At 42.7% G+C, this 144,179-nt stretch overlaps 3 protein-coding genes and 1 long non-coding RNA gene across 11 annotated transcripts in view; 2 read left to right on the top strand and 2 right to left on the bottom strand.

Annotated features, from left to right (window-relative positions):
- Positions 1–15,135, top strand: part of KMT5C (lysine methyltransferase 5C) — a 20,115-nt gene extending 4,980 nt beyond the window's left edge. For all 5 annotated transcript variants that reach the window (XM_069948043.1, XM_069948039.1, XM_069948041.1 and 2 more), the window contains exons 2-10: positions 3,362–3,505; positions 3,917–4,076; positions 8,719–8,828; positions 9,121–9,284; positions 9,597–9,616; positions 10,282–10,418; positions 10,553–10,716; positions 12,747–14,784; positions 15,071–15,135. In XM_069948043.1, the coding sequence (XP_069804144.1) occupies positions 3,396–3,505; positions 3,917–4,076; positions 8,719–8,828; positions 9,121–9,284; positions 9,597–9,616; positions 10,282–10,418; positions 10,553–10,716; positions 12,747–14,248 (2,367 nt within the window). In that variant the 5' untranslated portion in view covers positions 3,362–3,395 and the 3' untranslated portion in view covers positions 14,249–14,784; positions 15,071–15,135. The remainder of the gene's footprint in view (positions 1–3,361; positions 3,506–3,916; positions 4,077–8,718; positions 8,829–9,120; positions 9,285–9,596; positions 9,617–10,281; positions 10,419–10,552; positions 10,717–12,746; positions 14,785–15,070) is intronic.
- A 30,868-nt stretch (positions 15,136–46,003) lies between these two features.
- On the bottom strand, positions 46,004–135,525 carry LOC138769227 (galactoside alpha-(1,2)-fucosyltransferase 2-like). 4 transcript variants are annotated; one of them, XM_069947549.1, is made up of 3 exons: positions 135,344–135,525; positions 129,892–129,948; positions 46,004–48,462 (listed from the first exon to the last, which is right to left on the bottom strand). In XM_069947549.1, the coding sequence occupies exons 2-3, from the start codon at positions 129,941–129,943 to the stop codon at positions 47,336–47,338; spliced, it is 1,179 nt and encodes a 392-aa protein (XP_069803650.1). In that variant the 5' UTR covers positions 129,944–129,948; positions 135,344–135,525; the 3' UTR covers positions 46,004–47,335. The 4 variants fall into 4 exon arrangements, with proteins under 4 accessions (XP_069803650.1, XP_069803649.1, XP_069803651.1 ...); XM_069947548.1 differs by lacking the exon at positions 135,344–135,525 and adding an exon at positions 98,776–98,971 and having other exon boundaries at positions 129,892–129,946; XM_069947550.1 differs by lacking the exons at positions 129,892–129,948; positions 135,344–135,525 and adding an exon at positions 79,476–79,537.
- Positions 49,853–51,725, top strand: LOC138769601 (uncharacterized). Its single transcript, XM_069948172.1, has 3 exons — positions 49,853–50,159; positions 50,390–50,536; positions 50,678–51,725. The coding sequence occupies exons 2-3, from the start codon at positions 50,427–50,429 to the stop codon at positions 51,564–51,566; spliced, it is 999 nt and encodes a 332-aa protein (XP_069804273.1). The 5' UTR covers positions 49,853–50,159; positions 50,390–50,426; the 3' UTR covers positions 51,567–51,725.
- Positions 59,517–61,130, bottom strand: LOC138769949 (uncharacterized). The gene is made up of 3 exons (XR_011359355.1): positions 61,045–61,130; positions 60,776–60,914; positions 59,517–59,654 (listed from the first exon to the last, which is right to left on the bottom strand). It is a non-coding gene; the product is annotated as an uncharacterized lncRNA (long non-coding RNA).
- Positions 135,526–144,179: the final 8,654 nt, after the last annotated feature.

Below are 144,179 nucleotides of genomic sequence, written 5' to 3'. Positions count from 1 at the left end.
CACCCTAAAGGAGAAGTTTGGCAATTTTTTTTTTTTTTTAAGTATTATATTGCCCCCCCCAAAAGTTATACAAATCACCAATATACACTTATTATGGGAAATGCTTATAAAGTCCTTTTTTCCCTGCACTTACTACTGCATCAAGGCTTCACTTCCTGGATAACATGGTGATGTCACGACCTGACTCCCAGAGCTGTGCGGGCTGTGGCTGCTGTAGAGGATGATGGCAGGGGGACACTGAGGGACACAGGGCACTGGAGGGACACTGAGCATCCCTCTGCCATCATCCTCTCCAGCAGCCACAGCCCGCACAGCTCTGGGAGTTGGGTCGTGACATCACCATGTTATCCAGGAAGTGAAGCCTTGATGCAGTAGTAAGTGCAGGGAAAAAAAACACTGTACATTTCCCGTAATAAGTGTATATTGGTGATTTGTATAACTTTTGGGGGCAATACAATACTTTGCTGGACTTTTCCTGTAATGGCCTTATGTTACAGCTCCATTATAAATCTATGGGGGCCACTGGATAGAAATATTGATAGCAGGAAAATGTGCTTCTCCCCTTTCATTATACCTAATGGCCAGCTGTGGGTACATATGGAAGCTGTTCCCTGTGGTTTCCCATAGCTGGCCTAATATGACAGGGTCTGCCCTGGGGGTTGGGGGCGAGGTGGCATGAGCGATACCCACGCTGTGAAGCTGATGTCTGCTGCTGCGCTAATCGCTGACTGCAGAGGTAATTCTATCTACTGGATACAGGCAGCACCCGGCACTGTACTAAGGGGAGATTAAGAGCCTTCTAGGCATTGCTGAGTGAAGGAGGATTACTGAGGGGAAAGGTCTGAAGTCACTAAGCTCCTTTCTGGCCATTTTGTGGCTGATTTATCAATAATGTTGCTGAGCACAGGTTTGGCTTCAAGGACTGTCTGTAATTCCTTCCCCAACTCTGTCCATGCAGAACATAGTATATGGATTGAAAAGTTACCCATATTTCTATTACATTGCCTGTATATTAAGCTTCTCAATTCTCTGCTTGCTGTCAGAAAATGGAACTGTATTAGTTCACTGTGAAAACCAGTTGGGTCATTTGCTGCTCACACTGGTGGGATGTGTGTGTGAATGTGGACTGTAAAATCACCTTCTAATGTCATGCTGTATTCTGTGTGAAAATCTGGATAATCTGCTGACGTTGCATCTCCCCTAAAGCTAGTTTGAAAAACTGAACGTCTCTTTTCTTCTTAACACTTCTACATGTTTGATTACTTGTGTACACTTGGAGTATGGGTTGTTTCTTCTTTTGCTGGAGGTTACAATGCATCCCAGTGGAGGAAAGAATGAAAAGAATAAATCCCTTAGGGACCGGCTTTTATTCTCCCTACTGGGATTGAGTCCCATATTTAGTATGAAATAGACGCGCTTTGCACCTGGTCTGACCTTATTTACATGTGAAGAATTCTGTCTAGACATCAATAAATATTGTGGCCAAGCAGCTGCCTCTGTATCTTAGTCCGAAAGTGTCCTGTGCCCTGTTCACACTTGATTTCTTTCTGTTGCACTAATTTTTTGGGGCTGTTACCACTGTACGATCGGATCGCTTCAGCGTTACGTGCATTTTCGGTATTAACTGTATGCCATAAAGATTATTATTTCATATAAAAGTCAGTCAAAACTTGCATGGCAGCTTATTGGTGTTTAAAAAAAAAAAAAAAAAGATAGAAATCACTTTTTTTTTTTTTTTTGCACAAAAACATCTTTGTGGAGTAATCATCGATAATTTCCCCCACACACTGTGTACGTGATTCAATGCAGGGATTCCTACAGGAGTTACCACTGACAGCAGGTGTCATTATGTACATTTATCTCATTGTAGAGTTATTATAATGAGCTCGGCCTAATGAAAAGCATTGGATGCAAGATATAATGAAAACCCTGAGGACTGGGGGGAGGGGGGGCTCAATTTAACATATATATAATTTCTTACTGTCCTTTGAACATGATGTTGCTTTTATCACCAACCTGTAACTTGGAGTGTGGTGCATTATACTCACCGCATCTCGTGTCGCCAATCGCGGCTGAGCACAGTTATGAAGTAGCAGAGGGGGGCCGGCATGAGGGACGGATGGAGCGGTTTGGCTGGCCTCCCAAAGACTGTCATTGTACCAAGATGGCGGACGGGGGTAGACACGAGATGCGGTGAGTATAATGCACCACACTTCCGGGTCTAGCAAGGGTGGGGGGAAACACGGGGAAGGGGGCCATTCACTTACATAACATACATTACAAAGTTGTATAACTTTGTAATGTTTGTTATTTTGTGAATAATTGTTTAGCGCCGCAGTACCCCTTTAAGAATTTCAGGGCAGGTTTTGTCTCCTAAGCATGTGAGTGTTATTTTTGCTGACTACAGCAGTACAGCTGCTGAAGTGCAGATTCCACACTGATCCATGGCACTTCACACTACACATCAATAGAATCTGCTGGTGGATCATCAAGTAAATATGTGTCCGATTATAGCCACATGTTGAAACGTACCCTAATACTTACTCTTACCCTAGTGCTAGAATCACAGCTTACACTCCTCACTACTGTTCTATAATGTCCTCCTTACTGCTGCTTCTGAGGGTGTGCTATAGAGATATAGGGGATTTGCATATCTTCTGTGAGAGTTTCATGTATGCAAGACCTCATAGCAGGGATCACATGGTCTCTATATACTCTAGAGCTAAGTTTAGGTAAAAACTTACCGCTGCCTCCAGAGATCAGGACAGGGGAGAGGACAAAAGTCTTGCTTATTCTGCCTACACAGGCTGGTGACTTCCTTCTGTACACAAAGGTACTGGGAAAGCTGTCAGGCACTATAAATTACCTGACTGGTTTGCATTAAAGAGATTGGCTGAAGCCTCCTCCCCAGTGTTTACTTTCCATGAATCTATGCACACTACGGAATATGCGCAGAAATTTCTGTGCATATGCCATAGTGAGCACATACCCTTAGGGTACTATTACACCAACAGATCTGACGACAGATTATCTGCCAAAGATTTGAAGCCAAACCCAGGAGTGGATTTGAAAAGATGAGAAATCCAGTCTTTCCTTTATGACCTGATCTCAGTTTATAGTCTGTTCCTGGGTTTGGCTTCAAATCTTTGGCAGATAATCTTTCGTCAGATCTGTTGGTGTAATAGTACCCTTAGTCTTCAGAGACTGGGAGGGGGGTGGGGTATATGCTGATCGTTACAATGTCCAAAGCTGTGTGATGTTGCTTAGTTTTTTTTATGTATATTTGGCACTGGAGGTTTTTGGATTGTCATTTCTGTTGCTGCCTTACCATTATCTAATGTCTTGTCTTTCTTATTACCAGATATAAACAGTATGATCCAAAGCTCAATAATACCATGGGTTCTAACAGACTGACGGCAAGGGAGCTCTGCGAAAATGACGACTTGGCGACTAGCTTGGTGCTTGATCCATACTTAGGATTCAGAACACACAAAATGAACGTAAGGTGTGTGGCCTGCTCTGCATCTTGTTGTCTCGTCTGTGCTTGCTTTCTCCAAAGTGAATCTTTTTGCTAACAAGTATAAGTATGGTGCAGCTTTATAGCTTCCCTGCACTCTTACCCTCTTACTTGGTCTTTATTTCTCCAATAAGACATGGTTTTCAGAACTGCTGCTCTCCAGCATGAACAGCCAATCCACATAGCCGTGGAATGGCTGTCACTTGTAATTATAGGAGCTTCAATGAGTTATTTAGTGAGTGACTTCAGTTTCTTACAGCCACTGCCATGTGGATTGGCTGGTTCCTCTGGAGAGCAGCGGGGCAAGTTCATTCAATTGAAAGATCTAGGAGGCTAACATAGAGTGGTGGGATGTGGATAAAGTTCTGTTGTATTTGTTAAGAATTGTCTGTTTTGCAGTCCGTTGCCTTCCGTAAGGAGACAGCATCACTTGAGGGAGGCTCTGCATACATTCCGGAAGAAGAGAGACTTGGAAGCCGCGTTCCATTCGCTCGTATCTGGAGCTAATAATCATGTCAAAAACAGGAGTCCGCAGCAGGAAGCCTTGCTGAAGACACATGTAAGTGTTTATAGACTTTCTGAATATGACTTATGTTTGCATTGATTTAAGTATTGAGTAAGACCTACTATCTGTGTGTCTCCTAATTCTAGCATCACATATCTAAGCTATAATTTTTAATACTAGCTTGCACTTTGCTGATACAGAAATTATGTGAAATTTAGCCTATTCATGAATATACCAAAATAAACATATTTGGAATTCATTAACCCCTTGCCGCAAAATGACGTTTGGGGAACCTCATGTAAAACAAGTAGTTCCCGCAACATGACGTTCCCCAAACGTCATGTCTTCCCTGCCTCCCCCCGCTGTCCCTGACGGTGATCGGGCAGCGGGAGGAGGCTATGTCACATAGCATCCTCCCGCTGCCTCTGCCCGGAGGGGAGCTGCGCTCCCCCCGGGCAGTGAACCCCATAGACGACGCGGTCAATGCGACCGCAGCGTCTATGGGGAGATTTGTGTCCTCCCGCCGATCGGGCGGCGGGAGGAGGCTGCAGAACGTTGCCTCCTCCCGCCGCCACATCTGATGTGTCCCCCGATACCGGCGGATCGCCGCTACTACAGTTATTGCGGCGTTCCGCCGGTACCGGACATTACCGACACCGCCGACAGCTTTCATTTTCCCCCACCGTGAATCCACGGTGGGGGGAGATGAAAATGTATCCCCCAGACCCCAGATCAGCCCCCTAGTGGCCGATCACTAACCCTCTCCCCTCCCCGGGCGGCCATCACATCCAAGATGGCCGCCCCCATCCCTGCGAACAAACGATGTTTGTTTGCAGGGATGGAAATGAATAAATGATCAAAACCTCATGCTCTCCGCCACCAGAGGTAGCGGAGAGCATGGGGCAGTGATCGGGGACCGGAGCAGGCGATCGGCAGTATATACTATATACCGCTGATCGCCTGTTCCCAGTGCTGCCGGCACTTTTTATCCCCTGTCACCATAAATCATTGGTGACGGGATAAAAAGTGATAGTGTCACCCCCCCCCCCCCCTTCCCCATATACGTTACCTGATCCTGGAGCTCCTTCCTCTTCGGCGTCCTGGCTAGTTATAAAGTGCGCATGCACTTTGGTCTCTGTCACTGAACTATGATTACTGTGATAGAAAATATCACAGTAATCATAGTAATACAGTGAAAATGAATGTGTGAATGTACAAAAAGTGACAAACATACAAAAAAATAAAACCCACACCTTTCATTATAGTAATAGTTGCAGTTTACTCCCAAATTACCCCAACCCCCCCCCCCCCCCCCCCCCCCCCCCCCCCCCCCCCCCCCCCCCCCCCCCCAGATTACCCGTAACCACCGCAGGTTGCCCATATCCGCCCCAGGTTACCCGTAATCACGCCAGATTGCCCCTGACCACCACACGTTGCCCCTGACCCTCTCCAGATTGCCTGTAACGACCCCAGATTACCTATAAGCACTTCAGTTTATCCGTAACCACCCCACGATGCCCGTTACCACCCCAGATTGTCTGTAACCACTGCAGGTTGCCCGTGACCACACCAGATTACCCGTAACCACTCCAGGTTGCCCGTGACCACCCCACATTACCTGTAATCTCATTTTTTATTGTATTTTAGTAACTGCGCTATTCTAATAACTATTACTAGCTGCGGTTTTGCTCCAGCAAATTGGCGCTCCCTTCCTTCTGAGCCCTGCTGTGTGCCCATACAGTGGTTTATGCCCACATATGGGGTACCGCTTTACTCAGAAGAAGCTGCGTTACAGATTTTGGGGTAAGCTTTTTTTTTTCTCCCATTCCTCGTGAAATTAAGAAATTTTAAACTAAACCTATTATTGGAAAAATTCGAGTTTTTCATTTTTACTGTCTTATTTTGAATACTTTCCTCTAATACCTGTGGGGTCAAACCTCTCACTGCACCCCAAGAGGAGTTCTTTGAGAGGTGCACTTTCATAAATGGGGTGACTTTTTGGTGGGGTTCTATTCTGCTGACACTACAGGGGCTCTGCAAACGCACCTGGCACTCAGCATTTCCAGTTCAGATTTTTCCGAAGAAGTTTCTAATTGGCGCTCCTTCCCTTCTGAGCCCGGCATGGTGCCCATACAGTGGTTTATGCCCACATATGGGGTACCGTTCTACTCAGGAGAACCTGCGTTACAGATTTTGGCATGCAGCTTCTCCCCTGTTCCTCGTGAAATTGAGAAATTTCAAACTAAACAAACATATTATTGGAAAAACTCTAGTTTTTCAATTTTACTGCCTTATTTTGAATACTTTCCTCTAATACCTGTGGGGTCAAAATGGTCACCACACCCCAAGATGAATTCTTTGAGGGGTGTACTTTCCAAAATGGGGTGACTTTTGGGGGGGTTCTCTTCTGCGGACACTTCAGGGGCACTACAAACGCACCTGGCGCTCAGAAACTACTTCAGCAAAATCTGAACTGAAAATGCTAATTGGCGCTCCCTTCCTTCTGAGCCCGGCTGTGTGCCCATACAGTGGTTTATGCCCACATATGGGGTACCGTTGTATTCAGGAGAACCTGCGTTACAAATTTTGCAGTACTTTTTTTCTCTTGTTCCTCGTGAAATTGAGAAATTTCAAACTAAACAAACATATTATTGGAAAAATTCGTGTTTTTCATTTTTACTAATTTTGAATACTTTCCTCTAATGCATGTGGGGTCAAAATGCTCATCCTACCCAAAGATGAATTCTTTGAGGGGTGTACTTTCGAAAATGGGGTGACTTTTGGGGGGGATTCTATTCTGCAGACACTACAGGGGCTCTGCAACGCACCTGGCGGTCAGAAACTTCTTCAGCAAAATCTGCATTAAAAAAGCTAATTGGCGCTCCTTCCCTTCTGAGCCCGGCTGTGTGCCCATACAGTGGTTTACTCCCACATATGGGGTACCGTTGTATTCAGGAGAACCTGCGTTACAAATTTTGGCATTTTTTTTTTTTTTTTTCTCATGTTCCTTTTGAAAATGAGAACCTTTAATCTAAACGTATATATTATTTGAAAATTTAAATTTTCTATTTTTTTTTTTTTTTTTACGGCCTAATTGTGAATACTTTCCTCCAGCCCCTGTAGGGTTAAAATGCTCATTATACCCCTAGATTAATTCTTTAAGGTGTCTAGTTTTCAAAATGGGGTCACTTATGGGGGTTTCCAGTATACAAGCCTTCTAAATCCATTTAAAAAAAGAACTGGTCCCTAAAAAAAAATCAGTTTTGGAAATTTTCACAAAATGTGATAATTTTCTAATAAATTTCTAAGCCCCGTAACACCCTAAAAAAGTTAAATATGTTTCCCAAATTATGCCAGAATAAAGAGGACATATTGGTAATGTGATTTAGTAACTAATTTATGTGCTATGACTTCCTTTTTTAGAAGCAGAGAATTTCAGAAGTTCATAAAATTTTGCTACTAATATAAAGTGTCATATGTGACGAAAAAACAATCTCAGAATCGCTAGCATACGTTAAAGCATCACTGAGCTATAAGCGCATAAAGTGAGACAGGTCAGATTTTGAAAAATGAGCCTGGTCATTAAGGACAAAACAGGCTTTAGAGGCAAGGGGTTAATCCTGAACAGTAAATGGTGTAAACAAAAACAAAAAAAATCCAAATGCCAAAATTGCTGATTTTTGGTCTTGTCGTAAATCATAAAAAAAAGTACTAAAACAAAATCGATATAAATTGGGTATCTCTGTATTTGAACTTACCCACAGTATACAGATAATATACAGATTTTTTTTTTTTTTGTTTCGCTTTACTTTTTTTTTTTCCCACCATTTACCAGAAAGTAACTGGACACCCCTGCATTAGCAATATCTGCGGTCCCGATGAACGTCACATGCACAGCTAATAAATAAATTATGGAAAAATAACATCGGTATCAGTCACATGCAAGGTGCCAAGCACTTCAGAGCTCTCTGATTTTGAGGTGTAATCGGTTATAACAGAAATTGCTGATCCTCCCTTGACATATCCAGTGAGCTTTAAGTACCCAAAATCGACAGTGGGCTATGGGAATTGCAAGTGGAAGCTGAGTGGTGACTGGAATGTGTAGACCCACGTAATTGGGAGTTAGTTAGAGACTGATGGGTGCTGTCCAGAGAAATTTAGAAGAACCACACCCAACCAGTGGTCTACATCTGAGTTTCAACAGTATCCAAGTTTTCAGGTTTCGATGAATACCATCCATAAAAAGCCCATCTGATCGGTTATCACAAGCCTTTGATTACCATGTCAAACAGCGCTGTTCCGATAACATGGCACATAGAACATTGACTGGACTTTAGAACAGTGAAAAGAAGTTCCCTGGATCCACGAATCCAGGTTCACCCTCTACTGTTTACGTCTGCCTGGAGAACGCCTCCAGCCACAGTATATTGTGCCAGCAGTGAAGTTTGGTTTCACTTGGTATGGCCTGGGACCCTTGGTCGCAATTCCTGTTAGGCTCAACACCGATACCTTCTATTTTGGATGACCATGTGGTTCCTATGCAGTTTAATGGGGTGGACTCCTGTTACTTCTAGGATGACAACACCAGCTGTCATGTTGCAAGGTCCACCACAAAGGGGGTTAAAGACTATAAATATTTTCTGCAGTCTTCAGTGGATGTAGGATATTTTCTACTTATTTTTTTGGTTGCTTCTAGATATTCAGATATCTGCGAATGTTGCTACCAGAAAGTGGCTTTACCATCCTACCTTGCAATCGGTACTCATTGGAAACTAATGGAGCCAAAGTTGTTGCTACAAAACCTTGGTATGTAAGATGTGAATTAATAGGTTTTTGGACTTGTATCACATGAAAATCTGTGTATGGCTTCAGCCCTCTTACAGAACAGATGGATTTATGTCTAGGGTAACTGAATGATTGGACACCCTGCAGCTGCAGTCACACATGCAGGATTGTGCTTTTTTTGTTTTGTGTTTTTTGGCTAGCTAAAAATAATCTAAAGCCATTTCAGTGTATAGTCAAACAATTCTAATCTAGTATTTTTTGGGTATTGCTTACTCTAATTTTTTTTCTTTTTGTTTCTTTCCTCTTCCACCAGGGTAAAGAATGAAAAAATTGCATTACTTGTAGGCTGCATAGCTGAGCTTACCAAAGCTGATGAGAGCCTCCTTCACTTTGGTGAAAACGACTTTAGTGTTATGTACTCTACCAGGAAGAAATGTGCGCAGCTTTGGCTTGGTCCTGCAGCTTTTATTAATCATGGTATGTGGACATGGTATACTTCATCTCACTAACACTCTGCTCTAAAGGCAAATGTTTCTTGACAACAGGGCAGGGTAGAAGAGTGGAGTTGCGCATGGCTTCCATATATATGGAAGCAGGGAGTGCACCCCATTTACCTGCTTTTAGTCCCCTGGAATATCCTTTTTGGCATCATCCTTTTTAGGTTGTGTGTATGTCTTCTCTGTAAGCTTTGATGATCTGAGCAATTCAGGTACAGGTTTGTGTATAAATTGTATAAAAACATTTGATGTAATATGGTTTTTTTTATACTTTTTTTTACATGTGCCTCAGACTGCAGGCCCAACTGCAAGGTATGTTTTCTTGTATCTACTTTCTAAGAACCTCTGGAAGGATAGAATTTAATGTTACTGCCTTTTTAGTTGAGATATTAAAGATGTTGTTAGAAACGTCTTGCCGATCAGTTGTAGTCTGGAGAAAAAACTGGCAATAAGAATTCAAAACAAAAGCTCTGTAATGTCATCAGGAAGGTAATTGTGGCTTTTTTTTGTTGGGGGGGGGGGGGGGGGCTTAAGTGATGAATCTAACCTGCTGATGGCCCCTTATAGTGTCTGGTACGTTGAGGAGGAAGGTATGTGTGTTAGCTACCTTCTGTGTCGGTCATGCGCTGTTTTCTGGAGTAATCTTTGCTCTGGTGCACTGTTAGGAGCAATGCCGCGTCATCTGTCCGCTCCTTCTAATGATAATCAATTAAGTGATGTTGATGGCCTAGGTCACTAATAAATTTTGCCAGATGTATATGCTTCCTGTTGGGAACAGAGAGTTAAGGAGCTTTGTTTCTGTTGTTCCTCTAATAACTGATTTACAGCTACAAGGAATTGGTCCTTTTACTTGCGACATTACAGTAGACAGTGATATTTACTAAGGATTAGGAAGACAATGACTGTACAAAAGTTTCCTCTTAAAGCTTTATACTGGTAATAGGTTTAATAATTCCTGCAATATGTCCACTGTTTAGTTTGTTCCTACGGAAGGAAACACTGCTTGTGTAAAAGTTCTCAGGGACATCAAACCAGAAGAAGAAATCACATGCTTTTACGGAGACAGTTTTTTTGGGGAGAAGAATGAGATGTGTGAGTGCTGCACTTGTGAGAGGTGAGTGTGTTTCAACTTAATTTTATAATATATGTATTATTGGTAAATTAATAGTAGTTGTAAACATGTAATGTACAAAGAGCAATTATGGTCCTGGAAATTTTTTTTTTTTTTTTTTTTTTTTGTCCCTCCAGAAAAGGAGAAGGGGCTTTCAGGCTGCAAAAACAAGAATCTTCTGAATCTACCTCATTGGAGAAATACCAGCTCAGAGAGACAGATGGCCGTCTGCAAAGGCTGATACGTCAAATTGACAGACAAAACCAGAATGGTTCTCCCAGGAAGAAAAAGCGAATCTCTGGTAAGAAAGGTTTACTTTGGGTCCTTTTACAGGGCTCGACGTGCGGTCGCAAACGACCACATTGCCTCTACGTTGCAACAATAATCGAGTGGCTAGGCCAAACGAATGTTATAATGTGGCTCGCGTCACAGAGGGGAGGGGAGACCGTCATAATGGGGGCTGACGGGTCTGCCCCTAGTGCTTCATACCTGGCCGGTGCCAAGGAATAGACTGGTTCAAAATTTTAAAAAAACAGAAAACTGCATCCACAACCTCACTCAAACGCCAATCCATTCATGTAAAAAACTTAAAAGCGATGTACCTTATGGTACATTCACTTTATTGACAAGTTGATGTTTAGATGTAACGGGCAGCTAATTATATGGACAGTTTTTTTTTTTGGTTTTTTTTCTCCCCTTAACTAAAGTGGCATAAAAAGGTATTGTGCCTAGTCCTTGGTGCTTACCACTACTTCCTGGTCCTAGTCTCAGCACAAGGAAACGCTCAATCCGGCAGTCACTGAATGCATTGGTGATTGGCTGAATGTACATTTCCTTGTTTCAAGATTGGGATCAGGAAGTGGTGAGCAGTGAGAGTTGGGCACCATTTAAAATGGTAGCAAGGGATCATGCAGCTGAGTACTGGTTTCTTTTAAAGGAGTATTGTATAAATGCTCCCAAACCTAGCTGGTCTCACTTACCAAGTCTCCCTGAGTATTTTGAGCCGTCTCCCGTCTTTCTAGCTGCTGCCGTTCCTGGTTCAAAAGTTTTTCTAAAAGACCTGTTTATGTCCAAGATGGCGCCGGCCAGGAAACTACATTTCCCATCATGCAGTTCTTCTCCCTTAGCTTTCTTTCCTGACAACTGCTCCTCATTACTACATTGCATGAGGGAAGGGGGGCTAGGTGTCATTGCCATAGAGCAGTCAGAGAGGGAGACTGATGTGCCGCAGTGCCTGATTAGGTCTCTCTGACAGATGACAGCAACCACCTCCTCCCCTGACTCGTGCTTCTCACTGTGTTATTCTGGTCTCCTGCAGTCCGGTCCCTGACAGCTAACACTCACAGCTATATGCAAATGACAGAGTCCGGGGGCTTCACGCACACAGAGAATGAGAGACATAAAAGCATGGGGGAAGGGGGGAGAGCTGCCCAGAGCGGGCTACACACACCATGAGGGAGAAAGTTATCAGCATGGGGGGAGGAGAGGCGAGAGCTGCTGGGGACAAGGGAGAAGGAAACTGATCAGCACAGGCTGTGTATGCTGACAGAAAGAGACACACAGGGAGGAGGCTGAGGGAGGTGGAGCTAGACTTCGTCAGCAGAGGCTGTCAGGTGTCCTTACTTCGGCCTATTGACGGGAGGTAGGACACGTGACCCCGACTCCGAGGGTGGGGGCCAGGAGGAGGGAGCGTGTACGGAACACATAACTTGGATTGGCCAATATGTGAAGCTGTGGGTGCGCTTTTACATAGTGTCAAAAAGATTTTGGGGGGAATACCCCTTTAACATGTGCCTGGTCACTTGAAGTTCTAACAAATACATAAAAAAGTGCATAATTGTCAACAAAAATAAATAAAAGGAATGGCTCCCAGAATGCAATAAAGAGTAGAGAGAAAAAAAATTACCTGCCCTATTTAAATCGGTATTCCTATTTATTGTAACACATTATATCCTGCTAGTGGCAGTTTTACCAGTTTGGTGCTCTGACCTGCCCCATTGTCTCTGGTTATGTCCCCTAATGACATTCCATTGGTGGGCATAGTAAAGGCGGTATGGGGTAGTTTTTTATTTCTAGCAGACTGTAGTGTGGAAGGAAACAGGTTACAGCAGTATTTGCATGTTGAAGAATACAGCAGCCCTGTGCAGCTACTTGACCTGCCATTTATATTTGCTTACACTGCTGGATAGTATGATTACTAGCTGATTTTAATGTATGATGAACTCCTCGATGATTGTGGTGTTGATGCTTAGTGTTCACTGTCACTATTCTGTATATATAATGTGAATTTGTTATTCAGACCATATATAATTATGTGCTTTTCTTTCAAAGGTTCTCGGCCGTCCATCAGCCGCAAACATAGCACTTCAAAGCTCAGGTCTCTTCCTTTATCTCCATATTCCTGCTCCAGTCTTTGTAATAAATCTGAACTTTTTAAAATGGTGAAGCCTGTGTTGCCCCAAGGGACCATTTTGAAGGATGTGCGTATTGTCCTACATAACTTAAGAACATGTCGCCGAGGTTATCCTGTTTCACGGATACAAAGTGAAAGCCAGTGCTGTAAACTTGGAAAAGAACTTATTGTAAGACTTGAAAGGCAAAAAATCAGTCCTGACAAACTGAGATTAGGTGTGTCCTCTGGTGCAGCCCAGCAACCAAAACACTGTTCATCTCGGCAACCTAAAACCGTTGCTTTCTTTAAAGCAGCCAAAGAGAGCTCTTTGAATCCTACATATTGCAATGAAGATAATTTGGAGGAGTTTTTAGCGGAATGTCATAAAGCCATCTCAACCTGCAGTGATGCACAATCGAGCGGGCAAGTAACTAATGTTGGCTTCCAAACAGTGGAAAATGTAGCATCAAGTCCCATAGTAGAGTCCAGCTGGCTACACATTGATACTGATCTCTCTATAGGCCATCCACAACCTAATGCTGTGGTGTCCCCTGTAGACTTTACTAGATCCCATTCAGAAATGTTGTTACAAATCCAGGAGGCAGAGGACTTCTCACCTGCTGCTTCTGTACCAGAGAACACAGCAAGTAATGGTACAGACTCCTCCATAGTGCAGTCTGATCTTTATTCACTCAGAAAGCTTGGACTGACTCGATATGTCACTGTAAATCTAAGTAAATCGAGAATTGCGATACCTGACAACTCGAGTACTCCAAGCCCAAACCAGTCCATTGCAAGAAATACCCACCAACCCAAGGGTACATATGGTCCACGTTCTGGGCATGCACACGATCACCTAAAAATGAAGACAACCACATTGGTTACTACAGCACATTGTGCTCCCTCTGAACAAGCCAGTAAAAATGGAAAATCAAAACGGCAAACTAGGTCACATGCAAGGAATGTGTCCTCCTCAAGATCCAGACCAGCCCAGTTAAAGGATGAAAAAGAACTGATGGGAAGGGAAGATCTCCTCAAATCACAAAAGGGACATATGGGTTTTAATGGGCATGTAAAAGCCACAAATGAAGCTGCAAGTGCTAGACCTCAGAAACGTCTCTCTGCTCCACACAGGCTGTTCACTGTTGAAATGCAGTTAGATCCCAAGTTATCCTTGAAGCCATATGTAGAACTAGGTTTTAACAATAATCTCAAGAGGAGGCATTCTGTTACAGGAGCACATGAGTGCCTGGTGCCAGTAAGAGACGGGACTTTGAGTAGCTTGTACACTTCACAGGAATCTGAATTATTGAGTGGTGAGGGAAAGAAGAAAAATGTGGCTTTCAATCCATTCACACCCTCCAAAAGACTCCGCCTTGTAGTCACCAATGGATCCATTGATCTGGATGTTGCGTCCACATCAAGTGATGAATCCAACTGAGTCTGCTCCCATCAGCTCCATCATTCCCTTGTTATGTTAATGATTCCAAAGCATTGTTTAGAAGGTGAAGTAGAAAGTTTGAGGGTAGCACGGGCCCTTTTTTATTTTTTATTTTTATTAGTAGCCACTTTTAAGCTCTCCTAAAGATGATTTACACACCAGTTTGCCTTAGTCTCCATAGCAGGTGGAAATCTGAAATTCCATAAAATCAGGCTTTACCCCAATTCTAAAATGACACTTGCTGTTCAACATAAACCTCATCTGGATCTAATGTATTATGCACTCCTGTCATTTTATGTATTTTGTTTTACCTTTGTTATAAATATTAACGGTGCTAAGTCATTATTGAAAAAGTATTTTCCTTTCAGAATCTGAAGTATTTTTTTTTTTTTTGCCAGTAAAACACTTGTTTGTTATTACCTAAACGTTTCTGTTTTGTTTAAGGCATCATTTATTGTAGAAATAGAGCAAAATACACAGAAAATCTTGCTGCTTCGTATCTTCCAGTGCATCTGCACAGTGGTGTACTCATTTAGGCTATGTGCACACTGAGCAATTCTCGAGGAATTGTAGCTGAAAGTTTTCAGGCAGAATTCAAGCAGAATTTAAGCCCCCCATTGACTACTATAGGATTCCTCTAGCAGATCTACAGCAGAAAATTCTGCTCGGAAATTCTGCAGTGTGAACAACAGAGCAGAAAACCCATTGAACACAATGGGACTTTGCTCTGGACATTTTTTACGGGAGGAATTTCAAGCTGAATTTCGAGCTGAATTTCAAGCTGAATTCCTCGCCTTTTCCTCAGTGTGCACATACCCTTAGAAGGGAAGGAGTGGTAATGGTTTGGTACGATACTATGGTGCAGCTCTGCCTCACAGACCCATCCAAGTATTTTTAAGCTTATTCTACACCTTACTTTATTTTAAGTAATAAAGGTTTCCAAACTTGCTACACTACATTTGCTTTTACTTTGTAAAATACTGCTGGTTAAATTGTCAAGCCAGGCCAGATTTTTTTATATACTTACCCTCCACACCACTCGTTACTGATGTTTCCTGATTCTATTACTTACTGATGATATGGCATCCAGAATGTCACCGGGTAACAAAAGCCACCTTCTAGCTGGAGAGGTGACCGCACAATGCAGATATGTTCCTACGGTAAGAAGTATTGGAAAAACACAAGGGGGGAGATTTATCAAACATGATGTAAAGCGAAACTGGCTCAGTTTCCCCTAGCAACCAGTCAGATTCAACTTTCTTTACTTTTAAATCTTTATTTATTTATCAAATTTCTCACACACAAAAAAAACAAAAAAAAAAACAACAAATAATACAATACAAGTACATAGCAAATACAACATGTTACCATATCACCTAAAAACCTAGGGGTGAGCATAAAAGCACAACACTCATACCCCCCCCCCCCCTCAGTTGCTGTATTGTTGTACTCACAACACATGTACAAACCCTTCTCCCACCTCCCCCCAAATCACACCCAAAAAAAAAAAAAAAAGGGACAACCATCAAAACCAAACCACTTACTCAATCTATGAGTGAACGCATAAATTGGGAATCCAACATCTGACCCCAAGGACCCCAGACACTCTGAAAGCCCCTCTGGGCTCTTTCCCCTTCTGCAACCAATTCCTCCATCCTTTGTGTTATATTAACCTCATGGATCCACTCAACAACTGAAGGAGGGTCCTGACTCTTCCACCTCCTTGGTATTATTGTTCGAGCCGCCAACAATAAATACCAAATTAACTTCCTCCCCACAAGGCCCCTACACTCAGGTATGATAGACAATAGAGCCAGTTTAGGGGATTTTTCTATTGGAGAACCCAAAATCTTCTCACAGACCTCAAATATCCTCCCCCAATAGGGCTGGATAAGTGGACATTCCCACCAAATATGAAGTATTGTCCCTTCACTCATTCCACATCTCCAGCATTCCTTGGGCACGTCTGGATAGATTTTATGTAACTTAGCGGGGCATCTATACCATCTGGAGAGTAATTTATAATTCTTCTCCTGAGCAGTACAGGAAATGGTCATCTTATGTGTGGATCTAAAGGCTTTAAACCACTCATCTTGCGAGATATTGACCCTCATCTCCTTTTCCCATGAGCCAGTATATGGAGGAAGACCTCGTGAAACCGTGTCCAACAAAAGTGACAGTGTCTGTGTAGGACTCTCCCTTTGCAAAAACCTCTTTTCAAGTGCTGTAGGTGCTGCTATAAGTGTAAACTTATTATGTGAAGTGTTAACGAATGATGATAATTGATAATCTTCCATCCATGTCATAGAAACCCCTGGTGACTGTGCCCTCATTCCTTCTAGAGCCAACAATGGTTTCCCACCTCGGATGTTATAGAATCTAGTATCCATTTCCTTATGCCAACCCATAAATCTACCTCCCGTCATTCCTGGCCTGAAGGATGGATTGTGAAAAAGTGGAGTCAAAGGCCCGACTTCCGTTATAAGCCCCTTTCCCTTAACCCTTTAAGGACTGGGCCCATTTTCGTTTTTACGTTTTCGGTTTTTCCTCCTTGTGTTTAAAAGGTCATAGCACTTGCATTTTTCCACCTAGAAACCCACATGACCCCTTATTTTTTGCATCACTAATTGTACTTTGCAATTACAGGCTGAATTTTTGCATAAAGTACACTGCGAAACCAGAAAAAAATTCAAAGTGTGGTGAAATTGAAAAAAAAAAAAGCATTTCTTTTATTTGGGGGAAATGTGTTTTTACGCCATTCGCCCTGGGGTAAAACTGACTTGTTATGCATGTTCCTCAAGTTGTTACGATTAAAACGATATATAACATGTATAACTTATATTGTATCTGATGGCCTGTAAAAAATTCAAACCGTTGTTAACCAATATACGTGCCTTAAAATCGCTCCATTCCCAGGCTTATATCGCTTTTATCCTTTGGTCTATGGGGCTGTGCGAGGTGTCATTTTTTGCGCCATGATGTGATCTTTCTATCGGTACCTTGATTGCCCATATACGTCTTTTTGATCGCTTTTTATTAAATTTTTTCTGGATTTGATGCGACCAAAAATGCGCAATTTTGCACTTTGGGATTTTTTTGCGCTGACGCCGTTTACCGTACGAGATCAGGAATGTGATTAATTAATAGTTTGGGCGATTACGCACGCGGCGATAGCAAACATGTTTATTTATTTATTTATTTGTTTACTTTTATTTAAAACCTGGGAAAAGGGGGGTGATTCAGACTTTTATTAGGGGAGGGGGCTTTTTACTATAAACAACACTTTTTTTTTTTTTTTTTACACATGTACCAGAAGCCCCCCTGGGGGACTTCTAGTATATACACTGTGATCTCTCTTTGAGATCTCTGCAGCATAGATATGCTGCAGAGATCCATGAGATCGGCACGCGTTTGCTTTCGGCTGCTGCAGCCGAAAACGAACGAGTGCCGAGCCGAGGACGGCGCCATCTTGGACGCGTCCCCGGCCAGCATCAGTAACGGAGATCGCTCCTCCGGGACAAGGTCCCGGAGGAGCGATCTCCCCCTCTAGACCCCAGGGAAACGTTGCCTCCGGTAATCGGAGGCAGCTGTCAACTTTGACAGCTGCCTCCGATTAGCTAATTAGCGGGCACGGTGATCAGACCGTGCCCGCTAATAGCGGCGGTCCCGGGCTACACGCGGCACCTGGGATCGCGGCACGGCCCCGCTTTGAAGTGCAAGTGAGGACATATGACGTAGGGGTACGTCATATGTCCTTAAGAGGTTAATAATACTATCCCATAAACTCAAAACCTTATCTGAAAAAAGTGAAAACTTACAATCTTTTGGTCTATCAGACCGTGATAACCAAGGAAATCTATATTATTGAGGGTGTACTAACTGTGATTCAATCCCAACCCACTGTTTAGTTTCCTTATGAAAGTGCCAGTCGAATACCCGCTGTAATACTGCCGCCGAATGATACAGTTTTGGATCGGGGAGCCCCACTCCCCCTTTTTCTTTTGGTCGTGCCAGGGTTCTGAAACTTATTCTACATCCGCCTCCCCCCCAAATAAAAAACGTGAACATAATCTTAAGTTTTTTAACAAAGGCTGCTGGAATATCTATAGGCAGGGCCTGAAACAGATACAATAAACGGGGCAATATATCCATTTTGAGGGCGTTAATTTTGCCAAACCATGAGAGTGGTTTCCCTGCATACCTCCTCAAGTCAGATTCTATTCTTTCCAACAGAGGCTGATAATTCAACCCATATAGGGAAGAAAAATCCTTGGACAAATGAATCCCCAAGTATTCTATCGTACTCTTCTTCCACTTAAACGGGAACACTCGGGCCAGATGTTCCGCCTCACCCTTTGGAAGCGAGACATCCAATGCCTCAGTTTTATCCAAATTAACTTTAAAATTTGATATATTTCCAAACCTGGCAAATTCTTTTAGTACACAGGGTATTGAAATCCGAGGTTGTGAAATATACAGCAGCAGGTCATCTGCATACAATGCAGTTTTGACCTGCTCTGTACTCAGTTAGACCGTGCACACCAGAGCCACCCCTGAGGGCAACCGCTAGATGTTCCATAGAAATGGCATACAATAGTGGGGACAAGGGGCATCCCTGTCTCGTCCCGTTTCGGATTGAAAACGGGCGAGACAAGAAGCCATTGACCCGCACCTGCGCTGTAGGTTCTGTATACAGGGACATCACCTTATCCCTGAAATTAGGCCCCAAGCCAATCTGTTCCAGCGATGCCCCCAGAAAGCCCCAGTGCACACGGTCAAAGGCCTTCTCTGCATCAACCGAGAGTAGGCACATTGGGATTCCCTTAACCTGTGCACCAGCTATCGCCAAGATCATCTTGTTGATATTATCTCTGGCTTCTCTTCCTTTAATGAAACCCACCTGATCCCAATGGATAACAGAGGGGAGAATGGGATTTAAACGATTTGCAAGAATTTTAGCATAGATTTTTATATCCACATTAATCAACGAGATCGGGCGATAGCTGGAGCACAGGGATCTGTCTTTGCCAGGTTTTGGGATAACCGAGATGTTGGCCCCCAGGGATTGCTTTACAAAAGGGGAAGATATCGATATACTATTGAAGACCCTTGTCATAAATGGAGCCAACCTCTCTCCAAATTTTTTATAAAACAGCGGAGTGAAGCCATCCGGCCCGGGTGCTCTTCCCAACGGGGTGGCCCCAATTGCGTCTTTTATCTCATCCACAGAAAAATCCTTATCGAGGGATTCCTTGGACTCTACGGGAATCCTTGGGAGTGCCGTTTCCTGGATATAAGTGGACATCTTTGACTTCAGTTCTTCACCAGACAAGTCATCAAAATGTCCCCTCAAATTGTATAACTGCTCATAATAGGCCCTAAATATTTCAGGTATCTTTAAGGGATCATGCCCCAAGACGCCATCTGCCCCTTGGACACAAGTTACATTGTTCTGTGCAACCCTCGGGTGAAGAAGTTTAGCCAGGGCACGACCACATTTATTAGACCGCTCGTAAAAAAACCTCCTTTGCTGTTCTCTGAGGTATCTATATCTCTCTTCCAATAATTCTGTTACTTACTCTCGTACCGAGAGCAGCTCTCATAGTGTCTCTTGAGCTAAGTCTTGTTTATGTTGTATTTCTAATGAATTAATTTTATCCAATAATACTGTTATTTTGGCCGCGTTCTCCTTCTTCACCCGAGCCCCCCATTTCACCAGAATACCCCTTAAGACACATTTTAGTGCCTCCCATTGATAGGGTAGAGAAGTTGAATCGGCCTCATGTACTAAAACAAATTCATCCACCATCGCCTGGACCTCCTCAAGGCAGTCCCTTCTGTCTAGCAAGTTGTTGTTTAATACCCATGTCCAAGGACGTGATTTAAATCCCGGCATCTCCATAGATATGGATACAATAGAATGGTCTGACCAAATTGATGACTCAATGTCTGCTCTAGGGTGCCAGGCCAAGGCCTGTTGGCTTATTAAAAAGAAATCTAACCGACTGTATGACCGGTGCGTAGCTGAGAAATAAGTGTAATTTCTGCCCTTTGGGTTCAAAACCCTCCAGACATCCACCAATCTAGAATTACTTATTGTTTGACGAAACTGTTTTAGACGTGAGGCCGACAAACAACTATAGCCAGACGAGTTATCCATCCTTGGGTCCAATGTAAGATTAAAGTTTCCTCCAACAATCAATACACCCTCCGCAAACTCATAGAACATATTCAGGACTTTCTTCCCCATCTGTACCTGTGTCTTATTTGGTAAATACAAATTTGCTAATGAAAGAATCTGTCCATTAACCCTAATCTTTATGAACACAAATCTGCCCTCAGGATCTACCACATATTCGACCATTTCATGCTGTAAGGATTTATGTATTGTTATTGATACCCCTTTAGACTTCCCCTCGGCGTTAGAGCTGTGGAACCATGGGGTATAGTACCTGTCCCTAATATCTGGTATTGAACTTGTCTTGAAATGGGTCTCTTGTAAGAGAAGAATGTGGGTCCTCCTTTTATGCATCTGATATAATATCTGGTTCCGCTTCTGCGGTATATTCAATCCGTTTACATTCAATGAACATAGATTGAGTACAACCATTATTCAAACGAAGAGAAGAGAAAAAAAAAAAACACACAAATAAATCCCCAAACCCACAAAACAAACACAAAACCTCACAAACAACCTATTCCTATACCTCCTAAAGGTATCTGTCAGGACAAAAAAAAAAGTAAAATCTGCCTATTATAACCAGGGAGACTGTCCCTATGGGGGAAGGGCTTTCCACGAGGAGGCCACTCTGACCCTCCCAAGCCACCAGAAAAAAACATAAGAAGTAACAAAAAAAAAAAAAAAGGAAGAAAGAAGAGAAAAAGAAAGAGAGGAGAAAAAGAGGAAAGGGGAAGAGAGACTAATAAAGAAGAGCAGGTCATTGATTATATTCCTTCTGCCAGGGTTTTCTTCTTTTTTTTTTCCCCCTTCTTTAACCCCTTAACGACATCGGGCGTAAACTTACGCCCTCGCGCCCTGGTACTTGGCGCATCAGGGCGTAAATTTACACCCGATGTTTCCCCGATCGCTGCGTGTTCACACACAGCGATTGGGGAAGATGGCCTGCTATAAATCATAGCAGGCCATCATAGCTTCTCGGCACGGGGGGTGGTTAACACCCCCCGTGCTTACGATCGCCGCTATAGGCTGATCAATTCAGATCAGCCAATAGCGGCGTTCGGAACCTTTCCAGGTCATCGGTAACCCGATGACCCGGAAAAAAATGGCGGTCAGTGCTGTCCGAGGACGGCACCGACCGCCATTACTGTAAAAAGTAATGGTGGTCACCGTGCCACCGGCCCGATCGCCGCGAATGGAGGCGTTGAAATTCACTAGGCGCTCCTTTGTATCTGAGGCTTGTGGTTGCGTCAAATAGCGCAATAGGGCCACATATGGGGTATTTCTATAAACTGCAGAAACGGGGCAATAATTATTGGGGTGCATTTCTCTGGTAATAGGTTTATAATTATGAAAAATATTGGATTACAATAAAATCTCTGCACAGAAAATTAAAATTTTCAAATTTCTTACACACTTAGCTTTTATTTCTGTGACTCCCCTAAAGGGTTAAAACACTTTCTGGATATGCTTTTGCAGAGTGTGGGGGGTGCAGTTTCTGAAATGGGGTGCTTTGTGGGGCTTTCTAACATACAGGCCCCTCAAATACACTTTAAACCTGAACAGGTCCCTAAAAATATCTGATTTTGAAATTTTACTGAAAATTTGGAAATTTGCTGCTAATGTTTTAAGCTTCCTATTGTCTAAAAAAAAAGAAAGATCGTTTAATAAATGCCGCCAACATAAAGTAGACATGTTGCTAATGCTATTTAATATATAATTTATGTGGTATAACCACTTTCTGTATACGCAAAAAAGTTTCAAAGTTGGAAAAATGCAGTTTTTCACATTTTTTCACATTATTTGGGTTTTTTTCATAAAGATTCGCTATGAGTATCGACTCCAATTTACCAGAAATGTAAAGTACAATATGTCACGAGAAAACAATCTCAGAATCAGCCGGATAGGTAAAAGCATCCCGAAGTTATTAATGAATAAAGTGACACTGGTCGTATTCATAAAATTTGTCTCTGTCATTAAGGCCATTTCAGGCTCTGTCCTTAAGGGGTTAAAAAAGAGAACAAAAAAAAAAAATAATAATAAAAAAAAAAATAATAGATTATTTATACACATATATGCATGTACCACCCATACTCACATACCCAAATACTTACACATTCATACATACCCATACATACCTACGTATGTATACACACACTCACACATGCATACGCTCCCACACATACATCCACCTACACGTGTACTCATACACCAACGTACACATATATACCCTTACACACCATATAAACACACACATTCCAAGACAAAAAAGAGAAAGCGGAAGAAAAAAAAAAAAAGAAAAATTTACACATACATGCGCATGTATAAACTCTTAGGCCCCATTCACACATCCGTGTCAGTTTTTACTGTCAGGAAATCCTGATCAGGAGGCCTTAAATGTCATCAGGATAGTATCAGGATTTCCTGACAGTAATCCGTTTTTACCATCAGGAAACCATCAGGAAAAACCTTCAGGATTTCCTGATGAGAAAAAAAAATAGGACATGTATTTCTGCAAACTGGATGGTCATAGCTTGCAGAATTACAACTCCCATCATGCTTGGCTGACAGGTCATGATGGGAGTTGTACTTCTGCAGTCTGTGGTCACCCAGGTTGCAGTACATGATGGGAGTTGTACCTCTGCAGCCTGTGGCCATCCAGGTTGCAGAAGTACAACTCACATTATGACCTGTCAGCAAGGCATGGTGGGAGTTGTACTTCTGCCACCTGGATGGCCACAGGCTGCAGAAGTACAACTTCCATCATGGCCTGTCAGCAGGGGCATGGTGGGAGTTGTACTTCTGCAACCTGGATGGCCACAGGCTGCAGAACTACAACTCCCATCATGGCCTGTCAGCAAGGCATGGTGGGAGTTGTACTTCTGCAACCTGGATGGCCACAGGCTGCAGAAGTACAACTCCCATCATGGCCTGTCAGCAGGGCATGATGGGAGTTTTAATCTCACCTGTCCTGGTCTCCTGGTCGCTGGGGGGGGGGGGGGGTGCGGGTGGCTGCCGGGGGTACCTGCGGATGAAGAGGCAGCGAAGAGGCAGCAGGAGCAGAGGCGGAAGGTGAGTGGAACTCCGGACGCTTTCCTGATGTGCATAGACTCCTATGGGGGCGTCCGGGCCGGATTTCCGGACGAAAATAGGACCGGTTCTAAAAAATCCGGTCCTATTTTCCGGAACGGACAGCCCTCCGGAAAATTCCGGAAGGGTGTCCGTGTCCAATGAAAGTCTATGCGTCCGGAAATCCGGGTGGTTTTTCCGGACGTGTGAAGGGGGCCTTAAACTCCCCCTACACACACACAATAATTAACCATAATAATAGTAAAGTTAATATTGGTAGTAATAATAATAATAATAAATAATACTCTAATAACCAAAAAAAGAGAAGAGATAGAAATTCTTCTCCATACTTTAGTAACTAAACCCATCAAGAAGAGAGAAAAAAAACAAAAAAACAACCACCCTCACAAAATGTTTAATGCATCTTTCTGCAGCCCCTTTCTACCAAAATTCATATCACTCCCTCTTCCCTCTTAAGTCTTAATACACCTATTAAGCGGATGGAGAGCTAATAAATAGTCCAGTAGGTAGACTCTCCACGTACTGATTTCTCCTGTCTCTGGTTCTCCCCTGAGTACTGGATGGCAATATGGGCCATTCTGAAATCAAAACCATCGGCAAATCCAAGGCCGATATAAACATGGGTAAGTCCTGCGGATGCCTCAAAAACACCGTGTGCCCACCCCGGCGAACCTGGAGGCGAAACGGAAACCCCCATGTGTACACAATGTTCCTGGCCCGGAGTTCATCTAGCAGCGGTTTTAGGGCTCGTCTTTTTTGTAGAGTCAATCTGGACAGATCAGACAATATCTGCACTTCCTCATTCTGGTATTTTGCGATAGCCCCCTCTCTCAGTCGTCGCATGATGGCTTCCTTTTGTCTATGTTTATTAACCTTACATATGACGTCCCGGGGTCTAGCTGAATTTACGGGTACTGGGCCAAGGGAGCGGTGGACTCTATCCAATTCAATCAACGAATCAGGAGGGAGCTCCAATATTTCATTAAAAATTGTCTGTAGGATTTTCTCCAGGTCCTGTGCCCTAATAGATTCTGATAAACCTCTCACCCTTAGGTTACTGCGGCGTCCCCTGTTTTCTGCATCATCAATCAGATCTGCCAGATAGTTCACCTGGAAGGCATGGGCGTCCAGGGATGTTTGTTGGGTAGCTACCCTGTCTGCAACAGACCTTGCAGATGTTTCAATGGCCGTCACCCTCTCTTCCAAAGAGAGCAGATCAGCGCGAATGCTAGTAATCTCTGCCCTATGAGCATTTTCTACGCGGGTTATATACTCCTCCATGTCATCTCTGGTGGGGATCGATCTAACATGTCTCCACAGGTCCCGCAGCACCTCAGAGGTGTCAGATCCCAGAACTGGAGGCCAAGAGTCCTCTCTATTATCACCAGAGGGGGTGGGATGCACAGCCCGGGCACTATTAGCTTGTAGGGAGCCCTCCAACAAGGATTCCCCCCTCCATGGCCTCTGTATGTCCACAGCACTAATGTCACCCCCTAATGTCAGATCCCCTCCATTCTGGGCCATGTCCTTCTGAGGGGACTCCAGCCCATGCTCTCGTCGGGCGACGGCCACCGCCCTTATTGCAGCCCCCAGCTCATTCGCTTGGCAGCCCCTATTCAAGTCACTTACACCCGGCAGCACCGTAGGCTCCCCATTCCCCACTTGCCTCTGGGGTGTAACGGCTGTAAATCCTGAGGCAATATCTTTTCCTCGGGAGCCTCCTAGGGGTACCTGAGATGACTGCTGTGGTCGACCCGTCGCCTCATCCGGTTGTTGCGATACTCTGTCTGGCGTCTTCCCGGTCACCACTGCCGACAGCAGAATCCCGCCGGAGTGTCTCTCCGCTGGCGTCCCACGTGCACGCACTGTCTCCTGGACTCCCTGCCTTGAAACGCCCACTCCGCTGGTCCTCCGTACGCCCATCTCTGCCGGAGGCGTTCTTGGACCCGCTCGTTGGTGTCCGGAAACCGCCGCCTGCGTCTCAACAGTACCGGGCTCCATTCCACCCCGCGGCTGAGCGGACAGCAAGCGCGCGATGGACCTAGTGGATGCAGGTTCGGCAGGAGTCAATCCAGACTTTTTTTTGTTGCCCATTAGCGCTTCACAGTCTCAGGCAGCAATACTTCCTTCTGATGGCTTGGAGAGTCAGAGCGGGAGCTCAGCTTGAAGCTGCCTCACTCCACCATGGCCAGGCCACACCCCCGATTCAACTTTCTATTCCTCAGATTCTTTGGAAAATGAAAGGTGAAATCTGATTGGTTGCTAAGGGCAGTTTACACCATGTTTGATAAATCTCCCCTATTGTCCCAGATTTATTAATCAGTTGTACCTTAGGTTTCATTTTACCAGAGCTTGTTAAGGTATGAAGTCTGGGCTGTAATTGGTGAAATACACCAGTTTCTTCTTCCTTCTTCCTTCCTCCACTAATAGATTGATGAAGTGAGGGGTATCTTTGGCCAAAGACTCATCTGCAGTATAAATTATTCAACTTAGGGCCGGTTCACACTGAGTAAACATGGCGCAATTATAATAATAATTTTTATTTATATAGCGCTATCAGATTCTGCAGCACTTTACAATTCTGGGGGTACATACATAGACAGAAATCAGACATTACAGAGATATACATATAGTTATCCATACAAGAGGAGTTGAGGTCCCTGCTCGCATGCATGAGCTTACACACTATCAGGAGGGGGTGCGAGACAGAATGGCAGAGGGGCAAAGTGCATCATTGTTCTTATGGTCCGGCCATCTTTATAAATAAGGCAGTGCAGGTAAGGGGGGGTGAACCTGTCACCAGCCAATGCCTGCATGCACAGGTCTAAGTGCTTAAATGCTTGGTCCGCGGCGGAGCTCTCCCGCCGTGCTCAGTGTGCTCCCATTCACTCAAAGCAGGACACTGAGCACGGCAGAATTACGCCGTGTTTACTCAGTGTGAACCGGCCCTAATATAGAGAAGTTGGGAACTGCTGACATTTTAGTAAAACTGTGCAAGGTGAACCATAAATTGTCAAACACTACTCACATCCACCATTAACTCTGTGAGAGCCACTCCACAACCAAGAATCCAATAGAATCTATAATACACCAATCTGTGTTCCTCTCTCCCCAGCCGGCCCTGCCACAAATGGGGAATTCATTTTAACAGGCAACTAAGTCAGGCTACAAGGTTTGGGAGCCTACCTAAAGTCAAGCAGTGACAACACTATATCTAAGTTGACTTTTGAGCTGGTCATAAACCTGCTTAGTAGTTGAGATCAGGACTAAAGAAATATAATTCAAACTGACTTCTCTGGATGTAACTGGGTTGGAGGCTGTATGACGGCATTAACTATTGTTAGTAATGACCTATAGAGGTTTGTTGTACCAAACAAGAATTTAGGAAAATAATGCATTTTATAGTGTCCATAGATATTAAATCTTCACCACTGCGTCATAATTTTGTACTGCAAATTTGCTGTAGAGATGCTATAATTTCAATTTTATTGATTCTGTCCTTATGTAAAATGCCATAAATACAAACATCTGCACATAAAAGAGATGGAAGGCACATCTTATTAAGAATCCAACAAAAGAGGTTTTAAGGAGAATAAAATCATAAAGTATGTATTGATATTTTACTCTTAAAGGAAATGTCACTTTTTCTGTTATAGCTAAACAATCCTTCAAAAACATAGTTAAACTTTTATTTGTGTTTTGGTTCCTTTTTATTTAATCAGAATGTGCTGCACTAGGGGCTGCCATTCGTAATAGCATCTGTGTAATGGTGTCTGCACGACACGCAGACTGTTGCTTTATGGCAGCTCTCTGTGCATAGACCTCAATAGATGGCTCTTGTCTGGTTTATTTAGCTGTGTGGTGAAGATGCCTTGCGCAGCTCACAGCAAAGTGGGAGGGAAACCAGGAGCCATAACTGTGAAGCCCATCCAGAAGATCCCCCATCAGAAGCTCACACTGTTAACCCCCATCCTTCCCAATTGTCACTGTAGCTAGCTATTATACTGCATTTGTTGTAACTCTTACCTCCTCTCCTGACATCCTCTGTGCTGCTGTGACCTCTCCTATAAGATCAACACACTCCTCTCCTGACATCCTCTATGCTGTTGGGACCTCCCCTATAAGATCAGCACACTCCTCTCCTGACATCCGCTGTGGTGCTGTGACATCTATAAGATCAGCACACTCCTCTCATAACATCCTCTGTGCTGCTGTGACATCTATAATACCAGCACACTCCTCTCCTGATATCCCCCGTGCTGCTGGAATCCTGCTCCTTTTTTCTATTCAACTCCCCTAAAAACAAAAACTACTGAAAGATCTAGTACACAAAATAGCAATGACATACTGGACACGTGTTTTGGATGATTTGTCCAGCAGGTTATTGCTATTTTGGGTTTGAGTTTCAAGAATCATGTGTATGGACGTATGTACAGTTAGGGCCAGAAATATTTGGACAGTGACACAAGTTTTGTTATTTTAGCTGTTTACAAAAACATGTTGAGAAATACAATTATATATATAATATGGGCTGAAAGTGCACACTCCCCGCTGCAATATGAGTTTCCACATCCAAATCGGAGAAAGGGTTTAGGAATCAGCTCTGTAATGCATAGCCTCCTCTTTTTTAAGGGACCAAAAGTAAATGGACAATGGATTCTAAGGGCTGCAATTAACTCTGAAGGCGTCTCCCTCGTTAACCTTTAATCAATGAAGTAGTTAAAAGGTCTGGGGTTGATTCCAGGTGTGTGGTTTTGCATTTGGAAGCTGTTGCTGTGACCAGACAACATGCGGTCAAAGGAACTCTCAATTGAGGTGAAGCAGAACATCGTGAGGCTGAAAAAAAAGAAAAAATCCTTCAGAGAGATAGCAGACATGCTTGGAGTAGCAAAATCAACAGTCGGGTACATTCTAATAAAAAAAAGAATTGACTGGAGAGCTTGGGAACTCAAAAAGGCCTGGGCGTCCACGGAAGACAACAGTGGTGGATGATCGCCGCATACTTTCTTTGGTGAAGAAGAACCCGTTCACAACATCAACTGAAGTCCAGAACACTCTCAGGGAAGTAGGTGTATCTGTCACTAAGTCAACAGTAAAGAGAAGACTCCATGAAAGTAAATACAAAGGGTTCACATCTAGATGCAAACCATTCATCAATTCCAAAAATAGACAGGCCAGAGTTAAATTTGCCGAAAAACACCTCAAGAAGCCAGCTCAGTTCTGGAAAAGTATTCTATGGACAGATGAGACGGGATATATTTTCAACCCAGATTCAGCCAAATGCTGCAAAGTTGATCGGACGGCGCTTCATAGTACAGATGGACAATGACCCCAAGCATACAGCCAAAGCTACCCAGGAGTTCATGAGTGCAAAAAAGTGGAACATTCTGCAATGGCCAAGTCAATCACCAGATCTTAACCCAATTGAGCATGCATTTCACTTGCTCAAATCCAGACTTAAGACGGAAAGACCCACAAACAAGCAAGACCTGAAGGCTGCGGCTGTAAAAGCCTGGCAAAGCATCAAGAAGGAGAAAACCCAGCGTTTGGTGATGTCCATGGGTTCCAGGCTTAAGGCAGTGATTGCCTCCAAAGGATTCGCAACAAAATATTGAAAAAAAATATATTTTGTTTGGGTTATGTTTATTTGTCCAATTACTTTTGAGCTCCTAAAATGTGGAGAGTTTGTAAAGAAATGTGTAGCATTCCTACATTTTCTATCAGATATTTTTGTTCAATCCTTCAAATTAAACGTTACAATCTGCACTTGAATTCTGTTGGAGAGGTTTCATTTCAAATCCAATGTGGTGGCATGCAGAGCCCAACTCGCGAAAATTGTGTCACTGTCCAAATATTTCTGGCCCTAACTGTATATAGGGTCCATTGTTGATTAGGTATAGTATACAAACCGTGCCGGACTGGCCCACCAGAGGATCGAAGGATCCTCCGGTAGGCCCCCAGCTTTATAACCGGCACAAACTCTGACTGACATGTCATTTTTCACTGGTTCTTCATTGGTGGGCCCCAGATACCCCAGTCCAGACACTGCCTGAGGTTGTCATCTAGGCGTCTTCTCAATTTCAAGTAGTCACAGTCCCTTGGGTGTTCCAGTGCTGTAATCACACCCCTCTAGAAAGACGTTGGAGCGACGCCTTCCTGTCACGTGACCTAATGACATTACAGCACTTTCAATCATGCCTAGAGAGGCGGGATAACAGCGCTGAAACGCCCAAGGGACTGTGACTACTTAAAATTGAGAAGACGTCCAGATGACTACCTCAGGGTTATTAACATTCTGTGTGGGACTCGATGAACGTATGTTTTATTAAAACACCGGACAGGGACGGCTTCAGAAGTATATTTAGGAATGGGGCTGGCTCATGTACCAGCACTTTTCCTTAGCGTTATAGCAAATTTTCATGTGATTAGTTACCAATAAGGCACACGACAAAGACTTCAAATTCCCCCATCCCAATCTGGGAAAAAGGATAATTGCTATGCTGTTAACATGACTTCCATAATGGTTAATGGGAGCTGCGTAAAGTGACTGGCTTGGCAGTTTTCAACTTCCTGACCATTACAGAAAGTCATCTGGAGTTGTGCAAACTGTGAACTAGCCAGTGCAACTGTTTTTGGCTTCCCGACAATCTCCACCAAGCACAAGCAGGCCAATTGGGACTGTAAACCCCTTGATCTTGAGATATGTTTAGTGCCGACGTCTAAAAGACTGAAATCTGGTGGTTATGCCATAGATATCCAAAGGTTAAAGGTTACTAATGCCAGAAAACATCAGAGGTCTTTTTGAGTCTGTGTCTTTACAGGTCTGATTTTCTTCTTTGTACTGCACTGGAGACCTGTATGATGATAAGAACAGCTTTTAACGTGATGGCTGATACGTGTGAATGCTTTCAGCATACAGCCTAAAGGTCTGATTGTATTAATAAATGATTCCACTAGATGGCACACCGCACTGCCAATACAAGGAGACATGACGTCTCAACACAGAACTATGGTTAGTAGTAAGATCAATGTGGTGGTGATGATATGGGTTACAGAGCTTCTGATTAGGAAGCTGTGGGCCCAGAAGTGGTTGAAGGCTGCCATATTGGTAAATTCACTCAGGATTGCAGATTTAAGCAGTGGATTACAGCGCAGCACAAATCTCACACACCTCTTGCATTCTTTTTTAACATGTAAATTTTAATACCCACATAGGAAAATGGTGAATTATTAAAGGGATATTGCAAGGATTATTATATTTTTTTTGGCAGGGAGCTGGGGGACGGTAGTAGGCAGGGTGGGAGGACTATAATAAAGAGTAAAAGAAACCAATGCATTTTGGGATTTGTAGTACTTAGCAACTGCTGAACCAGGAAGTAGAACCACAAAATACATTGATTTTTGGTAGTTTTGAAACTGGGGCAGACACATAAGCAATGCTGTATGCTTCTGCAGTTTATTTTATTTTATTTTTTTTACTTGATATCAAAGTATTGCTTTAAGGCCATGTTCACACAATGTATGAACACCGGCCAGGTCAAACAATGGCCGATGTCTGAGATGTTTACCATCAAACACTTTATTTTAATTTGCCATAGACCACAATGTAAAGTGTGACCGGGAGCTGTACTTTACACTGAGCACAGGCTCTCTTGTACCGCCGCTGTTCATTAAACAGTGGCCACCCAAAATAGACATGTCAGTTATTTTGTACGGCGGCAGAGAACCAAGGCCATAGTGTATACAGGGTGTATACACTATGGCCGTGGATCCATAGACAGCTATTCCTTGAAGCAGTGCACTCTACAACAACGGCCCTTGTGTGAACGTGACCTAAAAAAAAATATGTTTCAATAGGATGCAAAAACATGATTTGAACAGGTCTTTATTCCAGATTTTTCCATCTGTGTGAAATTATCCTATCAAAAGAACATACTTACCTGACACATAGCATTTAAAGGAGTACTCCAGAGAAAAACAACTGTTTTCTAATTAACTAAACTGCCCAGTGCAGCAGCAAATGCCTATAGCTAACTTCTCCTGCTCTAGACAGTTTGTGTCACAGATAGACATTTTAATAAAGAAAGGGCGACACTACAGGTCAAATATAGTGTGGGTCCTGGGTGTCACACAGATGTATCTGAGATAAAAACAGTGGTGCTAACTAAGTAGAAGTCAGAATAATAGTTGCACTCACCGGAATCATCTTCATTACAAGAAATGACATAAAATGGACAAGGTGCGGACATAACAGGCTGTTTCGTGCACCAGGCCCTTTAACTGACCATCTTGTCACAGACAGAGGTGGCTGCAGAGGGCACCATTTCAGACTGAAAAGAATACACCACTTCCCGCAGGACATACAACAGCTGATAAGTACTAAAAGACTTTACACTTTTTTTTTTTTAAATAGAAATAATTTACAAATCTCTATAACTTTTTGCCACCAGTTAAAGGGAAACTCCAGATAAGAAAAACTTGTTCTGTCACACTGGTAGCTGATAGAAATCCAGGAAGTGAAGAATAATGGCCTATGTGCAAATCCACATTGTCTCCTGCTCCTTCTGCAATTCCCCCTTAGGACACAAATATCCCATGCCTCTGTCTCACATTGTGTGTGTTTGCTGAGCACAGGCAGGGGGCAGGGCGTGATGTCCCAGGAGGCTTGGCTGGATCCCCCAATCCCCTGAGTGATTCACCATCTCTGACCTGCCAGAAGCAGGTGCTGCACTGATTTCACTGATTGTGCAGAAGTGTGCAGTGAAATTAGGTCTGTGTTCACACATGTTGGAGTATCATTGCAGTACTGCAGCGTACAGTATTCACAAAAATGATGCAGTAACACAACTAAATGATGCAAACGGCAGAGAGGATCAGAGCCCTATTGTGGGGCTCAACTTCAAAGATAACAGATGCTTGATCATAATATGTGAGTGGAAATGAAAAGAAAATAAAATCTAAAAGTTCTTTATTCCAATATCAGTGTTACAGGTAGAGAATACAGTGTGCTGTGTGGTGTTACAGGTAGAGAATACAGTGCTGTGTGGTGTTACAGGTAGAGAATACAGGGTGCTGTGTGGTGTTACATGCCGAGAATACAGTGTGCTGTGTGGGTGTTACAGGTAGAGAATACAGTGTGCTGTGTGGGTGTTACAGGTAGAGAATACAGTGTGCTGTGTGGTGTTACAGGTAGAGAATACAGCGTGCTGTGTGGTGTTACAGGCAGAGAATACAGGGTGCTGTGTGGTGTTACATGCCGAGAATACAGTGTGCTGTGTGGGTGTTACAGGTAGAGAATACAGTGTGCTGTGTGGTGTTACAGGTAGAGAATACAGTGTGCTGTGTGGTGTTACAGGTAGAGAATACAGTGTGCTGTGTGGTGTTACAGGTAGAGAATACAGTGCTGTGTGGTGTTACAGGTAGAGAATACAGGGTGCTGTGTGGGTGTTACAGGTAGAGAATACAGTGTGCTGTGTGGTGTTACAGGTAGAGAATACAGCGTGCTGTGTGGTGTTACAGGCAGAGAATACAGGGTGCTGTGAGGTGTTACATGCCGAGAATACAGTGTGCTGTGTGGGTGTTACAGGTAGAGAATACAGTGTGCTGTGTGGTGTTACAGGTAGAGAATACAGTGTGCTGTGTGGTATTACAGGTAGAGAATACAGTGTGCTGTGTGGTGTGACAGGTAGAGAATACAGCGTGCTGTGTGGTGTTACAGGTAGAGAATACAGCGTGCTGTGTGGTGTTACAGGTAGAGAATACAGGGTGCTGTGTGGTGTTACATGCCGAGAATACAGTGTGCTGTGTGGGTGTTACAGGGAGAGAATACAGCGTGCTGTGTGGTGTTACAGGCAGAGAATACAGGGTGCTGTGTGGTGTTACATGCCGAGAATACAGTGTGCAGTCTGGGTGTTACAGGGAGAGAATACAGCGTGCTGTGTGGTGTTACAGGTAGAGAATACAGTGTGCTGTGTGGTGTTACAGGTAGAGAATACAGTGTGGTGTTACAGGTAGAGAATACAGTGTGCTGTGTGGTGTTACAGGTAGAGAATACAGCGTGCCGTGTGGTGTTACAGGTAGAGAATACAGCGTGCTGTGTGGTGTTACAGGTAGAGAATACAGTGTGCCGTGTGGTGTTACAGGTAGAGAATACAGCGTGCCGTGTGGTGTTACAGGTAGAGAATACAGCATGCTGTGTGGTGTTACAGGTAGAGAATACAGTGTGCTGTGTGGGTGGGACCACAATGAAATCATAAATTACTTCAAATAATTCAGTAACACAATTAACTGCAATGTGTGAACACAGCCTAGATGTTCTGCAACAGCTTTGGGCGGGGAATAGGCAGGGTGGGGGACTGTGATGAACAGCTGAGGGAAAGCATTGCATTCTGAAACCTGTAGTACTGTGTACAACTGATAAACCAAGAAGTACAGAAACACAAAACAGAACAAAACCCCCTAAAAAAAAGGGATTTTTGGTAGTTTCAGAAATGGAATAGATAGGTAAGTAATGCTTTATGCTTCTGCAGAAGTTTCATTTTTTTTAAACCTCTACCTGGAGTTCCCCTTTAATTTGAAAAAATAAAATAAAAAAAAATTCTGGAGTACCCCTTTAAAGAAGTGCTGGATCATGACTATTTCTCGGCTATCAGACCTGATGGCTAAGCAGAAGCCAGATTATTATTTTTTTTTTGGGGGGGGGGGGCTAACTTATCTCAGTCATACAAAACTTTTATAGTGCATACTGCAGGTACTTCATTATTGTTTCTTGGAGCTCTCTATAAATAATCTTTTGTTAATATTTAACTTTCATTTAAAGTTAATGGAAAATTCATGGTAATGTAAAACTAAATTGACCTTGAAAAAAAAAGTTACAGTAGTAAAACCTTCCATAGCCTCTTTTATGATGAGAGAAAACGGTGCAGGTGTCTGTCTCTGTTACATATCAGATAAATGGCAGTCTTAAAATGATTGTCTATGTCCTGCCACTTGCTCCTGAACTCAAAACATAAAAAAGAAGTTTGAAGCAAGTGCGGGAAAGATGCCTATTATCAGTCTTTTCTGCAGTAGGACAACAACCCCCAACATACTATCAATATCATCAGGGGCGGATTAACTTTACCATAGGTTTATAGTACAGGATGGATAATGTCATGGTGCTCTGATTTGTGCAAAATTGAGGTAAAAATGCAGCTTTTTTTGTGCAATTTTTGGCAGAGTTGTAGGCAGGAAACAATACACCAAAGTACGTCTTTTTGGGTGGCCATGGGCCTTATACGCCGGAACATGTTAACCCCTGCCTGACCACAGCAGGATTTACTCGCTAGCACTCGCTAGCTACTCCTAGCACTGTGGATGTTTACTCAATATACTCAATAAAAGACATGGCAAGGCCAACTTTTTATGTGTTATTGGTTTAGTAGATTGTATTTCTCTATCATTTGCTTAGATACTAATTAGACCACATAGTACACTGACTTTTTCTTCGGACCTTATGAAAGTGCACAAACTGTTCTAAATGTATTTCCTTCTGCAATCAATACTGATTTAAGCCATCTTCTTTATTTGTCCCCTGCCCCGCCATCTAATAGGAATAAAATACAATACAAATCTTATCAGAAGGGATATAGTACAACTTTATAGACTTCTAAATAATACCGATAATATAATACTGTGTTTCCTCGAAAATAAGGCAGTGTCATCCAAATTTTGCTCCCAAGATGTGCTAGGTCTTATTTTCAGGGGATGTTTTATTTTTCCATAAAGAAGAATTCACGTGTCACATGCACAGCAGCAACAGAGCGTACGGTATAGCGGCAGATAACGGGATAATGTCAGGCTGTGTGCAGCTCTACCAGGAATAACCGGGAGTGGCAGAAGTGTCTTGTGGACCAATCTGTGTACATGTTATTTCTGGAATATCATTCCACTTGTGCAAATGTGTTCTTAATATATATCAAAAGTTCAGTCCCTCTAGTTTTTCTCATTAGTAATTTTATTTTGGAAAGATAACAGGTAAAGATGACTATATTTGGTTTAAACCTAAACATTGTATGCTTATAGTCCCCATGATCTGGTATCAGCTGCATAACAAAGTTTTTAGAAATGGATCTACCTATAGCTGCAAAAAAAAAAAAAGAAAAATACAAAATAATAATAATAATTTGTACTAATTTGAAAGTATCAGGTTTATTCCTATATACTGTTTTTAAGAGTTATTGACAACTTGATTATTATACAAAGAAATAATTAAATAATTATTTGAAATAATTATTTGATCTCTTGCTGATTTTGTATGTTTGCCCACAAAAGAAAATTCTGGAACAGACATTTAAAGAGTTTATCCAGGTGGGCTATGCAGTCTGCATTCCTGAGAACGGTAAACCCAAGACATAAGAAATGCTGTGTACCAAGGGGCAAACTTATAAGGGTGGTATTACATTATAAGTGCTGATTAGCTAGAAAAATGCTAAACAGGCCTAATACTCGGTTCAGTTATTAGGTGGGTAGGGTGTAGGGCCACTTGAACAATTGCTGGGTCATTCACATGGCCCTTTATTTTTTTTGTTCATCTGCCGCACATACCATTTTTTAGAGTCAAAACTATGACAAGCCAACCAATAAGTGTTTGCTTGTTCATTGCTGGGCCTATTACATCAGCCTACTACAAGGAGTCAATATAAGCCTGTTTGGCTGATAATTGCTCCGTGTAATAGGGCCCTAAGTAATAAAAAAAAATAGTTTTATCACTTTATACAAGTTATAATGTCGGAATTTTTTTTTTTTTTTTGAGAATACACTGGTCTATTTTACCAGTTTGCCTTAATTAGGAACATATGTCATATGTATATAAAATATAAAACTGGTTTTACAGGTCCACATGACAGCTTTAAGAAGTAAGAGAATTTTTAAATGCAAACACAAGATGTAAGTGCCGACAGAATATGGGAAATAATGCTATTTTTGTGTAGTGTCGCAAGATCATTCCTAAATTACAAGCCGAGAAAAACAAACATGAGTTAAATGGAATGGATAGTTCTACTAACATGATGTTTCTGAGACTGTATTCTCACTCTTACCAACTGAACTTTCTTCCTCTCATTGACAAGATATGCAAGGAGTTGAAGAAGTGGTTCCACCTACCCTTATCCTTTCTGGGTAAATGTCATCTTTTCAAGATGTTAAAGGAGACCTGTCACCCCTCGTGCTGGGGTGACAGGCTCCCGACCCCCAGCTAGATCCCCTTATACAGACCTCATCTGGCCGAGTCCCACTCCCGGAGCCGGTCCTGGGACGGAGATATCACGGTTAGAAGCCGATGCGCGCGCTGTAGGGATAGGTCCGGCGTCCATAGAGAATGAATGGAGCCGGACTCATCTCTGCAGCGCGCGCACGGCTCCATTCATTCTCTTTGGACGCTGGACCCATCTCCACGGAATATCTCCGTCCCGGGACTTGTCTTTTACGTTATGTTGTTGATTGGACGCAAAATACCAGCCATTAATCAAATTTATGGCTATAAAAGGAATTAGCAGCTCCTTGCAAAATCCCATGCAAAAATCCCCTCTCTTCTGCCCCTTCTCAGATGTTCACTGTAATTAGGGACACAGTATTGGCATGGAGACCTTTGATCTCCCTTACCTGATGTCCAACAGATTATTGCTATTGGGACATCCTGAATTTACTCAAAGGAGGGACAATGCTCTGCAGAATCTGGAGGGAAGAAGGTATTCATGCGGCAGAGCATCTCATGCACAAGGGTAAACAGAGATGGCTGACCAGGCCGTAAATTCAGGAAAAGTATGGCTTGGACCACAGTCACTTTCTGGCCATTAATTAGGTAACAGTATTTTGTTAGCGAAAGTTAACAGACCTCTCTAAAGAGCAGTCTTTCAATGATTTTGAGGACTTTATGGGGACTGAGCCCTGCAGAGTGACCTTATATGGTACCTATAGGGTGCTAAATGAAAACTTCCTTACATACATAAAAAAGACATATTTTCCAAATGGGAGGATCCCCAGGAAAAGATCCTAAAGCGGTGGAGTAAGGTCAGAAGGTATGTGGTTAGTAAGGTTTGTTGTCAAAACTTCTTTAGGGTCATGCATCAGGCTAACTTTGGCTTTAACTTACCTCCATCACCCAGATTTTAGATAGAACTTTGCATTGTCCCAAGTGTCGGGTCCGCGACTGACTTTTGGCATGGCATTCGGTTATGCCTCGGTGGTGGATGCCTCCGGTCTCAGGTCAATGCCAGCCTTGGTTCATGCTATTTTGTTTATAGCTTAACGTGCCTTGATGTAGGAATGGTTAAACCCCACGGTGCTTACGGTGCCCATAGTGGTGCCGGATCTGAAAGCATTCTTGGCAGCTGACGGGATTGAGGCCAGACGCAACAGTGAGAAGCATGCAAAAAAGTTCTTTCGGAAGTGGAGATTTTTTTGTTGACACATTTTTCCTCCCAGCAGATCCACATCTTTGTGAGATTGTACCTCTACTCAACATGGTACATGACAGCAGATATCAGTGACACCTGGGGAGGTCTTAAATTGCCTTCTCTTGAGTGTAGGGGCTGCTGTTCCCAATGAGGTCTCCTTCTTTGTTTCTTTTATGTTTTCATGTGTATGTGTGTTGGGTGTATGGACATCTGTTTTTTTTTTACCCGGCATTCTGGGAGGAGTGGCAGGGAGCAGAGCAGCGCTTGATGAGCGGAGTGCTGATCAAATGAAGCATGTTGCATCGTTTAGATGAGTGATTCGCTCATCTCTAGTTTTTAACACCAATGTCATTCCCTTTTATTGCATATACGCTAAATGACCACTTTTTTAGAGACAGCCTGTTGGATCAATTTGGAGTAATTCTACTAGTAATATTTTGCAGCAATATTGGCCTATGTGGACATAATGGCTGTATGCAGTGGCCACTCAGGGAGGGAGTCGCATGCTTTAAAATGCCTGCTTTACTAACCCCCGAGATACCCTGTAGGATTGAAATCTGTATATTATGAAGAATTTTCTTGGAAGCCACCCTGCACCTGCGCAGGCAATGCGGAACAAATCTACATCTGCTCGGCAGCAGGTGTAGATTTGTATTATGATTTACACCATGATTTACAAAACTAAAACCCGACCATCCCTCCACACTAGAAGTGGCTGATATTTACAGTAGAAAAATGATGGTTTACTTAATAAATATGCCAGTTATGGTGGTTTTTAAAGGACACGCACACTTTTTGGTTTTAAAACACAAAATGACAAGGGTGTCGAGTTTCACCATTAGTAAGGCAAAACAGTAAACCAACAGGGAAAATGGGCAAAAAAACGACACTTTTCTGATGGAACCACATAAGTAACTCAGCTCTATTGTGTATAAGCTATTACCGTCAACAAATAAAGGTTATTGCTGTGTTCTCATATAATCCCCAACCTGAACATAGTTAAACTTTGTTGTCCATCTTCTCTTTCAGAGTTCATTTTGTATATTAACCGACAGCAGGCAGAAAAAAAAGAATAAATGTAAAAAAATTATTATATACTACGTGTGACCTTTCTGTCTGCTCCACAGACTCCTGCCAAGTCTTAAAAGTCTCTTGTTGAAATTAGATATTCAGATAACTTCCATTGTTTGGGTTCATTATTTTATGGTTAATTTTTAATTTTCCCTTTCCTTTTACCGTAGCTCATTTCACACTGATTCAGTAGGTCCTGACTGTACAGTAAACATATCTACAGACCCCCACTACCTGGCAAAGGCAAAACCTCCACTATGTGGTAGAAACATAGAAGATTGTCAACAGAAAAAGACTTAGTCCATCTAGTCTGCCCTTTTTAGCATTTCTTTTCTTATTATCAAAGGATATATTCTCTGTGTGTGTGTGTGTGTGTGTGTGTATGTATGTGTATATATATATATATATATATATATATAGTATTTTCCTGTGTATAATACTACTTTTTACCCAGGAAAATCTTCTCAAAAGTCAGGGGTTGTCTTATACGCCGGGTGTCGTCCTATAGGGTGGGTGCTGAAAAACTTTGGAACGGACTTGAGAATCTGTGGTCCCGCATACGGTGGGGGGAGCTTGAAAATGGCTGCATCCCCGTCGTATGCAACGACCATATAAAGGGCAGAGCAAGCTGCAGACATCCGGGGTATGGAAAAAAAGAGATATGGTAGAGTGGCGCTGTACCCAGTAGAACCCACCTCTTTCCCCCATCTGGCCCATCCTTGTATCCTACCTTTATTACTCTACCTCCTTCTCTGCCTCTCAGATCTCGCTGCTGTCTGATGTTTTTTTATTAATTTGGTGTGTGTTTGAATAAGGGTGGTCTTTTACGGCGAGTATATAACTGGAAAAGTTGGGGGTCGTCTTATACTCCCAGTCGTCTTATACGCTGGAAAATAAGGGTATATATATATATTTATACACACTCTCACTGGCCATAATCCACACTGCAACATCATTCTGGTGATCCAATGCCGTTCAGTTCCCATTGGTGCCTACGTCTCTCCATGCATCCGAATAAGAGAGTTGGGGGGAGGGGGGGAGGAAGGGATTAAAAAAAAGTCCTTCTTTAAATTCATTTGTAGATTTATCTACCACATCTGTTGCAAGTTTGTTCCAAGCATCTACTACTCTATCAGTAAAATAATATTTTCTCATGTTGTTTCTTATTTTTCTTCCTAACTGACCTCAGATTATATTCCCTCGTTCTTGTGTTCAGATTTTTGTACTGGTATTTTCATGTATAAATAACATTTTTAAAATGTATTGTTAAGCCCTGTACTATTACAAAATTCATAAATGTCCAGGACAGGTCACTGACCTTTGGTGCCAATGCTTGCTTATTGATGTCATACCTCTGATCTGTCGACAATAGGTATACTTATGGTCAACATTATTGATGTCCTTAAATATATAAGGGGTTGACCACTTTTAGAGTGTGACACTGCTACATTTAATGGACAATTTAAAGTAGGCAGAGAGCTGAGGCATTGCTGCCTAAGGCCTTATTCACGCATCTCGTGAAATTGTCCGTGGTCACGGATCTACAACTACGGACAATTTTAGGGCCCATTGAAATTAATGTGGCCATTCACATGATCCGTGTTGTGATCCGCACCGCGAAAAAATAGGACATGTCCTAGTGCGGATCACGGCACGGATCTCCTCCCCCCGCTGCCCAGCCGCAGAGATGACAGGGGAGCATAATATGCTCTCCTGTCATCTCATCTACTACTCACCTATTGCCTGTGCTGACCGACTTCATGTTCACCAGAAGTGGCCGGGATTGCACTGTCTTCTCCTGGCAGCGTAGTCCAGGCCACCTCCTGGTAGCGCGTGATGCCGGTCATCGCGGGGGAATAGGTAAGGAGTAGATGAGATGACAGGAGAGCACATCATGCTCTCCTGTCATCTCTGCGGCCAGGAGGGCATCCGTGCCGTGTGGCGGTGGGGGCTCCGGATAGTGTGAATGAGCCCTAAGTATTGCCAGAGAGTGACTTCAGGGTGTTCTCTTGGTGGTGTAAATACAGTACAATATACTGTGTGTGCAATCTATGGTATAACACACTCGCTTTTCTTCTACTTTGTTGCTATGATTGTTTGGATGTGTTGGTTTGATACCACACATGGGTTAGACTTGGTAAGGGAGCATTAGGGGATTGCGGACAGTACATGGTGGATTGGGATAGCTGGAGGATTGGACAGTACATGGGGGCTTTGAAGTTCGAGTCTCATCTTTTGAATCCTTTGATTGAATACTCATCAAAATAAAATTTCAGCAATGTGTTAAGTTTGGGGGGGGGGGGGGAAATTGCTAAACCATATTTCTGTTCTTAGACCATCTTTATTATAAAATATAAATAAAAAAAATGTACATGTACAAGTTCCCATTGTTACACATTTCACTATTTCCATTCAACCAGAACACTAAATAAAAAGAGACAGATAGCACATCAATTTCCTTACATTCTGTAACATAAGAGAGACAATGGATAAGTATTCCTTAAGCTGGGTTCCCACATTCATTTTTTTGTGACAGTTTTTGTTGCAGGTTTCTGAGCTAAATAAAGGATTAGAAGCAAATGAGGGAATAAGTATAAGCCATTCCTTTACATGTTATCCTTCTTTTGGATCCACAAGTGGCTTTGACTAAACTGCATAAATAAACATGTGACTATGAACATAAAGACCAGGGGGGACATGTATTACAAGGCATAAATGCCTTTTTAGGCGCAGATGGGGCAGATCGGCGAATATTTTGCGAATATTTTTTTCACATTTGCTCCATCTGCGCCACCTTCGCCAGTGGGGCGGAGAGGGAGGTGCGGCAGCATGCAGAGGAGGCGCGGCCTCTGCGTGCACCACATTAAAAAATGCTGGACTTCATAAATGTCCCCCCAGGTCTACACATAGATGATAGTATGCCAATCACACTGACACATTTGGTACGTACATTTCTTGACCTGATAATATAAGCATTATTAAATAGAAGACACATATTAAAACAAGAAAAACATCTACAATTGCATTTTTTTGTGCTAAAATACTGAGCAAAAACAAAATGCATGACATATGGCAATAATCCAAAAGGCAAAAAAATACAGTAACAACATAGCAGAACACACACTGACCTGACTGAGCCTAGCCACTTTACATGTGAGCACAGCTTCCTTTATTACCTTATTCTACCATGAACCAGTGTTCCCTCTTAGGTTATGTTCTCACTACTGAATATACGCCGGAATATCAAGCAGAGGCTGCCTGTCCTATAGACTCAGTGATATACTCAAACAAGTCTATGGGACAGACGGAACTTCAAGCAAAGTCCACTGTTTCTGGCACATATGCCATAGTGGGAACATACCCTAAGCCTCAGGAGTCAAGCTAGCAATACCCCAGCTGTCATCTTGCCTGAACAGACAAAGCTTTGACGTTGTGCAGGCACGATGAAAAGTGTAGTCTTGCAACAGCTGGAGAGTCACAGGTTTAAGACTCTAAGTTGTCATTCACACTTCCATAGAATTCCGTCCAGAGTTCTACAGATGTGTGAATGACCCCTAAGCTGGAGCAGAAAGCGTTAAAGGGAACCAATGACTCCAAAAATCCATATAGTGCTAAGTAAATGTGCCGGTACATAACCGAGAACACTTCCTAAACATATACCTATGCTTAGCGCCCCTACCCAAAAAGCCCAGTGCCCTATGTAAATATCTGGCAACTAGTCATCTGGATGTTGGTACTGGAACAAGTAGTCACGTCCCCCGGGTGTGCCAGCGATGTAATCACGCCCCCTTTGTATCAGCCATACGTTGCAGGAGGTGGTCTTCCAACTTGTCTGCGCTTCAATGTTGTCATCACGGCTTAACAACGTGGTACAACAGTGCTCTACTGCGGATGTCCGCTATAATGATAAGATCGGAATGCCGACAAGTTAGAAGACCGCCTCCTCCGATGTATAGCTAATACACTGACCCTGACTACATGCCCCAGCCACTACGCCCAGATGACAAGTTGGTTCTGTATTGACATATAGAGTGGGATTTTAAGTTTTATGATCATACTGGGCAGGGCATAGGTATATGGTTAGGAAGTGTGCTCGGTGATGTACTGGTACGTTTACTTAGCGCTATATTTTGAAATGATTGGTTTCCTTTAAACCAAAATCCAGTGGGAGAAACCATCCCAATGACAGCAGTACCTGTCTATAGTGGTTGGAGGCTTTACCTCTCATTCCCAGAATACAGAGTTTAGTGGGAACAGTACCCAGACAAGTTTGCATACAGCAGTCTTTGAAAGACAAGGAAAGGCTATGTTCTCACTACAGGAACATAGCTGGGAAAGGCGTCCATCTCTCAATGTTGACAGCTCCTAATAATGATCATGATCATTATTAGTGGGCCTCAATGTTACAAAACATATGCCTTCCCCTGCTATGTTCCCGTAGTGGGAACATAGCCAAGGTTTGTAAAGTAAGTTTTCTTTACAATATCATTTTACATTTTTTATATGGATATAATCTAAATGAAATGTGGAGTGACATTACAGTACACAAGAGTTATCTCAAGTTACATTACATACATTTTATTTCATGGACATTATTATTATTGCCTGTCATCAATCAACACTTCATTGTTTCCAGGTAATCTGAACGTGTTTTGTAGATTGTACATTATACAGTAACCTGATATAGAACTGGAATTTGGCAGAGGCATCTGGGCACAACATGTAGTGCAAACCCTGTAGTCATGCAAAGTGTGACTATTGTGTAACTTGTTCAGGATAAAACTAACTGGAAGTCCTATTAAGTCAACAGGAACTGACAAAAATCTAATGAATGTGGGGCCAATCATATTCTGTTAGGTGAAACTAGCAATTTTAAGATGCCATTTGTTCCATTGTTCAACCAAGTTTGAGTCATAGTTACTGGCAGAGGTACAGTACTTGGCAGCTGCCTTCCCTCTCTATGAGAATAAGCATGCATGCTTTGTAGAAGAGGCCCCACCACTAAGGTTAGAATGTCACCATCTCTCGATGTGGAGCAGGAGGCCCAGTACTTTAAGAATTAAACAATTTCATACATGGTCATTCAAGAAGGCAATGATTGAGATTCACCTAAAGGCAACAGGGGATACTTCCACTTAAGGGGAAGCAGTCTCCAGGATATAAAACCAACAGCAGTGCACAATGGATAGTGAGAAGAGTAGATGCAGGAATTTTAATATGCAAATGTCTTTTGTGTATGCATCATGGCAGAAATCATGACGTAACAAGTGACATAGATGCCTCTTTACCTGTCAATCACCCCCCAGCACTATCACAGGAAGAGAGCGTGACAATGTCCGCGGAATTCCGTCAGCTGTCCGCCCGCACGGGCACGCGCTTTTCCGCCGGCTCCATAGACACCATTCTATGGGCCAGCGTATTCCGCGATCTGCTAAAAGAAGTGACATGACACGTCTTTCGGCGTATAGCGCAATACACCGGCCCATAGAATGGTGTCTATGGAGCCGGCGGAAAGGCGCCCAGATGTGCGGGCGGACAGCTGACGGAATTCTGCGGACATTGTCCGTGAGAATTTTGTAGTGTGAACCCGCCCTCAGTCACTGTTCAGTCTCCACCCCAATGCCTACATAAAAGTAATTTGTATACATACTGCATACTGGTATTGGTTTTAAAATCTCCATCCTGTTAACTGGTTCCCTTTAAAGGTTTCTTAAAAGGTATTTTTATAGCAGATTTTCTGGTGTTTTTTCAATTTGATCTATATTAATATAATCTTTTTTTTTAATTGCCATTTTTATCCGTTCTGTTTGTCTTGTTACAAGTTGTGTGACTTTTTTCATCATAAGACTTAAGAATTCTAATTTAAGAATCAGGGAAAAAACACCAGAAAAACAGACCAAAATGCTGATTGACATTACATACGGTTTTCCCCCCTGTGTAACACTATACCCTCACCATAACATTACTAAAGTCTGAATGCCCCAAATGCAAAACGTCATGTGATTATGGGGTTTCATATTTCCCTGTTGACTATCAGCTAACAGTGTTTTTGAGCCTTTTTATTTAACACCAGTATGAAGGCAGCTTTCATTTGACTGAAGACAGTAGTCCTGCACTGGTGTGGTTAAACAAGTCCTTAAGAGACAGCCTAATATTACCAAGGCACTTAAGACTGCAGGTTTAAAATCATTTGCAAAAAAAAGGTGTAGTATACAGCTTAACCCGTGTTCTTAACTATAGCATTGGTGCCATTGTTGATTTTTTTACATTTAACAATCGATTGGGCAAATTATCGCTTTGTGTAAACGGACCATTAACATGGCAGGATTAATTGTGCAATCAGCTGTTTAGACACGGAGATGTGTGGCCCATAACAATTATTATAACAAAAGATGAAATCAACTGATGCGTTGGTGTTTGCTCGCTCAGTTGGCTATTTTACACTGGCAAATTATCTTATCAATGACGGTTCCTAGGAATGATCATTAACCATAGTTGGCCCATGTAAAAGGGCTTTTAGCCACAGAAAAATCAGCTGCCCGAGATCAGGTAATGCTTGGACTAAGTGACAAAAACATTGTATTTGGTGAGATTTGTTTGGTATACAGCTGAACTACCTCTAATATATTTCATACAGCAATGTCAGTGTTCAGTTACATTGTGATTAGTTTGCTGAGGTGGGTAAAACCTAGTGAAAGAAATGCTGAACAGAACAATGATTTACTTGCATCAGTTTGTGCAGTCATTCTGTGTAGAAAATTCCCATTCTAGTGAAAAGGTCTTCTTAGGAAAATCCTAGGTTCTTTCAAACTTGAACATTCCTGAACCTTCCCCATTAGATTGCTGATATCTTCACGGTCCGTGGGGAAGTAGAAGACAACCCAGGGACCGCCTGGAATTCCAGGTGGTCCCCGGACACTCTTCTCCTTCCCCACGGACTGTGAAGATATCAGCAATCTAATGCGGAAGGTTCAGGAATGTTTAAGTTTGATCGAACCTAGGATTTTCCAAGGTTCAATCAACTCTAGTCTGCTGTAAAGCATATTTGTAAATGCTGTTAAAAAAACAGTTAGACAAGGTGGCTGCACCCATAATAACCTACTAAAAATAAAATTTAAAAAATAAAAATTCCTGGTTTTACGTACATACTTTGGTCATTGTAATTTAAGAAAATACAATGGCCAAATACAATTTTTGACATGTCCAATGTTTTTTCAAACGAAAGGTACACTTTAAACGGCTATGATCAGATCAAAGCACATTTACATTGGCCGATGACCTGGCATCATACGAACATTGGTTCGTCCAGTAATTGATCACTTTAGGTATGTCCTGATCGAGCACTTATTTGTCACCTGATCGGGTAATTTATGAGGGACCAAAAATGCTCAGTGGCTGGAAATACATCTTCTCCATTTAGTGTGCATTGGCACTTGTTACAATAACCAGGATTTATAAGCCAATTTATCATTTCCCAAACTGAGGTATTATAGGCATCATGAAGGGGGAATGCCACCTTCTAAGATGTCCATATAAGCCAAAAGGAAGAACTATTCATGTATATTTTATGATGATATGACCTTGTAATATACAAATATAGGATATGTATTAGTACACAGCTGCCTTTTCAACGGAGTGTTTGTTATGCCTGGCTACTGGCTAGGTAACTGTCCAAGATTGCCCAGTGTCATATCTTAAATTGACCTAGCCTTGACCGAGCCTTAAATTCCTTCCTCCTATGTGTTAAGAATCATTGTGTAACATATACACATAGCAAACAATGGCATATGTCTGCTCTAATGTTTGTAGCATTCATAATATAAAGTAATGCAAATGAAGTATACAACATGAGCAGTAAAACATGCCTTTATATGATCTAACACCAGTGCCATACATTGTGTGTGACTTTGCAGCTCGGCCCCATTCACTTCAGTGGCACTAAGCTGCAATACTACTGACAACATGTGGACCGGATTGGTGTCATTTCTAAAAGAAAGCATTAAAAAAAACTGTATAGATTCAATACCTGAAGGTTTCTTTCTTCATTGTGGACATTATGGACATTATGCCTTTGTATAGGCTTTGTGCAACTCTATGCATTAGACATTACAAAAATATTAGTTACATTTTTACCATAGGCAATTTTGTATAGAAAGCTAACAAATAAATAATCACAATAAAACACAATCATTCACACAAATGTTTAGCTCTGTCAATAATTGTACTTGTTTAGCAACTTTTCTCCATAAATAATGTAAGAAGTCTGTGTGAGTGTATGTGGTTTAGGCAGCTTTGGCTTTACTTCCAGTGCTTTTAGTGCAGTAGTGGAGATAGGTCAGCTGGAATCCCTATCCATTCTGGTAAGAATGCAGCATCGTAATGAAAAAGTTTCAAGAATTCCGATTCAGGAAGTGTAAAGTTAGTGAGGTAAATAGTTTCTCCGCCAACCAGGTAACTTGCCCAAAAGCCAAATGTCCCAATAGTCATAATGGTATGGTTACAACCAACCAAAAGTGCAAAATCCTTGCCTGGAGTTGACTCATAGCCGTCCCCTGAAAAGTAGACATCTCCCCTGGAATTATCAATGTTCTGCTTACACCATTTCATTCCATTACTAGTCACTACAAAAACCGGCTCTTCATATTTATTTCGGAAATAATTCATGGCTTTCTTTAAATAACCTCTGTCTGCGACCACACCTTTCCAAACATTTGGCATAACGTTAACATAATCGCCTCTTCGGACGTGGACCCCTATGTAGGTGACGTTTTTTCGAGAACCCTTGATGCTTTCCAAAACTTGGTTGGCCTCAGCCTTGAGATAGTCATGGATTGTAAATTCTCTTAGAATGTCCTCCCGAAGATGATGAAAAAATGTCCAGGAGCAAGGAAAGCCTGTCAGTTTGATAAAACTCTCGTCAATGTGATTATATTCTTCTGACATCCAGTCATGTATCCAGTATTCCTTAAATGGGACACGCTTGGCAACACTGTCTTGTAAAACTGGCAGCGAGATCTTAAATATTGGTGATAGGTAGTTATGCATTTCTTGAAGTATGAAAGCCCGACGTCTATTTGCTTTGGCCAGGGCATATAATGCAGCATATTCACCAATCTGATTTCCCAACCGACCATCCGGTTTTATAGTCCATATTCCTGACTGTTTACATCTAGCTACTATCTCGTTTTCATTATTGTCTGATTCGTCGAAAAGATTGTTTTCTTCTTTTGGACATATTAAAGATATAGGCACATTACCGGAAAATGTCAAAAATTCTATACGTTGTTGTAATCGGTATAATACAAAGAATGTAAGGACTGACATAAACAGACAGCCAAAGAGAAAAAGTTTCTTCTTCTTGTTGGGTAACTCCATCTTTGTCTGGTATCTCTCTTTAATTCGGGATGGTACGAGTGATTCATCGATAAAAAATCGAATACCTGTTTAAAAGAAAAAAACAAATGTCATTATGTTATACACAGAATCCGAGCATAAAAGCATCTCTGCTCTTTATAACAAGCATAGGCTAATCTGGGCTGCATGGTGACTCAGTGATTAGCGCTGTTGCCTTGCAGCCCTGGGCTCCTGGGTACAAATGCAACCAAGAATAACATGCATAGGCTTTGAATGTTCTTCTGGGTTTGCAAGATGGAGAAATTACATCATAAGCCGTAATGGAAACAAGACTTTGTTGCAGACTGAGGATCACATGAGAAAACAGAAAAACCTTTAAAAAAAAACTTGAGAAAACCTTCTAAAAAAATCTAATCTTCTATGCCGATTCTGGTGCAATTTTCGTATTGATTTTAATGTGTTTATAAAGCTATAAAGTTTGTAAAGTTGACCTAGGGAACCTTAAAATAACTTTTTACATTTTTCTGCACATAAGGAAAGACATGTTTTTTTGTTTGTTTTTTATAACCACACTTTTTTAAACATACTCTATTGAAAATACGGAAGTTTTTTTTTTTGTGTAAAACTGCAACAATTAGGTAAAACTGCGAATCTGTCAGCTGCAATTCATGTCTCAATCTCCTGAGACTGTTAGGCTGCATTCACACGTTCCGTGTTCCGCACATAACACGAACATGGAATGTCTGTAATGGACTTTCCCTCGCCTGGGGAGCATCTGTAATTAGATGCTGGGAGCAGGGCAACTGTACAGATATGCGCCGCGCTGTAATGAAGCAGCCACGCAGCGCTGTCATTACAGCGTGGCACATATCTGTACAGTTCCCCCGCTCCCAGCATCTAATTACAGATGCTGCCTGGGCAGGGGGAGAGTCCGTTACAGGCATTCCACGTCCGTGTTCCGTGCGAAACATGGAACGTGTGAATGCAGCCTGAGGCCGGTTTCACACGTAGTAACAGTGCGGGCGTTAAAATTTCTGTCCCGTACATCTCCGGGTGGTCTGGCGGCTGTATTTGAAAACCACTTACGGTCTTATCGTAAGAGTCCGGCCGTAGTGTCATGATGTGTCTTGGCTTGTTTGGCCCCGCTCAAAAGCATGTATTTGATTCATGAATCTGCCCCCGGGCCAAATAAGCACACCCACATCCCTATAAAATCTCCGCCCACTCGCGAAGTACGCCCATATGCTTGTAGTGTTTTGAATGGCAAAAAAATAAAAAAAAAGATGTCTGATGGCGCTAATAATGCGCCCTATGGGCCAGCCCGGCGTATGAGGCTGCGCCGCAAGCACCAGCTCGTGGTGCTTTCGATCCTGTGGAAGATGCGTAATTATTACCAGCGTTTGTGTGTAAGTCTCTATATTTTTTTTTTTTTTTTTTTTTTTTTTTTTTTTTTTTTTAAAGCTTTATGTAACTTATTTCAAACTAGCCTTACAAACTGTTTCGGCTTATAATCCGTAAAACATTGATTTAAATGTATTGTTTATGCAAGCTCCCTTAAGTACTGTTGACCAAAGGTCCTTAAATGCAACTGTGTAATAATTTTGTGACTAATTGAGATGTCTTAAAAATAATAAATTTAATTTTTTAAAAATTCTTCTCAGAGGCAAAAAGACGCAGAGCAGCGCCGTCTGCAGGAGGTGGGACGGCGATATTGGGTCCACCCCATCAATGTTCGGAGGGAGACCCGGGGCCACATTGGTTGCCTGTATGATGATTTGCGACGGTATGTCGATTTGAATACATCAAAGTCGTCAAATCTTTGAATGTAATATTGCAAATGTAAAGGTTACTGTCCACAAATGTTTACCCCAAAGTCCATAATTTTATTCGGTTTTTTGTTTATCCTTACAACGTTTGATGTTAATTTCAACATTTGTAAACCGTATGACATCTTCCTATGATGTGTGTTTGTGTGTAATATTAGTGATCAATATTTTTCTTAATTTGTTGCAGACATCCTGACAAGTTCCAGGACTTCGTGCGCCTGCCTATGGAGGCCTTTGATAATTTACTTTCCATTTTGACCCCACATCTCCAGAGACAGGACACCTACATGCGGAAATCCATCCCTCCTGTGGGACGTCTGCTCATAACGTTAAGGTGAAGATGCTTTATTTTAATGCGAACTATTTGTTCATGTAATTGTAGTGAAATCTAATATAGTGTTAAAATATGTAATAATTTAATATGTAGCTGAATGTGAAATAGAATCATAAAATACTATTTTTCATTTTTTCACAGATTCTTGGCGACAGGGGAGAGTTATGTATCGTTGCACCTCCAATTCAGGGTTGGTACGTCCACCATCTCTGGAATTGTGAGTTGCACGTGCGCCGTGATCTGGGAGCATTTGCAGCCCATCGTGATGCCCAGTCCGACCCGGGAGATTTGGTTGCAGTCAGCAGCAGGCTTTCAGTCTGTGGCCAATTTCCCCAACTGTATAGGGGCGGTTGATGGTAAGCACATACGTGTGAAGCAACCACCGCGATCAGGATCACAGTATTTCAATTATAAGAAATTTTTTTCTGTGGTCCTGATCGCGGTTGTTGATTCCACGTATCGTTTCCTTGCCATCGACGTCGGCTCCTATGGCAGTACTGGGGACTCCCGGGCGCTACTGAGATCAGAGTTTGGGCGGCGCATACTCTTAGATCACGTGACTCTACCTCCTCCCACTCCTCTTCCGGGTACCACGCATCCCGCTCCATTCGTCATGGTAGGGGATCAAGCCTTCCCTTTACTGAACAACCTGCTGCGCCCTTACCCACGGAGAGGGCTGGATGAACGGGGGAGACTATTTAACCGGAGGCTGAGCCGGGCACGTAACTTCGTGGAGTGCGCCTTCGGGATCATGACTAGTCAGTGGAGAGTGTTTACCACTGCCCTGCAGTTGAAATTGGCCACAGTTGACATGGTCATTAAAGCTGCCTGTGTTCTCCACAACTACCTTCGGGACTATGCTCCCACCCCGGAGGTGAACGTGGAGACACTGCCAGCTTTTAGTGCCCCTATCAACTATGGCCAAGGGAGACAACTCAACCGCGGGATAGTGGTCAGGAACCTCTTTGCTGACTACTTCATGACTCCTGAAGGCGCCGTGCCCGTGCCCCTTTCACAGCCTCCCTTATGAGCCACGGCCACAGGACTGATGTTTTCCCGCATGTATGTCACCTGTCTCTGGGATGTGTGTTTTTTTATTTTCTTTTGTTGTTTGAACCCGATGTATTGGTTGATATTTAATTTTCATTCTCTTTTTACTAAAACAAAAAATATATTTTCTTATTCGACTAAACAATGTGTCTGCCTTTTCAATGTATGTAAAACATGTTGTGTGTTCCCACATAGTAGTGTTCGAAAATACACATTACCTCACTCGATATACTACTGGCCAGTAATTATCGAGCATGGTCACATCATGCTAATGTTAATTGTATAGTCCTTTGAACCTAGTGTGCTGAAAGATTGATGTGATCAAAACATGTGCATTTCCTATGGAGTGACCAGCAGGGTGCGCACTATATGTCTAACTTTCTAGTGTGGGATATGTAACAGGATCTGATATCTTCTAGTGCCACAGTCCATCTCACTTCTTAACAATCACTATTAACACACCACATATATCCCTCCACACATCACCCAGGTGCGCCAGCTGGATGTGGTCTACTTAGGTTGCGGTTCAAAAATATTATTTTATCATCCATTTTTTTTCTGTAAAACACAGAAGAGTGTATTCAAAGATTAGAAATCTCGCTCTTTACTTGATCACCTGTTCCTTGTCTACAGTCATCTCCTGGATTTCTTATCCAAAATCCATCACATCAATCTGCCAGTGTAAACGCTACATTATGTAGTTTATTGTGTGTACGTTTATATATCCTCCACTTTGTACATAATGACCACATGCTGGATGTCCTGCAGGAGGAGATTTCTACTACCATCGGACATAGAGCTCTATGTGGAAATGATAGTGTCATGATAATAACATTAATGTCACAAAATATGTTAGTGCTCATCACAAGCCTCTCCTGCTCTGGCCACTTCCTGCCTTGGCTACAGATGTCAGCATAGAGCAGGCTCAGACCTCAAAAAGAAGGAATCGCAGCATTCACTACATCTTCGCTAGTGGCTTCACAATACGTGTATTTCACTCAGTATAGCTAACAAAAACAGCAGTGGATTCTAAACACCCAAAGGATCTCGACACAATGTTGTAATGTTGTGGATGTGCGCCATAAAAACACTAAATAAGGACATTTCCAAATAACATCCATTCTTAGAAAAAAACTTAGCAATATTTCACTTTAAATGGCGCACAGCCACTCTATTTCTACATTGTGTGAACACAGCCTTTGTGTTTTTAAGCCACTACTGGTTTTGTTAACAATACTGACCAAAATATACTGACTCAAATACACGTATTGTGAACCTACTACGAACATGTAGTGAATGTTGCGATTCCTTGTTTGTCATGTATGACAGTGCTCTCTGCTGCCATCTGTGGCCAAGGCAGGAAGTGGCCACAGCAGGAGAGTGTTGGCCTGATAAATGAAATACTTAACTACATTATAATATTTCCTATCATGACACATTCATTTTAACACATACAGCAATGTCTCACATATGATTAGAAATATTCTCCTGAAGGACATCCAGCATGTGTTCATTTTCTACTAACGTAAAGCATACAACTAAATTTTATAAGACACAATAGCAACATTCAATACAGCTTTCTATGCAAACAAAGTCCACTAAGTATTTTGAAGCGTATTTCGTAGTTCCTTAGTGGCAGTCAATAATAATTTGTTTTTTTAACCCTTAAACACTAAAACATAAACAAGTAAAAAATAAGATTTCGGGAAACAACAAGATATGTCGCAATGGATTTATTACATGTCAAAAAATAAAACATTCACATGATAGTGTGTGTGGGTGGATGTGGGCGAGGGTGTGTGGAGACTACTTTGGACCATGTTGACAGAAGTTAGAATAGTGTGCAGAGGCAATAGTGTGGGCAATATGTGAAGGACACAGCCAGCCTGACTGTATTCTGGCACCACAAAAATAAAAGGGACATCCCAATCCCCCCAAGCTGTTATTGTCATCCCTAGCTAATGTGATGCCAGACCTTCTAAACAGTGTGTTATTGATGTGGTCCTGGTGCACACAAATGTTAGGAAATTATTAATGCTAGTAAGGCGCGGTTGGCACTAAGGCCCTACAGTGTAGCAGACAAGGGGTGGTGTTGGTGTAGCTGAGGAGAGGGAGTGCGGAACAAACACAAATGTTGTTGGACGGTCAAGGCACATGTCACTCTCTCTCGCCAGGCTCCACAGGACCCTCTTGACATCTTGGTGGTGGAGTCCTGGCCAACCCCTCTGCCAGATTAGGTTCTTCATTCTCTTCATCCGATGAGGCCTCTGCTGGTTGCTGAACTACTTGTGGTCTGAGGAGAAAACAACACTGGTCACTATCTAAGATGGCACTTTTGTTTAAGGACATATTTAGCCAGATAACTAAAATGGAGGCATCCAATGCAGGATTACACTCTGCCTGCTTTCACACTATTTTCTATGTACGAGGTGCCACACTAGAACTTTTTACAATATATTCACACACTGTTGACCCAAAATGTGGGTCTTCACAAGGCCACCCGAGTGGAACATTAGTTTACTCTATGGACACATTGCGTACATTGTTTAAACATTATGAAGACAGTCCACGCTATTGGCATAACTGCCATTTCATGTTCTGGATTAGATCCTGGAGGGATCAAAAGCTGTTCCCAAAGCGGTTAGGCCAGGCTGCATTTGTTAGTTATCTGGTGTCCAGCAGGGGGCGCCTCATCTTCCCGAAATCGAGATTACTCTAAAGTGTTCACTAAATATACTGCTCCCCCTGCTTGAGCCTCGATGTATACAATCTATATAAATCTAACACATGTCTATGTCTGCACACATAAGACACTGAGCTACTTCCATCATCATCTGCTCCTACCATGGACACATGCAATTAACACACACACTTACCTGCGGCGTCTGGGGGAATTCAAAATGAAACCCAGCATTGGGGCAAAACGCAAAGCGGCCAGTTCTTCTTGGGCGGCCCCACGCCTGATCAGCTGCCGTCGCTGCCTGATGAATCGGTCCCTCACACTGGACCACCTGGTCTCCACATAGTTAGCTTCAAGCAAAAGCATCCACACATTAGGAATATATCAGCGTCAGGTGACCATAACACTCGAGTTAATGGTTTGCCACAGTGGCTAAACAACTTACCAATTATCCATTGCTGTAATCTAGTATGCTGGTCCCAATCTGGGTATACAATCCGGGCAACCTCCCTCCATGCGGCACTCCGTGTTAGCCGGCTTCTGTACCCAGGCGCAGGGCCGGCCCATAGCACTGGCCGAGCATGGACCTGAAAATCCAAAATAATTACAGTAACGTCTTAGAAATTATTAGTCAATAAGGTCATAGCTACTACACCCATGTCACATGCTACACGCCATGTTTGATTGTAAATAGTACGTCACTTATGTGGGTGGGGTCTCCAGCTTCACCTGCAGCCAACTCCCTCCCTCCATGATGTTTGCTGGCGCCACATATCATATACACAGTACACTACTACTCACATCATGTCCTCATAGTATTTGCCCTAAATATATGTGCTTACTACTAGGGAATGGAAGGCCACAATCCGCCGCGGGGGTCTGGGATCGGATAGCGACACGGGGGGACACGCCTCCTCTCTGTAGTCTCGCCACCTCAGCACTGGGCGTAGCGGGGGTGGGGGGGGGGTTAACTATTGCGTGTCGTGTGCTCGGCGAATTGCTATGTGACACCATGTAACGATGCTCAGCTTACCCATTTCTGTCCGGCATTGTCACGTCGTAAGCCGCTGCACTACAAGTGCCATAATGGTCGGCCACGCCTCTTTGAACGTGGCTGCTGCGGATTGTGTGTGCTTCCGACGTTACAACGCCTGACAAAGTACAAAGCAGAGCAGCGCTAAAAGCCAAAATACTCATTAGCCGAGCAGTGAACAGAATTAGCACAGCACACCAAACACTCCGGCTAAACAACAACCCCGCTACGCACACTGATGACGTGCATGTACTACAGAGAGGGGGCGTGTCCACGCTGTGTCGCTAGCCTATAGCATCATCAGCCTGCGCCGGATCTTGTGCGTGATTTGCGTACTATTTAAGCGACCTCCTTATGATGACACTATCAGCACATTATATGGTAGGATTTCTACTATGTATGTGCCGCCAACAACCATCATGGAGGGAGGAGGGAGGAGGGAGGAGGGAGGAGGGAGGAGGGAGGAGGGAGGAGGGAGGAGGGAGGAGGGAGAAGGGAGAGAGTTCGCTGCACGGCCATCTCGCTAAGAGCAATCCTAAGTCACGCCCTGTTTGCCCAACAACATGTGCTATTACAAGGACAATTCCTCGACCAGCCATTACTTACAAATCTCGCCTAAAATACGATGTGCGTTACATGGTCCGAAAGAGCTAACACATTCACAGATTTGGAGGAGACACACACATCTGAAAAGACTCATGCAGTCATTGCTGGATTTCAAGCGCCCCCTGATGGCAAACACATAGGAATTACACACAATCGTACTTACATAAACTACTCGGAGCGATGTATCGTGCCACTAAATGACTATAGACAATCGTACACAAAATAAATATTATCTAGCATCTATTGATCATTACATAATCGATTTGTTTTCACTAAATTATTTACCACTTAAACAGGATGCAATTACAGATGTGACTTTTGGACATCACAAAAAGCGATATAAAAGACAAGACTTCTAAATTACATGTATGTAAATGTGACTCACACAACAAATGACAGTCATACATTAAGTCACGGCCACACAACTATCTTCTCCGAGTCCAAAGGACGATCGAAATCTTTCTATCGATGATCTTATCTATGTATAAAGCACTCCCAACAGCTCCAGAAAATACTTACTTCACTGATCAGCTGGCCGACGGCTATAACAGACCGATCAGGATACATCTCGGGCTCCATGAATCACTCCGGCTTTGTTGTCCAAATCACTTCTTCTTCCAGCGACGGTTTTCAAAGTGCAGATTCTTACAATGCAGACACATCCTAAATAACCTTGGCTTCTACCCATAGGAACTCAAAATGATACATTTGTTATCTCCATCCAGTCACGGACACGGCCTAGGTGAAGCCTGGACACAAACAGTTGTTACATTCATCCCTGTATTTTGAGTTATATTTAAAAATATACAAGGACAATTACAAAATAAGACCGTGAGAAATGTGTGGCAAACAATATTTCTCTCATGGCTAAGCTTCAAATAAATAATTCCTTTCTTCTATCATCCTATGTCAAGGCCAAATGGCAATCCTGCTCTCATCACACAGGTGCAACTAGCCACAGTGCAGGGTGGCACTCAGATACATGCACTAACAATGCTATATAACATTTGGCCACTTCTCCAAGAAATGGACCACAAACACAACATTCCTTTCCCTTCCGGCCCAAAAGGCACCTGCAAAGGTCCAGGACACATGTCCACTCTCTGACAAGGCCGAGAGCACACCTGTACCAACGATACCTCATACCCAGCCCTCAGGCCAGGCACTCACTGGTCGTCAGTTAACTGCAAACTAAGGTGTAATCTCCAGAAGGAGAAAACTGGTGCTCAGCCATGAAATGACCACAGAACAACACGTTTGTTATTCCTAGATTCATTCCTTACACCCCTTTGTTTGCACCATGTCGTACCTGCTTGCCGCTTGGGCCCCACGATTTCTGTGATCCATTCTATATTGGAGCTACCGAACCGGTGGATCAGCCCAGCCACTAGCTCCATATGTGAGCCAACACACTCATTTACATATGCAAATAACCAGCCCTTGGCGGCAAAGGCCACTGTTGACTAGAAATCAACGTTAGTTTTCACTTTGGTTACTGACAGGGTTACGAAATTTTGAATTACCATATGAAATAGAGGCTTTGTATTCAGACTGATAAAGTGTTGCCATCTGTATACATGGCTAAAATAGGCATGTCGCATTAATGCAAATCATTACGCGAAACAAAGTGCCCAACCAGCTAAGCTTTTTCTGGGAGAGGTGAAAAAATGAGAGATTATATAAATACACAAGGAATTTTATTCAAAAACATTCTCAGACTTGCCAAGCAATATGATGTCACAATAGTAAAGTCAAAGTTAGATTAGGACAGAGGGGGAAGGGCGCATGAAGCTGCAGCTTACTGCAGACAGATCATTGCATTCTGCTGCAGGCTCCCAAAGGCCGATCTCGTGGGCCAGTCTAGGAGCAGACTATCAGATATTCATCCAGCACACACTGAGTCAATGATTAGCGTAGTGACACAACATGTTAATAAAAGCCTGAGACTTGTGGGAAATGTTACATATATATCGTCAACACATCCATTAACTGCACTATGTGCAAAGGCCAAACCAATACAAACATAATAATGGTTAATTTTTAGCTTTTTAAACTGAAAACATGTGAATAGATCCTTGATGTATCCTTGGCAAGGCTTTAGGCCTCTCCATGTGTGAAAATGTGGATTTTATTCTAGGATACAGTACATTGTGTAAGCGCGCGGTACTTTAGTAACCTTGAGCCAAATCAGTACATTACACCTCCCAATCGAGAGAGAACAACGCAGATGTGTGTGGAAGAATGTCAACTATTCGACTTACACACACACACAATGTAGCATTGTTTTCTCCAGGCCAAATGTAGTTTGGATTTTATTGTTGATCATTAAAATACTTATAATGTTGAATTAAATATTATATCAAAAATAATTTTACACCAAACTCTGCATGTTCTGTATGAAATATCACATTAAACCCATTATTGTGTATAAAGGTTAACAAAAAGGATACATTTCACAAATCAACCTTCTGTGCAAGATGCTGAGTCAAACATAGGCAACAAAAGTCAGTAATGGATGTAAAAACCGGACACATCAGACACTTGCATTTAGGAACTCATCTATTTGTATGACAGTCCTTTTTTTTCCTTATTGACGTTTAAATGTAGTGACATATTGGTTCTGCTAACAAGGGCCCCTACACACAAGAACCATTCGCCCTGGAGATAGCTAAAGGAAAGACATTATGATTTTACTTTTTTCTATAGATTCTTTTAAATGAGGATCTTAGCAAACTGTTTTTTCAAACAGAGTGTACCATGTCACCCCGGTAAGGTGTCCTCAGGGACATGGACCCTACTCTACCCTAACACAAAATGACCTCTCTGGGCCTGAAAAAGGAGACCACTTGCCATAAACCAAAAAAAAAAAAAAAAAAAAAAAAAAAAAAAAAAAAAAAAAATAGAAAAATTAAAACAAAAAAATATAATAATATTATGATGTATTGCCTCATACATCACATAGTAGAAATCATAAACGTCGTGGGTAACGAGATGTCCGAGAGCGCCGTCCACGCCGTGGCTGGCGCCTAGGAACGGCCCTAGTACCCTCAGATGGAGGGGGCATGGCACCAGGTGGCTCTGGGGACAATGCTGGGGGGACAAGGGGGGAGAGAGGTGGGGGCACAGGTGGGGGCGCAGTGGTCTCGGGGAAAAGAAAGCCCTCCGGCGGGATATGTGGCCTCCGTGAGTGTAACCCATACACAGATTGTAGGAGGACGCCCACATAGCAAGGGTCGGGGAAAGTATCGGGGTCAATCTGCTCGTGACACGACAGCAGCACTTCTGTAACCATCCGCGCACTACGTGCCAGATTAGTAGGGAGATTCCGTAAACGGACTCCCAGATAGTAGCAGAAGAAATCATTCTGATCATCTCCTCCATCAAACCGCCTGACAAAGTTGACGACAGATTGATCCAACTCACTCAGTGCTGAATGAGCTTCTTCTTGCTCCCGACGCCTCCTGGTGGTGGTAGTAGTGGGCCTCGTGAGTGGCTGACGTGGCCGAGCTGCCAGGGGCACACCACTAGGACCTGCACCAGATGTTGATGGTGCTGCAGCCTCCTCCTCTTCGTGCATGGAAGTCGAGCCAGAAGGTCCTGGCATCGGCTCCGTGCCCTCAGAAAGAGTAGGACTGCCAGGCTCCTGTGATGGCGGTGGCGTGGCACTATCCCCCTCCTGCTGTGATGCTGCAACATCAGAACCAGCAGCATCCTGTCCTCCCGGTGGGTCTGCGAAATTGCCACTGGTTCTGTGGAGAGACAGAAAGGTTAGCTAATATGGACACATTCATAAAGGTACTTCATATATCGAATGTTTAAGTTTTGATAACATACAGTATGTCGAAATGTGTGTTTTGGTAACACGAAGACATTATGTAGTACTATGCGCATCCTATGTTAGGACATACAACTATTTATATTAACTCATTCACATTAGTGTTTTCTAATAAACTTAAACAAAAAAACATTAGCCAAAAATGTTCCCCGTTCTGAGTGTGGAAACAATGCTCTCATCTTCAGGGCATGTTGTGACCATGGAACCATTCTGGTGACAACACAACAACAAGTGTTTTTTAATGTGGCCCAGCAGGGAGAGGAGCCTGAGTTAGTCATGTGACCAGATACACAAGCGGCCAGTAAGAGGCCTGTGTACCTGTCATAGATCCCCGCAGGCCACACTGAGACAGTGACAGAGCAGCAGGCCGCCCAGCATTGAGTATAAAGGAAGTGAATAGTGTGGGCCGGAGAACAGCTCTCGGACTGCTTAGTACTGTAGGACACTAAATATAAAACATTATCCGCTGCATAGAAACAGCCATTTCATTCACCATGCTTACTGGCTCTGCCACCTACAGCACACGCTAAACAACTGAGGGAGTGACCGTGATCTGCAAAAATCACGAGATGTTGTTCTAGCGCCATGACAGAAACTAACATATTTTAGAGAAATGACAGGATGTTGAAGCACGAGTCAGAGTGGTGTGTAAGCATTTGTTTGAGTGTGAGCAAAGGGGACTATTGTGATTGGTCAGGATACATTAACCCTCTCTGGACAGTCACATACACCAGCATGAAGGCTAACAAACATGACACAACTAGGGCCTTATAAAGAATGGCAATAGTGTATGTAGTCAAATTATCGGGATACATTAAAGATAATTGTCTGCACATTCCTATAAAACATATACATAAAGAGGCAGATTGGTGAAATCGGATGAGATGATCTGCTAGTGAGTATGGACCAGGTTCTGCTGAACAACCAAAGGCAGAATTAAAATTCCTTACTCCCATATAACATTTTATCTCATGTATTACATATTGTACACTATATGATACTATATACATTATGGAATAAGAAAAATATACTTACTGCCGTTGACTGCGGCTCGGGATAAAATCCAACAAAGGCGCATAGCGCATGGAGATCGGCTCCCCACCCCTCTCCTCCGTGCGTATCGCCCGTTGGTACTGGTCCCTGACACTAGACCAGCGTGTCTCCACTGCTCGGACTGACAAAAGCAAAGATTTATTAGAAATAGATAGATTTTAATAATTGATAGATATTTCGAGGTCTTGGTAGAAATATCGGACATTGTTCTCACAATTTTATGTCATACATTATTTGACAACACGACATACCCATCCGCAGCTGCTCGCTGTCCGTCACATCGCCCCACTGTGGGACTACCACAGCCGCTATCGTCTCCCACGTCTCGCGACGCAGGACGCGGTCGTGGTAGCCACGCACAGTCAAGTCCCACAAATGGGGACGGGACCGCACCTGAAAAATTATATAGAAAGACAGAAATCACTAGACATCTCCATCTGACTTCACCTCTCTGTGTGTCTACATCGATTAGAATAAGAACATGTTTTCCATTATGACATTACATAGAGTGGTGTTGGGATTCCAACAGACCACCTGTGTAATCTAAGGAACACAGCCTAATAACCACTGAGCCAAGACTCACTAAACCAAGGAATGCCAGAACTCTTTGAACACACTTCTGAAAACATACCAAGATTGGTGTCTAATGATTGAATTTAGGAAAGGCTTTGTATCTTAACTAGCACTAATTAGTAGGCCACAAGACCAGATCAATGCCAGCTTTGCATTCACACCTGATGAAAGAGAAAATCAACATTGTTTCGAAAATACATGAACACATGTGCAAACGAGTGAAGCTAACTATTTCACTGCTGCGGTGTTTGTTCTGGTGTGTGTGTGGTGTTTTGTTATCTTAGTGTGTGGATAAAACATGTCACAACGACTATGGTTAGAGATCTCGACATTTTGTAATAACTATGGTCAACATTTATGTATTAAACAGTCGCTGATATAGAGTGACAAATATATTTTAATAATTAAATACATGTAAGGTTAGGTATAGCATTAGGTCGAACATTCGAGGAGGAGCACACAATAACATGAAACTACGTGCAAAAACGAGCTACATGAAAAACGCATCAAAAACGCAACCTTGCTCGACTCGATTTCCAAAAGATTCCACAAACATTACTTGACTATACTGTGTACGGTGTAGTGCGCACGCTTACTCAGATTCACATGCACTATATCACACAAAAAACGCATCAAAAACGCAACCTTGCTCGACTCGATTTCCAAAAGATTCCACAAACATTACTTGACTATACTGTGTACGGTGTAGTGCGCACGCTTACTCAGATTCACATGCACTATATCACACAAAAAACGCATCCAAAACGCACTATACTGATTTGTGCAGAAAAATTGTCTACATTTGTACACATGTCACTGTTATTAAATACAATTGATACATGTAAGAAATCAAACAACCCTACACTCAATAGGGATACTAAATTCGACATATGTAAGTAGTGGTTTTATATGGGAACTGCACTCGAAATTAATACTATAGCAGATAAGGAAACACATGACGATACTTTGTGGTTTTTTGCAGGCCACATTCCCACGCCCGTGTCGCATGACTAAAACGATTATATTTAAGACCACTAACAGTGTTGACATTCATATGTGTGTTACATGTGGCTTAGGTGCGTGTTTGTTGGCCGAGACGACCATGTGCATTTCTAAGTCCAAGTAAAACATTTTAACACATCACATAAATATATTAACAGAGATATGTATTTGGGTTCGCATACATTACATATTATTAGACATATATTTACATAGATATATAGATAGAGAGAGGGATAAATAGATACACAGAAAGAGACTACACATCCTATTTTCCAAGTAAAACCATTCTAGAAAGATGAGTGTAATTCTTCGATCAAACTTACCTCTGCGATCAGGCGTGGAACATCAATGTCCCGCTGCCAGGAACCACGTCGCCCACGACCAGCACCACCATGCTCCGCTCGCCGTGCCATCGCTCCAGATCGGGACACCTAAAAGGATGGTCACCTATTGAAGCCCATTCACTTGGGCCTTTTAAACTGAAGGGGCGTTACGCATTGATGAATTATTCTAATGAGAATCCAGATTGATCCGGCAGTAATCAGAGGTTCCGCCAGGCCCGAATGTTACTTCCTACGGTCGACTTGGACCATTTCGGCCCGGAAATAATGGTCTTGCTCATTTTTTACGGACCCGGATACAATCAGGCCAGAAACTCATACGGAGTGTGCACTGTGCAGCCGCATATCCTATACTTCCCAGCATACACACCAAACATCAAATATACGGCCGCACTATTACATCCGTACATACGGACGCACTATTACTACGTGTGAATCGAGCCTGAGGGTGGGTTTACACTACAGAATCCGGATGGATAACGAAATCTGTGGCAGGTGATCCCCCTGGATTCCTCAGTGTGAACCCACCCTTAGATAGCTGTTAGGTAAAAAAACATGTGGTATATGTCACACAGAGAGCTACAGCATTGGCAATGCAATAGGTTACTCTCCTTATAGGTATGCTCCTCCCCAGTTGGATGAACTTCTCTTAGTGGTGCACAGTATAGGAGTTTAAGTAGCAGGTACATACAATTTCCATATAAGACAGGTAACAGAAACTGTGATGCCATTGTGATTCAGAACTGCTTTTAATAAACTCCACTTATTTCAGATGGAGAGTGCCATGGATATACGTTACATATAAAGGAAATATACCTCCTTTTGGGTAGAGTAGGAACCATGTCTCTAAGGACACTTTCACGTGGTCACATAGTTCATGCTGTTTGATCAAATAGTTTGCTAAGATCCTCACTTAGCAGGTTTTTATTGTGTGTACACTGGGAGGATTATATACAGTAAGATCTTGCACCTGTTGGTTGCTGTTGCACTTTTTGTATTTTTATTCTGCTGAAAGCGTAGTCCAAAAGATAGTCAGAGATGGCAGGGTAGCGAGGAGGTGTAGCTCTCAGCAGATCAGGAGCTTGAGAACACCTCTCTGACACTTTGCACAGGAGTAAAAGTAAAGTACCATGGAGGAGACCTATTAAGACTGGCCACACGCCTCTTAGTAAATCCAATATTATATATTACATTATATAAAAATATATATATATATATTAATCAAAATGTATGATCTACACAAATATGATGCTCATAAAAAACTGGAGATCATGGTGCAAAAAGTGACATTCCATACAGCCTCGTAGTTGATAAAGTAAAACCATTATAATCACAATAGGGACATTTTAATCATAATTATTTCAAAAAAGAAAAAAAGTTTTACTGTAAAAAATAGTGAAATATTAGAAAAGCTATGTAAACATTGCTATTGGTGTGTCTGGCTGACATACAGAATAAAAATACTATGTCTGTCAGGTCTGTGCCTGTGTGAAGCTCAGTGTGCCCCTCAGCAGTGCGGCAGGGAAGGTGCTGATTTTCTAGGTTTTATGTTTATTTTGCAGTGTTCATAGCCCTGTCTGAACACTGGCATGTTTCTTTCCGGGTTGTTCAGCCCACCTGCTTAGCTGTATGTTCTGGCTATCTTGGAAATAACACTGCTGCTAATAAGTGTGAACTTGTTTAGGTGTTGGTGTGCAAGATCAGGAGGCTGGGCCAATGAGTTCTGGACCAGACTCTTGGTTCACTATAAGGGTGGGTTCAGACTACGGAATTCTCGCGGAATGGTGTCTATGGAGCCGGTGGAAAGGTGCGCGGCCAAGAGCGCGTACAGGCGACGGAATTCCTCAGAATTTATCAGTGAAAATTCCGTAGTCTGAACCCACCCCAAGGGCCGGTGCACGCAGAGCAAAAGAGGTGGAAATTCTGAGTGGAGTCTGCTTGAAATTCTGCCTTTCCCATTGCTTCGATGGGATTTCTCATGCGGCTTCGCTCTCCGCTCAAAGAATTGGCATGAGGTTCCATCATAAATTTATTGCACATTGAAAGGCACCATTACAAAATAAACTTGTTCCTGGAAAAATAAACAGTCCCTTACATGGCTTGTAGATGGAGAAAAAAAACTATAGCTCTTAGAAGGCGAGAAGGAAAAAACAAAAATTGAAAAATGAAAATTGCCCTGGTCATTTTGGGCTTTAGTTAGTATCGTTTTATAGAAATATTTTTATATTTTTAGTCCATGTAGGCTGTGTTCAGAATTCCAACAAAAGTTATATTAGACTGCTATTCTTCTTGTGAAAACATGGAACACCATGGCAGAACCAATGGGATCCTATTGTAAGTCAGTGGGGGCTGTTAGTTGCCACTAGTGTCCACACAGGCGGGGGTGGCAGAAAGGGGTATGTATCATTGACTTTATGATTATGGGCAATGTTCTAATCTTCAGTCTTCTGCTTGCAAAACACAAAGTGAGGTCTCATTCACTCAAATTACTTTTACGGATTTTACGGATCAATATTTAGGCTACGTTCACACTACGTAAAACTACAGCCGTTGGCAACAACAGCCGTAGTTTTTGTGGGATGGAAAAATGCCCGTGCAGCCCCGCAAATAACTGACATGTAAGTTTTCTGCGGCAGCAATTCAATGAATTGCGGCCGTAGGAAACCCTGTCAGTTCACATTATGAAGCGAGCAGCTCCGGCCGCTCGCTCCATAGTGTGCAGGGGGAAGCTCTGATGCGGGCGCGCGCTTATGCGCCCGCATCAGCTCTGCGGCCGGACAGATCGTCTGATACGTTGTGTGAACATAGCCTTAGGCCTCAATCCAAGCTGCAAAAAAAGGGCATGACCTAGTGCAGCCTGTATTTGCAGCACAAATTGCCTACAGTGGATGAAGGGGGGATGCTCAGACAGGTTGCAGGTGTACCTCTGCAGTCCTGTCTGTTGGTCCACTGGTACAGAGAGGGCTACAGATGTGTGAACCAGGCAAAGTATTGAATGTGTTATGTTGTGTTTCTATGTAAAAAGAGAAATGTAACATAAATGTAATGTGGGAACACAACCCAGTAATTGCTCTCCAAAAATTGGCTGTTCATTTCTTTGCCTGTTCATTCTAGCAATGGTGAGGTATTAGGGAAAGGGAGCAAAGCAAGTTAGGGGGGATACTAAGGACAAAGCTATGGGGAATAGCATGAAATAAAGTGCTTTCCGACCCATCAATCAGAATCTCACAGTGAGTTCCTTTGATGTCACCTACAATCCTACCCTAACATTACAATATTCTCTATAAATCCGGCAGTCTTTTTCACTGCTGAGCTGAGAGGGGTTATCAGGACTTTAAACACTGATGGCCTATCATAAGGATAGGTCATCAATATTAGAGTTAGGTCCCCAATGATTCAAGGCGCAAGACTGCAGCCTCTTCATTGTTTCCATCTGTTAGTACTATGTACATGCCTTACTTTCCATAGTAGTTGAGTTAGGTATTGCAGCTGTAGGGGTGACGTGAGTCAGATCCCAACTAGAGATGAGCGAACCTCGAGCGAGTCTATCCGAACCCGAATTTTCGCCATTTGATTAGCGGGGGCTGCTGAACTTGGATAAAGCCCTAAGGCTATGTGGAAAACATGGATATAGTCATTGGCTGTATCCATGTTTTCCAGACAACCTTAGAGCTTTATCCAAGTTCAGCAGCCCCCGCTAATCAAATGCCGATCGTTCGGGTTCGGATGGACTCGAACCCAAACCCGGTTCGCTCATCTCTAATCCCAACCAGTCTGGTATTGATGGCCTATTCTGATAAAAAGCCATCAATTTTGAATGCCTGGATAGCTCCTTTCCAGAATTTATTTCCTCTTCATTCTGCAAAGATTACTGCAGTGAGACTCAGTTGATGCTGGGCATGACTGTTGCCAAGGCCTCTTTAACCTCTTAAGGAAAATTCACATACATGTACACGAATTAATTAAACTGTTGCAGCACAACCAGCAAATGGTGACAGGTCCTGACAACCAACCAGGGACCTATCACTGTTATGGTGCGTTTTCACAGAGAGATTTATCTGACAGATTTTTGAAACCAAAGCCAGGAATGGGTTTAAAAAGAGGAGAAATCTCAGTCTTTCCTTTATGACCTGTTCCCTGTTATAGTCTGTTGTTGGCTTTGGCTGCAATCATTTGTCAGATAAATCTCTCTGTGTAAATGCACAATTAGTGTCGACTGGGGATCACTGCAGTCAGTACAGTGGCAGACAGTGACAACTAACTCAAGAATATTCTTAGGACTCACATTTCGGCATGCTAGGAAACACACATTTTACCATAATTTGTAACGCAAAACAGGAATAAAATTGTTTGTGAGGTAAAATAAAAATAAAAAATTCAACTTTGAATATTTCACAATAAAAAAACAAACAAAAGAAAAATAACTACAGATCAGAGCACAAGAAAATGAGCACTTGCCCAGCTCCAGAAAATATAAAATTCAGAAAAATTGAAATTCAGGATTCAGGGAGTTTATGCAAGTGTGGTATGTATTAATCCCCCCCTCCTCTTTTTACCATTTCATCAAAGACCCACCAGACGGACCTCATATGCACAAAATCAGTATGGAAATTTACCTATGCTGGGGTGTAAATTTGATGTGAATTTTCCCCAACTAAAAATTCCTCCATATTTGCTCAGATGCCAGCAATGATTTCCTGACATCACAATGGCTATTCATCATATGCCCATTTTATATCTTTAAATATAAATATTGATTTTAGGAGTGCCTAAAGTAAGTACAAACCATTGCCAAGTTCAATGATGCAACAATAGTCTGCACAAAAAACAAGGCAGCATCTCCACCCCAGCAGGATGCCACTACGTCTGTAACAAGCCCGATATCTATACAATACGTGTGGTTAGTTGTGTTTATCTTCATGTATCTGTAATGTAGCTCTTCCTTTGAAGAACGAATACTCACACAAATGAGCTAGTCCATGTATTCCATAGAGTGCAGGCATACAATAGCGCTTCTAGCTCATGTACAAATTCTTATTCTCGGATGCCCAGACACGCCACAGCTCCCGCGGACGCATACATTGGTCACACAAAACAAACCCAGAAAGCCAGGATAAAAAAATATAGGCTAAATGAAAAGTAGTGTTTCATAACAATAAACCAAAGCAAGGAATATTCTAATATCTTCATTACCATATGTCAGGAATCATATGTAATCATAGCACAATGGTATCACTTTTATCATATCCCTTGTTTCTCTCCTAGGTGTGGGATTAACACGGAAGTGTAGTCACAGCGAAGCATCCTTTTACCAATACTGTTTAGTTCTCCAGTCAGTATCTATTCTGGCATTAGGGGCCTTAAAAAACATGCTGTAATAGCAAGCGTCCTCCCCTTTCTGGGTCCTAGTAGGTTTCCATTATCAGGCCCAAGGTGAACCAAGGTGACACTACAGAGAAGAATTTCCATTATTAAAATATAATTTTCATATACAGAAAATCTTTTACTGTGGTTATCTGAGGGTGCCCTTCAAAATGATGCCTTCAAATCACATGTGTCCGCTCCCTGAGTAATGCATTTAATGAATGTCCCTTATTCATTTGGCTGACCTTGATGTCCTATACTTATGTTTTATTTTCGGGTACAGAGAAAGAGCTAACCTTTAGGGTTGGTAAGGAATGTAGAAGCTGGCAGGGATCGCTCTGGTGACTTGTGGTTTGGGTAGCATGAAACTGCTGATAGGTATCCTTTAATAGAACTCTATTATCATCCTTCTTTTACTCTTTTTTGCATGTTGAGCACAATTCCCACGTTGACATGGACGTGAAAGGCCTGTAGCAGAATACCTTCGGGGGATTATGGCAGAATCTCCAATATGATGCTGTGAGCAGAGGAACTGTATGAATATGCTAAGTCACCACAGCGCTGCACATATTCATACAGTTTCCCTGCTCCCGGCATCATATTGGAGATGCGGCCATGCAGGGGGGGGGAGGTATTCTACTACGGGCCTTTCACATCCACGTCACCCGTCACACACGGAACGTGGGAATAAATCCTAAGTAGAACTTGCATCCACTTGGAAAAGGACAAGAGGCATGACTACAATAGTGCTATGCCTATCCTACCACAGAACAATAAAGCTCCTTACAGGACAAAAATGTTTTCTCTGCTCTGTTTTAAATGTCAACCCTAGTGGAGCCAATCACAGTCAAACTGTGTTTCAATATATTTCATAGAGACATATCATAAGTTTTGATTGGTATGATCCAGGTGCTAACACTCTCACTGATCACTAAACTGAGCTGGGAGAAGCTCTCACCGAATACGAGCTCTTTGGAAAGTCTATGGGGGATATTAATTAAGACCGGTGTACTCATACACTGCTCTTAAAGGGGTTATCCGGGTAACAAGAACAATATTGTAAATCTTGCACCCTTTCCCTGTATTTTTCTCATACTTAACCACTCTGGGCATCTAAAATCATCTTTTATGTATATACTCTGACAATATGCTGCTCCCTCTTCACCCCTCCCTTTGTAGACAAAAGACATGTGATCTCCTCTCTGGGGGCGGGGTTAGCTGCTTACTGACTTGGTAACCCGGCCCCAAGAAACATCATCTGTGCCTGTTCACTGCTTGTTAACGTAAAAGTGCTGCTTCCATAGACTTACATGTGTCAGAGCCTAGTTATTTACTGTCTATCCTCCTCCTTCTCCTCCCATTATTTTTGCTGACAGAAACTTCAATTATTCACTGTCAGACCATTTTCTTACCCACTCCTCTCCACTACTCTGAATCAGCTCTGCTACATCCCCCTGCTTGTTTTCCATTGGCCTCTCCATATCATGTGACCAGACCTCTGAGCACACCACTCAGGGCCCGCCTCCTGTTACTAGGATACGGGACACTCACTCTCTCCATTGGCCAGCAGGAGCTGGCAGCTGCTCAGGACTTAATTACACTGTTACTGCTATAAACATTCATTCATTTATTTATTTTATTTATTTATGTTTCAAACCCCCTTTTCCTGCCTGTTTATGAATGAATACATGTTTAACCACTCATGCTGTGTAGTGTAAACCACACTCTTTTGGTCCACCTTTGATGCATTATGTTACTATTGTTCACTGTTTACTATTGCTTAGCCCTGCCCCCTAGGCGGGATTGGCGCCTTTTTTCAGCTCATATAAACAAGCTGTTTGGCACATGGCATACATGCAATCTGATGAAGGGAGATGCAACTCCCGAAACGCGTAATTGCTTATTTTATGTACATTTTTACTGATTTTATCCAATAAATCAGCCATTTTATGTTTTATACTCTACTCGTTGTGAAGGATTTTTTGGCAGCGCCAGGATACCTACCCAGGTACTTTTTTTTCTGTCTACTGCATGAAACCACGGGTCCCGACACTGGGAGAGTCCCGTTTCCTGGATCCTTCGGCCGGCAGCCATCATCCGACGCTACAAGATACCCCATAGTGGGGTGATACGCACAAAGCCCAAGGGGCTAAAAGGTGAGAGTCCACCTATACTTTTGATTCAATCATTTTCATGTAACAGGATTACACTCCTCCCGGCTCCTTTTTTTCCCTCTTGTCTTATTTGAGCCTAGTTTTATCTCTGCTTGCTGTCAGTGAATACAGGCATATGTACCTGTCTTTGTGTCTCAGCTCTGTATATTGTAAGTGTTATGGATGTTATTAGAGTCTGGATGGAACTAGAAGGTTTTCATTCACAGTCAGCAAGCAGAGATCTAAACCTACACTACACCCCCCCAACCCCGGTAAACAGATGCCGGTTATGCAGCACATTACTACATCATGCATGCATCAGCACTGTTACATCATCAGCTAGTATGGAATACAAACTGGGGTGATGTGATACAAAATCAGTGAAAAAAAACGTCCCGTGTTTACTGTTCAATAGTAATGACAGCAGTGGACAGGAAACAAAGCTATGGGGGCGAGTACGTAAATGGACTAATCAGGGAGATGCATCTTGGGAAGTGTAGTTTCCTGGCCGGCACCATCTTGGATATAGATTGGCTTTTAGAAAAACTTGTAACTCAGGAGTGGCAGCAGCTAGAAAGAGAAGAGAGTGGGGGATGAGGCCTAGCCTGCCTTGCCTCATCATACCGTCCCCCCATGAGGCGAGCAAGCCGTACGCCTTGAAAAAGGCTCTGATTTTTCCTCAGATCCCACCTTTTCCATTGTGTTCAGCAAGTGAGACGAAACAATTCTCAACTAAACACTTCTCCCCATTCGGTGGGGGTCTCAAAACCCTGATCTGCACTGTTCAAAACTTCTGGCATGTCAATGAAACAACAGTTAAAGTTGAGGTGTCATTGTCATAAGACAATGGCATCTGTTGGGTGTTTACAGTAAACCTCTGTTAATGCAAAGAAAGGGGTCCGTGGAGCCTCAGTTACAAGTCTCAAAACATGGGAATAGCCAGATACCCCTCCTGGGATGGAAACCCATTGCTAAGGGGTGCCTCCTAGTGAGCAGAACACCAAACCACCCTTATATGTAGCCCTCTAAGTCCAACTTGGTTGCAACTGTTGGGACACAAATATGGAAATACCAGGGTTGGCCCTTTTGCGTCAAAGTCTAACTCAGTTACAAGAATAAAGACCCGACAAGGGAAATGATAAAACCAGGCATCCATCCACAGACAGCTGTTTCGAGGTATTGCCCCTCATCAGTGTGGAGCAGGATTCTGTCTAATGGTGGCAATGAATAGTAGACCAACAAAACACAACAATCACTGAGCTCTCTACATCAATTGTATCCAAGTATCCTGAAATCAGTTATAAAGAGAAGCATGAAACTAATAAGACATAATAATCCTGACTATGCAGAGAAGTAAAATTAAACTTGCTCACCAATTAGAACAGTGAGCAAGGTATTTAAATTGTCTGTACATTAAACCTAGGGACTGGTTATAAGGGCGGGTTCAGACTACGGAATTCGCGCAGATAAAATCCAGTGGATTCGGTTGCCTGTACGCGCTCATGGCTGCGAGCCTCACCGCCTGTGCCATAGACACCATTCTATGAACGGGCGGATTCCGCCGAAAGAATTGACACGTCAATTTATTCGGCGGATAGCGGAATCAGACGGCCCATAGAATGGTGTCTACGAAGCCGACGGCAAGGCACGCGGCTATAAGCGCGTACAGGCAACGGAATCCGCCGGATTTTATCCATGCGAATTCCGTAGTCTGAACTCGCCCTTAGTGTTTTCTGCATTGTACATTGCATATAGTGTCGTTCTGTATCTGGACCTGGAACCTGTGTCTGTATCTACGGATGAAAATTACTATCCACAGAAGACTTCTGCCTAGGCCCTCCATGATTTTGTTACATCAATCCTTGGGTGGCAACAAGGTGGGGTGGGACCATACAATGACTTTCTTTGCCTTTGTTTTTTGGCTAATCACAATACAGTACCTAGTCCTCTCTGCTATACTATGCTTGTAAAAGTGCCCAAAACTGAACAAGCTGGTACTGTGCTGGTGTTGGGGATTCCAGCTGTATCCAAGTGATTGTCTACCTGCTCCTGATTAGAAAATGGAAAAGGTATATATGTACGTGGAAAAATTACTCTGGACAACTTCGGTAGTCAGAATAATACTTAAGCTTTATTGCGTAGCAAGCTGTTTATATATTGTAGTATGCATAAACAAAGCAAGTGGTGGAGTAGGTTGCATCATCTGCTCATACGTTTCTTCCATCCATACATAAGAAAAGAATCCAGGAGTGGTACAGGATGTGGAAACCATTTTGGAGAAGGGGGCCCTCCACCATCATTCACAACAGTACAGCAAGTGATTCCATTTTATACTACTGTCTATCACAATGATGGATATTTTGCTGTACCCCACTCAGTACGCATGTGATGAAATAAGGAGGTTACTAATGTAAGGTGTAAGGTGCTATTTGAGCTTTCCACTACCTATGCTTTCTCTTTTTGTGTCTGTTACTCAAGTCAGACTGAGCCTAAAAACAAGCTGTGGATATCGGACTGCAGACCAGTGAGAAACCAATAGCCAAGATGTTAGCTTACTAGGGTCCATTTAAGACCCTTTTACATGGTAGTTATCACCCAAATGAACCAATAGATGCTCCGTGTGAAAAGACCCAGTGATAATGGAAAATGTTTCTTTGTGAGCTGATCATTGAGCTTGTGCAGGTATAGAAGTCACGGTTTGTTGGCATATGGCCCTGAGTAAACACCAGATATGCTGCCAACAATAATGTAAATGAAAAGTCTCACGCGTGATTGAATTCTGGACTACGCCTGTTCCCCAACATGTGCCTAGACCATTGGACTTACTGATGCTAAGGGAAACAGTCCTTTGACATAGAAAACTGTTTCAGAACTCTAAACCTGTTTCTTGCACCCCAGAATTTGTGCCTGATGTCCCGATATGTCTGCCTAAACCCTCTTGCTGTTGTAATACAGACTTGACTCGACTCCAAAATTTGTTCAGTACACCTTGAAACCAGCAATAGCTGAGATCTCATTGCAATTGTTCCACAGGGTCTGCTATACTGTATTATGACTTTGTTTCTTCATCAGGTCTGAAGAGCCTGTTTACCTTCCTAAAATCCTGGCTTGGTTGGGTCTCGGCTGGCCAAACTTGGAATTGGCTATTCGTTCTGCTGGCTGTTGTTCCTGTTTCGTGTACTTAACAAAGCAATGCTCTCTGCTGTTATCATTGCTAACTCAGCTCTACTGTTTCTAGACTGACCCAACACCTGCTACATACCCGCCTCTCCTACATTTGTGACCTTTTCCTGTAAACTGCCTGTGTCTGCTATTTTGAACCTTACCATATTAATCTGAACTGTTTAGTAAACCAGTGCTGCCAGTTTCTGCAGCTTACATCTTGGAAAGTTATTAAAACTATTCAGCCATAACCTACAGCAGCTGTTCCGTCACCATTCCTAATTCTCTGGTTTCTTTTACTTTCCTGCCAACCTGTAACTTTCAAGAAGGGATTTCTATTTCTGTGCTAATCGGGGTATACATCTACTATACAGCCGCTCCAGAGGTCTCGTTTACTTAAGACATCCATAAACTCAGTGCCTTGCCCCTTTCTCCCTCCATGCCACCCCTATTTTTTAGGATATGTCCACACTGTGTAAACAGGAGGCTAAAATTATTTTTTTCCTGTCATTTTTTTCATGCCTTTTCATTGCGTATTAGAAACGTTTTATGAGCTTTTTTTTTCCCTAAGACGACTGGGCGTATAAGACGACCCCCGATTTTTAAGAAGATTTTCAGGGGTTCAAAAGTCGTCTTATACAATGGAAAATTTTAACCCCTGCCTGACCGCAGCAGGGCTTACCAGCTGCAGCCAGTCACCCACTTCTAAATTATACTCTATACAGACTATAATTTAGAAGTGGGTGACTATGTGGTCAGGCAGAGGTTAACCCAAGCAGGAAATTGTGGTGCTTTGGGGTCCGGGTGAGCCTGTAGTGTAGTCTCCCTCTTAGAGATGACCCCCGCAGTGTGCAGTGTCCCCTCTGAGAAGGGCCCCCATTGAAAAAAGCAAACCATCAACTCACTTGTCACCTGTTCCCGGCAGCTCCTCTCTCCCGGCAGCCATGTGTCTCCTCTGTCAGGTGACAAGTGAGTTGATGTTTTGGGGTTTTTTTGTTTCCTGCGGGAGGAGCGGGTTTCACGGCAGACATTGGTGCTAATAGTGGTCTCCGCATACAGTGGGGCTGCGACAGTGTTTGAGCTCCCCACCGTATGCGGCAACGATACACGGCGTATAAGACGACCCCTGACTTTTGAGCAGATTTTTCAGGGTTAAAAAGTCATCCTATAAACCGGAAAATATTTTACATGGAATACGCATGAAATGTCACACTTTTTTTTATACAATATGTATTTCAAAGCATCAGCGTAAAAATACACAGTGGGGAAATTTCCTGTTGTTTGCTTACATATGCCAACTGTGTTATGTATTTTTTGTCTTATTTATTATTTTGGGATGTGTTGGTTAGTAAATCCCTGACCAGATGCAAAATGTACAGTAATACAATTGTGCTCAAAAGTTTTCATACCCCGGCAGGATTTTTGCTTTCTTGTCAAACTACCGGCTTTTTTCTTTTTAAAACATAATGACAACCAAAAACATCCAAAGTTTCCGTACCCTGGTGATTTTGGCCTCATAACATTCACAGGAGTTGACAAAAATTTACAAAAATTTCAGCCACAACTGCCAGAAGAAAAACCCACAAAAAATTCCGGATTCTCTGAAAACTAATGGTGTGGCTGTTTCAAGATGCACAATAAGGAGGCACTTGCAAAAAAAATGGGCTGCATGGTCAAATCGCAAGAAGAAATGTTGGCAAGGGGGCAATACACAGTATTAAGAATTAAGATATGTGAACTTTTGATCAGGGTCATTTGGATGTTTAAAAAGGGAAAAAAACATAGTATGACAATGAATGGTTTCATCCAACCATTAACCATGAGTGGGAAAAAAGTTTTTGTGCTATCATTCATATTCTCTGAAAAAAGGGCGACAAAAAAATTTTTTCAGCACAACTGTAGATAAATAATAATGTGTACTTGCACTTTGTATTAATGAAGAATAAAATCCCCCCTTGTCCATATTTTCCATTGAGAACAATGGGATGTGGTTTGTTGAGTTATTAGGTGTGTACCTGGGTGCAAGACATGTGTACACACATGAAGAAATGTGTGAACGGAGGCATACTGTAATTATATCCTTGTTCATCAATTATCTTTTATTGTGGTCTGTGTGATGACTAGTCGTACAACTAGTTGTAATGTTTTTCTCTAATTTACACTGCTCACATACATTAGATTCTCTTCCAAGAATCTATTACAATATATCCTGTGTACTTTATGTTGTCTGACAACTCAATGAAAACTATTGTTGAAAGAAAGAAAAATACACCTGGGAAGACGAAGGAAAGAAATAGTTAATCCTGCCTGTGTTCTGCACCAGCTTTTCTTCCGGCTACTGGATTTTGCATTCATGTTACACCTGTTGTTTCAAGCAGCAGACAGATGTATATATAAACCTGGAGCTTTTGTGTATATGTAAATATGAAAGCATACAGAATGCTGAAATCATTTTAGGGAAATGTTTGATGAGAAACTGAGTCAGAGAGGAGACATTTTCATTCATAATCTTTACATCCATATTTCCGTATGTACAGCTTCAGGGAGAAATAGTTATTATTAATAATGAGTGAACCAGATTCGCTTTGCTTCGTATGAAGGAACACTGATCTGTGCTTGTATGCCTCAGGCTGCCGGCTCCATGCAGAGGGAGGATAGCACCTGGAGACCCGGAAAATGCCTGGAAAACATGGATACAGTTATGTCTTCCAGGCAGTCCCGGGCAGTATCCTCCCGCTACACGGAGCAGCCAGCCTGAAGGAGATGAGCGCAGATCAGTGTTCCTTCGTAAAAAGCAAATCTGGTTTGCTCACGTCTATTATTATTATTATTATAAATATTAAAAATAATAGATTCTTCCTTGTAAAGGGACATCGGAGCACAAGAATCCTTCTATTTATTATTTTACCTTCTTTGATCTGACCACATCAGTTTCAGAGTGTGAGTTCCCTTACCATTAAAATGGTATTTCAGCAATTTATTGTTTCTCTTTTTCCTCACTCCCCACTATGGGTATTGGAGAGCTGCGGTCCCTACAACACAGCACTTCTGGGTTTGTGGTCCCTACAGCACGGCAATTCTGGGTTTGTGGTCCCTACAGCACGGCACTTCTGGGTTTGTGGTCCCTACAGCACAGCACTTCTGGGTTTGTGGTCCCTACAGCACGGCACTTCTGGGTTTGTGGTCCCTACAGCACTTCTGGGTTTGCAGTCCCTACAGCACGGCACTTCTGGGTTTGTGGTCCCTACAGCACGGCACTTCTGGGTTTGTGGTCCCTACAGCACTTCTGGGTTTGCGGTCCCTACAGCACAGCACTTCTGGGTTTGTGGTCCCTACAGCACGGCACTTCTGGGTTTGTGGTCCCTACAGCACTTCTGGGTTTGCGGTCCCTACAGCACGGCACTTCTGGGTTTGCGGTCCCTACAGCACAGCACTTCTGGGTCTGTGGTCCCTACAGCACAGCACTTCTGGGTCTGTGGTCCCTACAGCACAGCACTTCTGGGTCTGTGGTCCCTACAGCACAGCACTTCTGGGTTTGTGGTCCCTACAGCACGGCACTTCTGGGTTTGCGGTCCCTACAGCACGGCACTTCTGGGTTTGCGGTCCCTACAGCACAGCACTTCTGGGTCTGTGGTCCCTACAGCACAGCACTTCTGGGTCTGTGGTCCCTACAGCACAGCACTTCTGGGTCTGTGGTCCCTACAGCACAGCACTTCTGGGTCTGTGGTCCCTACAGCACAGCACTTCTGGGTTTGGGGTGTTGTTGGTTCTGCACCCAAAAGATTGTAGTATATCCTAACTTCTTAGAATTCCCAGTGGAGCAGGAATGGCCTTTAAGTCTGCACACATCCCCATAGAAAACCTCTCCTGCTCACCAGACTGGAAAGAACACACCACTCCCTGCATGCTGATAAGTTTCTGGCACCAGTTGATTTGAAATATATATATATATATTTATTTTCTTTTTGCCGGAGTACCCCTTTAAGGAGAATTAGTATCCCTTTGAACTACATACAGTATATAGAGTGATTATCAGAACTGGAGATATATACTGTATGTCATTGCAGTGTAAGATATTTGTAGTCAATTATCTATTCTCTAAGGGTCCTTTTTCATGTACAGATAAATTGCTAAAGTGATTGTTTAGAGAATGACAAGCAATGATTTGTTGTCTTGAACAATAGACATTCATATAAAAAATAAATTGTTATAATAAAGTGTATTTTCACTGATCCCTACAAACGAAGGAACGGCGGCTCTTTACACCAAAAGGTTTGCAAATGATTAACAATGATTTTTATGGCAGCATAAAAAAAGCTGTGATCAACCTTTTCTGTATGTCCTGTTAGGGCGCCAAAGGAGAGCTTTCCCACTCAGGACCCTTGTTTAGTAAAATTGCTTGGCTCTGGCAGATCCTGCCTGTCCTTGACCATTAAGATTGATAAATTCCCCCTGCTTTCTTGGTAAGACTTATTTGGTTTTTAGTCTTCTCTATGAGATATAGCATCTGATATACAGGCACATTGAATGCAATGTGTTTCCATCTCTAGTCTCCACAGATTAAAAATCCTGCATTATTAACCACTTCCCAATATTTTTTTGTCAAAATAAAAGACACGGAATATGGCTCATGCTGTCAGGTGCCAGCATTTTATTATAGCTGTAACCATCAATGATAACTCAGATGTGATGGGTCATATTATTGTTCTAAATATGATTACAGTGATGACAGTTTTTTAGTTTTTCTGTTATTCGTTGCTACTTTAAGGAACTCCATACATTTTTAATTTTACAGGTACTGAGGTAAGTTTCTGCAGAACTTATAGCTTATGCATGTGAATGCATGTAATAAAAGCATTTTTAATTATGTTTTTAGTTGTATTTTGTGTAATTTTGTCCTTTTTTAAGCGTTTTCGAAGTTCTATCGCAACAGCAATGAAAAGAGTGCCATAAAAACCTTAGAGAATGCTGTGTTTTGATAAAAACATCACTGACCAACAAAAAGAGAAAAAATAAAGATGAATTTAAATTTCATTGGTACTTTAATTTGATACCAAAGAAAACTACAATGTGTCCTGGTCAATAACAAGCCCAACACAGCAAAAATAGTTTATGCTTCATATATAAATATATATATATATATATATATATATATATATATATATATATATATATATTTTTTTTTTTTTTTTATTTATTTATTTATTTTTTTTTTTTTATTTTTTTTTTTTGCCATAATTTCTATTGGCAGAATATAGGTAACACATTATTTATGTCATATAGTAAGGTGAATTTTTCATGTAAAAAAAAATTAATAAAATTACCGCCCCACCAGAAAGGATTAATAAATGTTAATCAGTAATTTTCATATACCTCAAGATAATGGCAACTAAATTTACAAATCATTCCAAGAAAACCAAGCCCTCCATTAAGCCATACATCAACAGATCTATAGATACAAATAGCTTTTCAAACAGAACAGTTGAAAATGAACAAAATCACCGCACCCTTAAGGCAAGATAAAGGTTAATTGGCGAGTGATGAAAGTGCGCATACAACTTAACCCTGAAGAGGAAACTAGCAGTCACCTTGTATGTTATTGACTTGCTTTCTCTTATACTTTGATATGCAATATCCCCATATACAGTGTAGTAACACAATAGCTGGCCCTGTTTATGTATAGAGGCCTGCGCAGCACAACCTGTTTGTCAAATGACCATATCTTTTAACACTTTCTTGTATTTTTAACATTGATATCCCAAGCTGACGGCTCCATGCTGTGTTAGAAAGGGCTGTGTAATTTTTCTATGGAGACACAGAACCTGTAAATTCACCTGGGATAAGTATGTAAGGAATGTTACATGATCCTTAATTAAAGCCTAGGGATGCTATAAACCCTGGAGAAGGCACGCCATCTGAAGCGCTAAAACAACGCCGCCTTGCTTATCAATTGAAGCGAGAAAATAAATCATAACACTGTATAAATAACAGAGATATAGTCCAGTCTTCTGTTTGTACTTTTGTTCTATATTTAATAAAACAATTAATAAATGAGCATTAATAAAACAGTCAAGAGATACGCCTTACCTTTCAGGACCTACATGGGAGCATTGTAGCTGCCTTGTTCCTAGACCATCTCTGCACCTGTGGGAAATGGCAGGTAGAAGTCCTGCACCGTGACACAGGTGGAAGAAGATTATGTCATAAAGATGAGTGTGACTGCTCGGCTCCCTACTGGCACTAGGTGTCAGAGTCCGGCAATTATACTCTTCTATCAGTGGCCTGAGCTAGTGTCAGGTTTCAGCATCGGCTGGCTGCCACTGTATTTCGGCTTCTTATTTTCTGCTGCAAGCCATGCATCCTTATTCATTCAGCTGAATGTGAAAGTAAGATGCATTTGCCGCTAATATCCTTTGTATACAAAACTCTCAAAGACTCAAGACTGTATATTACAAATACATGGAGTAAAATGTATATAAAATATATTACTCAGTTTTTTCCCCCAAGCACTGACAGACAATACTTTAGAAAATGCAGTCGCTAACTATTAATAATTTTCCCAAATTGCTTCTGATCCCCGATAACTAACCTCAAATTGTGCCCCCTTGTTCCCGTGTTTATATTTTTATTAAAAACTCTTTCTTTCTCAAACCTATTTAACATATTTAAAGGAAACCAATCGCTATAACTCGCTATAAACCTATAGACCCTATTACACAGGGCGACAGAGAAGAGCAAACGAGCGATGTTAGCGGGTGAGGGCAGAGGGGCCGGGGGAGCTGCGGGGGGGTGGGGAGGCTGCCCAGGTGATCCTAAGGGCAGCCCATTGAAGATAGCAGCCGTCTGCTGCCGCCGCTCCTCTTCCACAGAACAGATCGCTGCTATACTACTCGTTTGTTTATCAACATGTTGAAAGACAAACGACAGTAACAATCAGTCGGCTGATCGTTGCCTTCTATTACACAAGACGATTATCAGCCGTAATGACTGATATCAGCCAAATACGGACAATAATCGTTTTGTGTAATAGGGCCCTAACAAACATTGTTAATAAAGCTCCTAACACAGTGGCCATTCCAGAACAAGTACAATATTATAGCACAAATAGAGTGTGGGTTGAGGTGGAACACAAGGCTATACCATGAGGGACATTTGCTTAACCCCTTAAGGTCAAAGCCAAAGCCGTTTTTGCACTTTTGCTTTTTCCACTTTATGTTTAAAAGGCCATAGTGCTCGCATTTTTTCACCTAGAGACCCGCATGAGCCCTTATTTTTTGCTAAACCAATTGTACTTTGCAATGATAGGCATTATTTTTCCATAACATATGCTGCGAAACTGGAAAAAAATCATTTGCGCTGTCAAATTGAAAAAAAAAAAGGAATTTGTTTTGATTTCGGGGAGTTTTGCATTTACGCCGTTCGCCCTATGGTAAAACTGACTTGTTATGCATGTTCCTCAAGTCGTTACGATTACAACGAAATATAACATGTATAACTTTTCTTGTATCTGATGGCTTGTAAAAAATTCAAACAATTGTTAACAAATATATGTTCCTTAAAATCGCTCTATTCCCAGGCTTATAACGCTTTTATCCTTTGGTCTATGGGGCTGTGTGAGGTATAATTTTTTGTGCCATGATGTGTTCTTTCTATCGGTACCTTGATTGCACATATGCGACTTTTTGATCCTTTTTTATAAAATTTTTTCTGGATTTGATGCATCCAAAAATGCGCAATTTTGCACTTAATTATTACTTAATTACTTAATTACTTAATTAATTATTATTTTGGGCGATTACGCACGCGGCGATACTAAATATGTTTATTTATTTGTTTATTTATATTTATAAAATGGGAAAAGGGGGGTGATTTGGACTTTTAATGGGGAAGGGGATTTTTTATTAATAAAAAACATTTTTACTTTTATTTTTAATTTAACTAGAAGTCCCCCTGGGGGACTTGTATATAAACAGCACTGATCTCTCATAGAGATCAATGCTGTGTATATACACAGCAAAGATCGATCAGATCGGTCATAGTTTGCTATGGCCTGCTGCAGGCCATAGCAATCTACTGCCGAGCCGGGATCAGCGTCATTCCGACACTGAGGCCCGACACGGGCAGAAGAATGGATCTCCCCCCCGCGATCGCATCGCGGGGGGGAGATCCGTCCCACTAGACACAAGGGACAGGGAGAGCACAGCATCTAAGTGCAGCTGTCAGGTTTGACAGCTGCACTTAGAGGCTTAATTAGCCGGCGCGGCAACGGGACCCGCGCCGGCTAATAGAGGCACTGCCCGGCTGCACATGTCAGCCGGGATCAGCGCCGTTCAGAGCGGGGTCCTGGCGGGACCCCTCTCTGAACACCCCCCGCGGCACCATGACGTATCAGATACGTCATGGATCGCTAAGGGGTTAAACATCTTCTGTGCCCCCACAAATTGTAACATATCATTATACAACTACAACTCTCAGCTAACCTTACAACAATACATATATTAAAAAGAGCAGGACCCCTATACCATACCACCTGTAACCAGTCTCTGCTCCAAATACACACTATTAACAAGAAACCTCTGATATTAATCCTTAAGCCAACCACAAATCCACCAAACTATCCAGGGATCAAATCCAATCCTTACTAACTTCTCTACCAGTATTCCTGTGAAAATACGTCAAAGGCTTTGCTGAAGTCCAGATAAGCGGTCTACTCCCAAAATATGACCTTTCTTCTCCTATACGTCCCTAGGCACATATTGATAAAATGAAAACTTGAATTATTGGAATGGATATAATTGAGTGCCTCCACCCCCCCCCCCCCCCCCAATGTCACTTAATCACATAAAGCATTCTGATTCTCTATTGAATGAAGGTTCCAGATCAGAAATGTGCTCAAGGTCATCCAGGCATCCAGGTGTTCAGACAATAGATTGTTATAAGCCAAAGATATAATGCCTTTTGTTGGGCCTGGATTTCACTTTGTTTTCTGCTTCCTGGATAAAAGAAAGATTCAGACATTTGCCGTGACCGACTCTCCTTCTCCTTAGGCAGCTGAAGCTTTTCCAACTTAATAGTCAATGCCCTGAAAACTTTTGACATATCAGAGAGACATCCCACCCCAAAGGATGATTTAATCGCTTCATGTCAGCAATCCGTATACATCAGTATTCCAGGAGCCCAGCATAATGACAGACAGCTGCGATCTCGCAGCTGCCTGTCAATAAACCGTTAAACGCCGCGATGCACAGCGATCGCGGCATTTAAAGTAGTCAGTGACAGGTCAAGCCCCTGTCACTGACTGATTGGGACCCCCGCAGCCATGCTTGTACCGAAGGGTGGGGGTAAGTCACTGTCGGATCGGCCATCTGTGCATAGAATCTGCTCTCAGGCAGGCTCTATACATAGATCGACAATTACACTGATCTATGCTATGGCATAAATCAATATATGCAATCTAATGATTGCATGTTTTACACTAAAATAAAAGTGTTTTTTAAAAACCCTTATATAAACCGCCCCAATAAAACTTTAAAATACTTTATGTCTTACCCATTATAAAAATCAAAATATGTAAAATAAATAAATAAACATATTACATTTTGTATTGTGCGGATTGTCCTGTCTATTAAAATATAACATTATTGTTCCCGCACGGTGAACACCGAAAATGAAAAATTTTATTATATATTAGAAAAAAAAATAAAAAGCAATCAATACTTTTCTCTTATAGCAATATGATACCAATATAAACTAGAGATCATGGTGCAAAAAATGACACCCCAACCAGCCCTGTAGGTGGAAAAATAAAAGCACTATGGCTTTTAAAAGGCAGGGAGGAACATTGCATTAATTTGACCCAGACATCCATGCATTAGCTATATTCTGCATGCCCAGTGTGTGGGCTTAATATTAGCCAAGGAGAGACCAGTGTACAGAGTACAGTGTAGGTTCCATCTCAAAAGTTTTGATCAGAGAAGTCTGCGAGGCGAGCAGTCACTCCTGACTTTTCTGACTGTATAGACTTGGTCGGCCACATAGTTTTACATTATGTAGCTGTAGCTGCTTTGGTCTTATAACACAAAGCCAGAAGAGACCACATGGCATGCATTTGGCTCGTTCCCTGCCACTGTCTGAGCACTCAGACCATGACAGACTACCTGGTGGTCTGGAAAGAGCATGTGGAGATTCACTACTTTAGCTAGAACCTTTATACAGTGATTCTTAAAGCCAGGGGCGTAGCTAATGTCCCTTGGGCCCTGATGCAAGAGTTCAACTTGGCCCCCCCCTTCCCCCTTCCTCGACCAAGCGATGCGATAGATAGATAGATAGATAGATAGATAGATAGATAGATAGGAGATAGATAGATAGAAGATAGATATATCAAGACCGATATTACCAATAATATCAGTATATAGGAAGGAAATATTATCACAATACATATAACCGCCAAACTGTTACAGACCAAATACTGTATACTAACCAATAATACCAGTATACAAGGTGCAAATATTACCACTACACCACAACCACTACCATCACCCACCATATTGTTACTGACCAAATCCTGTATACTAAATCCAATAAAACACAGTACTAGATAACAAGTACCAAATAATTCCACCACATACTGACTAACACCACTGCTGCTACTGACTAAAATCCACTGTACAAAGAACAATATCCCCTCATACAGTCATATAGAGGTACCAAGTTCTACACAGGTTCTGTACACCATATACATGACAGTATATATCAGGTGACTCACAGGGGATGTCTTCTCTGATAATAGTTGTTTCCTTTTCATTTTCTTCTCCATCCGTCATGGGCCATCATGACAACTTCTCCGAGCCACGAATCCACAGAATCTGCCAGACAGACATATTAGGCTCCTCACTCCGGCACCATCCTCATCTCTCTACAAACTGCACATCTGTAATGGCCCTTTTACACCCTTATTTAGTGGGTAGGCTGACTCCATTTAACCCCCCTATATAGTATATGCCCCCAACTATGTAGAGATAGCCCCTTGTTCAGTCTTCCATATAGATGGCCCCATGTGCATCTCCTTGAGAGTCCCTCTCTGTGTAGTCCCCCTTATAGATGGCCCCTTCGATGTCCCCCTTATAGCTGATCCCCTCTGTGTATCTTCTATAATATACGGCCCCCTCAGTGTAGTCCCCCTTTCAGATGGCCCCCTTATAGATGCCCTCCCTCTGTGTAGTGTCCCTTACAGACTGCCCATTTCTGTGTTGCCCCCCTTATAGATGGCCTCCATATGTTGCCTCCCATTATAGATGCCCCCCTGTGTTGTCGCCCTTATAGATGGCCCCCTTATGTTGCCTCCCCTTATAGATGGCCTCCTTATGTTGCAACCCATTATAGATGGCCCCCTTATGTTGCCCCCTTATACATGCCTCCCTTATCTCTTCCCCCCTATTTATAGATGCCCCCCTTATCTGTTACCCCCTATTTATAGTTGCCCCCCTTATACATGCCTCCCTTATCTGTCCCCCCATATAGATACCCCCTTATACATGCATCCCTTAACTGTCCCCCATATAGATGCCCCCCTTATACATGCCTCCCTTATCTGTTCCCCCCTATTTATAGATGCCCCCCTTATACATGCCTCCCTTACCTGTCCCCCCATATAGATGCCCCTTCATACATGCCTCCCTTATCTGTCCCTCCATATAGATGCCCCCTTATACATGCCTTCCTTATCTGTCCCCCATATAGATACCCCCCTTATCTGTCCCCCCATATAGATGCCCCCTTATACATGCCTCCCTTATCTGTCCCCCCATATATATGTCTTCCTTATCTGTCCCCCCATATAGATGCCCCCTTATAAATGCCTCCCTTATCTGTCCCCCCATATAGATGCCCCCTTATAAATGCCTCCCTTATCTGTTCCCCCATATAGATGCCTCACTTATGTTGCCCCCCCCCTTGTAGATGCCCCCACTGTGTTGTCCTCCTTTGTAAATGGCCCCCTTATCCTGTCAAGCAGATAAGAGAAAAAAAGAAAAACAACTCACCTAACACCTCGCTCCGACGTTGCAGCTCCCTTCTCGTTTCCTCTGCGGTGTTGGAAGACCCCCGGCTGATGCTGGTTCCCTCCACGCACCACGGAGCTGTGTGCGCCTGGGCTGTTAGTTCCGGGTGAGAGGGTGCGTTGTTCCCTGACCCGGAAGTAACAACCCCGGCGTACACTGAGCTCCCTGGTGCGTGTGCTACCGGGGAATCCCGGGGACACCCCAGGGAGCCAGCATCAGCCGGGCCCGTCCAACACTCACTCTTGTGACCGCGAGCAAAACACTGCGGTCACAAGAGTGATCGATCAATGCAGCGGGCGGGCACAGGGTATAGGCAGTCTCAGTGCTGAGGCAAGGAGGGGGGCCGCAGGCCCCCCTCGCTGGCGGGGCGGGTCGCAGTAGCGACCGCTGCGACCAAGGTCGCTACGCCAGTGCTTAAAGCTACAATGGCCTTAGGTTACAATATTTTCAATATACAATAGTTTTCCTTAACCTTTGTAACTTGACCTGACTCAACACGCGACTTTGCCTCACTCCCCTGCCTACCCATCAGGCAAGTTGGACGTATGTCAGGAAAAAAGGCACACATATTTGCACAAACCTAGCAGTTTGTGCAAAAATGTATGCCTTTACCAGGTGCACCTTTAATTAATTTCCCCCAAGGTGTATCCTTAAAGCTGTCTGACCTCAGAGTGCTGTACTCGTCTCTCTCTGGCGCCTCCATAGAGAATAAATTGTAGCCACCAGAGTACAGCATTCTGTTCTTTCCGACGGATCCATAGGAATGAATAGTGCTGCGGGTCACGTGCCATACCCGCTCCACTGAAAACAAAGGAGCCGCAGGCCAATAAGGATATCACTGCTGGATATGGAGGTTTGACCTCCTGCGGATAGGGGACAGGTTATTTTATCTTGGAATACCCCTTTAAAATGTTTGGCAAGTCCTACAAAAAGGCAGTTGAGACTGGTAACAACAATCAGGAACCATACTAAAGGTGACATGAAGTAGAGAATTATGCAAAACAAGAAAAATACACATTCGCAATAATTATGCTGACAAAATTATAAGCGACAATCACTCTACCTTACTTTGCTATTGTGTTTGGACAGTGCACATGGAACTTCACAGGGAACAGTCCGGAATGGCAAATATCCCAAAATAGAAAAACTTTCCAGCAGAAAGTCCTTAAAAACACTTAGTTATAAAATGCAAGAGTTTTTAACCTCTTAACAACCTGGGCCTTAATGCAGTAGAGCGTAAATGTACGCCCTGCCGAGGTCCAAGGCTATGGAGCGGGCTCAGGAGCTGAGCTCACTCCACAGCAGGTGGGGACCATCTGCTATCTGCAGCTAGGCCGTCACCCTCAATGGTGGACTGCTGCTAACTCACAGCCGCCCGCCATTAACCCCTTAAACACAGCAATCGTGCTGCGTTTAAGTTTAAGGAGCATCTCTTTTTATTTACCGATCAGGACCTCCGCAGCGTTTCTGCGAGGGTCTTGATCGCATGGCCCGACTGACTGAGGTCCCTTACCTTCCTCTGTGCAGTCAGGTCTTCCCTTTTCTGATACAGTCTGCCACAGGCAGGCTGTATCAGATCACAGATAACACTGATCCCTGCTATGTTATGGCATAGCAGTGATCAGTGTATAAAATTGAATGTATTAATGTAAAAGTCCCCTAAGGGGAATGAAAAAGTTTTTTTAAAAAATCAATAAAAGTTTTAAAAAATGCCACAAAGCCCCTCCCCTAATAAGTGAAAATTATCCCCCCTTTCCCATTTTATACATAAAAACATAAGTATAATAAAGTCAATTAACATATACTATACCGTAGAGTGCGTAATTGTCCAATCTATTAAAATAAAACAAAATTATTCCCACACGGTGAACGGCATGAACAAAAAGCGGTAAAAAAACAGCAGAGATTGCTGTTTTAAAATTACATTTTATGTATAAAAGAGATCATGGCACAAAAAAATTATGCCCCATACGACCCCATAGGTAAAAAAATAAAAGCAATAGTAGTAGTTACAATAGGGACATTTTAAATATACCGATTTACAAAAAAAAAAAAAAAAAAGATTTACTGCTAATGAAAATAGTAAAAAGTTAGAAAACCTATAGAATAAAGAAAAAACGCCAGTTTTACCGTAAAGTGCATTACGTAAACATGGAACCCCTCATAGTTTTCTGACCCAGATTCACCTCATAAATGATTTTTGGGGGTTCCGTCATTCATTTTATAAATAGTCAGATCCTCCACTCCAAAAACTCTGGGTATATTCAGGCGCAGATCCAAGATAGGCAAGATAAAAGTAGATAGAACTATAAAAATTTATTAAAACAATGACACAACGCGTTTCGAAGTCGTGCTGACTTCTTTCTCAAGTGTCTTGAGACACTTGAGAAAGAAGTCAGCACGACTTCGAAACGCGTTGTGTCATTGTTTTAATAAATTTTTATAGTTCTATCTACTTTTATCTTGCCTATCTTGGATCTGCGCCTGATTATACCCAGAGTTTTTGGAGTGGAGGATCTGACTATTTGCTTACCGGTTTGGTCTCTGGGAGTGGCTGCGGTCCACACACATGCGTTACTGAGTGTTGTGCCTTCCATATGCACAACCATTACAGGTGAGAGTCTCCAATTACTCGCCTGTTTTTTTGCACATTTGCCATCAGACTTCACACTATGGAGCGCTGTCCACACTTCTCTTGTCATTCATTTTATGGCAGATTGAAAGATGCCATTACAAAGTACACCTGTTCCTTAAAAAAACAAGCCCTCATATGGCCCTGTAGGTGGAAAAATAAAAGATTAATGGGTCTTAGAAGGCAAGGAGGAAAAAACGAAAACGCAAAAGAGACAACTGCCTAGTCCTTAAGACCATTTCAGGGTCGGTCCTTAAGGGGTTAAGCACTGAAACATTTTTCTATTTCTGGATATAGAGAATTATGCATTTAATTATCTGTTGGTTAGGAAGTTAACAAATCTGACGATTGTGTAATTGCCCTAATGGGGCGTATTCAGTGCCTAGAGCTGTACAGCCCTGAGTGTCTTAGCTGAGTGTGGCACTGAGCTTGTAGGATATCGGACATGGCTAAGAGTGCAGTGTATGCCACCATAAATTTGGCTTTGAACAAATGGATGCAATGTTTACAAGTGGTGTATGATTTTTCTGAATTTTGAAAGCTATTTGGAAAAAGATATCCTATAGTGTTTTCCTAGAGAAAAGAGCTGTATGTGTGACTATTTTTACAATTTGTGCCATAAAAACATGCAGATAATGACATTGGCTCTGATGGTGCAGATGAGAGGATGAACTTCAAGATAAGAGAGAGACAATGGGGGAGATTTATCAAACTGGTGTAAAATAGAATTGTCTTAGTTGCCCCTAGCAACCAATCAGGTTCCACTTTTCATTTATCACAGGTCCTTTGGAAAATGAAAGGTGGAATCTGATTGGTTGCTAGTGGCAACTAAGACAATTCTACTTTTACACCAGTTTGATAAATCTCCCCCAATATGTGCATGAACAAGAACAACCGATAGCTTAACACACCTCTTCACTAGAGATAATTGATCAAGAAAAGCCAGACTGCCCAAACAAGCAAAGGGACAATTTTAACCCTTTGAGGACGAAGCCCAAAATGACCCAGTGGAGCGCACCAATTGTCATATTTGCACTTTTGTTTTTTCCTTCTCGCCTTCGAAGAGCTCTAGCCCTTTCATTTTTCTATCTACAAGGCCATGTAAGAGTTTGTTTTTTTCAGGAACAGGTGTTCTTTCTAATGGCGTCTTTGATTCTTCCATAACATGTATGATGGAACCCCCAAAATATTATTTGTGAAAATAAAAATTGGTGAAATTGGAAAAAAGAATGCAATATTGTAACCTTTTTTTTTTGGGGGGGGGGGGGGGGGGTGAGTTCTGTATCTACGTAATGCACTATACGGTAAAAGCAACATGATACCATTATTCTATAGGTCAGTCCGAACACATAATTAATTATTAATAAAACGGCCCTATTGTGACTCTTATAACGGTTTTAGTTTTTCACCTACGGGGCTGTATAGGGTGTAATTTTTTGCGCCATGATCTCTAGTTTATGTGTGATCACTTTTTATAAAAAATTTTATAAATATAATGTAACAAAAAAAACTGTAATCCTGGCAATTTTTTCCCTCTTTTCATTTACGCTGTTCACAGTACGGGATAGCCATTGTTATATTTTAATAGATTGGACAATTACATACGCTACGGTATACAATATGTTTTTTTATTTAAAGGGGTTATCCAGAGCTACAAAAACATAGCCACTTTCTTTTAGAGACAGTCCCACTCTTGTCTCCAGCTTGAGTGGGGTTTTGCTGCTCAGTTCCATTGAAGTAAATGGAGCTTAACTGCAAACCGCACCTGAACTGGAGACAAGAGTCGTGTTGTCTCTGAAAGAAAGTGGCCATGTTTTTGTAGCATTGGATAACCCCTTTAATTATAGTGCTTAAAAAAGCACTATATTGTAATCCTTATTCTTCTTCTTCGTTTCTTCTTCTTTCAGCCATTTTTCTGCAATTAATACAGCCCGAACCGCTTTGCCCACAGACTCTGTTTAAACTGCGTTTCGAAGCCCTCAGCAGTGACAGATGTGCTATCTAGTTTCAATCGGATTTGTCATTTTAAAGAAATTTACATTTAAAGACCCCTAATTTCTTAGAAAGAAATTAATCAGTATTGAATTTTGAACCTTAAAGGGGTTGTCCGGCGATAAAAAATTATTCACAGAATAACACACATTACAAAGTTATACAACTTTGTAATGTATGTTATGTCTGTGAATGGCCCCCTTCCCCGTGTCCCACCACCCCCACCCGTGTACCCGGAAGTGTGGTGCGCTATACATTACCTGTCACGTGCCGACCACGGTCTCCGATCCTCAGCAGTGACGTCTTCTTCGGGAGGCCAGCGGATCTTCCCGAGTGCTGGCCGCCCTCTGCAGCGTCATCCGAAGCTCAGCCGCGATTGGCTGAGCATAACTGTGCTCAGCCAATCGCGGCTGAGCAGCTGATGACGTGGCCGCGTCATCAGCCGCTCAGCCGCGATTGGCTGAGCACAGTTATGCTCAGCCAATCGCGGCTGAGCTTCGGATGACGCTGCAGAGGGCGGCCGGCACTCGGGAAGATCCGCCGGACTCACGAAGAAGACGTCACTGCTGACGATCGGAGACCGTGGACGACACGACATGCGGTGAGTATAATGCACCACACTTCCGGGTCTAGCGTGGGTGGGGGGAAACACGGGGAAGGGGGCCATTCACAGACATAACATACATTACAAAGTTGTATAACTTTGTAATGTGTGTTATTCTGTGAATAATTTTTTATCGCCGGACAACCCCTTTAAACATTATGGTGTTAAATAGAAGAGATTGACTTAAATGGCTTTCACAGCCCCTACAGATCTGTATCTGAATTCCCTGAATTCCCTGAATCTCCTAAACTGAACGAAGTTATTGACTCCATCAGTAATACCTTTATTTATGAACGTATCATTGCCTTGGGCTCGATACGATACTCCAAATTTGTAGAGGAATGGTTCCCATGGATGAACTCCACTCATTGCATAAACCCTCCTCCATAGGTAGACTCAGAATTTACTATTTATACCCTCTCTAACGCATGACAATATCCTAATATTGTTGCGCCAGATGAGACCTTATTAACCGATGCTCAACAATAAGTTCTTACTGCATACCACTGTTGGCTATACAGCCATTGTTTTTGTTTTTTTTTCTGTTTTATGTTTTCACTGTAACTAATTTGTTCATTCAAAGACATGTAACGAAATCTATTAACCACTGATTCTATGAAAGAACTACTCTAAATCTAAGAGATGTACCACATCTTTGTATGTATAATTGTAAACTGAAATTTATGTTATAGTAAGATTGTACCTCTCTGCTCAATATTCTCAAACTGTTTATACCAAAAATTTCTTCAATAAAAACTATTGAAACTGAAAAAAAGCTAATTCTTGACTCTAAGTCTGTGACTCATATTAAGGGATATGAAGAGAAGAGAAACAGTCATGGGACTCAATTCAGTACAAGATAAGTAAAGCAAACTATTACTAAACCTCATAGTTAGCGTTTAACTATGAAAGTAAAGTTCTACATCAGGACTATCTGCTCACAGAGTATAGATTTCTTTATCTTCTTCCAATTTATTGTTACAGATTTTCATACTGGAAGCAAACTTCTATTTTATTTAAAGTGACTCTGTACCCACAATCTGCCCACCCTAAACCACTTGTATCTTTGGATAGCTGCAGGCCAGCCAAGAGCAGATCGGCATTGTGGGGACGGGCAATGCTCCTAACAGCCTTACTGTACAAAGCACTACAATAAAATTGCACAGGAACAGCGACAAGGATGAAAGTAAGAGAAATACCTCCATCCTTAGCACCCTGTGGACCATAGGGAGCTATCAGTAGGTTAGATTAATCTAACCTACTGATAGTTTCCCTTTTACACTCACTGCAATACAGAATGCAACAGAATAATTTATGTTTGGATGCATTATTCTTTGCTACGCAGCATAAGGCTATGTTCACACTACGTATCTTTCCGGCCGTAGTGCGAATCGTGAATATACGCACATAGTTTTGAGGTTGATCGCTTGAAAGTATATATATAGAAAGTATACGATATACGGCCGCACAATGCACACTACGTATGAGCTTACGGCCGGATCGTATACGGCGCTGTGAAAAATGAACAAGACCATTGTTTGAGGACGGAAATGTTCCAACTCACGGCCGTGGATTCCCATGCGGTCCCGTACGGAGTACTTATTTCAGCCAAATTGAACGTGATTTTTAGATCGAAAAGGTTCTGTGTGTTTTATTGGGCTGCGCGAAGATTTCCAAGTAAATGACCTGTTTCAGATCGCTTCGAAAAAAGCTAGGGAAGCATAACTGTACTACGGGCGTATGTTCGTGGTTCGCCCGAATGTTCGCAATCTGGCCGCATGTCTATTTTTCCCACGGCTGTACTTTCAGCCACACATGTAGGGCTGCGTACGAACTACGGCTGGAAAGATACGTAGTGTGAACATAGCCTAAATGTTGTATAGAGAGAAACAAAGCTGGAGTATAAGGGTTTGTTCATGAGCTGCCTAATGATACACAACAGAGTGACAGTAAAGTATCAGTATATCATTAGGTCAATTACTATAGTGATTAGTACATTTTGCAATAAAGTTTTTGAAAGGTGCCCCCTCCCCCCTTATTTATATTAGAATAAAAACAAAGGGGGGGATTTATCAAACATGGTGTAAAATAGAACTGGCTCAGTTGCCCCTAGCAACCAGTCAGATTCCACCTTTCATTCCTCACAGACTCTTAGGAAAATGAAAGGTGGAATCTGATTGGTTGCTAGGGGCAACTGAGCCAGTTCTACTTTACACCATGTTTGATAAATCTCCCCTAAAATCTCTTTCAGGGTCAGTTTACACGTACAGACTCGCAGCGTAAATCTCGCTGCGAGTCTGTCAGGTCCTGGCAGTTCACCTTCACTACATACTCGCAGCTGTCTGAACGACCGCTGCGTGTATGTAATTCTGCCGACCCCTTAACCCCTTCTGCTGCCGCCCTGCTCCCGCTCTGTATACATTACCTCTCCTCGCTGCACGAGGTCCCGGCGTACTGCTCTCCCGCCCGGCCAATCAGTGTGTTGCCCAGCTGCCGCCACTGATTGACCAGGCAGGAGAGCAGTACGTCGGGACCCCGTGCAGCAAGGACAGGTAATGTATACAGGGGAGCGGGAGCCGGGCGGCAGCAGAAGGGGTTAAGGGGCCGGCAGAATTACATACACGCAGCAGTCTTTCAGACAGCTGCGAGTATGTAGTGACAGTGAACTGCCAGGACCTGACAGACTCGCAGCGAGGTTTACGCTGCAAGTCTGTACGTGTGAACTGACCCTCAAAGGGAGACATTCACTGTAAGGTCGACCAAGACAGTCTTGCAGATTATTACTGGCTTTAGTTTGCTTGTATATTTGCAGTGAATGAGTTTGTAAATGAGTTCACAATTCAGCAGGTATTTTGTATTAAGCATACTATGCTGAGCCATGTTAAATCATGTAATAGATGATAAACATACATGGCTATTAAGAAAAGTAAAGGCCCAGCCCTCAATCATTCATGTTAAACGGTAATGTTGTTAGTGGCAATAAGTTCTGTTTTTTCAAGACAGACGAGTACGTGTGGGTGGTTGTGGAGGGAACATTAAGATGGAAATTACCTTTTGTTTACTTTTATTTTTATAGACTGTGATCTTTTCCTGTTAAGGCTTCAATACAATTCCCACAGAGAATAATTCCATAATAAGTAAAAAGCAGAGAGGGCCTATTTTAACTTTCTGGAATGATGCCACTCACATTCACATGCCAACAAAATGTGTAATCTCTCAAACACTGTGTGTTTTCTTAGAAGGAGAACAAAATACAAGTTTAAATGTGTATACGGAAATGGCACTATAATGCATAAAAGATGTATAAAACATGTTATAAAAACTCCCAATAAAAGAAACATATACAAAAAAGTGGTGTGGGTTAGCTCACCTTGTTGAATAGCAATTGAACTTCCTTCCTACGAGGGAGAACAGATTAAAGCCCCTAATACACGGGGCGACAAAGAGGAGCTAATGAGCACTGTCAGCGCCTGCTTGCTCTTCTTTCCCTCCTCGATGCCAGCGCTATTACACACCTTGACAGCAAGGAGGGCTGTCCCTGCCCACTGTCCCTGCCTACTTGCCACCGGCAGGCCTAGGCGGCTGCGAACAACTACTAAAGCGGTCCCTGCTCTGTAACAGCTGAAAACACAAAACAAGGACAGACATACAAACACAATAATTGGGGGTCAACAGTCCGGGTTGGCAATGGCAGGTAGCAAAGGTACAAAATCGTCAAGCAAAGGAAGGGTCAAGTAAACAAGCAGAAAGGTTAATTCACAGACAGGTAGCAGAGCAGAAGCTGGGCCAAGTAACATTCAATAGCCAGCATCAAACTACTGGAGTGTCAGGCTCTTATAAATGACCAGGAGCCCAGTCCATAACCTCAATGGACCGGCTGCCTGAATACATCTGTGCAAGTAAACTTTGGCTGGCAAAGGCATCTGTCAGTCAAGAGACACAACACTGAACAGCTGAAGGAATCCTGAGTAGCAAATAGTCTAGCAGCAGAGTAACTCCTTCACTGGCAGCCAAAGCGGGTGTGGCTGAACAAGCAAGACAAATCTGCTACACAGCCTGAACCGAGGAGTGCAAAGGCACAATCCTAGAGTGCTGGATTAGGCATTTTTTGCTCTATACTCCCAATAAAATAGCAAACATAGCTAGATGAAAAATACAATTGCATCCAGTAAAAATACAACAATTTACATAAGTCAAGTACATTAGAAATCACCAAGGTCTGCATGGATGCAACCTCTCTATGGCTTATTGATATGTAGCTCTTCATTACATTCATTATGTCACAAAGAGCTTTAATGCATCCTCATGTTCACACATGCATTCTTCCAGGTTAAAATGTACTACAAGAGTATTGGGACTGAGCATTTACTATCTATATATCTTTAAAATGGTTGTCCAGGATAAACTAAACTTTTGCCAAAGTTGAGGGGGACATAACAGTGTGGCATACTTACCTATCCGACTCGGCCGAAGAAACACCTATCCGGAAACACTCAGCAAAGACAGTATTTAGACAATGTCGAGCGGACATTTCCAGTGAAAGCGACATGTTAGCAGATGTTATTAATATACTGACAGCAACAGAGAGCAGGCAGCCTGGAAACCAACAGCTGTGGCGGAGCAGGACAGGTAAGTATGCCATCATGTCCCCCACAGCCCCAGCTGTAGCCTAGATTCATAGTTTATCCCAGATAACCCCTTTCATTTTACATGTGTGCCTTGGGCCAATAGTAATTCTCCTTTAGCGCTCAAGGCTTCATGTAAAAGTACCCTAGTATGTGTAAGTCACCTGTTATTAGCAACAACTTCAGACACACACACACTACCTAGCATCAAGAAACCTGTGGGCCAGTGCCTAGGGTGGCAGGATAAATAAGGTGGCAGAAGAAAAAAAATGATTACTGTTTTGTCACTTAAGATGCTGACGTCAAATAATTGTTAAAATTTCTGGTTCAACATAGGGTGTCACACTCTGTAGTTAGTAGCTACATTTATAGCTTTACAGTTCCAGTCTGTAAATAGTTAATGGTACAGTCAAAATGGTATTCATCAGCAAATACTGTATGTCTTTACCTGTGTGGCGTATATGACATGCATAGCTGCTGCCAGAGGTCGTGTAGGGTACATGACCTCTGATGAATTCTGCTCAGTCAACACCTTTGCTGTCTACAATTCAGGAGACCAGCCAAAGGCTGACTGGTGTGTGTAACTATAGTAACATAATTAATAAGGTTGAAAGAAGACAATTATTCCATCAAGAGTCCATCAAGTTCAACCTACAGAAACCCTACTGTGTTGATCCAGAAGCAGGCAAAAACTCCTAAGAGGCAGATGCCAATTGCCCCATCAGAGGGAGAAAATTCCTTCTTAACTGTAAAATGTTAATTAAAATAATCCCTGGATCAATGTATCACCAGAAATCTAGCGAACCTATAACTTGTAAAATTATATTTTTCAAGAAAAGCATCCAGAATCAGTCATGACAACATCATGTGGCAGAGAGTTCCATAGTCTCACTGCTCTTACAGTAAAGAATCTGCATCTGTGCTGGTGGTTAAACTGTCTTTTTTCTAGATATAGAGGGTGCCCCCTTGTCCTGGTTAGAGGCCTTGGTGTAAAAATTATATTCCAGCTAATGATATAAACCAGGCCAATTTTAATATCATTAGCATTGGTAAATGTGCAAAAAATTAACCATTCAAATGTAAAAAGATTGGGGGAAATTTATCAAGGGATTTGCAACTATTTTAAGGTGAATAATTGAATTTTTCACCCAAGTTGTATTTATGAACCAGTATTTGACAGGCAAATATTTTTTAGATGCAACTTTTTTTAAAATCTTCTTGTTTTGAGTATTCACCCAAAAATTAGCATAATCCAGGATTTGCACCTAATTTATCATCTGTGACGTTTTAAAAAATTTCGCAAAAACGGGTGCAGGCCTACGTCTGGAACAAAATAAAAACCTATCCACATCAGAACAGCCACACACATTAGACTCCTTAGTAAACGTCCCCCTATGAGTCATATCTGACATGGTTGAACAGGTAAATGTTTGTTCAATGGCTGTCCTAATTTTTACATAACAGACTATGCAAACACAATTGCATAGACAATGCAATAGTTGTAACAAAGAAAACATCCCATGGTCATAACAATGTCAACATTTCTCTATCATTAATTGTAATCGCTCATCTCTAATTGTAATATAACTAGTTTGTGTTGTGTACGTAATGGATAGTGCCACACAATGTGCCCCACAACCATCTAAATATTGTACAATAAATGATCATTGCAGTAGAATAATTGGCACCTGGCATCCTGTGACCAATAACACAATGTCATGTAATGGCAATGTATGATAAAAAAAAAGAGGACCCAACTGCATCCAATAATGAGAGTGTACCAATACTAAATGAGGCATGCACAGACATCAGATCCGATAGGCGAGCATTGGGGGACACATATAGTACCTCTGCAATTCTGTACCACAGTGGACCAGCTGACCAGAAGAACAATAGCAGGCAAGGAAGACAAATTCCCACAATATGTAGCTTCTATCAACTGGGGTTTAATAGCTAAGGACCAACAAGGCCTGGGAAAAGGAAAGACATCAATGGACTATGGAGGCATGGCAGAAGGTCATCTGGGTTTTAACAGGGTGGTGGTGTCATGTACTCAGGAGCATGTTTTGCTATGCCCCAGGACCATTGGCAATCACACCATATTTCTTGAATAATTAATATTATAGGGACCAGTTATCTGACCATCCGCACTCATATCATCAGGAGGTCTTACCACAGTGCCATCTTTCAGCAGGACAATGCTCCGTATCTTTGGGCTCTGATCAGTAAAGTAGTGGTTGAAGAGTGTGTCCTGCCTTCAAGTGGAAAAATCTGAAGACAGCTAAAGGCACACAACTGGGTCCCGGGATGGTGGGATTTTACGCTGTGACACCCTTATGCAAAGTCTGATCAACTATACCTATCAGTGTACCCTGATCACATTTACCCAAAAGTAGAACAGCTAAACACATCAACTCCCACAGAAAAAATAAAAACAAAGCACATAGCTGTATCCATGTTTTCCAGGCATCCCTAGGGCTGCATGCAGTTTCTTCAGCAACCAGTAATCAAGATCAGTAATCTCTAGGGCAAAGTTTTGGGGGTTGTAACTCCTTCACGCTTTTGAGTCCTGCACAAAAGCCGTGTACGTCCCGCAAATGAGCAGAACACAAACACATAATGACTCTGTCCTGCTCATTTAAGTCAATGTGGCCGTCGGCCGCACGCCGGGCTGCGCGTTAGCATCCTTTTTGCACTGATTTCTGACGTGTAGCCCGACGTGAGGACAAAAAAACGAGATGTGAACATACACTTACTCTGCTTTCCATCCTTCTCCCGACTTGATAGACAGTGCTAGCAGCTGAGTCTCAAGCAGGGTCAGGGATGGGAGGCATTCCAGCTTGTAGCTTTTCCGGAACGTTGGAAATGCTTGGCTACTTTTGGTCTCCCTCTGGTCTCACTGGGCTGTAAGGTTAATGAGGCAACTATTAAACATCTAAAAAGTCTTCTGCTTGAGTCCTATTAATAAGAATATTAGAACATGACTACAGCATTTCTATAATAGAGGCTTGGTCTGCACAGTGATATTGAGTCACTTAATACACAGTAATAATTGTGGCATTTCTACAGCTTGCAGGTGACTTTGATAATTCCCTAAAGTTGCAGTCATGCAGAGATGACATACGATCTGACATAAGTCCTGGCCCACTAATGTTATTATAAGAATAACCCCTTTTATAGGTCCTAGAAGATACAGGTCCTTTAACTTTCATACTTATTCATTTACAGTGGTGCCTTGGATTACGAGCATAATTCGTTCTGGGACCGTGCTTGTAATCCAAATCAACTCTTAAACCAAAGCAAATTTTCCATAAAAAAATCATAGTTCCCCACGTATTTAGAATAATTGCCTGAACTAGATGTACATGTCTTTGCATATATGTTCTGTAACCTTTCCACATATACTCATCCAGCACCTGCAGTAATGCTGCGTAGTGTTCTGCTATAAACTAAAGGCTGTATTTTTTACACTTACCTTTATGTTGAAGTTTGCATTTGAGAGGCATACGTAACAGTTTGAGTAGCTTTCTTTTCCACATGGTTCAAATTTTGCAATGGTCTTGTCTGGTTGTGCGGTGTCTCACTTCTCCACCACTCGTTTGTGCATATACTTGTTGATGTAGATATGGAACTGTGCTGTTCATTGGTCGGCCACAGTGGTAGATCTATTCCTGGAATGTTATTGATTGGTGTTTACTAGACAGACTCAGTATTTGTCAGGAGGGGTTTGTGGGGAAAAATTAAACAGAAGTATTGTACACCCCAATAAGTACAGTCTTGAGTTATTCTCTTATCTCAAGTTTTTAATAGATTAGGTAGAAACTTCACATACATCTAATAGTTATTCCATTAGAGATCCACATGGTTGCTAGTAGTTAGTAACATCAAGGATCCCAAGATTAAAAGTTATACCCTAGCAACAGGATAAGGGACTGACCTCTAGTCTCCAGTCAGTAGACTCTTAATGATATTTAGAATGGAAATCAATAGTCCTGTGAATAGAGTGGCAGCGCATAGGTAGGCATTCTCTATGGGGCTTCTGAACCTTATTAAGTGCTGAACTTGTGCTGAGCAATGTTTGGAAGAGTGCATGCATTCATGCATTGATCTCCATTATCAGGATAGGTTAGGGTCTCAGCGGTCGGACCTCCACTGATCAGCTTGCCATCCCCGCATACCTGACACCTGTGAAGGTGTTTAAGCAATGTCCATTACAGTTTGTACTGTAGATTGAAACCATATTCAACTCGTTTGTTGATTTACATGAGACAAAGTGGTGGTTGGTTGAGCCCGGGAACTTTCTGCCTCACTTACCATGCTGCCAGCAGGTGTGTAAGGGCTTGTGTGTAGACCCTGTTGGTCTGGGGGCAGACAGTGCTAGTTTCCACCAATGTCCCAACAGGATTATTGGTTAGGAGCAGATAAAATAGGTGTGCTGTGCGACTGAAGAGAGTGCAAGAACCATGTGCATGCATGGACGAGTGTTGTATCTGTCAGCTAGAGAGTGAGCTATGACTGCTGCAGGACAGTGAAAGAGGTTCAGCACAAAATCGTGTGAAATAGAAAGCCAAGAGAGAAAGGGATGGCTCTGTAGAAGCCAAAGCTACTGCAAAGCCCTGGACATTTAGAGAAAGAGTGCTGGTGAGCAGGGTGAGGCTAGCATGGGCTGAGGAGAGCTCTCCATGTTTTTTACTGGAGTGGGGTATGCACCTAACAGTAGCAGAGCTAATGCTCTATAGAGACCTGTGAGAAACCAACCACTACTACCTTATGTGTAAACAGTACAAAAAACCCTGTAGAACCACCAGGCTTCCTACCTTTAGTGGAGTGCAGTCAATGTATAAATGAACTTGCCTCTATCCATTTCTCCTCCTTATTGTGCCATAACGTTCTTTTAGGATGATCACCTCCTGACCCCTCACATTCAACTCATCTAATAGCTTGCCACTTCGTAGAAGCTTACATTACAGATTCCTTCACTAACAAGTCATAGAACAATGCAGGAAATACAGGTACAATAAGAAAGTTAAAACAACCAACCAGCCAATCTATGGTAAGTTGTAAAGTATAAAGACAGTTACAATAAAATGTATATATAGTTACAATAAGTATATATTTGCATACAAAGATTAAAGCATATAATAAGATTCATCATAGTGGCCTTGGCATATTTATGTATTTACTGCCAGTGTAGGGAACTAGACAACAAAGGACAGGTGCTGCCCTGATGCTGACGAAGTTAAGACAGACGATAAAACTAAAAAATCAAGGTCAGGGGTCCGGGTCAGTAACTGAAAGGCAGCGCAGCACAAAAACGTAATCCAAAAGAGAAGTTAAGAGTCAAAAGTCAAAATACCAGTAATACAATGCAGGAACAAACGCTAGGTCAAGAGGGAACTCAGGGTATGAGGCTCTGTCGCAGGCAAGAAACAGGGGCATGTGGAGGATATTTATGAGGCCTGGAGTCCAAGCCCCAGCTGACTGGCGGTGCCACATGCCAACTGACAGCTGACTGGTGGTGCCACCTGCCAATCAGTTAATTAAAATCATCAATACCTTTTGCCGATTGGCCGGAGGCGGTGAAACCTCGGTCGTGGCTACATCAAAGAAAAGTGCCACGATGATGCCAGCAACCATCAGGGACACCGTCGGCACGCTCCCTGCACCCGGCTGGGACGGTTGCCAGGAACTCCGTAGTCAGGAGGTTGGCAGCACGCTCCAGAGACATGAGGAGCTGGCCGGCTCCTGACATGTACTTTCCTGTAAGTAGGCCACCACAATAACTTTGTACTGCTCCATATATATTTTGGCTTCTTATATAATGGCTTTGTTTAGTTGAATACAGCATCAACTTAAGAAGCTACTTACATCAGTATGCTGGAACATCACTGGTCCTTGCCTGTGCCCGATATCCACACACAGCAGGGACTCAGGGCAGAGGCTTCATTTATAATAGCAGCTCAGCATTATCAATGTAGGATCTGTACTTCCTGGAGTCTATGGACCTTTAAAGACATCATAAAGGGTCCTTAAACTCCAGAAAGTAAGGACCATGATCTCTCTGGTAAAGCATGTCACTAAATGCTGTTAAAAAAAAAGCTCAGGCAAGATGGCAGCCCCCAAAGCTAAGTACAAAAAGTTAAATAAAAAAAATAAAAATACAGTCAGAAAATAGAAACAGCTTAGGATAAAAGAACAACTTTTAGTATCTGACTCTAGTTAGTAAAAGAAAATCTAGGTGATATATGCCGTTTAATGTTTCAATAATTTTTATTGACAACATTTTTCACACAAGGTTTTTCACATAAACATTGGCAGGTATAATAATCTCAAATGGAAAAGGTAACTGGTTACATAAAATATCACAAACAAGTTCACTGGTGGGGATGTTGTAGAATCGTAAAAAGATCAAAAGGACAACACAAGTATAGACAGGACATAGGACAAGTAACAACACAGGAGCCACACTGAAAATATCAGAGAAGAACAGTGTCTATAAAGTTGCTATTAAGTCAGATAGGTTAGAAAAGATACGGGAGCGTGTCAAGTGGCAGGGAAAAGCAGATCGGTTATAGTAATTCAACAGTGTGGTCCCTAAACAGACAGACAAGCAGCGATAGAAGTATTTTGCTGCACATTGAAATCCAGGTGTTATAATTAGTCGAAAAGAAAATGGCAGGTAGCAGTCATATTATATATCAGTATCGTCAATAATTAGTTGCAGGTATAGGAAACAGACAGAGAGTGTGAGAAAATGTAGTAGCTGGTACAGTAGGTTACTGGTGACATATATCTATACTAGAGATGAGCAAACCTCGAGCATGCTCGAGTCGATCCGAACCCGAACTTTCGGCATTTGATTAGCGGTGGCTGCTGAACTTGGATAAAGCCCTAAGGCTATGTGGAAAACATGGATATAGTCATTGGCTGTATCCATGTTTTCCAGACAACCTTAAAGCTTTATCCAAGTTCAGCAGCCCCCGCTAATCAAATGCTGATCGTTCGGGTTCGGATCGACTCGAACCCGAACCCGGTTTGCTCATCTCTAATCTATACAGATCCTACAGAGTGTTGCTGGTAACGAATTGAAACAAGCAGGGGGTCTAGTATGTAGGTTTCAATACTGACAATCTAAGGGGAATAGCAAAGCACCTATTGCGGTCCAAAAAAAACCCAAACATATAAAGACACATGTACACAAGATACATCAAGACATAAGATATGCAATTATAATATAGGAAGAATGTAATGCTCAAACAGCGTTGCGCAGCGTCAATGCACCGTCAGCCGCAACATATGTCCGGGGTACAACAGTCTAGCCTATGTCGGAGAAATGTGAGAATAAAACAGAAAAAAAAATTAAATTGAGTCACATGGAGCCCCCCCATCTCAAGACATTCAACGGTGATCAGCCCTGGGAATCCAGGAATCCAGCCTCTGGCTGCTTCAGGTGGCTAATGTTTGGATTTAGGGACTCTCCTCGTCCAATCTATGACCAGCTCTCTGTGGGAGCAGTCCAGTAAGGTATTCTTGATGAAACGTTGGACATAATGAACCAGAGTAGGCGTAGTAACATCCTCGGGAACACCCCTCAGTTTAACATTTTTGCACCTTGTGTAGTCTCCTATGGCTGACATTTTGTTCTTTAATTGGCGCGTTTCCGCCTCCAGCGATCTACAAGTATCCGAAAGAGAAGTGTGGGATGCGATCAGACCTCCCACTGTGTTGTCAGTCAAATGGAGTCTATCTTCCATTGTTGTCACCTTTGAGTTAGTGGACTGCAACGCCCAGTCCAGTCTGGCAAATAAGGAATCCCTAAAGAGGGTCAGCATCGTCTTGATATAGGAGGCAGTGAGTGGAACATCAAACGTATTTAAAGAGTCAAACATGTCTTCCCTGCCTCCGGGTGCCATAGCAGACTGTGAGCAGTCCTCCTGCATAGGAGATATGCTTGGGGGATGGATGGGTGGTGGAGATGGTAAAGTCTTACAGTTAAAAACAGGAGCCAATGGGGAAAGAATGCTATGTACCTCAGAGGGTATACCTGGTTGGTGATCAGGCTGTATGAAGATACAGATGATGGTACAATCGGGTCCGGCGGTGATGAGCCGGCCGGGAGAGAAGATCTCTCTTGTGCTGTAGTAACTCTATGTCCCATTTCTACTTGCCGATTGGCTGTCGGTTGTGGAAGGAGAGGGGGGTAAAGAGGTTCCAGGGCGGGTGTAGAGTTGTCCAGAGGTAGAGGCAGTAGCTTTCCGCTCTGAATGATGTTGTCTCGGTAGCTGCGACAAAGAAGAGCCGGCGCCATCTTGTTTTTCGAGGTAAGGAACAAACTGAGCCAATGTAGGAGATCTACCGCTGGAAATCCGCGATTTCTACATCTCTGCACTTGGTATAAGTGGTTATGAACAGTTCCGACAGAAAATAAGAGGAAGAAGAAGGAGATGATCGCTGTTGTATGTTGCTGGTAATAGCTGGTATAAGAAGGAGCTCGGTGTGGATGCGTCTGTTCTCTCCGTCTGCAGGCCACGCCCCCGATATATGCCGTTTAAGCTAGAGGGCAGAGTGAAAGAAAAAGGAGTGCAGGGGAGCGGCTGAAGAAGGAAGAAATACTAGGGACTGTGTGTCTTTCTAATAAAAGTTCTGTATAGTAAAAGCATACCTCTTCTCTACTGTTCCCAAAATGGCAGACCTTCTAGACCTGCTAGGACCTGTAGTTTTGCTTAGGCCATGTTCATTCAGTGTTTTTTTGTACCCATAAAATGCCCATTTTACAGGTGAAAAATGACCAAATACGTCTCCAAACAGCCCTTAATAAAGTTCTATTGAGGTTTTTATGTACTATTTTGTGCTTATTTTCCTTCATCTTTTATGTTTGTTTGTTTTTTTTACTTTGGGATGACATTTTAGGGACACAAGTTTTCGATAGAGTTATGGACTGAACATACTATGGTTTCAACATACAATTGTCCTCCCAGAACCAATTAATATCCTGTAAGGCTATGCTGTTAGCACAACTCCAATTGAAGACTCCCACGGAGCCCTAAGCAAATGGGGACATGACTTTGCAAGGGGAGGACCTATAGCCCTGCAGCTTCACGCTTCAAAAATACGCAATTGCGTATTTTAACGCAGAACAATTGTATAAAGCCAACCTGCGTTTTGCCTGCTTATTTTTAAGACTGATTCACGCAGCAAATGCGTCAAGTGGGTTTGTACCCTTAATGTTTGTTTGTTTGTTTGTGATTGCTAGATCCGGGCAGCACATAGCATATAGCAGAAGTCTGCTGCCACTGATCCTATTCCTCAGAGCGACAGCAGCATATCACTGTTATATGAGTAGTTTGTCTTTTCAACATGTTGAAAGACAAACGACTGCAACAATCAGCCGACATCGTTCATGTCGGCTGATGGTTGTGTTCTATTACACAGGACGATTATGGGCCATAACAACCGAAATCGTCCGAATACGGCCGATAATCATTCTGTGTAATAGGGCCTTAACATATGCAAAGTAAAAAGTCAATTTAAACAAGAGCACATTGAAAAATGCTTGCCTCTCCATTTGCCATCTATAAACCTGTCATTTGCTTTGAGGCAAAATGATCTGGCAGTGAAAAGGGAGTAGCTTCTCATGGTAAGAAACTACAATTCCCCTAGTCTTATCACATTATAGGCTAACATACAGTGAACTGTAGAGCAGCACAGAGACCCAGCAAGCAAAGGAAATGATGCTACCGGAAAATAAAATATCCATTAGTCATATATAGGAAGGTGCTTTCATTGTTTTCCATACATCCCAGGTGGCTCAGCTACATCTGCTCAATTCAGGGGAAGACACTGCAACTCAGAAGTGTAGCAGTGTTGGTATTGAAGATAGAACCGGCAAAGGATTTTGTACAGAAATTGTCATGTCCATGCCTAGTCAGATCTTGGCACGATCCTCTGCTCGCAAAGTACGACCAAAACTGCGTTTTTGGCCATGAATTAATGCTTGTATTCTATGTTTCATCTGCTCCAGTCTGAACACTGCTCTAATCCCTCTGCTCTGGTATCGAATTATCTGAGTTCCCTCTGGTCACTTCATAGTTAACCTTTTTTTTGCTTAGGTGATTGACATATGGTTTCTCCAATCACACTTGCTGTGTCTGTTTCTGTGTGTATATGTGTGTGTGGTCCAATCACATCCTGGTCCAGGTCCCTGACCTCCTATGTAGTGTATCAATGCCCTGATATCCACGCTGGCTATTAGACTCAGTTTTTTAGCGTGCAAGCATCTCCATATCTTTTCAGTGTACTAGGGTGGATTTACACAAGATGTATTACCACATTGCAGTCTGCATGTCTTTTGATGTTTGATTGAATGCGGATTTGCCTTGGACCTGATGCAGAATTTACTCTTTAGGCTATTTTTCCACACAGTATTTTGGTCAGTATTTTACAACCAAAACCAGGAGTGGATTGAAAACACAGAAAGGCTATGTTCACAGTCTGCTTAAACTGAGTGGATGGTCATCATTAACCCCTTAGTGACCGCCGTATCGGCTTTTTACGGCGGTCACTTCAGGGCTTCATTCTGTCCCCGTCGGCTTTTTACGGCGGTGACAGAATAAAGGGTACCAGCGCTCCCTGCTGATCCCTGCTGATCTCCTGCTGCACCTACCCGGAGCGGTAATTTACTGCTTCGGGTAGTTTTAACCCGTTATATGCCGCTGTCAAGTCATGACAGCGGCATGTAATGGGTTTCAGTGAGGTGCAGTACTATACTTACCTGATGGGAAATCCCGCGGCGAGGTCCGGGTGTCCGATCTTCGCCATGGCCCCGGGATTGCCAGTGTAAAGCCTCTACACAGCTATATGAGAGGTATGACTGTGTAGGTTGCCTGTCAGCTCGTTGCTGACATAATCAATACACCGCATTTGCGTTATGTTCGAGGTTAAATTTTTGTTTTTTGTTGTTTTAGTTTTTCTTGAAAATACTAAAAATATGTATATGTGTGTATGTATGTATATATATGTACACACAGTGTGTGTGTGTGTGTATATATATATATATATATATATGTATATGTATGTGTGTGCATAGATATGATAAAAAAGAAAATAGGCATTCTTATACTATATAGTATAATAAACATACTCCTGTAGTCGTCTGCGTGCGACATCTTTTTGTCAGATAATATTCAATATTATATGTATGTTTCCTGTTTTTGACAATGCCGTCAATAAAATATCTTTACAAAAAATACAAAAAAACATTAAAAACATCTATACGAAAAAAAAAAAAAAATACTCCGCACTACAGAAGTAGTGCAGTGTATTGTAACAGTGATCAAAAGATCACTGCTTAGTATACACTAGTGTACAGTAATGAACACTAGTGTAAAAGTGAAAAAAAAAGTTTGCACCAAAACACACACACACACAAAAGTCCGCCCCAGGCCCCCAATAATAAAAATGCATTAAATTCCCTATATAGAATAAAACATTACATAAAACCATGTAAAAAACATAAAACCTATACATGTTTGGTAGCGCCACATCCGTAAAGACCCAATCTATAAAACTTTATCAATAATTATATCGCATGACACACGCTGTAAAAGAAAAATAGAAAAAACAGAGTCAATTGTTGTATTTTATCAATCTGCTTCAGAAAATACGTCATAAAATAGATCAAAACGTCATATATGTGTAATACTTATACTGGGTATCAATAAAAACTACACATCTTTCCGCAAAAAGTGAGACCAAAGCCAGCTGTGTCGCACAAAACATAAGAACGCTATAGATCTTGCAATGTGGCGACAGTTTTTATCCTTTTTTTCAGGAAGATAGTTTCTATTGTGCCAAGGTGGTAGTAATAAATGCTGAATAGTGTATGTTTGATATTTAAAAAACAGGAAAAATGAATGATCATTTTTTCATTTTGTCATGATACTTTGATGTTTTTAACATAAAATCATACAGTGACCAAATTTTGCCCCTAATATAAAGTACAATATGTCACGAAAAAACAATCTCAGAATCGCTAGCATACATTAATGAATTACTGCGCTATAACCGCATAAAGTGAGACAGGTCAGATTTTTAAATTATAGCTTGGCCCAAACTAGCTGCAGCACAAAAGGGGTTAAATGGCAAATAATTGCTGTTATTTAGTTCATTGTATTAAAATAGAGGCAATTATATTTGCCATTAAATTCACTCAGTTTAATAGTGTGTGAACATAGCCTTTCTGGGTTTTCAATCCATTCCTGGTTTTCCTTGCAAAATACTGACCAAAAAACTGCATGGGAACATAGCCTAAGGCTATGTGCACACTATGTAAAAATAACAGTCATATTTCATAATAATGGCCATTATTTTTGAAACAACAGACGCCATTTGCACAATATGGTTTTGTTTTGAAATATGGCTGTTGTTTTTACATAGTGTGAACATAACCCAATAGTGTAAAATCTGCAACTAGTTACTTTTTCTTGCAGATTTTCACGTGTACATTTTTGTTTTTCTTTCAATAAACTTTTTTTCTGACAAAGCTTCTTGAAGGCTGATTAGCTGCAGTTTTCATTGGTGGTATTTTGCAGTACATATGGAGTAAAGTGTACCTGTAAGGGTTAGCTTCCAATTTCAGATCGGGTGTGGAGAGAAGTCCATGCTGGGCGGTCAGGATGCTGAGGCTGCCGTACAATGCTCAGCAAGTTCTTTGCATGGAACTCGCAGGGTGTCGCATAGTTGCCTTAGTTACCTCACTGCCCAGCATTGACCTGCAGCAGGTACAACTTTACCTTTACCACTACATTTTAAAGGATATTCTCCTGAAGATAGGGGATAACATGAGATGGGAATACACCCAGGAAAAGGGAAATTCTGCCATTTATTTTTAGATAGATTTTTTTTACAGCATTGACTTAATTTTATCATATGGGTTGTTATGAATGCAGTGATTTTTGATCCATGGTTTTTGGTTGCAGGTCAAAAGTTGCATGGGACTTTGTCACCCCAGAACGCAATGCAATCACAAGGAGACTTATGTCCTGTTTTTGGCTTTTATTGGCTATTTTTTTTTTACTTGCTCTTGTGTACTCAAAGCTGCAATAAAGCCCCAGTTTATGTTATTCTAAAACTGTGGCAAAATTAAACACCTGCACCAGACTTTCATATACTTCATATATGCCATCCACTAAGCACTTTGTAAAGTCGTTTTTCTCATGAACTTTCTTTTTTTTCATATTTTCAAAACTGTACAGCTTTTTTAAATGATATCTTTTTCAGATTCAGTAGGGGACTTGATAAGAAGATCCTTTGATTTCTCTCAGTATAAGTGGACTGCAAAGAAAGAGACATGCAGGGAGCAGTCAATTTTTACCTTTGTTTTGCAATGAATTATTCCTGTCAGTGTTACAGTATTAGGCAGGCCTAATAGGTGTATGTACATAACAGACTTCTGGGCAATTGTCAGGGCCCTATTGCATGGAGAGATAATATCGGCCAAATCAGGCAGATTCAGCCCATTATCACTCTATGTAATCGACTGATCGTTTCTTTAGGTTCAGACCTGAAATCATCGGCTCCCGCTATTTCTCGTAGGGATGCGTGGCCGGCAGCTAATAACTGAATAAACTGGTCATTTATTACTAGAGATGAGCGAACCGGGTTGGGGTTTGAGTCCATCCGAACCCGAACGTTCGGCATTTGATTAGCATGGGGCTGCTGAACTTGGATAAAGCTCTGGAAAACGTGGATACAGCCAATGACTATATCCATGTTTTCCACATAGCCTTAGGGCTTTTTTTTCCAACTTCAGCAGCCACCGCTAATCAAATGCTGAACGTTCGGGTTCGGATAGACTCGAGCATGCTCGAGGTTCGCTCATCTCTATTCATTACCTCTCCATGCTCCTGGTCTTGCCCCTTGCTTGCTTCCCAACACAGCTTTTCTGGGCTGAAAGGCCGCTCAGCCAGTGGCCAGCAGTCAGCTCAGAGAAGCTGCAGCGCACCATGCAGGGAAGCAAGCGGAGGGCAGGAGAAGACTTGGAGCGTGGGGAGGTAATGTATGAACAGATGCAAAGAGAGCCCCCATCCTTGGTAAAACCATTTATTGATTATGGTATCTAATGGGATCGGAGTCATCTTTGATCCTGACCCTTAGAGCGGATGTGGGCTGAATAATACATCTAGCACTCGAATATGCTGGTCAGTATGTGGATATGCCTGCTTAGCCAATTAGTGGCAATTAGTGGTTACAAATTGCCAGAGCAGGAATATCGATTTGCTGACTCTGAACCTGGAAGCACTGCATTACATGTGGCTGAGAATGAGCAAAGTATGACCTGGCAGAGCAAGATTCTGAAAAAAGGGTTCCCTGAAGGAGTTTACCAAAAGGAATGGATTCCTTCTACTGCAACTGTAAATTGCTGTAGGGCCTAACAATGAACGCAGGTTCGCAATGTGCATGGGCGTATTAGGTCCAATATATGTCTGTTATAGATTTCATACATATGGCTACTGCCCTTATAGTTACCATACATATGATAATGGCACCAGTACATATGATAAATCAGATCAATGATAATGGTACCAGTATATTTTGTGGTGGATGGAAAGCCATAAATCAGATCTATGGGTTATAAAAACTGGCTTCTGTGGTCACAGTGGAAGGACATTTCTATCACAGTTTACACTGTTTATGAAAGGTGTCGGTTCAAGCAATACCTATGGGAAAGTGCCAGGTGTGATTGTAATTAGTGTAATTACATGTAAGCAAAATCTGGATTTGTGCGATGACTGGAAAGAACTGGAGCTTTTGTTGTTCAGTGGTTCTTAAAACAACAAGCTCATTTTATCGGGCGGTGATAAAGGGCTGCAGAATAAGTCTGCACAGACTGAAATGTGTAATTACAGGTAATAGGTATAACAGATGTGCAAGAAAACTGAGGGCAGGACCAGGGTTATGCCATAGAGGTAACTGTGCTCAATAACGACACCTGACTTTTTTCTTAGTTTTTATACCAGCACAATAGCTGCAACAGGAGGAACTCACCATGTGATTTCTCAAACAAAACTAATTATAGTAATATTAGTAATATTATATGTGGTACCTTTGGTTATCAAACTGCTCGGAACACAAACAGTTCAGTTCTCAAACAGTATTTTCAAGAAAAGTTTGCTTTGGTTCTCAAACACTTTATTTGCACCCAGTCTTGAAGTACAGTAATACCTGTACATAATACATCTGAATTTGAAGTGTTCTGCATTTTAACGAAAATTTACCCTAAAGTAATGTTCAGAATTCAAACTTTGCTCGGTATCTGAACCTTTTTGCGAGCGTGGATGGTGGGTTGTACCTGGTGAGTTTAGCCCCGGAGAGGCTTCACATACATTACAGCACTGTATAAGACTGCTGGAGTGCATATACAGCACAGTAGTAGTACAGTCAGTGCACCACCATCTCCCATCCTGTACTGTATAAGACTGCTGGAGTGCATATACAGTATAGTAGTAGTACAGTCAGTGCACCACCATCTTCCATCCTGTACTGTATAAGACTGCTGGAGTGCATATACAGCACAGTAGTAGTAAAGTCAGTGCACCACCATCTCCCATCCTGTACTGTATAAGACTGCTGGAGTGCATATACAGCACAGTAGTAGTACAGTCAGTGCACCACCATCTCCCATCCTGTACTGTATAATACTGCTGGAGTGCATATACAGCACAGTAGTAGTACAGTCAGTGCACCACCATTTCCCATCCTGTACTGTATAAGACTGCTGGAGTGCATATACAGTACAGTAGTAGTACAGTCAGTGCACCACCATCTCCCATCCTGTACTGTATAAGACTGCTGGAGTGCATATACAGTACAGTAGTAGTACAGTCAGTGCACCACCATCTCCCATCCTGTACTGTATAAGACTGCTGGAGTGCATATACAGTACAGTAGTAGTACAGACAGTGCACCACCATCTCCCATCCTGTACTGTATAAGACTGCTGGAGTGCATATACAGCACAGTAGTAGTACAGTCAGTGCACCACCATCTCCCATCCTGTACTGTATACTACTGCTGGAGTGCATATACAGCACAGTAGTAGTACAGTCAGTGCACCACCATCTCCCATCCTGTACTGTATAAGACTGCTGGAGTGCATATACAGCACAGTAGTAGTACAGTCAGTGCACCACCATCTCCCATCCTGTACTGTATAAGACTGCTGGAGTGCATATACAGCACAGTAGTAGTACAGTCAGTGCACCACCATCTCCCATCCTATACTGTATAAGACTGCTGGAGTGCATATACAGCACAGTAGTAGTACAGTCAGTGCACCACCATCTCCCATCCTGTACTGTATAAGACTGCTGGAGTGCATATACAGTACAGTAGTAGTACAGACAGTGCACCACCATCTCCCATCCTGTACTGTATAAGACTGCTGGAGTGCATATACAGCACAGTAGTAGTACAGTCAGTGCACCACCATCTCCCATCCTGTACTGTATAATACTGCTGGAGTGCATATACAGTACAGTAGTAGTACAGTCAGTGCACCACCATCTCCCACCCTGTACAGTATAAGACTGCTGGAGTGCATATACAGTACAGTAGTAGTACAGGCAGTGCACCACCATCTACCATCCTGTACAGTACTGTATAAGATTGCTGGAGTGCATATACAGTACAGTAGTAGTACAGTCAGTGCACCACCATCTCCCATCCTGTACTGTATAAGACTGCTGGAGTGCATATACAGCACAGTAGTAGTACAGTCAGTGCACCACCATCTCCCATCCTGTACTGTATAAGACTGCTGGAGTGCATATACAGTACAGTAGTAGTACAGACAGTGCACCACCATCTCCCATCCTGTACTGTATAAGACTGCTGGAGTGCATATACAGTACAGTAGTAGTACAGTCAGTGCACCACCATCTCCCATCCTGTACTGTATAAGACTGCTGGAGTGCATATACAGCACAGTAGTAGTACAGTCAGTGCACCACCATCTCCCATCCTGTACTGTATAAGACTGTTGGAGTGCATATACAGTACAGTAGTAGTACAGTCAGTGCACCACCATCTCCCATCCTGTACTGTATAATACTGCTGGAGTGCATATACAGTACAGTAGTAGTACAGTCAGTGCACCACCATCTCCCACCCTGTACAGTATAAGACTGTTGGAGTGCATATACAGTACAGTAGTAGTACAGTCAGTGCACCACCATCTCCCATCCTGTACTGTATAATACTGCTGGAGTGCATATACAGTACAGTAGTAGTACAGTCAGTGCACCACCCTCTCCCATCCTGTACTGTATAATACTGCTGGAGTGCATATACAATACAGTAGTAGTACAGGCAGTGCACCACCATCTCCCATCCTGTACTGTATAATACTGCTGGAGTGCATATACAGTACAGTAGTAGTACAGTCAGTGCACCACCATCTCCCATCCTTTACAGGGCTGGGGTGGTGGGGACTCTATACAGTAAAGCAGTGCTTCCCAACCTTTTCCACCTCGGGGCACCCCTTGGAAAAAAAAAATTCCTCGGGGCACCCCTACTAAATAATGTTCTACAAAATAAGAAAACCGTCATACAGTCACTCATAGGTGACGTCTTCTTTGATTTGAGGAGTCACTTTCCCTTTTTCTCTCTATCCGCCATGATGATTCCTTCCAGCTACTTTTCATCTCTTCAGAACCTGCAAGACAAACAATTTAGGCTCCGCACATTTCTAGCAACTTCCTATCCTTCCTCCCTCCTGTAGGCTCCCAAAGTAACTGCGCTGTTTGGTGTTATGTGCAGTAAAGCGAGTAGGAATGTGGGATGCCCCCTGTATGTAGGATCCCCTGCTGTGATGAACTAATAATGCCCCCAGAGGTGCCCCCATGAACTAATAATGCCCCCAGAGGTGCCCCCATGAACTAATAGTGCCCCCAGAGGTGCCCCCATGAACTAATAATGCCCCCAGAGGTTCCCCCCATGGACTAATAATGCCCCCAGAGGTGCCCCCTATGAACTAATAATGCCCCCAGAGGTGCCCCCATGAACTAATAATGCCCCCAGAGGTGCCCCATGAACTAATAATGCCCCCAGAGGTGCCCCCATATACTAATAATGCCCCCAAAGGTGCCCCCATGAACTAATAATGCCCCCAGAGGTGCCCCCATATACTTATAATGCCCCCAGAGGTGCCCCCATGAGCTAATGGTTCCCCCATGAGCTAATAATGCCCCCAGAGGTGCCCCCATATACTAATAATGCCCCCAGAGGTGCCCCCATATACTAATAATGCCCCCAGAGGTGCCCCCATATACTAATAATGCCCCCAGAGGTGCCCCCCATGAACTAATAATGCTCCCAGAGGTGCCCCCATATACTAATAATGCCCCCAGAGGTGCCCCCATGAACTAATAATGCCCCCAGAGGTGCCCCCATATGCTAATAATGCCCCCAGAGGTGCCCCCATATACTAATAATGCCCCCAGAGGTGCCCCCATGAACTAATAATGCCCCCAGAGGTGCCCCCATGAACTAATAATGCCCCCAGAGGTGCCCCCATGAACTAATAATGCCCCCAGAGGTGCCCCCTATGAACTTATAATGCCCCCAGAGGTGCCCGCATGAACTAATAATGCCCCCAGAGGTGCCCCCATGAACTAATAATGCCCCCAGAGGTGCCCCCATATACTAATAATGCCCCCAGAGGTGCCCCCATGAACTAATAATGCCCCCAGAGGTGCCCCCTATGAACTAATAATGCCCCCAGATGTGCCCCTATATACTAATAATGCCCCCAGAGGTGCCCCCCATGAACTAATAATGCCCCCTGCTCTGCCCCTAAAAAACAAACAAACATCCATACCATCTTGCGAGCCGCGGGGACGGGACCTGTGATGATGTGACGTCATCACGCCTGCCGGAGAGGTCACGTCCCGGCCTCCCATAGGCTGCTGGCATGAAGTGCCGGTTGCCTATGGGAGTGAATATAGGAGCAGGATGCTGACACTTCCTGCTCCTATATTCTGCTCGCTTTAATGTTCCGCCCGCTCATAGTGCGGGCGGAACATGAAAGTGATCCGTGCATCCCGAGAAGCTGCGCGGCCGCAGCTTCTCGAGATTCTTAAAGAGACATTTCCCACCGGGATCCCGCGGCACCCCTGGCGGGTTCTCCCGACACACCAGTGTGCCGCGGCACCCCGGTTGGGAGACGCTGCAGTAAAGGATGGGTGAGGAGACTACTGTACTATAAATGCTGGTTTCGTTGAACATTTCATATTTTCAATGTACTATACAGTATAGTTCTGTTCTGTACTGTAGAGATTAAACTGGGCACTTTTTAATGTAATAAATAAGTATTCTATGCAATTATTGGTGGGTGCTGGAACCAATCAAACATTTACATTATTTCCTATGGGAAGAGACAAGAGAAGGATAGAGATAGGTAGAAAGATCACAGAAACAATAACCCTTTAGGCACCACAGCTGTGCAATACTTAGGTGTACGATACATATACTAGCGACATCTAGTGGCAAACTTAAGTAATACCTCACTAACATTGACACTTTAAATTACAGGCTTTTGCGAGAGGTGTAAGAACAAGCAACACCCGTGGTGGGACATCACATATACTCCACTCTCTAGTTAAGGGACAACTGCACAGAGGAGAAAACTGGTGTCATATGCCATGCACAATTTATATATTGTCCAAAATAGTGCATAATGTACAGACACACAACAGCCTTTTCTGAAAAGAAACCTAAAAAAAAAAATGGTAGACTGTATACTTTAAAGGGAAACTAACAGCAGGTTTAAAGTTTGCTTTATATTCCTATAGCACACAGGGCACCGAGGGCACTAGGATCAGGACTACACCTGCCCTTGTAATGAATATTCATCCTGCGCTCTGCAGTGATAAGCCCCAGAGTGAGGTCACTGCAGAACGCTGCCCCAATATTCATGAGCAGAGCAGGAGCCAGTTGCTGGATCAATGCAGTGAGGGCCATAGTCCCCAGTGCACCAAACCTTCTCATTTGTATACAGAATAAGTTAAGATTTCCTGAAAACAGTGCTGAGGATGAAGGTAAGAAAATTACCTTTATGCTTAGCCTATAAGAACATATGAACAATGTTAGAAAGGTAGGTGCACCAAAGTCAGTATTAGGAGAAAACTGCGGTACGGAATTGTAAGTCTTGTTGCACAGAAATGAGATGAAGCAATGAGGTGCGGTAATACAAGAATTCTCTATGCTGTGATACTCTACTCATCATATACATGTGGCTGGAAAGATACTGGAGGGGGTGTACATCTCACCCAGGCTGAGAGCCTGAAAGCTGTGACCTGATGAGACACTGCTGTGAAGGTAAGGGCCTTTATTTAGTTAGGGCCCTGCCGGGCAGGTGTTTATTTTGTATCCCGTTTTTGCACAGTGTTGCTATGTTTCTGTGCTGAACTTTTATATGCCACAATCAAGCCAAGTTGGAGGTTTTTTTTCCGTTAAACTTGCATATGGACTGCTTTATTTTACAATACCCCTGCTGAACATGCCCATACCACCATATTGTTAATAGCTAGAGATGAGCGAATACGATTCGATCGAGATGGTATTCGATCAAATATCGTGGTATTTGAAAGATTCCAATTCAATCGAGTAGTGTGACGAATATGTGGGAAACATTCGAAAGCCCTCCCATCCCACTTGGCGCTTTTCTCAATCCAATCACCATGCAGGGAGTACGCACGCAGTGCGAAAACGGTGTCTACCCTCATTGGATGGCTGAACCATATTTAATAATTGACTTCCGCCTCTCGACCGCAGATGTGCTTTCAACCTCGTGAGGGAAAGATCTTCGAGCAGGGAGAGATAGGTTTTCGTAGCGTTTTGGTCAGGCAGGATTACTACTGAACCCAAAAGTCCTTTTCAGGGCTAAGATGCAGCAAAAAAGTCATTTTTGAATCCAAAGCACTTCTCAGTGTTAAGAAATAGATGATATAACAGCAGCAGCAGCAGCAGCAGGTGTATTCATTTCAGTACCCTGTGTGTACAAGTGACTTATAGTGTCCCTGATTTAGCCCACTAAGGGCACGTAAACGTTATACCTATTGTGCCAGTTACCCAGTAAAAGGCACATGATACCTTATTGTGCCAGTTGCCCAGTAAAAGATAAGTGATACCTATTGTGCCAGTTGCCCAGTAAAAGACAAGTGATACCTATTGTGCCAGTTGCCTAGTAAAAGGCAAGTAATACCTATTGTGCCAATTGGCCATTAACCCCTCCCCGCACAAGGACGTAACTGTATGTCCTCGCGCGGGTGAGGGAGATCAGAACGCCGCTCTGAACCTCCGCGGTCCCGGGTGCCCGCTAATTAAGTCTTCAGATGCAGCTGTCAAAGTTGACAGCTGCATCTGAAGACTTACTGCAGCTGTTCTCTGGTGGTCTAGTGGAGAGATTGCCCTCCGGTGCCGGCCGGGGTCTGCGCCGTAGTGGCGCCGTAGTGGTGCCGTAGTGGTGCAGCAGACAAAAGCAATAGAACACTGATCTCATTGATCTATGCTGTATATCCTATACAGCATAGATCTCTATGAGAGATTAGTGTGCATATACTAGAAGTCCCCCAGAGGGGCTTCTAGTATATGAGTAAAAAAAAAGGTGTTATTATTGAGAAAAAGCCCCCTCCCCTAATAAAAGTTTGAATCACCCCCCTTTTCCCATGTTATAAATATAAATAAATAAATAAACATGTTTTGTATCGCCGCATGCGTAATTGCGCGAACTATTAATTTATCACATTCCTGATCTCGCATGGGAGGTTTCATGGGGGACTTGGTGACCTCCAAGTGGTCGAATTTGGATTTCCAAGTGCCTTGAATTTTTTTCCCATAGACTATAATGGGATTGAATATTCGTTTGAATAGTCGAATATCGGTGCCTATTCGAATTCGGTGCCTAAGTCGAATATTTCACTACTCGCTCATCTCTATTAATAGCAAATGAGCAAATGTATGGGTTATGTACACACCACATTCAGAGGCCATGTTAATGAAAACTAAGAAAATCCAATAAAACATTCCCTTAGACTTTACAGAGTTAAGGCCGTATTCTACACGGCATAATAATAAGGGGGATGTGAGAACCGGCCTGTCAGTTTACTGCTTGCTTTCCCCTCATTCCCCGCTCTTTGCCAGCGGGGAGAAGCAGGATGGGCTGCCCATAGAAGTCAGCGGCGGTCTGCTTTTGCCGCTCCTATTACAAAGAGCGACGTGAAGCAGACCGTTGTTGCAAAAATTATCAACATCACAATCAGCAGACATCGTGCATGTCCTGAACGGCCAGTAATCAGCCAAGTAAGGCCAATAATCGTTTTGTGTAATAGGACCTTCACCAACCAGCCATAGATCCTTTATGAACAAATCTCAGCTGTACTCAAGAGCATTGTTGACCCTGCTTTTCAATATAAAAGCATGCAAATATTGTATACTGTGTTCTGTATATAACTGTTGTACTGGGCTCGGTATCGGTCAAGTATGGAACAGGCTGTGGAGCTAAGGTGCTGGCCGCTATCTGCAGTAATGGCCAACATTGGAGATCACTTTGATAAATCATTGCATGTTAACAGTTTTGGCATCCATCATTGGTGTTCAATGGGTGTGAACAGCACCCCTATGGTATTTGATGTATACTCATTGCATTGGCCTATATAAGCAATTTAGTGATTATAAACTTCCCCAAGAAGGACTAAAACTGTTTAAAAAAAAAAATTATCCTTTTTTTTCCATTTTCCAAATAAAAAAATGTAAACGATCCTGCGTGGTCAACGCATAAACAAAATATTATAATAAAAGAATCATATTTTATCGTATAAAATCAAGCAAAAAACTGCCATCTACCCCAAAATGGCAGTGATGAAAACTATAAATTAAGTTAAAAAAGAGTCCTCGCATAGTGCAAAAGTCCCTTATAAAACAAACAAACAAAAATATGGTGAAATCAAAGTATGAAGGAAGGAGGGTCAGCTTTTGGTTTTACAAGCCTTGTTATTGCAACATTTTTGGATTTTTTTAAATCAATCAACAGATCCTATTAATTACAATGGGCTTGAAATGAATAAAAATGCTTTTTAGTCAAATATGCACAAAAAGGTGTCCAAAATAGTAGTCATCAACCTCCCAAACATCCCAATATATGAGTGGCTGAGAAACTGGACAGATATGAGATCAGCAGCTCAATGCCAAAGACAGAGTTATTACATACAGATATATATATATATATATATATATATATATATATATATATATATATTGTTCTTTTTTTCATTCATTTATTTATTTATTTTTTACTACACAGGTGTTGATTATATGTAAAAAAAAAAATATAGTGAGTTGTTGCCACCTATTGGTGCCTTCAGGTATAACATATACAATTACTTAAAGGTGAAATTTATCATAAGCAGTGTATACAGGTCTTAACAAATTTCCTGCCTCTGTGTCCCATTGCAGATTAATGGCCCTTGCACACTATGGAAATTGCATGGATAACGTGCCGTGGACCCATAAAAAAACTCTCCTTTTCTGGACAGTTTCTGACATGGACAGAGGTGGAAGCAGAGAGCGCCGTGTTAGACTGGAAAGCAAGCATCTCTTTTTGCAGGACTAAATTTGTTCAAGTACTTAACTTTCTGATTAAAAACATCTTTATTCCAGAAGTATCCCTTAAAGGGCAAAACAGGCCTAGTCTCTAAGGGATTAAACTTGTAATTTGTTGATTAAAATCTCTGATGTTTCCATGCTAAAGAGTCCAGTCTGTTGAGTGACATGGTACTGTACACTGGACTGTTTATCACATAATGATTAGGGATTTCAATCATGTTACATGTTATACTGGATCTTTTCCCACAAAGGTATAGATCAATCTATTCAGCTCTCCCTGCTCTATAACATGATGTCTATAGATTAATTAGCACTCTCTTAGTGACTGGTTCTCTTTAAATATGCTCCATAGAAACATAGAAGATTGTCGGCAGAAAAAGACCACTGGGTCCATCTAGTCTGCCCTCTTAGTATTTCCATTCTTATTATCTTTGGAGAGATACAGTATATGTTTATCCCAGGCATGTTTAAATTCTGTTATTGTAGATTTACCAACCACATCTGCTGGAAGTTCGTTCCAAGTATCTACTACTCTTTCAGTAAAGTAATATTTCCTCATGTTGCTTCTGGTCTTTCCCCCAACTAACCTCTCACTGTGTCCTCAGTTTTTTACTAAAAACACTTCCCTCCTGAACCCTATTTAGCCCTTTAACATACTTAAAGGTTTCATTCATGCCCCCCTTTTCCCTTCTTTCCTCCAGACAATACAGATTCAAATCCTTAAGTCTTTCCTGATATGCCTTATGCCTCACAACCTCCACCATTTTTGTAGCCCGTCTTTGGACCCGTTCTACTTGATATCCTTGTTTAGGTGAGGTCTCCAGAACTGGACACAGTATTCCAGATGTGGCCTCACCAGAGCTCTATACAGCGGGATCACAATCTCCCTCTTCCTACTGGTTATACCTCTAGCTATACACCCCAGCATACGATTTGTTTTCCCCACTGCCTGGTTGCACTGGTGACTCAGAAATCACTACCCCTAAATCCTTCTCTTCTGAAGTCTTTTCCAACACATTACTGCCGATGTGATACTTATATAGAGGATTTTACATTTGGAATCATTGAACTTACCTACCAAACCTTCTCCTATGTCACTTACGAACATATTAAAAAGAATAGGACCCAGAACAGACCCTTGTGGCACACCACTTGTAACCAGTCTCTGCTTGGAATATACACCATTAATAACAACCCTCTGATATCTATCCTCCAGCCAACAACAAATCCACTGAACTATCCAGGGATTGAGTCCAGTTTTTTCTAACTTGTCAGCTCTTTATGGGAAACTGTATCAAAGGCTTTGCTGAAGTCCAGATAGGTGATATCCATGCCACCACCTTCATCCAGCACTTTTGTGACATAAATAAATCAATGGGATTAGTCTGACATGATCGGCCCACAGTAAAGCCGTCAAATTGGATCCATCAAATTGTTGATTGTTAGGTGATCCATTATCTTCTTTTTTAGAAGAGTTTCCATCATTTTTACTACTACAGATGTTAAGCTCACTGGCCTGTAGTTACTGGGCTCTTCTCTACTCCCCTTCTTGTGGATAGGTATAACATTGGCTGTTCTCCAATCATCGGGGACATCTCCTCTTAGCAGGGATTGGTTATACAGATCTGTCAGGGGGGCAACAATCACAGATCCGAGTTCTTTAAGAACCCTGGGATGGACGCCATCTGGACCTATCGCCTTATTCAACTTTAACCCCTTAAGGTCAAAGCCTATTTTCGTTTTTGCGCTTTTGCTTATTCCATTTTAAGTTTAAAAGTCCATAGCGCTTGCATTTTTTCACTTAGAGACGTATATGAGCGCTTATTTTTTGCGAAACCAATTGTACTTTGCAATGACCGGCATTATTTTTCCATAACATATGCTGCGAAACCGGAAAAAAATCATTTGCGCTGTCAAATTGAAAAAAAAAACGAATTTGTTTTGATTTCGGGGAGTTTTGCATTTACGTCGTCCGTCCTATGGTAAAACTGACTTGTTATGCATGTTCCTCAAGTCGTTACGATTACTATGATATTTAACATGTATAACTTATATTGTATCTGATGGCCTGTAAAAAATTCAAACCATTGTTAACAAATATACGTTCCTTAAAATCGCTCCATTCCCAGGCTTATAGCGCTTTTATTCTTTGGTCTATGGGGCTGTGTGAGGTGTCAGTTTTTGCGCCATGATGTGTTCTTTCTATCGGTACCTTGATTGCGCATATACGACTTTTTGATCGTTTTTTATTACATTTTTCTGGATTTGATGCGACCAAAAATGCGCAATTTTGCACTTTGGAATTTTTTTGCGCTGACGCCATTTACCGTGTGAGATCAGGAATGTGATTAATTAATAGTTCGGGCGATTACGCGCGCGGCGATACTAAATATGTTTATTTATTTATTTATTTATTAATTTATATTTATAAAATGGGAAAAGGGGGGTGATTTGGACTTTTATTAGGGGAGGGGATTTTTTATTAATAAAAACACTTTTTTACTTTTTTTTTTACATGGACTAGAAGCCCCCCTGGGGGACTTGTATATAGACAGCACTGATCTCTCATAGAGATCAATGCTGTGTATATACACAGCAAAGATCCATCAGATCGGTCATAGATTACTATGGCCTGCTGCAGGCCATAGCAATCTATTGCCGAGCCGGGATCAGCGTCATTCCGACGCTGAGGCCCGACACGAGCAGAAGAACGGATCTCCCCCCCCGCGATCGCATCGCGGGGGGGAGATCCGACCCACTAGACACCAGGGATAGTGTGCATAAAGCACTTCAATGCAGCTGTCAGGTTTGACAGCTGCATTGAAGTGCTTAATTAGCCGGCGCGGCAACGGGACCCGCGCCGGCTAACAGAGGCACTGCCCGGCTGCACGTGTCAGCCGGGATCAGCGCCGTTCAGAGCGCGGTCCCGGCGGGACCCCTCTCTGAACACCCCCCGCGGCGCCATGACGTATCAGATACGTCATGGGTCGCTAAGGGGTTAAACGGGCAAGGTCCTCTGCAACTTCAGCCTCTGAAAATACTGGAGCTGAACCCATTTAATTGGAGCCAATGCTGTGCCTAACCAGCCTGTGATTGTGGGGGCCTCCTTTTGAAAACACTGAGCAAAAGTAACTATTCAAATAGTCAGCGATCGCCTTCTCTCCATCAATAAACATATTCTCCCCATTACTTATTTTAGTAATGCTGCAGCCATTCTTCTTCTTATTGTTATTATTCCTGTCACTTATATATCTGAAGGTTTTACTCCCCTCCTTAAGAGATTTTGCCATTTTTTCTTCTTTTGAGGCTTTAGCAGCATTTATAATCTGCTTTGCCTCCTTCTGTATAATTTTATACGTCTCTCTGTCAGCGACATTTCCAGTCTCTTTATACTTCCTATGCGCTGCCTTTTTTCCCTTTACAATGGCTTTAACCTCTTTAGTAAACCATAATGAATTTTTCTTCCTTTTACTTTTGCTAACTTCTCGTACATGTAGTCTAGTTGCCTTTAATATGGCATTTTTCGAAACTGCCCGCTGAGTGCTCACTCCTAATGTTTTATCCCACCCTCTTAATTCTTTAACTAAATATTCCCCCATTTTCTTAAAATCTGTCTTCCTAAAATCCAGTACTCTTGTTGTAGTATGGGATTGCACGCAGTCAGTTTGTACGTCAACCATAAACACTGGTGGTCACTGGAACCTAAATTTTCTTCCATTCTAACTTCAGATATCCGATCCCCATTAGTAAATACTAAATCTAAAATGTTCTCTCCTCTGGTTGGTGACTTCACAAGCTGTTTAAGAGATGCCGCTGTAAAGGTCTGTATTACATTCTTGCTTTTGACGATGTTCGCACTATGTAAGAGACCGGCCGTTATGTGACCCGGCTGGGTCACCGAACAGCCAGTCTCTGCAAAGATCATCCCAGCCGGTACTACAGTATCGCCAGGATGATTTTTATGGCCGTAGTGTTCTGATGTGGGCGCATCAGTGCGCGTCCGCATCAGAACTTCCTATAGCGCACAATGAAGCAAGCGTCCGGAGCCGCTTGCTTCATTGTGTGAACTCACAGGGTTTCCTATGGCTGCAATTCACTGAATTGTGCCCGCAGAAAACTGACATGTCAGTTCTTTGCGGCCCGGCATGGGATCCCGGCCGGAGCATATACGATGTGTATATGCTCCAGTCAGGATCCCATAGAACAATAGGTATTGTTCCACAACATGCAAAGTACGGCCATTGTTGCCGATGGCAATATGAACTGCACCAACAGCATCTACCTTACCAACAATACCCGGATAAACTACACCAACCATTGCATCTACAGAACCAACCACTGCGTCAATTGCACCAACCACTGCATCTACTGCACCAACCACTGCGTCTACTGCACCAACCACTGCGCTTTCACAAATCCTAATACACTTATTTGTCTTTACTGGTCGGGGACAGAAATCCTCCTCAACAATCATATTTCTGTCCCCTTCATCTAGTTTAAATATCTGTCCAACAATCTGAATTCCTCACCAAGTTCCTGTGTACCTATGAGTGATGGGTGCAAACCATCCCTCTTGAACATCTCCTTTTTGCACCACTTGCAAAAGCTATGACTAACAAACCCAAAACCTTCAGCCTTACATCACTGCCTTAACCATGCATTAAACTCCGAGATACAACATGCCTTGTTCTGATTACAGACCGGCAAAATCTCTGAAAATGACACTGAATCTGTTATCTTGCCCAGCTCCAGGCTAAAAGTTTAGAATTCCTTTTTAACCAAATCCAAAACTCTTTGGTACAAATGTTATAGAGAGATGTTTAGATTTTGTTTACAGAATTCATTGCACGGTATAAATGACATGCTAATTTTATTAATGCGGGATGTTATGATTACGGTGATACCTAGTTTATAGACGTCTTTACGGTTTCCTAATTTTATACAATAAAAACAAACTTTTGTTAAATAAAAAAAATCATTTATGCATTGCTGTATTATGAGAGCTGTCACTTTTTAATTTTCTTACCTACAGAGCTGTGCAAAGGTTTGTGTGCCATGAGTTGTACTATCTTGGGGTTCATGGGACATTTTGATCCCTTTTTATTTTGTTTTTAGACAGGCAGGATCAATAAAAAGCATTTGTTTTCACCTAGTCGGTCTCCAGTTCCCAGGTAAAACCTGCTACAAGCAAGTGACTAAACACTTGTATTCTGAAAACTACAGCACAACCTACTGAATCTGGTACCCACACCTACGAGAGAAATAGGTTGTGTAGAATGTGATCATCATGGCATCATGCGGCATCAAGAGTGAATCAGGACTCTCTTGAGACACTAAACTCTTTGTTGGTTTAGAGTCAGAATTAGTGCTTATTGGCTTACTCACCGATTTTGGCTATGCCCTTTATGTGAGACTGTGCCACAACTTAACCATGAGTCCTCTTCCGTAGACTACAGCACATTTACAAACCTAATGCTGCGTTTACATGGAACGATTATCGTGCGAATTTGCACGATAACGATCGAATTTGAATGATAATTGTACATGTAAACGCAGCGAACGATCAAGTGACGAGCGAGAAATCGTTCATTTTGATTTCACAACATGTTCTAAAATCGTCGTTTGTCGTTCGCAAAAAATTTGCAGATCGTTCTGTGTAAACAGTCGTTCACCGATTTTTCCTATGTGCGAGATTAAGCGATCGCAAAACGATCGCAAAACGAATTTTCCGTACGATATATCGTTCCATCTAAACGCTGATCCTTATAAAAAAAAATTGTTACTTTGAAATTGTTAATTGTATGATCGGGCGAATTATCGCTCCGTGTAAACGCAGCATTAGGGTCTTATTGGACAAAGCAATTTTTAACAATTAACGATAAAAGATTGCAAATTAGATTGTTTATCGTTAGGGTCCATTTACACAGAAAGATTATCTGACAGATTATCTGCCAAAGATTTGAACCGAAAGCCAGAAACTATAAACAGACTATAAACAGAGATCAGGTCATAAAGGAAAGACTGAGATTTCTCCTCTTTTCTAATCCATTCCTGGCTTTGGCTACAAATCTTTTGCAGAATCTATCAGATAATTTTTCTGTGTAAATGGACCCTTAACCTGAAATCCTTGACCATATTATGGTGCATTTACACAGAGAGATTTATCTGACCAATTTTGGAAGCCAAAGTTAGGAATGGATTTGAAAAGAGGAGAAGTTTCAGTCATTCCTTTATGACCTGTTCTCTGTTTACAGTCTGTTCCTGGTTTTGGCTTCAAAAATCTGTCAGATAAATCTGTCTGTGTAAACGCACCATTCCACAGAATGATACTCGTTAGTTACAATTGTTACAACGATCGTTAACTCCATCTGATCCCAGTAAAAGAAGCAATGATTTGAAATTACATTGAACGATTAGTGAACGATTGTGGAATTACACTGAACAATTAGTGAACGAATGTGGAATTATGGTGTGTTTACACAAAGCGATAATTGGCCCGATCGTACGATTAACGATGTCGGACTAACGATTTTTTTTTTCATAACGATCAGCGTTTAGACGGTATGATATATCGTATGCAAAAATCGTTTTGCGATCGCGCGCCCGCAGCCCGGCCCCCCGCTCGCAGCCCGGCCTCCCGCTCATTCGCAGCCCCCTGCGCCGGCTCGATCGCCACCCCCGCCGCTCTCATCGCCGCCCCCGCTGCTCTCATCGCCGCCGCCGCTCTCATCGCCACCCGCCGCCGCTCCGGTGGCCCCCCCACTGCTGCCGCACCGATCGCCACCCCAGCCGCCGCTCCGGTCGCCCGCCGCTCCGATCGCCACCCCCCCCGCCGCCGTCGCCGCTCCGATCGCCCCCGCCAGCCCACGGTCATACGTTACCTGCTCCGCGCAGCAGGTCTTCAGCCATCCCCGACTCCCCTCTTCAGTGCACTGATTGGCTGAAGAGGAGCCGTTTGAAATTCCCGGCTCCCCTCTTCAGCCAATCAGTGCTGCCTTGCATTGATTGGCTGAAGAGGAGCCGTTTGAAATTCACGTCTCCCCTCTTCAGCCAATCAGTGCTGCCGTGCATTGATTGGCTGAAGAGGGGAGCCGGGAATTTCAAACGGCTCCTCTTCAGCCAATCAGTGCACTGAAGAGGGGAGTCGGGGATGGCTGAAGACCTGCTGCGCGGAGCAGGTAACGTATGACCGTGGGCCGGTGGGGGCGATCAGGGCGGCGACGGCGGTGGGGTGGCGACCGGAGCGGCGGCGGCGGGTGGCGATCAGAGCGGCGGGGGTAGCGATTGGAGCGGCGGGTGGCGATCAGAGCGGCGGGGGTAGCGATCGGAGCGGCGGGGGGAACGATCGGCAAATTTTTTGCGAACGACAAACGACTATTTGATGACATGTTGAAAGATCAAAACGGACGATTGCTCGTTCGTCGTTTGATCGTTCGCTGCGTTTACACGTACGATTATCGTTAGATTTCGATCGTTATCGCGCAAATTCGCCCGATAATCGTTACGTGTAAACGCAGCATTACAGCGAACAATTAGCAAACAATTGACAATGATTTTAGGGTCAGATCTAAATCAACAATCAACAACACATCGTTGCCTGCAATAACAGGACGATTATCGTTTAAATTCAAACAATATAACGATTTTCCGCATGATAATCATCCCGTGTAATAGGGCCCTAAGGATCCTCTATATAAGAGTCTACTCTAATTCAACTCCTGCACTCTGCATCAATGAAACATATCCATTAAAAAAAAAATGTTACTGGGCTCATGGGAAACTATTGATTTAGTTGTACCACCCTGCTATGAGACAACACTAGCCCTATTACACACAGATTTTTCTGACAGATTTTTTAAGCCAAAGCCAGGAACAGACTGTAAACAGAGAACAGGTCATAAAGGAAAGACTAAGATTACTCCTCTTTTCAAAAACATTCCTGGCTTTGGCTTAAAAAATCTGTCAGATAAAATCTGTCTGTGTAATAGGGCCCTTACTCCTAGCTAGCCTGCGGCACAATGCTCACATCCCCATTTGTTATACAGTGGGAAAAAAAATATTTGATACTGCTGATTTTTCCCACCTACAAAGAATGGAGATGTCTGTAAGCTTTATCATAGGAACACTTTACCTGTACAAGACAGGATCTATAAAATAAATTACAGAAAATCACATTGTATCATTTTTAAATAAAGAATTTGCATTTTATTGCATGAAATAAGGGTGCCTTTCCACAGGGAGATTTATCTGACAGATTTTTTAAGCCAAACCCAGGAGTGGACCTGCTCTCTGTTTATAATCTGCTCCTGGCTTTGGCTTAAAAAATCCTTCAGATTAATCTCTCTGTTCACTGGCACCCTCAGTGTTTGATCACCTACCAACCAGCAAGAATTCTGTCTCTCACAGTCCTGTTAGTTTTTTCTCCAACTCTGCACTCATTTCCTGTATTAATTGCACCTGTTTGAACCTGTTACCCGTATAAAACACCTGTCTACACACTCAATTGACAACACTCTGACCTGTCTACCATGGCCCAGGCCATAGAGCTGTCTAATGCTGCGTTTACACGTAACGATTATTGTGCGAATTTGCGCGATAACGATCGAATTCGAACGATAATCGTACGTGTAAACGCAGCGAACGATCAAACGATGAACGAGAAATTGTTCATTTTGATCTTTCAACATGTTATCAAATCGTTGCTCGCAAAAAATTTGCCGATCGTTCCGTGTAAACAATCGTCGCACGATAGTCCGGCCGGCCGCAGCCCCGCCCGCGGCCCGGCCCCCCGCTCATCCGCAGCCCCTCGATCGCCACCCCCGCCACCGCCACTCTGATCGCCACCCCCGCCGCCGCCGCTCTGATCGCCACCCCCACCGCCGTTCCGATCACCACCCCCGCCGCCGCTCTGATCGCCTCCCCCCCCGCCGCTCCGATCGCCCCTGCCGCTCCGGTTGCCCCCCCCCCCCGCCGCCGTCACTCCGATCGCCCCCGCCGTGAGCATACGTTACCTGCTCCGCGTAGCAGGTCTTCGACACCCCCGGCTCCCCTCTTCAGTGCACTGAAGAGGTGAGCCGGGAATTTCAAACGGCTCCTCGTCAGCCAATCAGTGCTCCTCTTTAGCACTGATTGGCTGAAGAGGAGCCGTTTGAAATTCCCGGCTCCCCTCTTCAGCCAATCAGTGCTGCCTTGCATTGATTGGCTGAAGAGGGGAGCCGGGAATTTCAAACGGCTCCTCTTCAGCCAATCAGTGCTGCCTTGCATTGATTGGCTGAAGAGGGGAGCCAGGAATTTCAAACGGCTTCTCTTCAGCCAATCAGTGCTGAAGAAAAGCACTGATTGGCTGAAGAGGAGCCGTTTGAAATTCCCGGCTCCCCTCTTCAGCCAATCAGTGCACTGAAGAGCGGAGACGGGGATGTCGAAGACCTGCTACGCGGAGCAGGTAACGTATGCTTGCGGCCGGGCTGGCGGGGGCGATGGGAGCGGCGGTGGGGTGGCAATGGGAGCGGCGGTGGGGTGGTGATGGGAGCGGCGGTGGGGTGGCGATGGGAGCGGCGGGGGTGGCGATCGGGGAGGCGCAGGGGGCTGCGGTTGACCGTGGGGCCGGGCTGCGGATGAGCGGGGGACCGGGCTGCGAGCGGAGGGCCGGCCTGCGAGCGGAGGGCCGGGCTGCGAGCAGGGGGCCGGGCTGCGAGCAGGGGGCCGGGCTGCGGGCGGGTCGAGCTGCGGGCATGCAATCGCAAAACGATTTTTCTGTACGATATATCGTACCATCTAAACGCTGATCGTTATGAAAAAAAATCGTTACTCCAACATCGTTAATCGTACGATCAGGCCAATTATCGATTCATGTAAACGCAGCATAAGGTCACCAAGGACAAAATAGTAAATTTGCATAAGACGGGGATTGGCTACAGAATAATAGGCAAGTAGCTTATTGAAAATGCCACAACCTTTTCTCTACGCGCGGGATAAAGATGATTTTGAAAAGGTCAGGGATCAGCCCAGAACTACAGAGGAGGAACTGGTCAATGATCTCAAGAACGCTGCAACCACAGATTACCGTCAGTAACACACTATGCTGTCACAGATTAAAATCCAGTACAGTACAGTACAGTGTCACTGCTCATGCCACTACATATCCATGCCCATTTAAAATTTACCAATGACCATCTGGATGATCCATCTGGATGATCCAAAGGAGGCATAGGAGAAGGACATGTGGTCAGATGAGACCAAAATAGAATTTTTGGTATCAACTCCACTTCACATTTGCAGGAAGAAGAAACATTAGTACAACCCCAAGAACACAGTCCCAACCATGAAGCATAGCAGTGCAAATATCATAATTTTGGGGTGCCTTTCTGCAAAAGGGACAAGGAAACTGCACAGTATTGAAGGGAGTATGGATGGGGCCATCTATTACAAGATTTTGGCCAACAACCTCTTTCCCTCAGTAAAAGAATTAATGATGGGTCATGACTGGGTCTTCCAGTATGACAATGACCTGAAACACACAGCTAGGGCAACTTAGGAGTGTCTCGGTAAGAAGCATTTCAAGGTCTTAGAGTGGCCTAGACAATTTCCAGACCTGAACCCAATAGAAAATCTTTGGAGGGAGCTGAAACACAAAGTTGCCCAGCTACAACCCCAAAACCTCAAAGATCTGGAGAAGATCTGTATAGAGGAGTGGGACAAAATGCAGTGTGTGCAAACTTGATCAAGAACTACAGGAAACATCTGACCTCTGTAACTGCAAACAAAGGTTTCTGTCCTAAATATTAAGTTCTGTTTTTCTATTGTGAAGTGTAAATAAAAAATTACAGACCTCTCCGTACTTTGTAGATTGTAAAACGTGCAAAATCAGGATCTCATAGTACACAAAACATTAGTACAAAACGACAGTTTTAAATGATAATTTGATTCTCACCTCTGTATTGGAATTCAATGACTGCAGCATTTTTCCTGTCTTCACAATACATAGCTCCTGGAAAAGGAAACAGTGTTAAAATTTGTGCAAAAGAGGCAAAAAGAAAGACTGGGCGCCGGACAGAGGGCGGTCAGCGGGTGCAGCGGGAGGCGGGGGAGACAGAGACCACCACACAGGCGGTGCTGGCCTAAGGCACGATTGCTCTATGCCACTCCTCTTAGACACGGTTCCAGCTACAGTAAAGTATGATTTTTGGGCACTGAAAGCGACACCAGCGATGATAATTGATAAACATACCACCAGCAAGAACTTATCATCAGCTACAGGAAGATATGAGTAGTTGTGGGGGGCACAAAGTGGGTACAGAGTCGCTTTAAAGAATAAAGTCAAGTTTACTACAGTAGGTATTAGTGTATATTGGGTATCCAACTGCTGGACCCCACCGATACAAGTATGGGGGGTCCTGAGTGCACTTGTATAGGTAAAGTGGTCTTCGTGTATGTGCACTGCGACTTCAATCCACTCTAGGGGTTTGCTAAGGATAGCAGATAAGATAGTGGAATACAGCGCCAAGCTATATAGAGCAATATCATAATCTGTGAATGAAGCCTTGGTCCAGTATGACTACTGCTGCTTCATTCACAAAATGGCACCCAGGTCCCTAATTTACATAATCTATTGGGGCCACAGTAGTTGAACCCCTACCAATCACTTGTCATCTATCCTTTAAAACTGTCATACATTGTAGTCTTGGGAAAACCTTGTAAAAAAACAACTTTGGGGGACATTTACGCCAGTCTTAAATAAAGCCCCACACCCTTTTTTCCAGGTAAATTTACTAAGAGGCGCACATCACCGCTGTGCCTGGAGCAGGCTTCCAGCAGATATAGATTTGTATCATGATTTACATGGCATTTACAGGCATTAATCATAATAAATCAGGTGTGGGAGGAGGCCACACCTCCCCCCCCCCTTGTTTTTGTGTCACCATGTTCTGACAGAGTTGTGTGGGGCTTATTTTAAGTGAAACAAGCTAAAGTTTTTATTGGTACTATTATGGATTACATATGATTTTTTGATTGTTTTTTTATAAATATTTTTGGGGAGGCAAGATGAAAAAAAATTGTAATGTTGTCATAGTTTTTTTCTCTTTCTGTGTTAAGCAAATGAAAATGAGTTTCACTTTTAAAGCTGCAATCATCTATTCAGTTATATATTGACAGCCTGTGAGACTTTTAGCACCATGACTTACATTTGCATCATGGTGACAGTAAGGAGGGTATAGATGGGGTGTCACAACATGACCCCTCTCTTTAGTGGCTGGCCCATGGCTGCTCACAGTAGCTGGGGGACGCCACTAGTAGCGATTCTCTGTGAAAGCTACTTAATTATTTAAATGCTGATTTCAAAACTGACAGCGACATTTAAATAGTCTGGATTACCTTTCCCTGGTGGTCTGCTGGCCGGATCAGCTCCCCACAGACAGCTTGTGAGCTATGCCTCCTAGGCTGTCTGTATCCTCGATTTTTAGACCTGGGCACAATGACAGGCAGCTGTGGGACCGTCATTAACCCCCTGTGCATTGCGGCGTTTAAAGTAGTCAGTGACAGGACAAGGACCTGTCACTGACTGATCGGAACCCCCGCAGCATGATTACCAGGGTCCCTTTCACTTGTGCCGGCAGTTGGGGGTAAGCCACTTACCTCCATCCTGTGGGATCTTCAATCTGTAGATAGAGTCTGCTCTCTAGTCCCAGGGTTTCAAACTCAGTTCCATTAAAGTAAATGGAGCTTAATTGCAAACCACACCTGACCTGGAGACCAGAGGGGGAAAAGTGGCCATGTTTTTGTAGCACTGAGTAGCACTGTAGCACTGTAGACACATGACCATCAAGTTCAACCAAGCAGGGGATGGATGAAGGGAATGGGGATAGATGATGGGTAGATTCTATTCATATGCATTTATGTTATTTTGGTCTTAGAACTTGTCTAGCCCTGTTTTGAAGCCCTCTACTGTTTTTGCTGTGACCAGATCCTGGTGTAGACTGTTCCACAGATTCACAGTTCTCATGGTAAAGAAGGCTTGTCGCCTCCGGAAATTGAACCTTTTTTTCTCCAGGCGGAGGCAGTGCCCCCTTGTCTTTTGAGGGGGTTTTACCTGGAACAGCTTTTCCACATATTTATATATTTAAATAAATTAATCATATCTCCCCTTTACATCTCTTCTCGAGACTAAACAAATGTAATTCTTTTAATCTATCCACATAACTGAGATGCTCCATTGCCTTTATTATTTTAGTTGCCCGTCTTTGTACCTTTTCCAACTCTAGGATACAGCACATGTGCACCACTTGGACAAATAATGAATAAGAGAAATCCTTCGAGGGGCATTCCTAATGATGAGGGGGGACGGAGGGGTGGGCATCCCAGGGAGAAAGGGTAGATTTTCCTCTTCTCCCTGGAATATGCCTGTTCGTCCGATTAGCGGATGGGGGGGAGTTGGGGGGTGTTGTGGCAAGGCGCACAAAGGGGAACCTAACCACTAACCATGAGGGGACGAAAAGATTTTTGTGTTATCATTCATATTAAAAAGGACAAGAAAGCAAAAATTCTGCCGGGTTATGTAAACTTTTGAGCACAACTGTATATACAGACTCAAGACCTCACCATATACACTCCTCAACACTTAAAGGGGTTATCCTAAGGAAAAAGGTTCTACAGCACCTCTTCTGCTCTCTGGTGCTCCATTTCCCCCCTCTGCGCATCTGTGCTAATAACTTTTTCCCAGATTAGAGTGGGGCAGGAGCATGTTGTAGACACTGCGGGTATTGTGTACAGGCGAAACATTTTGCCCGCCTGCTGTCGCCATGACATTGGTAATATCGGGCAGCTTTTGATCATTACCCGCAACTTGATCCCATCCTCCTTTCGTCTGAGAAAGTTATCAGCAGAAACAGTCAGAGGGAGGAAGTAGAGCGCCAGACAGCAGAAAGGGTGGGACTTTTTTGCTCTCCGGATAACCCCTTTAAATTGCAACAGAGGTATAAAGTGGGTATCTAAATAATCACATTAGAGTTTAATTCCTACCAGGTCTCATCCTGACATGTTAGTTTGCCTTCCATGATATTAACCCTAATGTGTTTCTATAGAGTAAATAAATTGTGTGCCTCAAGATGTACATGATTAGTTACAAGTTCTGTACTGCGCTATGAAATATGTTTGTGCTATGAAAGCCACAGGTGGACTATACAACCACTTCTGGATGTATACTGGAAGTATAATTCAGTCTATAATATTGTACACTGCTGAATGCTGAACCATATCGACAGTTTCCATACTTTCCATTCAATTGTTTTAATCTTGGCTCGGACTGTATCTTAGAAAACAGATTTCCAAATGGAAGTTGTCGGATGATTATTATCTCATGACTTTATCATTATTTCTGTCTTCACACTTTCTCCAGCCAACTTGCCACAGGAGTATAGTATATAGTGATTAGCAGACATCCAGGCCTTTTTAAAGAAAATCTCGGTGCAGTATGCTCTGAAGACTCTGAAAACTGGATGTAGCAGCATTGAGACTGTCAGATGCAGTAAAGCTGAGTTTGTTATTTTTCGCAATTCTTCTCTAGGGTACGGTCATTAGCTCTGCTACATAAAACCAAAGCTCCGGAATAACTATTTAAGTTCTTACGTGTGAATATTAATTTAAGGTTTCAGATGTCCCACAACACTGGAACCAGGATAACATGCCCCTGCTTGACATAAGGCATGACACCAGGCATGTACATAAGTTACAAAACCACTAAGGACCTAGCAAGATTGCTTCAAGAATTTCCAGGAAACAGGAAAGAAAGCGCAGTCCCAGAGGAAAAACTATTTAAATACAGGAATACTTAGTAAATGCCATAATGTTGTTGGATTTAACTTACTTGGATGAAACTTACAATACCAGCAGTTTGGGGGGGGGGGTTGGAGGATACAGTATCGCTTTAAAGCATTGCTATACAGAGTGACAGTGCACACATGGGATGCAATGCATTTACCAGTCAAACAGTTTCTTTCACTGTGAAACATTCTTGCACAAAAAAGACTGTCATAGCCTGGAGATGTCACAGCCTGGCTTTAAGGGATACAGAATAATGCTGTACCCAGTCTGTGACGTTCCCAGTCTGTGACAGGCCTAATGTATTCTTTAACAGAAAGCTCTATTCTTGTTGTCAAATTCCAATGGAGCCTTATTGTCCTTTTACACAGAGCAATAATTTGCCCAATCGATCGTTTAACGATTTTGAGGCAATGATTTTGTTTTTATAATGATCAACATTTAGACGAAGAGCTACATCGTATGAAAAAATCGGTATTGCAATTGTTTTAAGATTGCTTAAGCCTATTTCACACGTAGGGTGAAACTGTGAAAGACAGTTCACACGAAGCGATCTGTGAATTTTTAGTGAACGGCCAGCGATGATTTGAGAACATGTTGAAAGACCAAGATGAATGATTTCTCGCTCGTCGCTTGATCATTTGTTTGTTGTGTTTACATGGGCCGATTATCGCTCAAATGCGATCGTTACCACGAAAATTTGAACGATAATCGTTCCCGGTAAAAGGACCACTAGAGTAAAGTCATACACTCATGTAAAACCTTTGTTTAGAAAATATTTTAGCACTGGGTAGATTTTTACACAACATCCTATACAATTTATATAGTTTACAGTATAATTTAGTTTATCATGTACAGTATAATTTAACAACAAAATCTTGTTAGATTATTCAGATTTCTGTGACACAATGGGCTTAAGTTTTGTGTCACTGTATTTTGTGATACTAGAATGTTATTTTCATATGTGTATACATGTATAGTCTCATATATGACTCCTATAGAGGTTATCAGGGTAGGTTGGCGGTAACAAAAAAAAACCTCACTTTATTTTTTTCTTTTCATTCAGATGCCTTGCTTTAAATACATTGCATACTACTTTTCTTACCTTGATAGTAAGTATTGTACCTTGTATAGTCTATAGGAACTGGCCAGGACAGACTGGCCAACAGGGACTTTGACAACTTATCCCAGGAAATAAGGACCCCTGTCTAGCTGCTATGGTTTTAACTCTGTTCATCTCTGCGACAGTATAAGATTTGGTTACTCACAGCAGCAGGTTAGTCCTTCTGACTCTTTTGTAGGATATGGATATAATTTATATACAATTATTCATATATAATAAACCTAAACAGACTTAACCAGTAGAATAAGGTACATAGTAATACACCTAGACAGACATATCCAGTAGAATACTATTTAGTCGTTATTTTATGCATTTGTCTTTTTTATAGAAATGAGTACGCTGTGTTACCATTTGTGTTATCCTGCTGTGTGTGGTTAATGTGTTGTATAGTGTGCTCATTAAGTGTTCTGCTGTAGAAGGTACTAGGAGTTAAAAATATACTTACAGTAACATTTCTCCAGGACATGGGGTAGGGACTGGTGTGCGGTGTTTTCTTTCAGAATAAAGGTAGAGATAGCATATCCATTCATGATATATGGGATGATCTTTTAGATGTTTGGTAATGTAATCCTGCTGTACACCATCTCTTCTATAGGAGCACACATTTCCTCTGTTCTTCTGCACTGTGGATCCACACCCAGAACTAGCAGACTCTTTCAGAGGACAGTACTGTTTCACAGCTAGGTTAATTTTGGCTTCGCATGTCTAAACAGCTCCCCCTGTCAGATAGACTCAGGTTTCAGACCACATGAGATACAGATTTAGAATTACTCTCTATTGCATTGATGGTGTGCCATATAGCGGAGCATTAAACAATGGGAAATTTGTATTACCATAAAACTTTATTCTCACAATATTAGTACAACTCTGTGCTTCAGATTATAGTATTTTTTTCTTGACTTTCTCTATACTTCCCATGTCCTGAGCTTCAACTTTAAATGTTGTAGTTCTTTGTACAACACCTGATGAGAAATGGCATTGTGTACTGTAGAGGAACTAAATATGCTGAGTTCCCTCTGTTTTATGAATATATAGGGGACCAATGAATTAGCTCAACTTTGTTTTAGGCTATGGCAGGCTATGAATACACAAAACAACTATGGGCATAGATTCTGAATCACTGCAAAGTTTATTTATCACAATTATAATGATAACATGATAAAAACAATATATAAAAAAATATCACTAAAAAGTATTTAAAAACAACCAGGTACAATACATATATAATAGACAACAACATAGGCTGAATGGGTGATCAAAAATAAAAAATGCGTCACAATGGTATGTCACTCCCTAAAAGTAAACCTGCTATTCCAGCAATCTTATGGCTCAAGACACACCAGGGGTAATCCTAGACCTTATCAACACTCACCCATTTCTCCTATGAGGGTCACAGCTGTCCCTACGTATGTTTCACCGCAACCGGGCTTCTTCAGGGATCTTTTGAGTTCCCTGAAGAAGCCCGGTTGCGGTGAAACGTACGTAGGGACAGCTGTGACCCTCATAGGAGAAATGGGTGAGTGTTGATAAGGTCTATGATTACCCCTGGTGTGTCTTGAGCCATAAGATTGCTGGAATAGCAGGTTTACTTTTAGGGAGTGACATACCATTGTGACGCATTTTTTATTTTTGATCACCCATTCAGCCTATGTTGTTGTCTATTATATATGTATTGTACCTGGTTGTTTTTAAATCATTTTTAGTGATATTTTTTTATATATTGTTTTTATCATGTTATCATTATAATTGGGATAAATGAACTTTGCAGTGATTCAGAATCTACGCCCATAGTTGTTTTGTGTATTCATCTTTATGGTGGGTTTTTCTGGTAATTGAGTAGGGTGACACCCATAGCTGTAACCAATTAGTAGGCTACACTGTGAGTAAGGGTGATTAAGTTCCTCTACCGTGAACCTTTTTGTATATATTTATGGCAGGCTATGGTAGACAAACCATATACAATCTGTCAGTAGAGATTAAACCGAATGTACCACTAGTACATTGTTTGGGTCTTTTAAATGAATAGACGGGTGTCGGCGTGGTAATGCCAGTGCTGCGGTCCTCTTTTTGAACTGCTTGATTCCCGCACACAGCGCTAGCCTACTACCAAGCACTGACCAGGCATGAAGCACTGGAGACGGGCCGACCCTCATTGTGACAAGCTCCTCTCCACTCTGTGACAAGGCTCCATTCATTTTATGGAGCTGCGTCACAGAGAGGAGGGGGTTCCATCACACTAGGGGACAGCGGTTCCACCTCCAGTGCTTTATGCCCGGCTAGTGCTCAGTAATAGACTGGCGTTGTGTGCGGAAACCAGTTGGCAGTTCAAAAATAGGACCACAGCACTGACATTACCACGCGACACCCGTCTATTCATGTAAAAAAACCAAAGTGATGTACCAGTGGTGCATTCGCTTTAAGGAATCGCCTATTAACCTAAATAAGAGCTTGATAACATTTAATGAATTGAGGCCCCCCTAAAAGCAACAGACAGAATTGTAATGGTTATATCTGGGTAAACTGTATTTAGATGTGTGAATTATACCAACACAGTAAAAGCAGACAGACCCTTAGTAACCTGCTGGATCACATGCTGGAATATCAGAATTCCTTTGGTCTTGTCGCCCTAGTTTGTTATGTTACAACATGTTCAGGTCTTTTTGGTGATAAAAGTTAATGGATGCATTAAACACTAGCGGAGGACTGCAGCACTTAAAAACATGCAAGTACTGATTTGCTAGGAGCTTTCTAGGCAATAAATATTTATACCAGGATAAGGTGCTAGGCATACAGATTCCTTAACAAGATTTTCAGATTTAAAACTACCTGTTGATAGGGGACAATTATGAAATTGGATCAGAGGTCGAACCCCCGTGATCTCATACTTGACCCCTATTCTGTGGATAGGGGAAAAGTTTTTTAAATCGTAAAACCCCTTTAAATGCTAATCAAGCACTTTTGTTTTTCACAAAAAAGAAATGTCTTTTGATCCAAAAATTTCTGGCTCTATTGTACAGGAGCTATATAACAATATAACAGTAGGCTCTGTGTTATGTTTAGAAGTGAGAACATGGCTAAATTCAAAGTGTCTACATCTATTCTGATGTAACATGGAAAAGCAAGTTTTTAAAAGCCTTATTGTATAAATGGTGGTATTGTTTTACTCTATAACTTATTACCTCTTACCCCTGCAAATCCACATTCTTTGTTATAATAATTTAGCTTGGGGAAATGTTAGTTCTAAAGAAGCAGTTATTGACAGATGGGATTTTTTTTTAAACTGAACACTCCTCGCTTACCCTCACTGTATTCTACAGTCCTTATTTGTTATAATGTATATGTCATTGTCTTGTAAAGCCAGCTGTTTGAGTTCCAGGCCCCCAGAATAGGATGTATCTTTCCTTTTCAACAGCAGCAGATTAAGTAGACAATAGGATCTGGGCTCTTACCCAAACTTGCTCCTATTATTTGGACCATCAACATGTTATACCAAGCCTATAGTCAACGCAAGCTTTTTGTGCTAGCAGGTTTTATTCTGTTTTAAAAGAACTTACTTGTTATTATCTATTCAGTCTCCTGCCCCAGTTCTTAGCTGCTGCTTTATGCTGAAGACATGAAAATCTCTGTGTGAGCTTAATCACAGTGAGTGACTTCAAAATGACCCTCTCAGCATTACAAAGAAGCTACAATGTTGCAGATAAAGCCTGCCTGCACTCCACAACTGGGTCCAAAAGGTGCAGGTCCAGATAAAAAAGCAAGGCAAAAAAGTACTAAAAATGTATAAAAGAAATGACACAACGCGTTTCAGGATCACGCCAATGTCTTTCTCAAGTGTCTGGTAAGGGATCGGTGCAATTCTAAAAATTGCATTTTGTTGTTTTTTAATAATTTTTTTGTACTCTATTTTGCCTTGCTTTTTTATCTAGACCTGCGCCCGTTGGACCCACTTGTGGAGTGCAGGCAGGCTTTATCTGCAACATTGTAGCTTTTTTGTAATGCTGAGAGGGTCATTCTGAAGTCAAGTTGCTAATGAACTCACACTCACTGTGATTAACCCTCCCAGCATTACAAAGAAGCTATAATGTTGCAGATACAGCCTGCCAGGGAATTGTTTACATCAGCCATCTCAGAAGGGGGGGGGGGGTGGAGAGAAAGGCTTACACACAGATTTTTGTGTCTTCAGCAGAAAGCAGCAGCAGCTGAGAACTGGAGGAAGTAGACTGAATAGATAATAACAAGTATTAAATGCATTGTTAGTCTCACCATGGGCAACATATGAAAAGCTATGTTTGAGTGAAATACTTGCTTGTGTAAATAAAATAAAGACCCTCAAACACATTATTAGAGATGAGCGAACCTCGAGCATGCTCGAGTCCATCCGAACCCGAACTTTCGGCATTTGATTAGCGGTGGCTGCTGAAGTTGGATAAAGCTCTAAGGTTGTCTGGAAAACATGGATACAGCCAATGACTATATCCATGTTTTCCACATAGCCTTAGGGCTTTATCCAACTTCAGCAGCCAACACTAATCAAATGCCGAAAGTTTGGGTTCGGATGGACTCGAGCATGCTTGAGGTTCGCTCATCCCTACACATTATAGAAAACTTGACTGAACCCGTTGGATAGGCCGACCATATAATGTGCACGAGGGTCTCCGGACAAATGATGTAGAAGGAGAAAAGTATCTGCTTACCTCATTCAGAACACGTAAACAGCTGTCCAAGTGTAATTTTCCCTTATGATAATTTCTATTGTCATGCTTATCTACCATACAGAAATCAGGGAGAGTCTGCACCCCACCTTACTCCACCCATGTTCTTAAGCCCCTATTACACGGGTTGATTCAGAGGAGCAAATGAGCGCCTACCTGTCAGGTCAGCGCTCGCTTGCTACTCGTCCCCTACTTGCAAACAGCGAGCAGTTAAGAGCAAGGGGGGCGCAGGGAGCTGCGGAGGGGGATGCCCGGGTGATCGCTGGATCGTCCTTGCAGTCGATAAAAGATAGCGGCGCTCTGCAGCCACCACGCCTATTGCATGGAGCAACAGCAGCATACCGCTGCTATCCTCATCGTTGACATTTCACGACATTTCATGTCTTCTATTACACTAAGCAATTTTCGGCCAGTGTCGGCCAAATGTGTAATGATAATCGCTTTGTGTAATAGGTCCTTTAGGGTTTCTCCCCAAAAAGATTTTATAAGGCTTAAGAGGAAACTTCGGGTGGAACCTTTAGGCAGAACATCAACATTTCCCTAAGTAATACAGCTTCTCTCCTAGGTCAATATTTCTAAAATTCAGAATTTTATCAATTTAAAAATCAAGGAAAATTTGAGGTCAGATGCAGATGTAGAATGGAGAAACCACCAACTATTTTGTGGTATACTATTAGGGATTCTCAGTCTCTTGTAGTTCCAAATTATCCTGAAGATCAGAGGTGAGCACCCATATTGAGAGACATTGGAAAAAAATAAAGAAGTCTGGCAATAATTTTTATTAAAGTAATGTATTGCCCCAAAAAAGTTATATAAATCCCCAATATACACCTATTACAGGAAATGCTTATAAAGTACTTTTTTCCCCTGCACTTATTACTGCATCAAGGCTTCACTTCCTGGATAAAATGGTGATGTCACGATTTTCGCTAGACTTCTCCTGGTAGCTGCTTACCTCCTCTTACCTGCGCCAATAAATTAAGTTATATAAAAATATGCTAATTAGCATTCCTTGGCCACCCAGAGCACCATTTGGCCCGTCTATTGCCTCCAATGTTTACTCACGCCCAGGGGCGTAGCTAATGTCCCTTGGGCCCTGGTGCAAGAGTTCAACTTGGCCCCCCCCCCCTTCCTTGACCAAGCTATGCGATAGATAGATAGATAGATAGATAGATAGATAGATAGATAGATAGATAGATAAAGACTGATATTACCAATAATACCAGTATATAGGATGGAAATATAATCACCATACATATTACCGCCATGCTGTTACTGACCAAATCCTGTATACTGAGACCAATATTACCAAGGCGCAAATATTACCGCCACACCACAACCACTACCATCTCCACCATATTGTTACTGACCAAATCCAGTATACTGAGACCAATACTGACTAATACCACCACATACTACCACCACTGCTGCTACTGACTAACACCACCACATACTGACTAATACCACCGCTGGTACTGAATAACATCCACTGTACACAGATCACTATCACCTCATCCAGAAGAGGCAGACCCAGCTCTACACAGGTTCTGTACACCATATACATTACAGTGCACTTACATCAGGTGACTCACAGGGGATGTCTTCTTTGATCGGAGTTCTTCCCTTTTCATCATCTTCTCCATCTGGGCCATTATGAGAACTTCTTCGAGCCACGAATCCACAGAATCTGCCAGACAGAGATATTAGGCTCCTCACTCTGTCACCATCCTCATCTCTATACAAACTGCACATCTGTATTGGCCCCTTTACACCCTCAGTTAGTGGGTAGGCTGACTCTGTTACCCCCCCCCCCCCTTATAGTATATGCCCCCCTCTGTGTAGAGATCGCCCCTTGTTCAGTCTTCCATATATATGGCCCCCATGTGCATCTCCTTGACAGCCCCTCTCAGTGTAGTCCCCCCTTTTAGATGGTCCCCTCTGTGTTGTCCCCCTTATCTTTTCCCCCATATAGATGCCTTCCTTATGTTTCCCCCCCTTGTAGATGCCCCCACTGTGTTGTCTTCCTATACTTTCCCCCTCATGTATATGCCCCCACTGTGTTGTCTTCTTATACATTCCCCCCTATGTTAGCCCCCATGTATATGCCCCCACTGTGTTGTCTTCTTATACATACCCCCTATGTTGTCTTCTTATACATCCCCCCATGTATATGCCCCCACTGTGTTGTCTTCTTATACATACCCCCCATGTATATGCCCCCACTGTGTTGTCTTCTTATACATCCCCCCATGTATATGCCCCCACTGTGTTGTCTTCTTATACATACCCCCCATGTATATGCCCCCACTGTGTTGTCTTCTTTTACATCCCCCCATGTATATGCCCCCACTGTGTTGTCTTCTTATAAATACCCCCCCTATGTTACCCCCCATGTATATGCCCCCACTGTGTTGTCTTCTTATAAATACCCCCCCTATGTTACCCCCCATGTATATGCCCCCACTGTGTTGTCTTCTTATACATACCCGCCCTATGTTACCCCCATTTATATGCCCCCACTGTGTTGTCTTCTTATACATTCCCCCCCATGTATATGCCCCCACTGTGTTGTCTTTTTATACATTCCACCCATGTATATGCCCCCACTGTGTTGTCTTCTTATACATTCCCCCCATGTATATGCCCCCACTGCGTTGTCTTCTTATACATTCCCCCCATGTATAAGCCCCCACTGTGTTGTCTTCTTATAAATACCCCCCCTATGTTACCCCCATGTATATGCCCCCACTGTGTTGTCTTCTTATACATCCCCCCATATTACCCCCCATGTATATGCCCCCACTATGTTGCCCCCCATGCATATGCCCCCACTGTGTTGTCTTCGTATACATCTCCCCCATGTAGATGCTCCCACCATGTTGCCCCCATGTATATGCCCCCACTGTGTTGCCCCCACTGTATATGCCCCCTTGTCAAGTAGATAAAAACAAAAGGGGGGGGGGAAACAACAACAACAACTCACCTTTAACCTCGTTCCCCCGTTGCAGCTCCCTTCTCATCTGCGGTGTTGGACGGCCCCCGGCTGACGCTGGCTCCCTCCTTTCATCCCCTGTGCCCGCCGCTCCGCACTCCCGAACTCCCGGCCGATGCTCCACTACCTGGCGGTGTCCCCGGGATTCCCCTGCAGCACATGCACCAGGAAGGTCAGTGTGCGCGGGGGCTTTTACTTCCGGGTCAGGGAGCGCTCCCTGACCTGGAAGTAACAGCCCCGGCGTACACAGCTCCCTGCTCCCTCCCATGCGTGTGCTGCAGGGGAATCCCGGGGACACCGCCAGGTAGTGGAGCATCGGCCGGGAGTTCGGGAGTGCGGAGCGGCGGGCACAGGGGATGAAAGGAGGGAGCCAGCGTCAGCCGGGGGCCGTCCTGGAGAGCGGAGCGGCGGGCGCAGAGGATACAGGGAGAGGGGCCGCGGAGAGGATCCGTGGCGGGCCGGGTCGCAGTAGCGACCGCTGCGACCACGGTCGCTACGCCACTGCTCACGCCTACTAATGCATATTCCACCCTGCCTGCTTATGCCGATACTACAGTGCCGCAGAAATTCAAAGAGTTTCCCCACTCCTGACATAATATTGATACATCATGCTGGGTGGGGAAACAGTCCATGACAGGGCTTCCCTGTCCATAGAGCCCATAATTTACAGGACGTGTGAATGCAGCCTAAGGCTAGTGTTAGGACTGGGGCCGTGCGTTCGTCTCCTGGCGTTCGCTGATGCATGCGTCGCTGATGCATGCGGCCTAAGCCTACATAACAACCGCTCAGGCCTGTTGCTAGGGGCACGACAATGGCGTCCATAGCAGCAAGACTGCTTCGCATGTTTTTCACTACTCTGCTCTGCTATTCCTTGTTGTAGCAGTGGCCATTGTTTCACTCCCCTGGCCGATCAGCCTAGGTGTAGTATGTTTTACTGATTATTGATTTACAGCTGACTCACCAGTCAGCTGTCGGTATCTGAGCAGGACCTGGAGCCTCAGCCCCAACCTTGCCCTGTTTCCATCCCTTGCGTGCGATAGAGCCTAGTGATCTAGCGTTTCTTGACCTAGTGAATTACTCTGACTTGTACTCATGATTACCTGACTTTGGCTTGTACCCCGACTATTCTTTGGATCTTGACTTTGTACTTACATTGACCGACTGTTACCGACTCGGACCTCTGACTATCCCTTTTTGTGTGTACATCTAGTCTCTGTTTTGTGTTTACACATGGATCAGGTTAGGGAATGCCGTCCAGTTATTTACACAAGTTAGGGCTGTCTAGGAGAGTAGACAGAGACAGCTGGGGTGGGTGTCAGTTCTAGGGCTGCACCTGTCTGTTGTCATCCCAAACCCCCCCGAACCTGACAGCTAGTACAGCCATAAGGGTCTTGGATCTGTTGGGGGGGGGGGGGGGGGAAGGGGAGGAATGATGTTTAAATCCTTCCTTATGTCATCTGGGGCCTGTCAGGACTGCATAAAACCCACTTGGTTCCTTTGGATCAAGGTTGGTAGAGGCTGGTTAAGTTTAAGAGTAATGGCCCAATTTCTCGGGTCGTCTAGAGGAGCAAACGAGC

The sequence above is a fragment of the Dendropsophus ebraccatus genome, chromosome 12 (assembly GCF_027789765.1).
Source record: "Dendropsophus ebraccatus isolate aDenEbr1 chromosome 12, aDenEbr1.pat, whole genome shotgun sequence".
NCBI lineage: Eukaryota > Metazoa > Chordata > Amphibia > Anura > Hylidae > Dendropsophus > Dendropsophus ebraccatus.
Note: the sequence above shows the minus strand (reverse complement) of the source record. Positions and strands in the feature narration are given on the sequence as shown.

Excerpts from the sequence above, each read along its gene's own strand:
- LOC138769601 (XM_069948172.1), top strand. The coding sequence starts at position 50,427 with ATGGAGGCCTTTGATAATTTACTTTCCATTTTGACCCCACATCTCCAG. Across the intron at positions 50,537-50,677 it reads CGTCTGCTCATAACGTTAAG|ATTCTTGGCGACAGGGGAGA; the intron begins GTGAAGATGCTT and ends ATTTTTTCACAG.
- LOC138769227 (XM_069947548.1), bottom strand. The coding sequence starts at position 98,839 with ATGTGGAAAAGAAAGCTACTCAAACTGTTACGTATGCCTCTCAAATGC. Across the intron at positions 48,463-98,775 it reads ATGCAAACTTCAACATAAAG|GTATTCGATTTTTTATCGAT; the intron begins GTAAGTGTAAAA and ends TCTTTTAAACAG.